This window comes from Aulostomus chinensis, chromosome 17 (genome assembly GCF_037954235.1).
Source record: "Aulostomus chinensis isolate RoL2024-O1b breed Wild chromosome 17, RoL_Achi_v1.0, whole genome shotgun sequence".
NCBI lineage: Eukaryota > Metazoa > Chordata > Actinopteri > Syngnathiformes > Aulostomidae > Aulostomus > Aulostomus chinensis.
The window spans coordinates 15,008,478-15,126,795 of record NC_141336.1 but is presented as its reverse complement, the minus strand read 5'-3'; the positions used below and the strand labels follow the sequence as shown (position 1 = coordinate 15,126,795).

The following is a 118,318-nucleotide window of genomic DNA, read 5'->3' as shown; positions in this document are numbered from 1 at the left end:
GCCGACCTCGAACTGGGTTTAATCTGAGGGTGCTGTGCTGTTGAGAAAACATTGGCATGTTTCGAAGCAATAAAATGATGAGCACTTGAAAGATTGTGACTCAGCATGCACGCTGTTAAGAGAGAGATTCCTGATTGGTCGCATTTTAGCGCAAACACACACACACACTCATTCATCGTAAGTGACAGACTGGGGACCTTGCATCATGTCATTTTCAACATCACCATCATTTTTATTCTTAGTAATTCGCTTCCTGTTCTGCATCATTTTTTACCACCCCCCCCCCGCCCCCTCCTCCGCTCACGTCAAGACAAATAATTTAGTTTGCACGCAATCAAATGCATTGCACATGTAGAAAAAAACTGAAGGGGTGGGGGTGGGGGGGTTATAACCTCAAACCATGCTACAATTTCCATGGTGCTTTGTTTTACATCTGCTGCAACTGTCCTCAGTGTTGTGTTTCTGAGAGAGCCATAGTTACATTGAGTTTCTGATTAAACTGAACATTGGACCTTGGACTACCAGCAAAATCTGACCTGGCCTGGCGAGGACAGGAGAGGCCGCGTTGTTGCTAAAACTGCATACAAGCCAGCCGGTTATGTGGAGGGGGAGGAAAGTGGGAGGAAAGGGGGGGTGGACTTTTAACCACAAGGACCGGAACAGTCCAGCTTGTATGTGACTGGGTTCGCTGTGCGAATCGTCCCGGGCTGATCTCTCACTTCCCATTTCTGTAGAGTTGCATTATTTTGTGACTCTCGGCGGCGGCGGCGGCGGGGGCCACAGCAGCTGTGGTGATACTGTTAAACGACTTTTAAAGAAAAAGAGATTCATCGTGATAAAACGCAAATGACGGAAACCTCATTATCGGTTCACTGCGGTATGAGATGGGACAACACACACACACACACACGTATGAATGTTGCTAAGGAATGCAGCTGAGGATGACCAATTACTGAACTGCTTGATTCAACATCACAAAAAAAAAAAAAGAAGAAAGAAAACAAACCTGTAACTGTGACACTTTTGGGACATCTGCTGAATAACCATCTCCAGCCAGGTCTCCATCTGGTTCTTCTGCTGTTATGGATATTTGGATGCTGTTGCATCAGAACCTGCTGGAGACTCAGTCGCCGCGCTCCTGTATTCAACCAGCCATCGTTCAACTGTTCTATTTATTAGGTCCCGTGTATGTACTGGTCCTTTGATCGCGAGGAGGTCCGGTGGCAGGTGACTTTACTGTTTATGCAAGCAGGAGAATATATGCAAGTGTCCTCTCATGCATCGTAACCTTGCATCCATGGCGACTGTCGTTTATGCTGTTCACGAGTCCTGTTATCACTGATGTTTGTTTCCCCTTTTCTAGCTCCAGTCATGTGTGCCTTGACATTCAGAGAACTCAGATGCATCATATTCCCTCACTTAGAGAAACGACCTGCAATCCTGATTGTAACATTTTAACTTTTTTTTTTTTCTTCTGAACGATTCTTGTATGGAACACTGTAAAAGTATTTTGCTCCAAGTGGAAAAACGAGGGAACGCCTCCCTGATGGATGTCAAAACAAGGTTTCCTTTTTTTTTTTTTTTTCTTTTCTCGAAGCCAACTTCAAAGCACCCTTTTAAAGAATATAGACCGCACCGCCCAGAAAGCTATGTTGCTTGGATTTGTCTGTCCGAGTCAGCGGGTGCAGCGCAGCCTCGGAGAGGATTGCCATGTGGCCTCTTCATGGCTTTATGATTGAGAGAAAGCAGACCAGACGTGCTGTTCCGAGCTCTCGCTGCACCAAGCCAAGACTTGATCATATAGTCCGTCTGGGCTCTTTTGGAGAGACTTCTCTGTTATTGTTTCTGCCACCACTCTCATTTACCGAGAGAGAACGCCATCTCTTCTCCCATCTCATCTTTTCAACCAATTCCAATGTTTCTTTTTTTAGGATCGCAGAAAGGCCCCTCTCTTCCCTCCCTATTTCTCTTGATTTTTCATGGAAGGAGAAAACTAATCCTCAGTGAAATGTGGTGTTTCGTTGAAGACCCAGGAAAGGTGGGGGGGGGCGGGGGGCGGTGGGCAGCTCCCTCGGAAGCTGAAAGGTCAGAGGTCAGGGCTGCATCTAATCCTGTCTGTACATCTTGACTCAGGGCTTCTAAATACAGGAGTGAGGAAGACGGGGCCCCCTTGGCAGTGATGCCCCTCTATAGGCGTCATTCAGAGACAGGAAGGTGTCACGTATCCATCCTACTGGAGATGCATGTGCTTGTACATTGGTGTGTTATTAATATGTCAGTGAGATACAGACACATGAACGGCTGTGTTGTGCCTGCAGGTTCATTATTTGCTCGCATCACCGGGGGGGTCAGTGTACGGATCCAAAACCAGTGCCCTCCCTGACCTGTTTTACTCCGCCCAATAAATGATAGTCCACCACGCAGGAAAGGCTCCAGTCCCAACCCGTCCTTTGTGCAGCTAACCTGAGTCTTGAAACCTTCCTGTACTTGAATCTTGGGGGGTGGGGGTGGGGGAGGGGGGGTCCCAGGAAGAGCCCCAGCTGTTGGAAACTGTAGGTTTTATGACACGCTGGAGGGTTGCCCTCCTGGAGACCGACTTCAAAGAAAGCAGAGCTTTTTAAAGAGCAACGTTGAAACTCCATCCTCTTGCTATGCACGCGCCTTTTCTTCCTTATATGTACACCGCTAACCCCACTGCACACCCAGGACCAAGACCTGCACCTGGACCCGGAGTCATGGCTCGGATATGCTTTTTGGACGACACATCCATTGCTCGTAGTGACGAGAGCATGTTGACACGCTGGAATGCACCAACCGCTCATCTGGGACTCAAGTGAAGACTTTACAAGTTTCAAGGCTTGTCGCGGCGCTGTGGAGAAGCAGCAGGGCGCTGTAGTCGGCTCCTCTCATTCCTGAATGATGGCAGTTTTGAAAAGCATTAGTTTTTTGGGGGGGGGGATATATGGTGCAGATGACGAAGAGAAAAGTGGCTGCCTCTGCTCCAGCTCACAGAAAATCCCTCTAAAGCTCTGGTGTTGTATGGATAAACATCCGTTTTGGGTCTTTCTTTTTTGTTGTTATCATTGTTGGTTTTTGCAAGTAATTATTTTTTTCCCCCTTTTTTTTGTAAAGTAGACTAGAATGTACTTAGCGGAGATTGGAGCGGCGAGGCATAAATGGTTCTGCAGGCCATTGTCCTCAAAGGCCTCCATTGTGAAGCCAGGGTCATGGTGTCGTTGGGTGGCGTAGACTGTAATCTGCACTTAACCAGCACTTAACTTTAAGACCTCAAACGACTAATGCCCCCTTAGTCCCCCTTTTGTCAAAATGTCCCAGCTCTTAACTCGGTGTAGCTGTTTGCTGAATGTACCATTATCAAATATACGCGGGGGGGGGGGGTGTTTTTAATTTTTTTTTTTTTTTTTTTTGCACCAGCCAAATTAGAGAAAAAACAAAACAAAACAACTATTTAATTTCACCAGATTACGACGTGTCGTCAGTGTTTGTTCTTTTTCGCGAGGTGTGTCTCAGCCTTGTAACATTGTGCCAAAATCATTCCACGGTATTTCCAGTTTACAGTGAGTTCTCTTAGATACTGAATTAAAGGGGGGGGGGGAGATATTCAATTTGAGGGTTGTTTTTTTTTCTGCTTATCTATGTTTTTTATTTCTTTGTTAAACAAAAGATGTCTTATTTTGGAAGCTATATCGGATAGATTTTATTTAAGGAGAATCTTGTGTAATTTTGTAAAGTGGGCCTTATTATTGAAATATATTAAGTATTTGTTCATCTTGATTCTAAGATTTTTTTTTTTTTTTGCAAGATAATGTATCTTCTTCATTGTTTATTACACTCCTGGAGAGTATCTCTTCCTGTTTTGTTTTGTTTTTGTGTGTGTGTGGTTGTTTTTTTTTTTGTTTTTGTTTTTTTCAATACATTTCTCATAACCTGGACACGCGATGACACCCCATGGACGAGAGAGAGAGGGAGAGACAGAGAGAGGGAGAGACAGGGAGAGGGAGAGGGAGAGGCCAGGCTTGTGTCATAGTCGGTGAAGTATGAGAGCTATGTGCGTTTTATCAGAACAGAGCAGTGCTTGAGCGGTTCTCCATGTGTTATCCTGTTTAATCGAGAACCGTTCTGGCGTCTTCGCTGCTCCGTGTTGCTCCCTCGCTCATAAATTCAGGGTATCGTACATCTTCCGTGCTGTATGTCTGTAAGCGCTGCCAAAGAAAGAAGTGCGCAGGCCCGTCTGACGCACGTGTATATAAACATGCACACGAATAATCCAATAGGAATAATCTTGTAGGAACGCAAAAATAAAATAAAGTAACTGAATACATAAAAAGCTGGAGAATTTCGGGCCTGTACATTCACACCCAGGGGTTATAACTTTTTTTTTTTTTTTATTGCGTGTTAATACATTCATTCTGTGTGCGCAGAAGACTGACAGACAGAGGTGTCAAACACGTATGTGATGAGATCAAAATGGTTTTATTATTATGATTTATTATTTCTTCTCAGTGTGTCAGCAGGTGGACTGTATGGGGAGGCTGTTATTATTATTATTATTATTATTATTATTGTTTTTTTTTGTTTTGTTTCTGTTTTAGGCTTCATTACCTTTTGTGCATGTTTTAACATTATTACTGTGGCTGGCGCACTCTGCATGTAGGTCTCTCCAAGCTGCCAACTGTACAGCAGACCATATGTATTCTAATAAAAATAAAAACAAACCGACAAACTACTTGCAACACATCTCCATGGTTGAACGTTTCTGTGTGTGTGTGTGTGTGTGTGTGTGTGTGTGTGTGTGTGTGTAGTTGATTCTGAGTAATACATACATGTTATTCCCCATCTTACATTTTTGCTGAACAAGCTCAAGTTACGATTTCATAGTGATACATCATGTGTGCGTGTACTTGTACTTTCAATACTAAGAAGACTGGAGTACTCCCCCCCCCCCCCCCACACACACACACACACACACACACACACAACTTCAAAGGGTGGTTTTGAAGGTTAAGACTCTGTATTAGTGGTAGGATTAGTGTAAGGGGCTTGGGAATGCAATGTTATCTATGAAAGTCCTCATCAGGAGACAAGTTGGAGAGAGTGTGTGCGTGTGTGATAGAGATTGGGATTATTTGATGATGAATATGCATTTGAAAATAATTGATTTTGTTGACTCGGTCTCGGGATCTTTCTGTGTGAGTCTGCATGTTCTCCCTGTTCCTGTGTGGGTTCTCTCTGGTACTCCAACTTCCTCCCACAGTCCAAAGACATCAAGAGGGGACGAGGCTGATTGATTGATAAGCGGAAGAAAATGGATGGATGGATGAATGATTTTGTTGATTTGTGTTCATAATTAATTTATTTCTGTTAAATTTCTTCACATTTTTATTGGACCCTCTGTTTTTCAGGGTTTATTCTTTCCCTCATTAACAAGGGGGCGTGTCCTGACTTCTCAGGCGTTAGTGATCAGATCTAGATTACAGTATCGCACTGTTGCACGAGACTACGCTACACAAGAAACAGAAGAATACAGGGGAAAAAAAATACATTTGTTTACAATGGGGAACCGAAACAAATCAAATGGAAAATCTGAAAATGACCGAATATGAAGAAGTACATTTCTTTTTTCCAATTTCAACTAAATCTCAACATCATGTGGTAATTATGGGGCTTTGTAGCTACATTTGTTTCTCTATATTTATGACTACGGCAGTTTTACTCCTTCGTAGTCCAGCAGCTGACGGTATGCAAAATAAGCAGGAAGGCAAATGAGGCAAATTGTTCAGGTAGAAAGAGGAAAACCACAAACGGTAGAGGAATGCAAAGTCAGCACACACACACTGCGTCCTCTTAAAACAGCTCCCAGCTTTTTTTATGAGAAGGTAACAACAGCCTTATTGTCGTCAGTGATGCACGTAGTGCATCGCACATGAAAATAGTTTTCGTTTTACCAATTTCCCCTCAAACAAGTAATTTCCTCCATCTTGGGTTTACTCCATGTTCAGTTAGGCTGAAGCCGTTGAAGGAACGTGACTCCTCAATCCTCCTCAGTTTGAATCTTAATCTGTTGTTGATTTTCTGATCGATCATCTTCCAGCTGCTCTATGTCCTTGACAGCAGGTTAAAGGGAAATTCGGATCTATTTCAACCTGGGTTCAATCCTCAAGTGTGTCCGAACCGAAATTATCATCAGGGACAAAATCATTTGATTGACAGTTGTTCTAAAATGAAGTGAGAAAACAAACGCAAGATCACTTTTTAGGACAACTCGGCGTCGAAGCCGTCTACTAAACATGTTTACTTTCACCCCTGACTTACACAGATTGTTATTCCAGTGACATCATTGAAAGGCGTCCTCCTATTAGCATCCTTTTCACTTTCTCTAGCGTACCATGTAGGGAGGCGTGTTTTGACATGTTTTCTGGAAGCGTCATGTTGAAACTTATCAGAGACGAGCATTCAGTCTCCTTTAGCATCAAGAAAGTGCAAATAATTCAGATCCAAAGTCATGGTAGAATATTTAGCTGATTTTAACAAGGGTGTGAGTGAGGTATTTGAAGTCTTCTCACTCAATATTGGAGCTGTATTCAGATTATTTTGGTCCCTGTCAATCATCTTGGTTGGGAACTACCAGAACTTCCCTTTTAATATAGTCGCACTAAGTGTTGTTTTTTTCTTTCCCACACTGAGGATTCTCAGTGTTTATGACGCGGTTCTTCAGGGCGTCACAAGATGATTTGTGGGACTTGCAGTAATGTGGGAATTTTCTGAATTCTACAGTAGCGTATGGATGGTATACTGGTTTAATGAAGTACTCATCACTTCAATAAAGTAAAATACTTTTCCACAGTCAAAAAAATACTCTGTTCAGGGTAATAACCTCAGTATAGATGTAAAATTGTCTTAATTTATCGAAAAAAGAGGCGTTTATCCAGACGTTTTAATGAAATGAGTGGAATATATGTATATAATTACATCCAGCTGAAATACTTCAGTCATTCTATTTCTGACATACCCGAAAAATAAGATAAAATCATACAATAATCTGCAAAAATGTATGTACAACTTTCACTGGATGGCTGGAAAAAAAGTTTTTCATGTTTAAAAAAAAGGGGGGGGGAGAATTAATCTTAAAATGTGTTGATTTCAGTCCCCCTGCACTACAAGCGTGCTGAGGCTGCTTTTACAAAGGCGTTGATCGCATCGACCCTCCTCAGGAAAACGAGCACAGATGTCATTAATAGAACGACTGAGGGCCGAGTTCCATTCAGCTCACAGCTCTCAGACTCGTTAATGTTATCAGTCACGCCTGTGCTCCTTCAGCTGCGACGGCGAGAGAATTTCTGCTCTTAAAAAAAAGCTTAAAAAAACACTAAAACCCACCATTTATTGTCAGATAAGATAAACTTCCTGATATGAACTCTCCGAGTGTATGGAGGGTTAACAGTGTCTCCTGCTTGTTGGGTTTAATCTGGGCTAAAGTGTGTGTGTGTGTGTGTGTGTGTGTGGTTGGGGGGGGGGGGGGGTTCTACCCTGACACAGTGGTGCCTGTTTGGATCCTGGTACTCCTGAGCCTCAGCAGCCTGACCTGAATATGTGCTATCAAGTCAACCATAGAAATGACTCAGTGGTGCTCGACACAAGTGGAGCAGGAAGATGGAGGCGGGGGGGGGGGGGGGGGAGAGAGAGAGAGTGAGTTTACTGCCTCCATCAGGTGTCTTTTGTTGGAGGAACTGAGGGGGCGAGTGAACGTTCGAGCACCTCCAAGGGTTGGAGAGAGGCTGCCTCAGATCAGGAGCTCCCACACCTTCACGCCCACGACACCCAAAATAAAGGAGCCATAGAGACCTGCACCCACCCACCCACCCACACACAGCTGAAGCACCAGGCCCATCTAGATGTTACTGCTATTCTAACAATGATGGCTACACTTGGCTTTTTTGTTTTTTGTCTTCCTTTTTTTTTTCAAACTGGCAATCAAGGCACTCACAAACATGGGAGGAAATAATCAGAAAGAAAGCAGTGCATACAAATTAAAACCCACTTTTTTATAGAGGCTAAATCCCATCCATACACACTTTAACCCTTTTTAAAAATCTTTTTATGGTTGAAATCATAACAAACACGTATTCTCATTGTTTTAATTTTTTTTCTGGTAACACCTTCCCTACATATGCTAATTGGAAAGCTCCTTTTTCACAGTGGCTAAAAAAAAAAGGGCCTATCCAAACAGATCCAAATTAGGATGCATTTTAAATGTAACTCCTATGTCTATACTTTCTATTTTCTTTTTTTGGAAATTATTATGCAATAAGGGGAACGTCGGAACAGTAGAGGGTCGATCCAGGATCCCCGAAACAAAACATCTGAACCACGAGAAAGCTTTTATTACGGTGGCTGTAGTTTATTTTGGTAACTCAGAAAGCCGACGTGTTTTGACCGCTTTACGTCTTTGCCTGGACGTTAAAAAAAAAAAAAAAAAAAAATGCTCACGTTCCACATTTATCACATTGCAAGTGGAAATGTGGTAATCTCATACATGAAATATGACATAACTTAAGACATATTTAGACGATGGATGAGATCCAGGAGGTGTTGGTGCTTGTGTACATTCCACCTGGCACCTATAAACTGAGGCTCCTCTGCTGGATCTGCCCAGACACGCCGTGCTCTCTCGTCTGAAATACTTTTATATCTGACTGGCAGTAATCAGTTGATGGGAGACGACTAGCAGTAGAAATACTCACTATACACTGCTCCAAACCTACGGAGGTGAAATATACTGCAGTCCACCCCCCCCAACCGCCCTCCATCTCAAATTACTGTTGTTACATCAAACATCTCCTTTGGTCACGATAATAAGAACCGCGGCTCCGGGGGAAAACAGGGCCTGTGACGCTGAGAGAGCATGGAAACAGAGTGGCACGGAGCCCTGAAACTATTCCACAGAAAAAGCTCATAGTTCATGGTTGACCATTTTAATCTCCCCCCTCATTCATCAGATCCCCCACTATGTAGAGCTGCTGCCAGAGACCCTCATCTCTCCCACACACACACACACACACACACACAGGCTCTACCACAGACCCTGGGAAGCAGCCAGAGCTACAAGGAGGAAGCATCACAGGGAGGTCAAAGCAGGAGCAGCCATGATACTTTGCATGTACATTTACAAAAACACTTAAACAGGAAGCAGCATACACACTCTCTCACACACACACACACACACACACACACACACGCTCTTCACGTTCTACTTACTCAAATCAATTGACATAGAAACACTGATTCCAATTGCAATTTCAATCTTTTAATAACAAAACATGACAATATAAAAAAGTAATGAAAATCATAATAAAATACTTAAACTGTCATGACAAACAAAAAAAAAAAAATTCACATTTCAATATCTTAAATCTTTTTAGCATGATACAAACTATACTACACTCTGTGACCTAAATGATAGAACTGAAATTTAGGAGCTACAGTACAAAGGAGAAGAGACAAGGCCTCTGCGATGACCCCGGAGGGAAAAGACGTGGATGGAGAATGTGCTACTTGGTTGGCCATCTGCCTTTTACATCTGCTTGAACAGTTTTTAGATGTTCAGATTGTACTCATGAGTAGATCTGGAAACACATACACGCACGCACGCACGCACGCACGCACCGGTGGAAGCAAAAGTTAATGACATGCTTTTGTTTTTAAGACTGGAAAGTCACACATTGATAGAGGAATAAATTATTAGTGTGTACTAAATCGTTCTCAGGCCCAGCATCTCCCTCTCCGTGTACTGTGTGTACATTCACACATTTCGCTGGGAGTACAATCACTAACATTCCAGACTAAAAGTATGAATTAGTGATAAACACTTCAACGGGATCCATTGGAGGTGTCTCATCAGTTTGAGTTAGCCTTGCAGTCCCGTGTTAGCACCTCATACGCTTGGGGTGGGCTGAGCCTGTGGAGGGTTGCTGGCGGCTGTGGGAGTGGTCTGTCTGGGAAGTGTGTACATGGCACCCAGGAACTGATCTGCAATGCGTCCAGCCTCACGGAGCCCGCTGAGCAGGGCACCGTGAACTGTGGCGGGATAATTCCTGATGGTGTGCTCGCCGGCGAAGAAGAGACGAGGAACAGGCTGGGGGGAGGGGAAATTTACATCGATGAATAACAAGCCGCCAAAGTTGGATGGAGCTAAGTTAGAGTGATACACACCCATGAGTGATCTGCCTTTCTCAACTTTAGGTAATGTCATAAAGGTGCATTGTCTTCATGACATCATCTTTATGACATCGTCATGAGTGTAAGACACCTAATGGTGGGTACTTGAAAAGGCAAAATCCCCTTTTAGGGTGAAATATCACTTTAAAGAGGAATTAAGATGAGCTCCCTGCCAGAACACATCAGTCAGCCCGTAAATAGAACCATGCAAACTTCAAACCAGCCAAAAAAAACATGTTGGGGAAAAAACTAGTCGGCTTTGGTTTGGTAGAAAATTATGGGCAGGCTGGGATCCTCTCCCTCGTTTTCTCACACTCACAACACACACACTCACAATTTTTGACGTGAACGTCGAGCCACCTTTCCCTCGTGTTCTCACCTGTGAGGCGCCCGGTATGGCGGGCCCCGGAGTGATGGGCTGAGCCATCAGATCGTAGTCGTTACCCGAAGAACCTGCCGCAACGTATGAATAGGAGCCCCGCGCCCAGGGGTCGGCACGCCAACGAGTGACCACGGTTTCCTTTGGCTGCCATGACGACAAACAACAACACAAACACATGAGGCCTCTTTTTTCCATGCTGATATTAGGTGGACCTGTAAGAAGCTCAGACGCTGGCTTCCATTTGATTTCATCCCATTTGAAACCATAAGCAAATTATTCATAATGACGGTGGTTTGGAGACGACTCTTCCAGTGAGTGTTCACATGTGCTTGCTGTGTCGAGCTGCGCTGGTTAGGAAGGTCAAGTCAGGATTTTGACATTCCACTGTAAGTGTTGGGAAAAAAAACAAATTCACACACACACAAAAAAAAAGAAAACTGAAAACCCCTAATGATGCAGCTTAAAAACAAAATTATGTGACATTGTGAGGACCTGTTTGGACCAGTTTCTTCAATGTAAACCTGAACCAAAATGGTAAAGTTGTGGGCCAAACAGTTCCACCGTGAGCCAGAGGAAGACGGACTCTACACAACATCAACAACTTCAAGTGTGGCTCTGTGACGTGGTTACCTGCGGTACAGCGCTGCTTCCAAATATTCCTTTGAGGATGGCGAGGCAGCGTCCCACAATCACGTCATCACTGATGTTCTCCATGATGCCCGCGGCCTCACCCGCCATGAGAGCCAGCAGGATGGGGGCTGAGCAGGAGAAAGGTTTATGTTTAATTAGATGATGTGATAGCATAAGTGGATTTGCTGCCATTTAAAAAAAACAAACAAACAGAGCAGCTATGCATAACGTCAATGATTGTGCGGGCTGATCATTCAAAGTCACTTGTCACCTTTGTAGAGGTTCCAGAAGAGGAAAAGTTCGCCTCGACTTGCTGTAGTAGAGCCAACATGACCAAACAGGTTGACGCTGGGATCCCAGAAGACGCGGTCAAAACACAAAACCACCTGTAACACAAAATAACAAGTCGCACAACAGTTTAAAAAAAAAGAAGAAGCTCTTTTCAACAAGCAATGGCTGCATCTCTCCTATGACAGAATGGTGGAGCTCCCTCTGCTGGAGGGAGAGTTCGCTGCAGCTGAGATTGCATAATAATGCAGTATTCACTGAGCTGCAGCAGAATTAGGAGAAAACTACTGTGCTGCAGATGATGCCCTGCAACAGAGAGCAGAGGGAGTGACGCAGAGTGAGTCGCCTGGTGGAAGGGATTACTAACGCACACCAGCAGGATGCATCTTTCATTCACACGCCGAGAGACTTCCTCTCCTCACGTCACCCTCTCAATCTCCGCCTCTATCCTCCATTTCATTAAAGCATCGGGGTGAAGCAAAAAAACATTTCCGGGGGGGCCTTTGATCTCAGTGCTGCCAGCTAACATCTACACTGATTTATCACAGCGAGACAAGGGAGACGGTGGATCTATAGCTTTTTATTACAGCGGAGATGCTAACTTAGCATTTATTACACCTGCTATTTTGATATAAAAGCCAGCAGGGAATGCAATCAACTTCCGAATGCTAATCAGTGTTTGGCCGACGAAGCCGTCCAGCAGCTGAAGGTCATGTTGCCAACATCAGGACACTGCAGTAGTAAAGCTGCAGGAGGCCTCCCCAAGGAACTGAATACTAAGTCCTGCTGGACGGACGGACGGACGCACGCACGCACACACACACACACACACAGGATGTGATTTAAAGGCTGATCTGGACCTGTCAAGAGTAACGCTTAAAATACACTGGTCAGGTCGTTTTACCTGCCACACTGTGTTCCTTCTGTGTTCTGATGAGTTCGCAGGAGAAGATTTTAGGTAGTGATTTATCTATTTTACTATTCATAGAGGAAAACAACAGCCCACAATGCCTAGTGGTGCACAAAGTGCATCGTTAAGTGAGTAAGCACTGTCCTGTAGTCGGTGCGGGTTCAGGACTTGAGTGCTTGGCTTCAGATTTGGAAGAATGTCGTTCAAACCTTGTTGAGGTTGCCAAAGCCCATCCTCTGTATAGCAGCCGTCTTCCACTCAGGCAGCGGTGGGACAAACTGCACGGCGGGCGGTTGCTGCTTCAAGACGCCCAGCGGCAGCGTGCACAGCACAGCATCACACTTGTATATGAAGGTTTGGGTTGTTGAGCGAGTGTTGACGGCAATCACTTCACAACCTGGAGAGGGAACAGATACACAGGTGGTTAAAAACATCTGTACTGACATTGATAACAAAAGAGGAAGATGAACACACGTGTGCACGTACCAGAGGCTGTGTATCGAACCTGCCGCACTGCTGTGTTCAGTTTTATGTCCAAGCCTTCAGCCAGGGCCACGGGTACACACGAGTAACCGTTCCTGACAGTCAGGTGGCTGCCGGTGAACTCAAAGTCATCGTCCTGCAGATAAAGTCAGGATATGTCAGGCTGCTGCCTCGACGCAAATCACGGGACTGGAACAGTGATACACACCTGATCCCAATGCTTGAGTGAAAGGGTGGAGAGAGGTGTAGCATTGGCAAACTCCAGGTTAGCAAAGTGCCAGTCTAAGATCTGCCTGTCCCGGGACGACAGGTACACGTCACTGAGAGGGGAGAGAGATGGAGGGACAGACTTGTTAATATAAACGGACAAGTTTATTGGTGCACAAGCTGAAAAAGCTGAACCTCAAACTGGTACAAAGTTAATTATACATAATATAAAAACAGCCCTAAAATGAAAACATTAAAAAAAAAAACAAATGGGGCAAACAGCCATGGCGCACAACAGAAGTAAACATGTGCTGCTAAGGGCTGCGGGGCTCCAACGTGCTATTAATTTAGTAAAAAAAAAAAAAAAAAAGTGAAGTATTTTCACAATTCAGGATTGTAACAAACTAAACAGCCAACTTTACTTTATCTGCGATTGCTGAGCGATCAGAAATCTAACAAACTCAACCGCTTATGTCTTGAGGAACATTTAAATTCACTTTATTTTAAAATTTGACCCAAGACACTTAAACCAGCTGCTTCAGGAGCTGCAGGTGTATTTCAATCAATGACGCAGAACCTTGTTTTTTTCCCTCTGAACTGTGCTACTTCTGCGGGACGAAAAAAAAAAAGTGCTGCGGGGTAAACTAAGTACACTGCGATCGTGAGAGGGACGAAGGAGGAGCAAATGGGCTTTGAGCAGTGAGCTAAGGAGCAGGGGGTGTTACCTGGGTGGATTGGCCTCCAACTCCTGCAGCTTCTCCTCCAGCTTCACCTGCAACTCCACCAGCTCATCGTATTCCTACGTAGAGAGACACGGCAGAATGGAAGGTGAAAAATACTGCTGCGCAACAACGAGTTTAGTACTTTCCCCCCTTCCTCCTGATATTGTTGTACAAATATCCCTTTTAAACGTGCATTTTACATAGTACGTTAAAAAGTTTGTGACACTTTTGCCATGTGACACCTTGATAGTCAATGTTAAATATATAATTGATGTCAGATTATGATTTTTTTTTTTTTTTTTTTACTGATTGAGAATTGTGATTGGAAATACTGCCGTCCGAGCCAGTTCTAAGGAGCTAATAGTGCATCAGATTTCTTTCCAAATGATGTCTCAAGTGTTTTAAATAGAGTTGATTGTATTACACTTCTCATTAGCATGGAGGACTGAAATGAATAATAATAAGGATAATAGGACTATCTGACTCGGTATCTTCCAAACCCACACAGATACTCTGATATACAGTACAGTGAGGTCAATCGGTGTATTTTGAGTTTTCTCATATCACCACAACATTGATATGCCCCTAATTTTTTTAATCTTATTTAAAAACTGTCAAGTTTTAAGTTAAAAAAAAACAACTGTTTAGCTAAAAAAAAAAAAAAGAAAAAAAAGTTAAACATCAGATACATGTCGATTACATTACATAAATCATGAGCGTGACCATTTACTGTTGCTGGTATTTCAGCATTAAACATCACCATATATAATAAACAACACACATTATCACGATGCCTTCAATCGTTTTCAAGACATTTCCCCATGCCACGAAAATGTAAACGTCTCTGAGTGAGAGGAAAACGTGAAATGTGTGTATATCTGTGTCAACAAGTATGGTGCGCGCACACACACACACACACACACACACACACACATGCATACATCCCCAGAGGCTTTCAGTACATGTGGAGAGGACAGGCAGCTTCCAGAGGAAGGTCCACCTCCAGCTGCTCATCAGTTCCCCACCAGAGAACTGAGCAGGACAGCAGCACCCAGGCTGGTCGGAGCACCTACAGGGTCTAGAGACATCAGGCTCACAAGATAACCTGGGAAAATCTCCTGATATGCTCTCCCCTCCACTGGGCTTTCAATCTTAATATTTGGTGCAGTCATGTGCACACACGCTCACATGCACACACCCGGCTACATGCTCACTGATGTGCTATATCTGCAAACAAGAAGGTCAGACAGTGATTCAAGACCTTGAAGTGGTTTGTCAGCCAGCGGATGGGTACGAGACAAATCCGCTGCAGACACCAGCTGTGTTTAAACCAGGCAAGACCTCCTAAAACACACACATACACACACACACCAGTAACAGAGGTGATTTATCCACACCAAAAATAAAACAGCAGCACTCGCTCTAATAATACATCCTAGTGAGGCATTAAACCACTTAAACATAGCCTGTCTGGTTTACTTAGATAGCACAGCGTCCTCCCTGTCCTACTGGTCTACAACACATCTACCCTCCTCAGTGCTACACATTTAGAGCAAAGCACACAGTGAGCGACCTTCTGACCTCTTGACAACCCAGGAAACTTCATTCTACTTCAAAAGTAGTTCCAAACACAGACACTATGCAACAGCCGCGACACCACAAACACAGTTGGGAACGGTGCGGTCTGTCTGCTTCAAGACATTTGAGGGAGTAATGAAAGTGTCACAAAAGAATCTGTTCTGGAAAACAATCTGTCAACGTTACTGGTCTGTAGTTTAAAAAGATCCACAGGAAATGTCAGGAGAACAGTTCCCTATGCTGCTGTTGCACATGTTCTTTTGTGTGTCTGTAAGGGTGCGTGGGCTCACTTTGCAGAGCGCAGTGAGGTCTCGGTGCTTGCTCTTCACCAGGAACTCAGCTGTGATGTCCCTGGGGGGTTTGACCTCACTGGCTTCTTTATACTGCTGGTGGAGCTCTTTAACCCGCTCCTTGGTGGCCACCATCTGAAGGAGAAAGAAAAGGAGACTCGGTTAAGTCTCGCAGAGCAATTCTAGTCTATTAAAAACTCACTGACAGTGTGAGACTCATGTCTGCTGCTGTCCTGAAGAGAACTGACCTTGTTTAGAAGATCCCGGAGATCTTCCTGAGTCTTCACAATCTTCTTCCAGTGTTCTATCTGCTCGTCCTTCACATGCTTCTCCTGCAGCCTACACACACACACACACACACACACACACACACACACACACACAGGGTACAGCTATGAGAATCTGTGCCCACCTCTTATTATTTGGGTACATATATCAGTCATTTTGTGAGCACTCACTGTATGACCACTTCCAAGGCCTGTCCCAGAGAAACCGGCTTGTTGTTGAGGAAGTTGAAATCCAGCTGGTGGCTGAGGTAGGAGGTGGCCTCCAGCAGTCTGTTGAACTCTTGCTCTACCATCTCGTCTTTTTCTTTCGGCACCTGCAATCGCACAATAAAGACGTTTGGACCGTCAGGCAGGTGTATGACGGCAGAGGTGGATTGTGATTTGCTCCGAAAGCTGAATTGTATCTTTGCAACTCTGTGTCTCTACATGTCGTCGTTTTGATGAGACATAAAAGTCACGGGTTCATTAGTAAACAGAAAAGGAACGAATACTGTTGTTGCTGCGTCTTCATGAACAAGCAATAGCACATTAAAACATGCTTTTGGAATGACTCAGTGTGCTGGAGGAGAGCCAGACTTGACTGGTGTGCAGCACCTGTGACACCTCAAATGTCGATGGCTCAATGGGGCCAACGCCTCAGCACCAAAATCCTGAAAGCATAACTTTTGTTTTCTATGCAATCAAAAGGGCTGCAGGTACTTTGGCTGCCAGTGGCGCTGGACATTTACAAAAATAAAGGCGCAGTAATAGTGCAGCAACAGGTTTCATGTCACGTCTCCAGTATGGAGGTTTATTTTCATATCTATTATTTTCGGTATTGGCGCCTTGTGTCCACATTCGGATGTCTGGTGTCTGATTTCGTAGAATACACAGTGTAGGTGCTAGAAACATCAGCAGATTAGCCCATGGTGAGAGGCTAATTTGGTCTGTTTTCGACATGTGTAGAACATCAGCGTGGAGCACAGAGAGGGTCAGAGGTAGAAAAAGCATCTTATTTAGCTCACTGGCAGCCGTTAGCTTGTTTTTGCTGACACTGTCTGCAAAACGTATCTGAACTCTGCTGTGAAAGATCAATTTTTTTCTTCTTCAACGGCCTCTTGCAAATACTGGCGCAAAAGTAAACATATGGAGACGCTTTGCAAACAGCAGAGATCACGAAGGTGTCCACAGGGAACGAATGGACTTCCAAGTGCGTTAACGGATAAATGGGCCCAAAACTTCAATATGTGGAAAGGAGACGTGACATTTGTGGACATTTTTTAGTAAAAAAAAAAAAAAAAAATTTTTTTTTTTACTGTATACCAATTTTACATTCAGCTTTTGGAGCCAAAATCATCATTTGTGTTGGAATTTATATGAGTAAAGAAGACAAACTCTGTTAGTTCCCAATTCAAAGCAGAAACATTTTGCAATTTAAAAAAGCCATTCTTTTGTGGATCTTGGTCTTTAACTAAAACAGTAAAGTAAAAATGTGTTTTTCCAAAGGTTTTTTTTTTTTGAGAAGACGGGAGGTATTATTTAATAGAAGGATGAGACATTGTGGGTTACTCTCAGTAACCCACCAAAGAAGAGGATGTTGTCTTAAGTGATATGAAATTTGTAAAATAAACCAATACATACACTTGTGCACCGTTCACCCTTTAGTTGTTCAGCGGAAGACGCAGTTGAGGAGACAAGAAGAGGGGAGGGAGAGGGAGAAAGAGAGAACATATTAAGTAAACACAACTTGAGCCTCAAACAGATTTGCACTAAAGTAAAACATGTACATTTCATTTGCATTTTTCCTGTGGCGGAGGAAACAAGTCACAGATGATGTGGATGCTCCTAGAGCCCAGTTGGCTGGTCTCAATGGAAATGGCCTGAACATGAACCTAAACATCCTACTGTTGCTACCACTTAAAGGGCAGAACAAGAGAAAAACACTCTTGATTTTCCATGTTTATGACATTTAATGACTGTATCTGTTTTGTGGTCTGCTCTGTTCTGAAAGCAACTGGGGCTGTTGTTGATGACAACTGAAGAAATTAAATGACTCCACAATTCATTGTGTTTTTGTGGCTTGGGGAAAGCCAGATTCCTCCCTGAGGACCTAAACACACAACACTTTGATGCCAAGAGGAAACTTGTGAGCATTCACAAACATCTTCATTTAACGGATGTAAACAACATGAGGTCTTAGTTAAAACATATATATCATCTGGATAGAAATATCAAATACAGCTGTAGCTACACTGATGGGATGAATGGTTATTCTTGAGGTTAGCTGCTTGTAAGGGAACTTGACCCAACGTGGAGCTAAAAAAGGTCAATGTGAAGCAGGAAGGTATGTTGTCAAGCATTAGCTGCCTCCAGTAAATCTCAGGCACGGCTCTGCTACCATAAGCCTGTTGCTATCTATCAAGCTGGGAAGTCGTGTTTTCGATTTACAGATAAATCCTGCGACACCAAAAATACACCAAGAGGAGGTCTGGCTGGTGCACCAGGAGGGAGCACAGTTGACTATGACGTGGAGACACACACTCACAGCCTGGCCGTTGGCTTCGTACAGCGGACACTTCTGTTTGATCTTGGCCAGCTCCATGTTGACCTGCTTACTGACTACTGCCATGGGATTCCCTCCTGAAAAATACACACATACACAACTGACAATGACACACCACTCCCATGTGCAATGTCACCCTCTGCAGGTTGGTTTTACAAACTGAAGAATCTCTGAGAGGAAGGGATGAACAACTGGCTCAGACAGGAGCTAACAAAACACTCAGCATTCACCAGGGATGTGAATCTTACCCAGGCCTGTCACCACCATGGCTCCTAGGTCAGCCACATAGTTGCCCTTCCTAAATGTGGCCACTCTGCCTCCAACACGGTCCTGGACACACAGATTGACAAAAATAGGCATCAAACATTGGTACGGTAACGTGGTCAACTTAAATAAGTCATAAACCTTCAGAAATTAACCCTTAGTAACCTGTTACGTCATAATAAGTAGAATGCCTATTTTATATTCCATTTATCAAACCATCGGCTGGATACTAAAACACAAACAAAAACAGTGCATCTTAACCTGAAATAATAAGAAGGTTTGAGACACCCAGTAAGTGACCTACCCTAGCCTCCAGTACTGTAACATCCATACCAAAGCTCTGCAGCTGTCGAGCCGCAGCGAGGCCAGACACGCCGCCACCGATCACTATAACCTTTCCAGTCTTCTTAGCTGCGATGACAAGCATGAATTTAGAATCCTTAGAACACATAATATTTTGAAAATGTATTTTCCAAGAAACGAAGTGAACTCACTGGGTAAAGGTTTGACCCTCTTGTAGATGCCGAAGTTAATGAGACCGTGCCTTTCGAGGTAACTGTGTATCCTATGGACCAGCACAGCATCACCTAAAAGCAAACAAAGCTCATTAAATCCCAAAACTTAAATCTTCTTGGGAAAAAGAAATAGAATTCATGTCTCACTGTTGTACGGAGCTTCGAGCTGCTGTGCTGTGGCCTCAAAGGTCAGCTGGATCTTTGGGTTGTCCAGCCACAGTTGGAGCTGGAAGGGGTTAACAGGAAGCAGTATCTATAAATGGTTCATAAACATAATCCCAGCGCCTTTTGAAGATGAGGTAATGTGTGTACATGTACACTTACTGTACGGTTGCGGATGTAGAGGAAGACCTTCTGAGTCTGCTGAGGGCCACTGATGATGTCAGGGAAGCAGGCGGCCTCCTGGGAGGTCATACGGTCGTGAGGGAGACGGCTCTGAAAAGCAGCTCCCTCCACGCCTAATTATGAAAACATTCCGTTAGTACTGAACTCACTTCTTAAAAGGTTATGAACATGGTCAGTAGGGCAACTTGTCAACAGGAGGGGGACAGAAGAATAAATAACAACTACTAAAAAAAATGTCTCTTTTTTACTGTTTTGATTTGATGCATCAGACACACCAGATGGCTCCTCTGGTTCGCTATCATTCTCTTCCTCTGGGGGAGGAGCGGGAGGAGGGATGACTTGCTTCCTCTCCTTCTCCGCCTTCGCGTTCCTCTCCTCCTCAGAGTAATATTCGTCCTCCGACAGATTAGCCAGGCTCTCGTCCATCTCGCGGTACTCCACCTGCAACAATAGGCACAATAAAAGCATCATTAAAACCCGCATTCCCGTGCTTCGATCCTCGCATTGCTCCCGCATCTATTGCAAGCGCCATGAACGTCACACTGCAAATACAGGAAGAAAAATGATTTGAATTGCAAACGGAACATGTGATGATCCTACAATCAAAAAACACACATAGATTAGAGTGATCAAGTCCTTTCATCAATGGCAAAGGGCTTCCCTATGAAACAGAGGGAGCAGAATCCTTAAATGTTTACTTTTGCTCGCTTGCGTCGACTTGTCCTGCGGACTTCAGCTGAGTCCACGTCCACCCCCCCAGGGCCTGCTTGGTGGGGCAAAGGCGCTCCTCCAGGCTCCCCACTAGGGGATGATCTCTCCTTCTTCTTTACATCCATAGGTCCTGCAGCTGAGACTGAAGGACCAGTCTGGGCATCAGAAACTGGGGCCCTATCACCTCCAGCTGCTCCTGCGGAGGACGAGGAGGACGAGGAAGAGGACCCAGCATCTGACTTCTTACTAGACAGCATAATGGAGGATGTTGGAGGCCTCTCCTGAAAAAAGGGCGGCATACATTAGATAAAATAAAATATTGAACAAAACAGTAGTCGTGGATAAATAAAATGTGGCGGCTTAAATATTAATGTATTAATTAAAACATTTCTCAAAACAAATATGAACATGATGGATCGTGTCTGTTGGGAAAAAAAAAATTGAGATATGTGTCACTAATTGCAATAGTCCTAATTCAAAATAGGATACATAAGTCCACCTGCTATCACATGGTAATCAGCTGAAAACATGGGAGATGCTTCATCGCCTCAAAATGTCACACCTGTGTCACAGAATGACGTAGGTGTGTGAATGTCATGGTGTAATGAAATGAGGGCTCCATGGCAAGTAACAATAACCTTGTCTTGTTTTACCCATTTCTCCGTGCACCGGGTAATATCCATTCAAACACTAAGAAATGAAGACAGAACCAGAAATAGGATTACGAACAGGACCAGCTAAAGAAAAATATTGGCCTCTCACATTACAACTAAAGTCTACACATTTAAGAATAAGACAGTCAATGTGTTTCATTGTGGCGTTTTTTTCACCCTTTTTTTTAAATGGAGGAAAAATATCTACCTCGATACGGACTTTGGTGTATATGTTAAAATAAAATTAATCCCCACAAGGATATTTGATAATTAAGAAGCTACTCTGAACAGACGACAGAAAGTCCGTTCTCGTCCAATTAAAAATAGCTAGCTAGCTCGAACTACAACGCTAATAGCAGAGTACCTTTCACAGTTAGCTTGTGTTAGCTAACGAAATTGTTGTTCGAGACGGGGGCTAACATAATATCCACCTCTATATAAAGTCGTGCTAATTGCACATCGGTGCAACGACATGTGTACTTTAATACAACTTGAATCGTTCCAGATACGTCTACTTCCAAATGTATCATACGAGACAGGCAACGTTAGCTAAAGCTGCTAACAATGAGTCCCCGGCTAACAGTGGCACAGTAGCAGGTGCGACTTGCAAGAAAAGAGAGCAACCGGCGTCGTTTACAGAAGTGATCTGCACCTACAAACTGACGGTACACGCTTGGTACACTTCCCCACACATCGGTGCATTGTTTTGAGTGGGAAAGGAAAGTCTGTAATTTCATAATTATGGATATTACCTCTCAATCCCCCGAAGATGTCAACACAAAGATAGCACAGTAGCAGCAGGCTCCTTTCAATCAGCTCTATGTCGATTGGTGGATCGAAAGTGTTACCCAATACTACATAGTACAATGATTGGCTGAAGCAACTGTCAATAAAAAGAGAGGCAGTATTTGCTTCTCGAAAGTCTGTTTTTTTCCGGTTTTTCTGTTTTCACACGATGTTGTTCAAACGCAGTGTTTCTACCATAAAGTGGGAAATAGTTTGGATCGAAGTTTCTAGCTTTTATCGGTCGTGATTCAGCGTTTCCTCACACTTTTGTCCGGTTGGCTCTTTGCGGTGAACGACTTAACTGATCTCAGATCGGTTTGAGGTGACGTCACACAGGAGGAAGCACAAGATGAGCTGGGGAGGTGGGGAAGAGACAGGTAAAGGTGATATGTCGCGGAGCGCCTTCGGGAAGTAGCGTTCATGTTTTTTGGACTCCTTTATGTCTGAGATTTAGCGGACTGTAAGTAAGTAAACCCCAAATTTATTTATAGATAATGAATATCTTTGAACCAGTTTACTTTGAAGTACGAGTGAGCTTTATAGTTGGCGATAAGTAGATTCTTCAGCCTGTTTTCGTCTCTGACTCTTGCTGCAGTTCAGCAACGGGAGGTGAATATCTAGACATTACAAAGATGAGTGAAAGAACTTGAAATAAGTATGAGAACATGCTATGAACGAACTGAGCTAACCACGTATGTCTCTCTACAGAACCAGCACCATGGTGAAGAAGAGTAAAGGGGAGTCAGCCAACCGGCCTGACAACACCGCCTTCACCCAGCAGAGGCTTCCTGCCTGGCAACCCATGCTCTCCGCTGGCATCGTCATCCCGGGGTTTGTCATCATCGGTCTGGCCTTCATAGGCATCGGGGTTGCTCTCTTTGTCACTTCACGAAGCATCCAAGTGCTGGAGGTATGAGAGAGATCTGAAATCATCTGATGCAAGATTTCAAATGTTATTCAATTAAATCTTTAAAAATAAATATGAAGGGGGAAAAAACAACCTGTTGAAGCAAATATAATCATTATTTTCATGTTAAAGTGTGCGTATGGGTTGGGGGATGCATGTCCTATGCACTTTTTTTTTTTTTTTTTTACATGCAAATGGCTTGTAGACTTGTTTGAAAAGGTGAGGGGTGTGTAAGGCACTATGGAATTGCAAGTGATCAATATTTAATAATCACCTCTCATCTCCCCTGCAGCTTGACTACACTGGTGTAGAACAAAACTCTGCATGCTTTAAATGCTCTGACCCAGATGTGAAGAACTGCGAGTGCACGCTTAACTTCACCATCAACACTCTATTTAAGGTGGCAATGTCATTTTACACACACACACACACACACACACACACACACACACACACACACACACACACACACACTTCTCTTTAATTCACACCAGTTTGAAGTCTGACTCACGCATCTGTTTTTGTGATGCCTTTTCTTTGTTTACAGGGGCCGGTGTTCTTTTATTATGGTTTGTCAAACTACTTCCAGAACTACAGAAGGTACGGTGTCTCAAAAGATGCCGAGCAGCTGTCTGGAGACCTCAGTGCCTTTAAAGTGAGTTAACAACATAGGATATTGGAAATGTGTGTAAAATAACACACACTGTTACAATTTTCAAGGCAAAAAAATGGATTTGTCCACAATGAAATCAGATATCTGGCACAGAGCTGAATTTTCAGATTTGATGCTGGTGCCAATATCAACAAGTTAAAAAAGAATTCTACAACGATACATCGGCCGATATCCTTTCCGCAATAATCTCTCATATGTAGTAGAAATATATGTAATTGAGGTTGGATATTTCCTGTTAAAAATACCACATTTTATTGTCTAAAATGACATCAGCGCACTGAAAGAAGGAGTTTGATTATTATAATTTACTACAGGTGTCTTTTTCTGAAATATGTCGCATAAAAAAACAAGTTGTTATGTCTTCAGAACATATAAACCAACATATCAGTTATAGGCCAGTATCAATCGATATGATTGGTCATTTGAGTGCATCAAATGCAAATTTCTGTCTTTCTTGAAGAGTCCCACTGACGACTGTGTCCCCTATGACTATGTCAACAACAAACCAATAGTGCCATGCGGAGCAATCGCAAACAGCTTATTCAACGGTATGTTCATGTAAGATCACCTAACTTGGTGAACGAGCTTTAATGGCAGCGTTAACTGAATGCTTATTTGTTTTTTTTTTTTTTTGCCGGGAAGACACATTTGTGCTGTATCAGACGGTACCTACTGGGAAGAAAGTGGTACCCTTGGATGGGAAAGGAATCGCTTGGTGGACCGATTACAACATCAAATACAGAAACCCCAGCGTTAAACCTCTGAAGAATGCATTCAATGGTAGTAACTTCATTTCCGTTGAGTATAACTTGCTCATGTTGTACTCAGTGACTGATATTGTGGATAAGAGAGACTTTTTTTTTTTTTAAATCGTGGAAATCATAGTTACTGAAGGGTTTGTTTTGCAGGTACTGTGAAACCTGTATTTTGGCCTAAACCTGCTTATGAGTTGGACCCGTCAGACCCAGCAAACAACGGCTTCATCAATCAAGATTTCTTGGTGTGGATGCGGAGGGCTGCCCTGCCAGATTTCAGAAAACTGTATCGACGTATCACAGAAGGGGATTATGCCGAGGGGTTACCAGCGGGGAACTACTCCCTCAAGATTGCCTACAGTATCCTTCCACACATCATGTATTCTAGGGCCGTCTTACAAGATGGTGCTTGTATTGCTTGCAATCGCTTTTACTGAGCTTCGATTCTCTGTAGCACGAGGGAGAAAGCAGGAACTGCTTTAAATTTTGTATTAAAAAGCAGACACTTTTATTTTTCCCTTATCTTCATCAGACACATCAGCGTATGTTCGATTTCTAAACAGGTTCTAGCCTATGGAAGATAGAAATTCTTTACATAAAACCCGACGATGATCTATTCTGGCCTTTTTTTCGCATCACTGTCATTGGAGTGGTTTTAAAAGTTTCACAAAAATGCAAACGTGTATCAAGTTTCAATTCTAAAGGGGTCAAATAATGATATTACCACTAGTGTTCTTACTGTGCTACTGCGACAACAGCAGCTCGGCCCCGACCTGTTTTTCCAGTTGGGTGTGGTTCTGTTTGCACCCAAGCAGAACGAACACAATGAGAGGATTTGTTTAGGTGAGAGAGGGAGAAAAAAACAGGCCCATGAGTAGGCAAATGCTATCATTTTCTTTTCTTTTTACTATTACACAACAGGTATGTTTCCAAGGTTGAATCTCTTAACTTCAAATCGTATTTTAATGGCTTTAGTTTCCATTAATTGTAAACTATATATAAAACTATCAGCTTCATACAAAGTGCAAGAAACCTCCAAGGAACTCGCAGCAAAACACGTCTCTTTGATAACTTGATAAAGGCGCGAGGCTGAAACTCATCAGTCTTGTTTTATCAGTCCAACATGCCAAAAAAAGGCATTGTTAAGTGTTTTAAAGAGAATGCCTGGGATTTGTACTGCATTTGGGTATACATGTACCCCTTAGATTACTTCTAACAAGTTGATTTTTGAGTCCAGGAAGCCAAAACATTTTTAAAACCGGCAATTTGCAGGATTTCAACTTCAGGAAACATAATAATCTGTAAACTGTATCTTCAATGTCTTATTCTCAATTAGTAATGCTTGAAGTTTGAGTTACATATTTTACGTCACTCAATTCTCTCAAAAGAGTACATTCAGATAGATAATTGAACAGTAGGACTTCATGGAAGCTGATACAAGAACACGTGAGTGAAAGAAAGTTCTGGTCATCTTATATACCCTTGACGCTTTCCCCCTCCCAGACTATCCCGTTCTGAGCTTCGACGGCAGAAAGAAGGTGGTGTTCAGCAACGTGTCCTGGATGGGTGGCAAGAACGAGTTCCTGGGTATCGCCTACCTCGTGATTGGTTCGATGTGCGTCGTCATGTCTATAGTCATGCTCATCATCTATGCTAAATTCAAGTTTCCTGAGGAGGAATGAATGCCTTTTTTTAACTTAAATGCACAGTTCACTTCTCACAAAAGAGCTACTGCTATAATTTGTATATATTAAAGGGATTCACATTTGTTATTCTTGATGTTAGTAGTATCTCCTTGTGTGCAGAGGGAAGCCTGATGTCATCTTGTGGCATGATGCTCGATTCACGTTTCCTCATGGACTGCAAATAAGAAGGGAATGATACTTTTCTTGCATTCTGAGAATATGCACTCGTGTGCAGGCACATCTATGCAATGGTCTCCTTTTAAGTGGGACAGTTAATGCTGGGATCTCAAATCGTGGCGTGTGAATACAATTTGGAATATATCCATTTTAATATGATGAAGCCATCACCATGAATCGTTGGGTACAGATTTGATGTGGCTTACAATGTGCTGACGGGAAGGAACATGCCAACTATTTGGGCTTTTTGTTCATCATTTTTTAGTTTCAGACAAGCAGCTGCCCCCCTTCTGATTCCTCTGTGTGCTTTATGGAACTCTAGACTGCCACTGGACAGCTTGCTGCTAGCTCACTTAGCTGCAACGAATGATTTCTGTGGGTTAGTAGAGAAAGTTGTCTCAAAAGCCTTATCAGTTCTATCATGGTGAATGTTAAGCACAAGTTGTATGGATACAGGCAAAGAAATTATTTTGAGTGTTGTATATTTGACCACTTTTGGGACACTTTTCTCTCCTGCCCCACTGCTAGCATTCAACGCAGCTAAGCTAACTAGCAATTAGCAAGTACTTCTCCATGCAGAGAGGAGGGAAGGGTATCTCCCTGCCCGTCTGATACTAAAGATGATGTACTGTAAATTATTTTCCCCAAATGGTGGCATGTGCTCCTTTTTGTTAAGTTTCTAATTTTGCTTTTTAATGGATATTGCAGGATTTTTCACAGGCCTTTTTCACTGTTCCTTTGAAAATGTTTTCATTACACAAAGATACCTCGCTGCACGTCAGTTGTAATATCCAAGCCATAATATGAGACGAGAAGTTACATTTGTGTGTGAATGTGTTCATATGAATTGAAAATGCATACAAACTGCAAATAGATCTCTTTCACAGGCTATGCAAACTCATACTGTACTTTTAACAGTTTTACCTTTTTGTTTTAAAATTCTCTTAAATTTTATTTGAAGTTGATATTTCTGTAATAAAACAATTCTAAACCATACTGCGGCTTTCTCTTGTCATTTTTTTTCAATTCAAATTTTAAAACATTAGTCCAAGCCTACAACTCCTTTTTATTTCACTTTCAAAAGTCTGATTTAAAGTATTAAAAGAAAACTCAGTGTTCAGCATCAACCTTTGTCTCCCTCAGGCAGCTGACTCACTTTCCAGCTTATCCTACTTTTATTCTTGGCTCCCTTGGATGATTCAGCTCTTTAAAAATGCAGATTGTCATTTTTGCTCAGAAAAAAAATATCGAGTCAAGATGCAGAAGTCAGTGACATTGTTTCAACCCATAAACGAATTGCAGGATGAGTGATACCACTATTAAATCATTGTTGATGTTAGTGCAAATCATGAAAAATAAGCAAATCCCATGTCTGCTGTCTAAAGTAAAAGTCATAGGTTTCTAGAATGCTGAATACTTTCTGAAATGTTGCATTCATTGATGAAACAAAGGTTCTCATGTTAAGTTTGCTTCTGTCAATTTGAAATTTTGTTAGGATCTGCTGAATAAAACTAGGATATAACATGTTTTTAAAAAACTATTGATTGTATTAACATAAAAAGAGAATGCCACGTCATTGTATGGCAGTGAAAATAGTGCAGATTTGTAACAAATATCACGGATAAAGTCTTGTAGACAAGGGAGAAAAGCATTACAGCAGCATAATGCTGAATCATGGTGGACATCTCCCTTTCTCCCTCTAGCTGTTAAACTGTACTGAACGCAAGAAAGCAAGAGTCTGATTCTCACAACTGCATTGTGGGTATTGTAGTAGAAGTGGGTGTAGTTTGTTATTTGACAGTCAATCGGAAAAACTCTTACTTAAACAACACTTACCATAATCCATTGCGTGAATAAATCTGACGTTCCAGGGCTGCGGCATTTTACAATAGAGATTTGAACGATCGTTCATTTGGATATATAGAACACGATTCCGTTCATTAGAACGGTTCGCAGAACCGTTTAGTTCTAAATTGAGTTCTGTGGTGTAAAGATAACGTCTGAAAATCATCTAGATTCTACAACATATACATTCAAGCCACTCAATTACGTTTGTATTACAGGTTTTGGATGCAGTTCTTAAAACTCATTGACAGAATTACAGTTCGGGAACAAACTTTGAGAAATCACAGAACTATATTTTTCATTTTATTGAACATATATTTCAGTTGGCAAAGCTTTCTGTTAGAAGACTCCAACTCCTCCCTTTTGACTGGTTTCAGGAATCGAACTAGTTCAATACGCTCACACAAATGATTCGTTCATTCCGGCGACTCGTTATTCAGCGTTCCGCCTCTATTTGACAGCAGCAGTCGACTTGTGACCAGACTCACCGCAGCCTGAAAGCGTTTCTTTGTTCGCTGTCAAACTTAAATCGGTGGTCCCTGACCGCTTCCTAGGATGTCTGACGGCGGAGGGACAGAGGAGAACTCCGGCACCATGGAAGTGTCGGCCGTCCACACGGTCGCTGATACCTCGGTGCTGCAGAAGCACATCCGTAAGCTTGTCCCGCTGCTCCTGGAAGATGGCGGCGAGGTGCCGGCCGCACTGGAAACCGCCCTGGACGAGAAGAGCATCGTGGAGCAGATGAGGAAATTTCTAGCTGACCCTCAAGTCCACACCATCCTGGTGGAGAGAAGTACACTGAAAGGTACATTTAGCAAGGAGTGGCTAGCTAGCTCTCTGATTGAATCTGATGTACGGTTGGATTTTTCAATCTACGTTAGCTTGAGTGACGCAGACGCAGCGTGATTGATTTAAGCTTCCAGATACACCAGAGGTATAATAACAGTGGGTTCAAACCTTAAATTAAGGTCGAGAAAGCAGAGAGGCAATGAAACACAATTGCTTGCTTCGTAAAAGAACCGTATCTTAAGTGTGCTACGCCATAATGGGTGGGTAGCGAAAGCATATCGATGAAAATACACCTTGCTAAAGTAGTACTCAGTTTTGTCTTGCTGTTTATTTACAAAGCCCAATAAAACCCTCTTTTCAAAAGGTATTTAAACGTACTCAGAAGCTGGGTCACGAACAGTAAAGTACAAAACTGACTGTAGAATAGAGCTTGTGTTATGAAGGCAAGTCATGCTGCCATCATGTGAAAAAGCTTGTATCAATGAACACATTCTCTTCAGTTTCCTCCAGGCGAGTTGATCTTTAATTTTGGAGCTTTAATGTTTTGAACCTCGATCCATTAAAAGCGCGCATGATGAGCTCCTTGTATTATCTGGATGCTCGGACAGAAAGTGTCTGATTCTGTTTCTCCTGCTAAAATTACTGATGCTGCAATGCAGGCTGTCTGCAGATGACCAGCCCTGTCCTCCCCAGCTAAGGAAGGCGGGTGGGGCTGTAGATGTGTTTTTAAAGGAAATGAAACTACCATCCAATTAATTTTTACCCTCAAGATTTTGGTGATTAAAAAAGTAGACCCTGCTGAGTTGTATGACGAGATCAGTAGAGTGTCAGTATGAAAATGGGTTCCGTCACTTATTATGATTTTTATTCACACAGAGGATGTTGGAGATGAAGGGGAGGAGGAGAAGGAGTGCATCACTTACAACATCAGCATTGACATACACTATGGGCTTAAGTCTAACAGGTAAATCATGCTAATTTACTGCTAAAAAGTCCTTTATTCAGCCATGCATGTAATTTGTTTATACTCAAATTTACTTTTTAATCTGGAAAACCAGAACATCCTTCATAGAACCTATTTATTTGTTGTTGGTCTTAAATATGCAGCGTCATTTTGAGCTATGATTAGTTCATAGTTTTCTCTGCTTTCCGCCCACTTGCAGCTTGGCTCTGATTAAGAGGACCGGTGTCATTGATGCAGACAAGCCCATATCAACCCAAGTCCGAGTTCTGACCTTGAGTGAGGATTCTCCCTATGAGACACTCCACTCTTTCATCAGCAATGCTGTTTCTCCCTTTTTCAAGTCTTACATCCGTGAGTCTGGCAAGGCAGACAGGTAATTGTCAGAGAAAATCAATGAATTAAATGTCTTTTCTTCAGTGAGTGGAACATGAATAAGTTGTACCCTTTAATAACCCTTTAGAGATGGAGATAAAATGGCACCATCTGTTGAGAAAAAGATTGCTGAGCTGGAGATGGGCCTTCTCCACCTTCAGCAGAACATCGAGATCCCTGAGATCAGCCTTATCATCCACCCTATCATCACAAACATTGCGAAGCAATTCTATGAGCGTGGAGAGAAGCCCAAAGTCACTGACTTTGGCGATAAAGTGGAGGACCCAACCTTCCTTAACCAGCTTCAGTCTGGAGTCAATCGCTGGATCAGGGAAATCCAGAAAGTAAGACGCACCGCTACATTTATAACTCAAAACAATGCAATTACAGTTTTTCCCTTCATAGTAACCACTGGATTTATTTCTCTGCTTCTTGTCTCTAGGTAACAAAGCTTGATCGTGACCCCGCCTCTGGGACAGCCCTGCAGGAGATCAGTTTTTGGCTGAATCTGGAGAGGGCCCTCAACAGGATCCAGGAGAAGAGAGAGAGCCCTGAAGTTCTGCTCACACTGGATATCCTCAAACACGGCAAACGTTTCCACGCCACCGTCAGTTTTGACACTGATACTGGTGAGTAACTGGTAACTATTGCACTTATTTCACACATTGAGTTGTTTGAATAAAGTTTTACGGTGCACTCATTTCTTCTCACAGGTCTGAAACAGGCTGTGGAAACCGTCAACGACTACAACCCTCTGATGAAGGACTTCCCCCTCAACGACCTGCTCTCCGCCTCTGAGCTGGATAAGATTCGCCAGGCTCTGATGGCCATCTTCACTCATCTGAAGAAGATTAGAAACACCAAATACCCCATTCAAAGAGCACTCCGTCTAGTTGAGGCCATCTCCAGGGACTTGAGCTCACAGCTCCTCAAGGTGTTGGGCACCAGGAAGCTCATGCATGTTGCCTACGAGGAATTTGAAAAGGTTGGTGTGGCTTTTTCTGGTACAGATTAGATTGAATGTTCTCCCATGCAGCGTGCAGCCCTCAGCTCTTCACCAGTCTGCAGTAGTGGAAAGATGAGGTGAAATGGGATTCTGTGTTATGATTCCCAAAGCGTCTGTTTGTTTTTTGTTCTCTTTTTGTGTACCATAATTCTCCCAACATTTCAACTTGCCGTTTAACATCTGTGTGCAGGTGATGGTGGCTTGCTTTGAGGTGTTCCAGACCTGGGAGGATGAATATGAGAAACTGCAGGTGCTTCTGAGGGACATCGTGAAGAGAAAGCGAGAGGAGAACCTTAAGATGGTGTGGCGTCTCAGCCCCGCCCACAGGAAGCTTCAGTCTCGTCTAGACCACATGAGACGTTTCAGAAGGCAGCATGAGCAGTTGAGGGCTGTCATCGTTCGTGTGTTGAGGCCTCAGGTAAATGTCGGTCACCTAGAAGAGGCCTTAACTTTTTTTTTTCTGCAAACTTGTGAGAAATGTTTTTTCATATCCTCTTGTCCCTAGGTGTCTGCTGTGCCTCAGCATGCTCCTGGTGAGACAGTCGAGCCTCAAGACATGAAGGTAGCTGGAGTTCTCTTTGATGCGGCTGACGCTAACGCTATTGAGGAGGTCAACTTGGCATACGAGAACGTCAAAGAGGTCGATGGCCTTGATGTGTCAAAAGAAGGAATGGAAGCCTGGGAGGCTGCCATGAAGCGCTACGATGAGCGTATCGACCGTGTTGAGACGCGTATCACAGCCCGCCTGCGTGATCAACTGGGAACCGCCAAGAATGCCAATGAGATGTTCCGCATCTTCTCCCGCTTCAATGCTCTCTTTGTGCGCCCCCACATCCGCGGTGCCATCCGGGAGTACCAGACCCAGCTCATCCAGCGTGTGAAAGATGACATCGAATCACTGCACGACAAGTTCAAAGTGCAGTATCCTCAGAGTCAAGCATGTAAGATGAGTCATGTCAGAGATCTGCCTCCAGTTTCTGGATCCATCATCTGGGCCAAACAAATCGACCGTCAGCTGACTGCGTACATGAAGAGGGTGGAGGATGTTCTTGGAAAAGGCTGGGAGAATCATGTGGAGGGGCTGAAGCTGAAGCAAGATGGAGATAGCTTCAGGGCTAAGCTCAATACTCAGGAGATATTTGATGACTGGGCTCGCAAGGTATGAAGAGGACATTTACTGCCTAGATTTGCAAAAAGATGTGCTCGATTTTTTTTTTCTTCTCTCCCCTCATTTGAATTTCCTGTCAATTGCTTTTGTTACAGGTGCAGCAGAGGAACCTCGGCGTGTCTGGTCGCATCTTCACCATTGAGAACACTCGTGCCCGCGGACGCACAGGAAACATGCTCAAACTTAAAGTCAATTTCCTCCCAGAAATCATCACCTTGTCTAAAGAGGTCCGCAATCTGAAGTGGTTGAGCTTCCGGGTTCCTTTGGCCATTGTCAACAAAGCCCACCAAGCTAACCAGCTCTACCCGTTCGCCATCTCTTTGATCGAGAGCGTGCGCACCTACGAACGCACTTGTGAGAAGGTGGAGGAGAGGTCCTCCATCTCCCTGCTGGTGGCCGGGCTTAAGAAGGAGGTTCAGGCTCTCGTTACAGAGGGCATCACCCTGGTCTGGGAGTCTTACAAGCTGGATCCTTATGTACAGAGACTGGCTGAGACGGTTTTCAACTTTCAGGAGAAGGTCTGTATGGGGGAGGAGTCAAAGGCAATCATCTTAAAATGTATCTTGGGTGTCAGTAAATAATAACATGATGTGTTTTTTGTTGTGTTTCCAGGTGGATGACCTCTTACTGATCGAGGAGAAAATAGATCTGGAGGTCCGCTCGCTGGATACTTGCATGTTTGACCACAAGACCTTCTCTGACATCCTCAACCGTGTCCAGAAAGCTGTCGATGACCTGAATCTTCACTCATATTCCAACTTGCCCATCTGGGTCAACAAGCTTGACATTGAGGTAAGTAACACAAACTTGCTCCAACTGAAGGATTTGTTGTCATCCTTAAAAAATACAGAAGTGCACAACATAAACTAAACTAAAAGCTTTTTTGTGTGTGTGTGTGTGTGTGTGTGTGTGTGTGTGTGTGTGTGTGTATTTTTTGGTCTTCTTTTGTAGATTGAACGTATCCTGGGAGTGCGTCTGCAGGCTGGTCTTAAGGCCTGGACCCAGGTGCTCCGGGGTCAAGTAGAGGATAAAGCTGATGTGGATATGGACACTGAGGCTCCACAAGTGAGCCACAAACCCGGAGGTGACCCCAAGATCAAGGCAAGTATAGTCACTAGCTTCTTGATGTTGCCTTGTGCCAGTTATAAACCACTGGTAAGGCTTCACTTCCACACACATCAGACTTTTTGTTCTAATAAACATGTTATTTTCTTTTCCCAGAATGTTGTGCATGAACTGAGGATTACTAACCAGGTGATCTACCTGAACCCACCAATTGAAGACTGCCGCTACAAGCTTTACCAGGAAATGTTTGCCTGGAAGATGGTTATCCTGTCCCTTCCCAGGATCCAGAGCCAGAGATACCAGGTAGGGATCTAACTTGTGTGATAGGTTTGATCTTATTTCTTCATTCATGCTGTTGCTTTAATCCAAGTAAATCTGTTCCTCCTGGCCAGGTTGGCGTCCACTATGAGCTTTCGGAGGAGGAGAAGTTCTACCGAAATGCCCTGACCAGGATGCCAGACGGGCCCGCTGCCTTGGAGGAGGCCTACAGTGCAGTTGAAGACATTGTCACTGAGGTGGAGCAATATGTCAAGGTAAGAGCTTTTCATCATCATGAAATCGTACTACTAACTTCTTGGAGGAAAGGATTAAAAAGAACACCGATCATAGCAGTAGTGTCCTCTTTCTGTTACCCGTCCTTTTGAATACTTGCATAAAAAAAATGTGCATTCATTTGTGATTTTTACTCACTGAGCGTTTTCTCTCTTGGCTCTGTCCAGGTGTGGCTGCAGTACCAATGCTTGTGGGACATGCAAGCTGAGAACATCTACAACCGTCTGGGTGAGGATCTCACCAAGTGGCAGGCCCTGCTGGTTCAGATCCGCAAAGCACGTGGAACCTTTGACAATGCAGAGACACGGAAAGAGTTTGGACCTGTAGTCATTGACTACGGCAAGGTAATAAGGCTCGTCTGACTTACAAGCTTCTGTAAATGAAATATCCTTGGCAATTTTTTTCACCCCCCCCCCCCCCCCCCCACCCCTCCTGTCAGGTCCAGTCCAAGGTGAACCTGAAGTATGACTCCTGGCACAAAGAAGTGCTCAGCAAGTTTGGTCAGATGCTTGGTCAGAACATGCAAGACTTCCATGCTCAAATTTCCAAGGTAATGCATAATAACATTGACACATCCTTTTTTTTAACTTCAATCACACTGAGATAACCGTTCTGCAAAATAGTTTGAAAAAAACTTTTATTTTTCTGTCATTTCAACATTTTTACTTTTCACTTGCAAGTCTCGTCAAGACCTGGAGCAGCATTCTGTGGACACTGCTAGCACATCGGATGCTGTCAACTTCATAACATATGTCCAAACTCTGAAACGCAAGATCAAGCAGTTTGAGAAGAATGTGGATGTAAGTAGTCTGTTTAAAAGAAAAGAGCAGTATGGCCTCTTTTGTTTTATAAATGTGTAAGTTCTGAATATGATTCTATTTTCTGCCCCTAGTTATTCCGTAATGGGCAGCGTCTGCTGGAAAAGCAGAGATTCCAGTTCCCCCCATCTTGGCTCTACATCGACAACATTGAAGGCGAATGGGGTGCATTCAGTGACATCATGAAGCGTAAGGACACTGCTATCCAACAGCAGGTGGCCAACCTGCAGATGAAGATCGTCCAGGAAGACAAAGCAGTCGAAAACCGTACCACTGACTTGCTAAATGACTGGGAGAAGACCAAACCAGTTGCTGTAAGAGAAATAGGATCATAGGATTCCATTTGAAATAAAGTATACAGCACATATGCAATGACAATTGTATAATAGCAGCTTATTTTACATGATTGAAATGTCTAAATGTGTCACTAGGGTAACCTGCGTCCTGAGGAGGCTCTTCAGTCTCTTACAATCTACGAAGGCAACTTTGGCCGTCTGAAAGTTGAGAGAGAGAAGTGTGCTCGTGCCAAAGAGGCTCTGGAGCTCACCGACACCGGCCTGCTCAGCGGCAGTGAAGAAAGGGTGCAGGTAATGTCAGCATACTTTTACCTTTGAAGACCAACTAAGAGCAAGTGGCAAGTATTTCTCTCAACATTTTTGTGACTGTGGTGAATTGCAGGTAGCACTGGAGGAGCTGCATGACCTGAAGGAGGTGTGGTCCGAGCTGTCGAAGGTGTGGGAACAGATTGATCAGATGAAAGAGCAGCCATGGGTGTCCGTACAACCTCGCAAGGTGAAAATTATTCAATTGGATCATTGAATCGCCATCGAGTCAATTTCTCTTGCATCTAAACATGATTTTGTCTGTGTTTGTAGCTCCGTCAGAATCTGGATGCCCTCCTGAACCAGCTGAAGAACTTCCAAGCAAGGCTGAGACAGTACGCATCCTACGAATATGTCCAGAGGCTACTTAAGGGATACCTCAAGGTCAGGAAGTTAGTTTTTTACGTAAATTTTGATCAGCAGAAAAATAACTTTAATGAGAATCTGTACTGCTTTTGTTCTTTGCTCAGGTGAACATGTTGGTGATTGAGCTGAAATCAGAAGCACTGAAGGACCGCCACTGGAAACAACTGATGAAGCGTTTACACGTGAACTGGGTCCTGTCAGAACTGACCCTGGGGCAGATCTGGGATATAGATCTTCAGAAGAATGAGATGGTGGTGAAAGATGTTCTCCTGGTAGCCCAGGGAGAGATGGCTTTGGAAGAGTTCCTCAAACAGGTGAAAGGGAGTGAACAGATAAAGTGATACTTGGAGGAAATTTCTTTCATAAAGCCAAAAATACTAATGTTGTGGTTGTTGTCTTCAGATCCGCGAAGTGTGGAACTCTTATGAACTTGACCTGGTGAACTACCAGAACAAATGTCGCCTAATTAGAGGCTGGGATGACCTCTTCAACAAAGTCAAAGAACACATAAACAGCGTGTCTGCCATGAAATTGTCCCCTTACTACAAGGTAAATAGTTGAGGTTGTGAGATGATAGTTTTTGTCAGATGAGTATTGAATTGCTGCAGTATGACATATTTATAAAATCTGTGTTATCTCTCCTCAGGTGTTTGAGGAAGATGCCCTGAGCTGGGAGGATAAGCTGAATCGCATCATGGCTCTGTTCGATGTTTGGATTGATGTCCAGCGCCGTTGGGTCTACCTGGAAGGTATCTTCACAGGAAGTGCCGACATTAAACATCTGCTCCCTGTAGAGACCCAGAGATTCCAGAGGTACATCAAGAATCTGTTTATTCTTCACTCCACCAGTGAGGAATTGATTCAACCATAATCTTCTTTCTTTTGTATTCCACAGCATCAGCACAGAGTTCTTGGCACTAATGAAGAAAGTGACAAAGTCTCCACTAGTGATGGACGTGCTGAACATACAAGGAGTGCAGAGGTCCCTGGAGAGACTGGCTGACCTCCTTGGAAAAATACAGAAAGCCCTTGGAGAGTACCTGGAGAGGGAAAGATCCTCATTCCCAAGGTAAAAAAACGATTTTGTGAATGTGCATTATTGTCACTGTACAAAAAAATCAAATGGTCACGTTGAATATTTGTTCCAGGTTCTACTTTGTGGGAGACGAGGACCTGCTTGAGATCATCGGCAACAGCAAGAATGTTGCCAAACTGCAGAAACACTTCAAAAAGATGTTCGCAGGCGTCTCAAGCATCTTGCTCAATGAGGACAACACCGAGGTACTGGGAATATCATCCCGAGAGGGCGAGGAGATTATGTACAAGACACCAGTCTCTATCACTGAGCACCCCAAGATCAATGAGTGGCTGACACTTGTGGAGAAAGAGATGAGGGTGACACTGGCCAAGCTGCTTGCAGAGTCTGTCACAGAAGTCACGGCCTTCAACAAAGGCACCGCTGTCGACTTGAGCCAGTACATCAACTGGATTGATCGTTACCAGGTTTGTCGTGAGGGAATTGAGCATGCATACTTTTATGTTCAAATATGACATGTTCAACATTGTTTTATTTTTGTTTCCTCTCTCCCCCCAGGCCCAGCTGGTGGTCCTTTCCACTCAGATTGCCTGGTCTGAGAACATCGAGTCTGCCTTGACCACTGTCTCAGGTGGTGGGGACATGACCCCCATGCATGGAGTGCTGTCAAATGTAGAGGCCACCCTCAACGTGCTGGCTGACACTGTGCTGATGGAACAACCACCGCTTCGCCGGAGGAAGCTAGAACACCTGGTATGGCGGAAATCTTCTTGAGAAGGTGTTTTGGTTTTTTATAATATTGTGTGATAAATTATCTGAAATTTGTTTTTTCCCCCTCAGATCACCGAGCTGGTCCACCAACGTGATGTGACCAGGACTCTAATCAAGAACAAGATCGATAACCCAAAGTCCTTCGAGTGGCTCAGTCAGATGCGCTTCTACTTTGATCCCAAACAGACGGATGTCCTGCAACAGCTGTCCATTCAAATGGCAAATGCCAAGTTCAACTATGGCTTTGAGTACTTGGGTGTCCAGGACAAGCTGGTCCAGACACCTCTTACAGACCGCTGCTACCTGACCATGACTCAGGCTTTGGAGGCCCGCCTTGGAGGGTCACCATTTGGTATGCCTATTTTTTTTTCTTTTCTTTTTTCCTCTTTTCTTTTTTTTTCATCTTTTATTTATTCTTTTTTTTTTAACATGTCTGAGTTAGTTGTTGAACAAAAAAACTGAACAAAATCTTTCCTGCATGTAGGACCTGCTGGTACAGGGAAAACTGAGTCAGTGAAAGCCTTGGGTCACCAGCTTGGCCGTTTTGTCCTGGTCTTCAACTGTGACGAGACATTCGACTTCCAGGTATGGGACTTCATTCACATTCAAGTTTTATTTTTTAGGTTGGATTATAGCTAAAATAACAATTGGAAGCCATTGAGTATCCATTAAGCATTTACTTGTCACTTGCCTGTTACAAGATTTATGTGTTCTAACTTCCATGTCGTCTTGTCTTTAGGCCATGGGTCGTATCTTCGTGGGTCTGTGCCAGGTGGGAGCCTGGGGCTGCTTTGATGAGTTTAACCGTCTGGAAGAGAGAATGCTGTCTGCTGTTTCCCAGCAGGTCCAGTACATTCAGGTGGCCTTGAGGGAACACAGCAACCCCAACAGAGACAGGAGTAAGTAACTGGGGTGTCTAGAGTCGACTTTTCCTTGCCATTGCTAAAAATGTGAGCCATAGCAAGTATATTTGAGAAACACCCTTAACAAACTACCTCTTATCATCATTTCAGGTGTGCCTGTCACCACAGAACTCCTGAACAAGCAGGTGAAGGTTAGCCCAGATATGGCCATCTTCATCACCATGAATCCTGGCTACGCTGGCCGTTCCAACCTGCCTGACAATTTGAAGAAGCTGTTCCGCAGCTTGGCCATGACCAAACCTGACCGTCAGCTCATCGCCCAGGTCATGCTCTACTCTCAAGGTTTCCGCACCGCTGAGATCCTTGCCAAGAAGATTGTACCTTTCTTCAAGTATGTTCATAATTAAGCAAAACCTTAATAGTTTTCAGTGGATTGTGTGTGTGTGTGTTTGTTGTTGTTGTTTTTTTTTAAGGTCTTGTTATATCTTTGTCACCATTTCAGACTGTGTGACGAGCAGCTGTCCTCCCAGAGTCACTATGATTTTGGCCTCCGAGCTCTCAAGAGCGTGCTTATCAGTGCTGGTAATGTCAAGCGTGAACGCATCCAGAGGATCAAGAGGGAGAAGTTCGAACGTGGAGAAGTTGTTGATGAGAATGAGATCGCAGAGAATCTTCCCGAACAAGAGGTGCAGAAACTGCTGTTAGAACTTGTTACTGTTTTTAAAGGACCACTAGAAAACCACAAACAGCAGCTCAACGGATTTTGACCTTCCATTCCTGTAGATTTTGATCCAGAGTGTATGTGAGACCATGGTTCCCAAACTGGTGGCAGAAGACATTCCTCTGCTGTTCAGCCTGCTGTCCGATGTCTTCCCTGGAGTGCAGTATCTACGTGGAGAGATGACTGCCCTGAGAGAGGAGCTCAAGAAGGTCTGCAGGGAGATGTACCTGACCTACGGAGACGGTGATGATGTGGGCAGCATGTGGGTGGAGAAGGTAAGCTAAATATTGGCTATTCACATCTTTATTAGTGTGGACAAGAGCGTCAGGGCCCTGATCCCTTCTCTGAAGATGCAAAACAACAACTGTTTTCTCATTCACCCTCTTCCAGGTGCTCCAGCTGTACCAGATCACGCAGATCAACCACGGTCTCATGATGGTGGGACCTTCAGGGAGCGGGAAGACCATGGCCTGGAGGGTGCTCCTCAAGGCCTTGGAGAGGCTGGAAGGTGTTGAGGGCGTGGCCCACATCATTGACCCCAAAGCCATTAGCAAGGACCACCTGTACGGAACCCTGGACCCCAACACTCGTGAATGGACTGATGGCTTGTTCACACACATCCTCAGAAAGTGAGTTGTTTTGTAGACAGATTTAGAAATGGTACAGTACTACTCAAGGCACCTCTCATCTTGATTTGTGGAAATTATAATTATTGTAGATCGTAATCTTTGTGTTTTTAAATACTCTTCATTCCAGAATCATCGACAATGTTCGAGGTGAACTGCAGAAACGCCAGTGGATCATTTTTGATGGAGACGTCGACCCTGAGTGGGTTGAAAATCTGAACTCAGTCCTGGATGACAATAAGCTGCTCACCCTTCCAAACGGAGAGCGTCTCAGCTTGCCACCAAATGTAAAAGCAACAACATTTCAAACAGACTTGTCTTTTTTAATCTTACTATGTTGATGATATCTTGGTGTTAACCACACATACATTCCTCTCCAGGTGCGTGTCATGTTTGAAGTACAGGACCTGAAGTATGCCACCCTTGCTACAGTGTCTCGCTGTGGTATGGTCTGGTTCAGTGAGGACGTCCTCAGCACTGACATGATCTTCAACAACTTCCTGGCTCGCATCCGCAGCATCCCTCTGGATGAGGGAGAAGATGAAGCTCAGCGCAAGAGGAAGGGCACAGAGGATGAGGAGGAGGCTGCATCACCAATGCTGCAGGTAATGCCACAAAAAAAAAAACTCAAGCATTTCATATGTTCAACACTTTTCACATTGTGTGAAAATGTTACTGCATCTCTTAAGTGATGTCCTGTTCTCCATGTTTCCCTAGATTCAGCGAGATGCTGCAGCTATCCTGCAACCATACTTTACCTCCACTGGCCTGGTCATCAAGGCCTTAGAGCACGCCTCCAAGATGGAGCACATCATGGACTTCACCCGCCTTCGCTGCTTGGGTTCACTATTCTCAATGCTACACCAGGCTTGCCGCAATGTGGCGCTTTACAACAACAATCACCCCGACTTCCCCATGCCCATCGATCAGATGGAGAGATACATGCAGGTAACTCCAGTGGCTTTAGCAAAGAAGAAGTGTCCTCTACAGATGTGTCCTTGGAACTATATTGCCACTAATTGGTTTTAAACTTCCTTTATTTCTTGTCTCACTACAGAAATATCTGATCTATGCTGTACTCTGGTCCTTCTCTGGTGATGGACGGCTCAAGATGAGGGCTGAACTTGGAGAATATGTCCGTCGCATCACCACTGTGCCCCTCCCCTCTGCTCCCAACGTCCCCATCATTGACTACGAGGTATAAAGGAGCCTTGATCAACTACAGCTTCGTGTCATTTATAATTAAATATGTGTGGCAGTTTTATATTTTCAGACTAAGCATCATAAAATACCTTTTGCGCTCAGGTGTGTATCTCAGGGGAGTGGCAGTCCTGGCAGGGGAAGGTGCCCCAGATTGAGGTAGAGACCCACAAAGTGGCATCACCAGATGTCGTGGTTCCCACCCTGGACACAGTCCGCCATGAGGCCTTGCTTTACACATGGCTGGCAGAGCACAAACCACTGGTGCTGTGTGGACCTCCTGGTTCTGGAAAGACTATGACCCTTTTCAGTGCCCTCAGAGCCTTGCCTGATATGGAGGTGAGACTAGATAAGGGAAGTTAAGTATATACAGTAGGTACATACTTGCATCGAAAATTCACCACATTTCCTTTTGTTAGGTTGTGGGTCTGAACTTCTCCAGCGCTACCACCCCAGAGCTGCTGCTGAAGACCTTTGACCACTACTGTGAGTACCGCCGTACCCCCAACGGTGTGGTCCTCGCCCCCATTCAGCTTGGAAAATGGTTGGTGCTGTTCTGCGATGAGATCAATCTACCGGACATGGACAAGTATGGCACACAGAGAGTCATCTCTTTCCTCAGACAGGTACGGAATGTGAACGGTCACAAGGGTGGTGGTTTACCAGCAAAATATATCTCCCCTGGAAGTTTGGTGTCACTTCCTCTTTATGTTAAAGGCAGTGGTGTATTTTCTCTGCAGATGGTGGAACATGGAGGGTTCTACCGCACCTCAGACCAGACATGGGTTAAACTGGAGAGGATCCAGTTTGTTGGTGCCTGTAATCCTCCCACTGATCCTGGTAGAAAGCCTCTCACACACAGGTACAGATTGAACTCCTGTAGAATTAGAAGGCATTAATTTTCCCCAAAAATTGTTCTGAACAATAAAAGTTGTTGTGTGACATTTCCAGGTTCCTGCGTCACGTTCCGGTGGTGTACGTTGACTATCCCGGCCCGGCCTCTCTCACCCAGATTTATGGAACCTTCAACCGCGCCATGCTGCGCCTCATCCCTTCTCTGCGTACCTACGCTGAACCTCTCACTGCTGCCATGGTTGAATTCTACACCATGTCTCAGGTGAAGACAAAATACACACTGAATTTGATTTGCAGTCATCCATGAAAAAAGTTGTTACAATTAGGGAAGAACTCTTTAACTTCGAGGAAAAAAAAAATCCTCCGTTGGTGTGTTTTGTTTTATTCACAATATTTGTTTCCATGCCCCCCCAGGAGCGGTTCACCCAAGACACCCAACCTCACTACATCTACTCACCCAGAGAGATGACCCGCTGGGTTAGGGGCATCTTTGAGGCCCTGAGGCCACTTGAGACTCTCCCTGTTGAGGGACTTATCCGCATCTGGGCTCACGAGGCTCTCCGCCTCTTTCAGGACAGGTACGTGCAAGTTTTGTAAAGCCATTTATATCAAAACAAGGATATTTCCAATCTACGTAATAACTCACTTTAATTAATCTTGGATAAATGTGGTTGGCCTTCATCTTTTTTTGTTGTTGTTGTTTTTCCCCTAGGCTGGTTGGTGATGAAGAGAGAAGATGGACAGATGAAAACATTGACATGGTTGCTCTTAAACACTTCCCTAACATTGATAAGGAGAAGGCTCTCAACAGACCGATCCTCTACAGCAACTGGCTGTCAAAGGTGATCTAGTGACAGATGGGGGGGGGGGGGGATGCTCTGAAGTTGCTCCTCCTTAAATAGTGAGAGGTCATCTAAGGTACTCAGCAGTTTAATGTCGGACTTTGTGTCTTCTTGGTGAATGCAGGACTACATCCCAGTGGAACAAGAGGAGCTGAGGGACTATGTGAAGGCCCGTCTGAAGGTCTTTTATGAGGAGGAGCTGGACGTCCCGCTGGTGCTCTTCAACGAGGTGCTTGACCATGTCCTCAGAATTGACCGGTGAGAAACAGCCTTCATTACTTCTGATTGACATCTTTTTGAGGCTTAATTTGACTTTCTGACCTGTATAGTGGTTTGAAATTATCTTAAAAATAAATATCTTCCTCTAGAATCTTCCGTCAGCCTCAAGGACATCTCCTGTTGATTGGTGTGAGCGGTGCTGGGAAGACGACGCTTTCTCGCTTCGTTGCCTGGATGAACGGACTCAGTGTCTACCAGATCAAGGTTGATCCAAGAAGTATTAAGTTGATTGGAAACAATATGAGTAAATCTGTTTGTTTATTATAATAGATTTGTTTGTGGGTTTTCAGGTACACAGGAAATATACTGGAGAGGACTTTGATGAAGACCTTCGTACAGTGCTGCGACGCTCAGGTTGCAAGAATGAGAAGATTGCCTTCATCATGGATGAGTCCAATGTGTTGGATTCTGGATTCCTTGAGAGAATGAACACCCTGCTGGCCAACGGAGAGGTAATGTGGGTCCAGTCCATCGCGGTCTGTTGCATGACCTTTCCTCCTTTCTGACTAGAGCAGACACTAGCTAGCTAACTAGGGTTTCCGTCACCCTGTTTTTTTTATGCACATTTTGTCAACTACTTGGCTTTTTTTTTTTTTTCCTTTTTTGCTAACTTTCTAAACATTTTCTTTGCATTGAGATGGAAACCAGGCAACTGTCTTTTAGGGTTGTTTTGAGTTGAAGATTAAGTTTTTCCCAGTATGACAATCCTGTTTTCTGTAGGTGCCTGGCCTGTTTGAGGGCGATGAGTATGCAACCCTGATGACTCAGTGTAAGGAGGGGGCTCAGAAAGAGGGACTAATGCTGGACACACACGAGGAGCTGTACAAATGGTTCACCAGCCAGGTTATCCGAAACCTCCACGTTGTTTTCACTATGAACCCATCATCGGAAGGCTTGAAGGACAGGGCTGCCACATCTCCAGCTCTTTTCAACAGGTAGGTGGATGATCCGTGAGCATGAATACATCCAGCAGTGTAGCTAAGCTAACTGGAAACTCTCCTGTGTCAGGTGTGTGTTGAACTGGTTTGGAGACTGGTCCACAGAGGCTCTTTATCAGGTGGGTAAGGAGTTCACCAGCAAGATGGACCTGGAAAAGCCAAACTACAAGGTGCCAGACTACATGCCCATCGTCTACGACAAGCTCCCCCAGCCACCGTCTCACCGTGAGGCGATCGTCAATGGCTGTGTGTTTGTTCACCAGACACTCCACCAGGTAGGCGTAGTTTCACAGGTTCAGGCTAGCTCACAGTGTGATTGGCAAAATCCCTCAGCCAAAATGAATGCATGCCTCACTTCCACTTAACTTGTAGGCTAACAACCGTCTGGCAAAGCGAGGTGGCCACACCATGGCCATCACTCCTCGCCACTACCTGGACTTCATCAACCAGTACGCTAACCTGTTCAATGAGAAGCGCAGCGAGCTGGAGGAGCAGCAGATGCACCTCAACGTTGGTCTACGCAAGATAAAGGAGACAGTCGATCAGGTAAAATAATTTTGTGCTCGCAAACTTTTAAGTGCCAATTTATCCCACCTTGTCCACAGAAGACACAAGATAGTTTTCTTCTTGTGGAATTTTGATGTTCCCTGTTTTCTTACTCCCAGAATGTAATTGTGCTTCCTCATCCAGGTGGAAGAGCTTCGCCGTGACCTCCGAATCAAGAGCCAGGAGTTGGAGGCAAAGAACGCTGCTGCCAATGACAAGCTGAAGAAGATGGTTAAGGACCAGCAGGAGGCTGAGAAGAAAAAGGTACAATCATTTCTTTCCTTGTCAAATACAAACAGACTGTCGATTGTAAGTATTCTAATGCTCCTCCATAGATGTGCTCCTTATTGAAACTGTTACTCTTATGATCCCAGGTGATGAGCCAGGAGATCCAGGAAGCTGTGTACAAGCAGCAGGAGGTGATCAAGGACAAACAGCTGAGTGTCAAACAGGACCTGGACCAAGTGGAGCCTGCTGTTATCGAGGCTCAGAATGGTATGTATTGCGTTGGTTTACGTGGCCATTTTTGTTCTACACAACATCGCAATTGAGCAACTACTTTTGTCTGAACCTCTTTTACTAAATCTTGTCTCATGGTGACTTCTGCTTCCATGGTTCTCTGCTTATATCCCCACCTTCATCACTGCCCCTTACCTTTTCATAATCCGTATTCTTGTCTATATGATATTGTTAGCTGTTAAGTCCATTAAGAAGCAGCACTTGGTGGAGGTGCGCTCCATGGCCAATCCACCTGCGGCCGTCAAGTTGGCCCTGGAGTCCATCTGCCTGCTCTTGGGAGAGAGCACGACGGACTGGAAGCAAATCCGATCCGTCATCATGAGGGAGAACTTCATCTCCACCATTGTTAACTTCTCTGCTGGAGAGATCAGGTGAAAAGAGTTAATGTTTGACATTGTTCACTAAAAACTGCCCTGTCTCTCTTTCTCTCTCTCTCTCTTTATCTTTTTCCATCTGAGGTTCCTTCTTTTCTCTCTATATGGTACTCTTTTTCGTTCTCCTCTGACTTTTTTTTTCAAACACACTCCTACTTTCGTCTAACTAGCGGTGAGCTCTATTAAGCGGCAGCACCTAGTAGAAGTACGGGCTATGACCAATCCCCCAGCTGCAGTCAAACTGGCCCTGGAGTCTATCTGCCTTTTGCTTGGGGAGGAGACCAATGACTGGAAAAAAATCAGACAAGTTATTATCAGGGACAATTTCATCAGCAGCATAGTCAACTTTTCCTCTGAGGAAATGAGGTACTGGTGTCGAGACATCTGTCGTAGTGTTTTGCCGATGGAAGCACAAATGATATTTTTAATCAGTTAAATAATCAGACAACACGTGTGATTAGTACTGATTTTCCTACTCAGCAAATCGGACAACGAACTGATTGTACGATATACGACCCATCCTGGTTAGTGCTCATCATGATTTGTGTATTTCACTGTGAAGATGTTAGAACCTTCTCCTTCCAGATACAGTTGAAATGATCCTGTGCAATATTCACTGAATTCATGTTTAATTCTGTGTGATTCGTCATCCTTTGTCCACACGTCTTTAAAGTATCTGACGCTCATACGTCTTCATTTGTTTCCACTTCATCTAGTGACACCATTCGTGAAAAAATGAAGAAGAACTACCTCTCTAACCCCAGCTACAACTATGACCAAGTTAACAGGGCCTCATTTGCCTGTGGACCTATGGTGAAATGGGCCATCGCCCAGGTAAAGAATAGCAAACAACAATGAATAAAAAATGCAGATAAGAATGGAGGAAAGAAAAGGATTTCTCTTGTATTATGTTCTGCCGCTCTCCTAGCTCAACTATGCTGACATGCTGAAGCGTGTGGAGCCTCTGCGTAACGAACTCCAGAAGCTTGAGGATGACGCCAAGGACAACAAGACAAAGGCAGAGAAGGTGGAGCAGATGATCCGAGATTTGGAGAATAGCATCGCTCGCTACAAGGAGGAGTACGCTGTCCTCATTTCAGAAGCCCAAGCCATCAAGGCTGACTTGGCTGCAGTTGAAGCGAAGGTAACGGGCCAGCAAACCTACATTCAATTAAAAAAAAAAACAACAAAAAAAACCCTCTTTTGTTCCAATCTAAACTGATGAATCCTTTTTTCTGTGAACGTGCAGGTGAATCGTAGCACAGCCCTGCTGAAGAGTCTGTCAGCTGAGAGGGAGCGCTGGGAGAAGACCAGCGAGACCTTCAAGAACCAGATGTCCACCATTGCTGGAGACTGTCTTCTCTCCGCAGCTTTCATTACTTACGCCGGCTACTTTGAGCAACAGATGAGGCAGAATCTGTTCACCACTTGGTCTCATCACCTGCAGCAAGCCAATATTCAGGTAAGTAAAGCATTTCTGATCGTTTACATTTGATTTGAACCAGATGCACATGACAGTATTTAGCATTTTCTTTGAATCCGCTGTCACATATGTATTTATACTTAAATCCTATTGGCCTGAATTTCTTCTTCAGTTCCGTACTGACATTGCCAGGACTGAGTACCTGTCCAACGCAGACGAGAGACTTCGCTGGCAGGCGAACTCTCTTCCAGCTGATGACCTCTGCACTGAGAACGCCATCATGCTCAAGAGATTCAACAGGTCAGTATGTGTTGCCCTCAGGTCAGATACACGCTCACTGTTGGGAAAACTGAGAATCAATCAGTCGTGAGTTGATTTGACATCCCGTTTATCTTTACCAACCTCTAGGTACCCACTTATCATCGATCCATCCGGTCAAGCCACTGAGTTCATCATGAACGAATACAAAGATCGTAAGATTACCCGAACCAGCTTCCTGGACGATGCCTTCAGGAAGAACCTGGAGAGTGCCCTACGTTTTGGAAACCCACTTCTGGTCCAGGTACGAAATGCTGAGTTACACTGCCACTTGTTCACTGTCTGGGTTGATTGTCCACATTTAGGATTTTTGCGCTTATAATATTTTTTCAGTCACATTTCAATCCTTGATGTTACTGCCACACATTGGAGTTTACTCTGAATGCACAAAATCATCATTTCAAAGAACTGTCTCCCAACAAAATAACTCAACCGCCAACAAAAGCAACATTTAGCATGACAGTGATTTCATGTTTGTGACTGCAAGTCCCAAAAGTACAAACATGTTCCATCATTTCAAAACGGTCACACTATCATATATTTTATTCCTTAATCATAAATTGAAATTGAATCATCATTACGACTCTTTAAATTTTACTAAGGTGTTATGAATAGGCTCATTACTCCTTGGCTCTAACATTCTTTTTTTTAAGGATGTGGAGAGTTATGACCCCATCCTGAACCCAGTGCTGAACAGAGAGGTCCGCAGGACTGGAGGACGTGTCCTTATCACCCTGGGAGACCAGGACATTGATCTGTCACCTTCGTTTGTCATCTTCCTCTCCACACGAGACCCAACGGTGAGGAGAATAAAGATCATGCAGCTGAACTTTAGTCATAAATGTTAACAAAGGATAGTGTAAAAGGTTGTTTTGCTTTTATCTAGATTAGAGAAACTCCTAACTATTTGTGTACTGAGAGATTAACCTGTCGTCTGTTCTTGCAGGTGGAGTTCCCACCAGACTTGTGTTCTCGTGTGACATTCGTCAACTTCACCGTGACGCGCAGCAGTCTGCAGAGCCAGTGTCTCAATGAGGTCCTGAAGGCTGAGAGGCCTGACGTGGATGAGAAACGCTCCGACCTCCTCAAACTTCAGGGTGAGACGCAATTGGCACAGTAACAGGACGATCTGACCGGAGCATGGTGGAGGAAGCTCCATTGAGCGGCGACTGATCAACACCTGTCCTGTCTCTATAGGCGAGTTCCAGCTGCGTCTACGCCAGCTGGAAAAATCCTTGCTGCAAGCCCTCAATGAGGTTAAGGGTCGTATCCTTGACGATGACACCATCATCACCACTCTGGAGAATCTGAAGAAAGAGGCAGCAGAAGTGACCAGGAAGGTTGAGGAAACTGACATCATCATGGCTGAGGTGGAAGCAGTATCACAGCAGTACCTGTCCCTGTCTTCGGCCTGCAGCAGCATCTACTTCACCATGGAGGCTCTCAACCAGGTCGGCTCACTCGCTCCTATGTTCTCCCTGACTGATGTCAAGCACACAGGCGCCCTGTAATACAAACTGTTTCAATTTGTGTGTGCAAACAAATAATAAATTTGTGTCTTGCTTCAGATGCACTTCCTGTACCAGTATTCTCTTCACTTTTTCCTGGACACCTACCACACTGTGCTTTACGAGAACGCCAACCTCAAGAACATCACTGATCACTCTCAGAGGCTTGCTGTCATCACAAAGGACCTCTTCCAGGTATAAATTGCACCTCTTGACAACAACACTTTAGCTGTATGAAAGCTGTGGACAGATGTTTCGGACTGTTCTCTTTGACGTAGGTGGCGTTCAACAGAGTCGCCAGAGGTATGCTGCACCAGGACCACATTACCTTCTCCATGCTGCTTGCTAAAATCAGCCTCAAGGGGATGACCAAGTAAGATGACCCGATTAAACCAGTCTACTGGTGCTTTTTGCAACAACAAAAAAGGTTTAGGTCTAACAGCTGTTTGTTTGCAGTGAGCCTCCATACGATTCTGAGTTCCAGCACTTCTTGCGTGGTAAGGAGATCGTTCTGACAGGCATGTCATTGCCCAAGGTGAAAGGTCTGACCTCCGAGCAGAGTGAGGCCATGGTTCGCCTCAGTCGCCTACCAGCATTCAAAGACTTGGTGGAAAAAGTTCAAGCTGATGATGTGAGTATTGAGAGGTACTTTTGGACTGACACTAATTACACCAAACCTCTAAATATAATCGACTGTCTGTGATTTCCTTGTTTTGTTACCTCAGCAAATCTTCATGTGGCTCGAGAGCAACACCCCAGAGCTGGCTGTTCCTTATCTGTGGTCAGAGGAGAAGCAGGCCAGTGAGTATACCGACTTTACCAAGCAGTTGTTCATTTTAAAATATTCTGCATAAACATAACCTACTCTGCCCTACCCTTTGCATCATCCTCCTCAGCTCCCATCGGCCAAGCAGTACACCAGCTGCTGCTGATACAGTCTTTCCGCCCCGACCGTCTGCTGGCTATGTCGCACATTTTCGTGTCAAAGGTTCTGGGAGAGACGTTCATGAACATCATCGAGCAGCCTTTCGACCTGGCTAATATTGTGGATAGTGAGGTACAGACAGATTCCGTCATCGTTTTCCCTCCAGAGCATTTTTTAACAGGGTTGTTGAATCTGACATGTTTCTCTTGTGTCTGCAGGTGAAGCCCAGCACACCAGTGTTGATGTGTTCTGTACCAGGTTATGATGCCAGCGGCTTGGTCCGGGATCTGGCTGCTGAACAGAACAAACAAATCACTTCAATCTCTATTGGTAAGTGATCTTAATGTCACAAAGCAGAACCTGTTAGCTGAACTTACTGAGGATCCTGTTCATGTGTGCTGTTCTACCGCTCACAGGTTCGGCTGAGGGCTTCAACAAGGCTGACAGAGACATCAACACTGCTGTCAAGTCCGGCAGGTGGGTTTTCGTAAGTGGTCTTTTTATGTAAAACTAGCTTTTTCTTCTGTTAATCTTGCATCCATCCTTTGTCCTGCAGGTGGGTGATGCTGGAAAACGTTCACTTGGCCCCTGGATGGTTGATGCAGCTCGAAAAGAAGCTTCACTCTATGCAGCCTCATGCCAGCTTCAGGCTATTCCTCACAATGGAGATCAACCCCAAGGTATCAACGGACACTACAACAGAATTAATTCTCTCCTGTCATTCCAAACATCCTGATGGCTTTCACACCTGCGTGTTCCTGTATCATCTCTTCCTGCCAGGTTCCAGTGAATCTGCTTCGTGCTGGCCGTATCTTTGTGTTCGAGCCTCCTCCTGGTGTCAAGGCCAACATGCTCCGCACCTTCAGCAGCATCCCTGCTGCTCGCATGTGCAAGGTGACAAATGTATAATAAGCTTGGTTATTGCTTTCAATGCTGCCTTCACTTCTTATCTAAAATGTTTTTTTCCCCTCCTTCTCCAGGCACCCAGTGAGCGTGCCCGTCTCTACTTCCTGCTGGCCTGGTTCCATGCTGTCATCCAGGAGCGTCTGCGTTATGCACCGCTTGGCTGGTCGAAGAAGTATGAGTTTGGAGAGTCTGACCTCCGCTCCGCGTGTGACACTGTCGACACCTGGTTAGACGACACAGCTAAGGTCGGTGATCACAGCAGAAATCCCACAAACATGTCCTATAATTATTATCAAACCACACAACTGTTACCGCACAACGCACATACAGGGTCGTCAGAACATCGCACCAGACAAGATCCCATGGGCAGCTCTGAAAACTCTGATGGCCCAGTCCATCTATGGTGGCCGCATTGACAACGAGTTTGACCAGCGTCTCCTCATCACCTTCCTGGACCGCATTTTCACCAAGAGTAGCTTCGACAGTGAGTGCAAACTGGCCCTCAAAGTTGATGGACACAAGGACATCAAGATGCCAGAGGGCATTCGGTCAGTAGCTTTTCGCCACTCTTCAGTTTTTTGACATTTTGTGACCTCAACCAGTTATGGTTTCTCATTTTTTTTTCTGTCTTTCAGACGCGAGCAATTCATGAACTGGGTAGAGATGCTTCCAGACACTCAGACTCCAACTTGGCTTGGGTTGCCTAGCAATGCCGAGAAGGTCCTGCTCACCACTCAAGGTACGCCGCCAGCAAGTCATCTTCATCATTTTTATATGAACTGGACTACAACACAACTTAATCTTCTTCCTCATTCATGTTTTTTTCCCTGGTCAACTGCTTTTCATAGAGCAGATTAACAATCTCTCTCTCTCTAATCTAGTGCCTGAACTAGTTTGATGGGGCGTTTCAGTGTGGGGAGCGGTCGAGATCTCATGTGTGTTTGTTCCCTCTGCTAATCTCTCATCTCATCGGTTCAGTTGGTCTTTTAGTTTCACACGTAGCTCCCGGATGCTGTCGACTGTCGCGTTGTAGAATTGTAGCCGTGGTATTCTCCCTGGAGGAGAGAGGGTGTGTGTGTGTCCTCACCCTCCAGCAGCTGTATTTCACTACCAACATGTCGCTTTGCTGAGATACCCTCCCCACCCCACCCTCCTATTAGGACTCTCTCACCCCCCCTCCCTTAGCTGCAGCACCATCATATACCTCCTGTTTGGTCAGATTGATCTCCGTCCCGCTTATCCCCTTTGTTGAAGCATCCACCCATCGGCCATGTTCAACCTCTCCCTCATCCTCACCCTTAAGTTTCTCTCTCACCCTTGCCACCCTATATTTTTACTTTCTTTTACAGATCCAGTCAAGAATTGGGTTAATTTATCCATTTGGGACTTATTCTGAATGTGAAGTTATTGCCTGAAGCCTTGTGTGTCATTTTTTAGTTCTTATTTGTCTGTCGTTCCTCCTTTTTTTTTTTCTTTTTCTTTATTGGTTAAAAACCCTTTATTAACACATCCTGGAGGTAAGATATTTGTCTCTTTTGTCCCTCAATTAATTTCTCCTCCCACCACGGTCCTATCTCCCACCTCCCTACCCGCTCACTTCCCTCCCGTCGCTGGGCTGCACAGGCACTGACATGATGGGTAAGATGCTGAAAATGCAGATGTTGGAGGATGAGGACGACCTCGCCTATGAGACGGAGAAGAAGGAACGCACATCGTCCACATCTGACGCCCAGCCAGCCTGGATGAGGACCCTCCACACCACTGCCTGCAACTGGCTTCAGCTCATGCCGCAAACAGTCAATCCACTCAAACGCACAGTGGAGAACATCAAGGTAACGTGAGAAACATCAAAAGTTTGGGAAAGTTGGGATCCAGGATATGGACCTCTTTAAATAGATTGTTCTCTCTGAGGACCTGCAAAACAATCCCTTAAGGTTTTGTTTTTCATGTAGACTCTTTTGGCAGTAAGTTAAATAAGAATTACAACACGTTTGAATTTCAGTAGATCAAATTGTTTCTCTTAGTCATATTGTTGTATTCTTTATCCAAACACACACGCACCAGGATCCGCTCTTCCGTTTCTTTGAGCGTGAGGTGAAGATGGGTTGCAAGATGCTGCAGGAGGTGCGTCAGGATCTGTCCGATGTGGTGCAAGTGTGCGAGGGCAAGAAGAAGCAGACCAACTACCTTCGCACGCTCATCAGCGACCTCGTCAAAGGTGAGAAGTCTGAAAAATAACTGCACTTTAGTTAGAAAACTATGATTTTCAAATAGCAATGGTTTACTCCTGGCTGTCCTCCTCTCCCAGGCATCCTCCCTCGCAGCTGGTGTCGCTACACAGTTCCAGCTGCCATGACAGTGATCCAGTGGGTGGCAGACTTCAGTGAGCGAATCAAACAGTTGCAGCAGATCTCCCAGGGAGCTGCCAGCGGGGGTGCAAAGGAACTGAAGGTGAAAACCGGTTCACTACATCCTCATCACTTAAAATGGGGGAAAAAAAGGCACTAATTTTCTGCACCTGCCTCTCACTCTCTGTGTAGAACATCCATGTGTGCCTTGGAAGCCTGTTTGTTCCTGAGGCGTACATTACTGCCACCCGCCAGTATGTGGCCCAGGCCAACAGCTGGTCTCTGGAGGAGTTGTGTCTGGAGGTCAATGTCACCAGTGCCCAGGGTGCTGCTCTGGATGCCTGCAGCTTCGGCATCAAAGGTGTGAATCTAGATCTAATCTAGAATGAAAGGATGCGTGTTGTAAATGCTATCGCATAAACAACAATGAAGGTTTAGGTGGATTTGTGTATATTCTCAGTCATCCAGGTCATCGTAATTCTCAAGAATGAATCAGTTTGGGCAACTGGACTCACCTCTTGTAAGTGAAGATGTTTCACCTCTCATCCATAAAGCTTCTTCAGTTCTAAATTTCTGGTAGGGAGTATCAGGTATATAACCACCCAAGTGGGTGGTGGCAAACCCAAGTGGTCGTAAGGCCAAAACAATAGACTCATTAGGTGGTCAGGGTGTTGCTGGGCTTAAAGTGCACAGGGATGGTTTGAAAGAGGGGTGAAAGAAGCAGTTCATATCAAACTAGAGTGACCGTCTTTGAACAGAGGAGGGGGTCTCAGACACAACCTATCACCCACCTAAAATGCTATTCCTTAGATCCCTCCCCAGAAAACAGAGCCAGCATTCACGCCTTCTCTCAGGTGACCCAAACGACCCCCCCCCCCCCCCCCAGAGGGCTAGGAGGGGTAATGACCCAAAAGTGAGGCCAACGACTCACATGACCACCTAACGAGCCTATTATTCTGGCCTCACGACCACCTGGTTTTGCCATTGGAGGCGAAACGTCTTCACTTACAAGAGATGAGTCCGTTTGCCTAAATTGTTTAGTCTTGAGAAGGTTTAGGTGACACTAGACCCAAAACTCTTCAAAATAAAAATGGAAGATTTCTGAAAATGACACAGCTGCTAGTAACTGTGCCCCTCCCCCTGCCCACCCCAACCCCCCCAAAAAATTGTGTCCAACAGTTTTAATGCTGGTTCTGTCCAATATTCCAGGACTCAAACTGCAGGGAGCAACCTGCGCCAACAACAAGCTGTCTCTGTCGACCTCCATCTCCACCGAGCTGCCTCTCACTCAGCTCCGCTGGATCAAGCAGGGCAACGCTGAGAAGAGAAACATGGTACAATGATCTTTAAATATCAACGGTTTTAAGAAAAAAAACATCGGGCGACTTCCTCCAGTGCTCATCATTTTCTCCTTTTCACCGCAGGTGACTCTGCCCGTGTACCTGAACTTCACCAGGTCTGACCTCATCTTCACCGTTGACTTTGACATCGCCAACAAGGAAGATCCGCACAGCTTCTATGAGCGTGGAGTCGCTATCCTGTGCACGGAGTAGATGAAGTCAGCTCCCTTAAGATCAGGAGTCTTGATAATTAACTAAACCAGAATTAAAATAATCACATTCATCGCCTATTAACCGCCACTTATAAAAGTAGTTTGTAGCCTTCATTCAACTGGAAAACATAAGATACGTTTGTGGAGCAGTAATGTCCTCGTGTGTAGTGTTTGAGAAGCGTCAGAAGGAATTGAGAAAGTTGTCGGTTGGTAATTGGTGGGGTAAATCGAACTTGGAAAAAGGAAGTTGAACGGAAAAGATGTTTTAGTGAAAGAAGTAGGATGTTTTTAGGATTAAATAAAGTTTGTTGGAATGAAATGAACCGCATTAAAGTTGTCATTGTCTGGTTTATGTGTGCGCTATGCTAAGGGTTGGACTGCGTTGATTAAATACACATCCTATTTGTAGAATCTAAAAATGAATCTTCCAGTTGTGCATTTATTAGGTGTAGTCTCAAGTTCGTGCTTTCTTTTCTTTTTTTATATCGAAAACCTCAAGAAACATGATCGGACAAGTCAAATTAACAGATTCAGAGCCTAATCCTTTCCTAATATCTCAAGGAAATCAGTGCAAATGTTGCAGCTAAATGACGCTTATGTCCGCCAAGATCTGTGTTTAATTCCAAAATGTAATCTAGTTTTCCTCAACCAAAACCCAACCGTTCAATCCAAATCAATTCACAACTTTGTTATTCTGCCCAAAGTAAAAAAAAGTGTAAACACACCTTAGTCTGTTCTGTTGGATAGTATAAAATCAAAATGCAGTCCTTCCGAACTAAAAAGCTCTAGCGGTTTAAGAAAAAAAAAACAGTTTATTTAACCTGCATATTTTAATTAAATTCACAAAATAGGAATGTACAGGACAACATGCCAATATTCCTGAATGATTATTTTCATCATGAGAGCAGCTCCAAACAAATTGAAACCCACACAGAACTGGCTTAAAGACACTTGAATGTGCTGAATAATTCCACATTTGCTTCTGGATGCCAACAAATGAATTACACAATACTGTACTCTGCTGAGGTAGAAAAACATCAATCGTGCAACAGCCCAACCATACATGAGTAAACAAAGGGCAAGACATTCAATATGTCCGCAATCGTTTTGTCATATCGTAGCTCGCTCTTTTCACAGAAGTTCTTTCCCGTGTTTGAGTTCTCCAACCCTGAGAGGTCATGATGCAGAGTCCCCTCGCTCTGGTTGGTCCTCCATGTTGACTACACACTGCCTCTTTCGTTGTCCCTGTTCCAGGGTGTCATTTCCAGGGACACCCAGCTTTCTTTTGTACAGGAATTTGAGGTTACAGAGGTTGGGGGATCGCTCAGACGAGCTGTCCAGCATCTTGGCTGAATGTCCAGAAGGAGGAGACCATGCAAGAGACAAGCCGGAATCATCAAGTTGGTGGTGTAACTTTATGTCCAATGCTTGAATGTGAATTGTCGAGTCATTTGTCGGTTCTTCTGTGAGCTCTTTACAACCGTCTGAGACAAGATCACACACCCACAGCTCAGAGCCACTTCCACATTTCATCTGAACGTCCATACACTGCTGCTCCGTCACAAGATCTCTCGCCCCGTTTTTCAACACTTCTCTGAGGGCGATAGGAGGGTGATGAAGGCTACATCGCCTGCTCCGACGTGACAGCCGACCACATTTCCCATGCTGCCTCGTTTGCCTGCTTGTGACACCCTCGTCAATGTTTAACTCGTCAGAATCCTCTGAGCTCCCGTCATAAGGGTCCAAAAACTACAACCGTAAGCAGACATACGTTCACTGATGGACACATGGAACCTCGGGGTGTCTTTGCACAGAGAGCTTACCAAAGAATAACAGCCATGCCTTCCTCCAGGCTCACGCGCTAACGACAATCTCCTTCCTAAACTGCCACTCTCTGGTGCGCTGCTCACACACTCCTGTTCACACAGAAACTTAATTACTTTTGCACACAAAACAACAGTTTATTGTCAAGGCAAAACCATCAATGCGTGAAAGAACCAATCTCAGTGTGCCGGTAGGTTAAGACTGGACAGGGGGAGGTGTGTATGGTGCAGCGTACGTAGAATACTGGGCACGTCGAGTAGTGCTGCATGATTCATCTGATCACAATGTCAGCATGTGCAACTACAGTAGTAGTATTTTTAATAGTACTGCATAAATGTTGTGAAACTGTCTTTTTTGGCCATTTAATTGAGTAACAGTGTTATTTTGAAAACAGTACTGCACCAATGTTTGTTTTTTTCACGCTAGATCAAATTTGCATGTTTGAGTTGAAAAATATGGACCCATAACGCCGAGCGTTTATTACCTTGCAATATTGTACATTTATATATTCTTTTACAGTCAGATTAATATGATACTTCAAAACATGTCAGATTGAAAATGTCCTTAGTATTTGTTCTGGAAACATTTACATAAAATATGTAAAGTCAGCCAATCAACCTAATTTTACATTGCCACTTATGACTGTGTGTGTACTTATTGTAACAGCGGTGTGCTGTAATATTCACAGTGGGAGCCAAAGTAATACCATGGCGCTGGTGTCTGACCATCTGGGACTGATCTCGGAGTCAGAATCCGTACTGGACTCCAGTTTACACATCTCCTGGAGGAAAAGAGAAGCCATTGCACATTTAAGTCACGACAATGAAAATTGAGAAGTGATTTACACTTTTCTAGCCAACAAAACTATGGTGATGTACCAAGATAATCTCACCATGTATTTAAAAGTAAGCTGGTCCATGTTGTTGGGTGCAGGGCTACTACTGTGGTCTGAATGGGGGAAGCAAAGAAGTTAAAGAGTGCATTTAAACACACTCAACATTAATTTTTCTGACTGAAAAAAAAGCAATGTTAAAATGTAGATATTGATTCAAATTCTCAGTGAAAGTCACGCAGTTGCAGGATCTCACGTGCCGGACCTGCCTGATGACCCACCTGGAACTGACTGCTGTTTTCTTCTCCTGTATGCCATGACATTTGGCGCGTGTCACGTTTTTCAACCACAGGAAATAAATAACTTCTTAAACTAATGTCGTAATTTCGAAAGTGCACCAGGTGCTTCTGATAGTTTTGAAGCAGGTGACTAACTTGCGCAGAAAAGAAATGACAAGAAAACCGCGGTGACACTTTTTGCTATTTCAAGTTTTAACAAAATAATACGTCCGGTATTTATTTACTTTTCAAAATAAAACTTACATCGATTTCATGACTTGACATCGATTACTTTTAAAATTGATATACCGGGTTTTTTTTAAAAGTTGTTGAGATTAATCTATAAATGACTTGAAAAATAAACTAGATGTCGATTTTTTTCATTATGTACCGCTATTGTGAGTTAATTTTCTGAAGTGAACCAACAAGTTTTAGTTATCTTGTAATTTTATATTTTAAAATAAACTATCATTAAGATTTAAATTTTTAAAAAATCATTTCAAAGATGTGCCAACTTTGTAATTATAAAATACTCAACGTCTCATCCTCCTCCGCCACTTCACCGCTGAACCGATGGGGGGAACGGGAGAGTCGGGCTGTCCGCTCCATGGCCCGCTCCCTTCCGTGCGTAAGATCCGGCCTGGGGGAAAGGGATGAATGTTAATTTCAAAGATGGCGGCGGAGGGAGGAGGGAAGGAGATGAACGAAATTAAAACTCAGTTCACTACTCGGGAAGGTGTCTACAAACTCCTCACTCACTCCGAATACAGCCGTCCGAACAGAGTGCCTTTCAACTCGCAAGGCTCCAACCCCGTCAAGGTCTCCTTCGTGAACGTCAACGACCAGTCGGGCAACGGCGACAGGATCTGTTTCAATGTGGGCCGTGAGCTCTACTTCTACATCTACAAAGGCGTTAGAAAGGTACCGTGCTAGCGTGGCTAATGTCAACGGAAATTCGTTATAGTGCGAGTTACCACACATCACCGCTGTGGGAGACGTTGCTGAACTGTAGACATCTTCAAACAACTATGACAGATCCTTGACTTTCAAATAGGCAGGCAGCTAGTTAGCTTAGCCTACTAGTTAGCAAACCGATGCAACTGGCTAGCAGCTACTTCGAGGCCAGGGGCTAAATGCCTTTCCTAGACCGCGTCTATGTTTAAGTCTTGCTTGGTGGTACGATATGTGAGAATGGAGAGCCATGTTCCCATTAAATTTGACATTTTAATGAGCTCACAGGGTAGGAATTACTGCTGTAACGGGTGTAGTTGGTGATGACAGTGACAGCTCTACTACGTTGCTGCCCATAACACCTGTCGATGCCCTGTGACTGACAGGTGTCGCGGTTCAGTCGTTGGTCAATAATATGGACTCCGTTGTTAGTTTGAGGATGTGTGTGGACAAAGTCTACTAACTGGCCAAACTCAGCCGACTTGTTATGTTGAGAAATTCCAGGTTGGGAAGTTGAAACGCCATAGGAAAGAATGTCACTAAACAAGTTGGAACTGAACCCATCCGGGATGCAAGTTTAAATACAATAGCTATCCTCACTCCACTGAGTATTTCCGTAAACTCATGATAATTCACAAATATACAATCATTGCCCTGCTAAACTAAAGAAAGGAAATAAGTTGGAAGTGACATAACTTGCATATAAGAACGTACTGACATCCAAACTCTTGGCCAATTTAATACTGGTGTTAACAATAATTGGGTTGATGCTAATGGGCTTTGTATGATTGTTTATATTGTTTTGACTTCTGTGCTTGAGGAACCAAAAAAAAAAATTGGAAAAACTTAATCAGCTATTTGAAAATCTTTCAGTCCTTTTATCAGGGGACGACAAATTTACTCCTTCACATTTCTGTAACGACATATAATGTAGCTTTTGACTTTTTCTCTTAATAAATAGGAGCACAGTAGTTCAGAAAACCAGAGTTGGTTTTGTATTGCAATTTTTGGTGTCAGTGCACTTTTGAGTTTTACATTACAAAGAAGAAAAGCATTCTTCAAGTGATATTTAAATGCAGACATTCATACTCAAATGAATGAATTAATAACGTACGGAGGTGCTCCTGCATTTGCTGTCATTTGTGCCTGAGCTGAACGAGGGCAGAGCTAATGAGCCATCCCTTTTCACATGCTGCATACTCAGCAGATGCACAGTCTAATATAACTTTTGTTTCCAAGTGGAACCCAAAAAAAAAAAAAAATCGCACTTCAAATGCATTTTTAACTTTGAGTTATTGAGCGGTTTCTTTTTTTATAGTCCAGTGTGACATCCAGTAACAGTCATCTGTTATTGTCATCTTATTATGCCGATGGCGTCAAAAAGGCGAATATCAATCGAAACCGATGCACAGCTGATGTACCGTCCATCTTGACTTGCAGGACATTCAGTATGATGAATTGCTGTGTGACATAGGTGATATATATATATACTGTATTTCAGCTACCAGCCAGTTTGACATCATAGATTTACAAGAACCAGCTGATTGTTCATTTGAACAAGTGTCATGTGCCTCCACATCATCTTTTGAAGGGTCAAATGCCAGAAAGTTTTTTTTTTTGTTTTTGAAAATCAAGTAAAAGGGTCAAAGCAGTCTTAACTCCTGTGAGCGCTCTTACCTGAATGCAAAATGTGACTGAAAGTGTAAAAAAAAAAAAACAAAACTACTTAGTTCTGCATTATTGCACAAACTATTTGTACTGTTCCTAAAATGGAGCTGTGAGAGATTATTTCCATGATGTTTTGTTGAAGCAGATAATGGCTGCAGGTTTAAAAGCTAGAATAGCAAGCCTGTCCTGTGTATGAAAGATTTGCACAAATCCAGCAGCTTGAGAGTTTATTACTAATAAACCCCCTGACCTAAAAGTATTTATTGCCACAGGTGACATGTTTTGGTGAGAGTATCAACCATCAAAACAGTGTCTTAATACCATGCATGCTGTGTCTCAGATTAAACTCTGTCTCGTTAGGCGAAGCATTAAGTGTCACATCTGCCAGACGTAGCGGAACCACGCAGACTCATCATATTACACCCAAATCATTTTCCATTCCAGCTGTCGACTGTAAACTGTGAATCATTAACAAAGGGAACTCTTGTTACACTGGTTATCTACAGTATATGCAGCACTGTTGTGTTCCCAGCGGCACATTATCATTTCCTTGTCTCCAAAAATAGACTTCATAGAGTATATCTGTTTCAGTGTCTTTTACTACAGTGGAAAGCCACTACTCTACTTAAGAGGGCTTCCTTTTATCGCACAGGAACTGTAAGGGCACATTTCCACTGGCTTACTTCGGCTTGGGTCGGGTCGGTTTGGCCACCATTTCTACTGGCTCCAACACGGTACTATCCATTACTATTTTGGTCCCTACTCTTCTGGGGTTCCAAGCGAGCAGAGTGGGGACTAAAGTGTGACGTAAACACTTGGCGGGGCGCTGATTGGGTAACTTACCCGCTTACATCGTCTACTTCATATCATCTTGGTCTCGACAGAATACTGGTGATCGCTTGGTAGTCTTTTATACTTTTGTTGGGTGTTCTGTTCCGCCTTGAGCCTCGCCTGTCATCCCTTACTTTTAGTTTAAGCAAAAACCACTGACCGAGCAACAGGCATAACGCTGCCTCCATGTCGTCCATTGTTGTTGTGTCGCACACAAATTTCGCCTGGGAATTCTCAGCTGGTGTGTCCACTCACGCTGACGTGGTACCCAGTGCTAGTGGAAACACACCTATACCAAGCCGTGCTGACCCGAGCCGAGCCGAAGTGAGCCAGAGGAAATGCCCTCAGCTGTGTGTGTAGTTAGAAAACGTGGCTTGTCATACACGGTCACGGTCATACACGTCTCTCTTGAGTTCACATGTCACTTGTGGAGTTCTTAGAAGACACTAGATGTAAGAAGGCTTTGTCCGTCTTGTGATTTTTCTATCCACTCAGTGCAATTGTCAGTGTGTAAGAGATGGCGCACAGGAAAACTCCGATATTGTGATGTAATATTAACAGTTCAACTAGGAATAGCTTTGATTACATGTCTGAAATAGGCTTTGTGAATCAAGGCCCTATGGAATAAATACCACACTTTGAAATTTTGAAGCTTTTTAGTTTGTGAAAATTATCTAGCTGTACAAAATTGGAGTCTCAAACTTTTGTTTGACAGTTTATTTTAGGCAATGATCCAAAATCCAATGTAAAAATCCCTTTTCCCGTTGGTCCTTGGAAGCTAACAGTGCCTCGGTTTGCCTCCCTGCAGGCACACAATAGAGCTTGACAAGGATATGAAACAAACAAACAAAAAACCTGGGAAAACATATTTTCATGTTCTCTTTCTCCAGGCTGCTGATTTGAGCAAACCTATCGACAAGCGCATCTACAAGGGAACACAGCCCACCTGTCATGACTTCAACCACCTCACAGCCACAGCTGAGAGTGTGTCCCTGCTGGTGGGTTTCTCAGCCGGTCAAGTACAGCTCATAGACCCCATCAAGAAGGAAACCAGCAAGCTTTTCAATGAGGAGGTAAGTCCCTGAGGGATCCAAGAGTTGCTGTGTTTGCAGTGTGTTTTGTTGCACTTGCTAGCCAGTGGAGCAAGAAGGGAGAGGTAGTGGTGTTTTGTTTCTTTCTTTTTCTTTTTTTTTTTACTGAAAATAATTGTGTGTGTTTTGTGCCATTTTAGAGAAAAGGCATAGATTCTTGTTGGATCCAGTCCCACAGGCCTGGGCCATTCATTTACAATCCCATTGCACTGTGTTGAAATTCTCCTACATTCAGAACATCTCTCAAATTGCAATGTAATGTTTTCTAAACCTTTTGTCGACTGTTGAGGATTCCTCACATCTGGATGACAAAAAGTCTAAAGGGTTTAATAATGTTTCTGAGTGATTCAGCAGATTCAGAATGTGTTGTTCTGTTGACGTACTGACACATTGTTTTCTTTCCTCTTCTCTGTGCCCCTGAAACCCCGACCTTCCTTCTTCCAGAGACTAATAGACAAGTCCAGGGTGACGTGTGTGAAATGGGTACCAGGCTCTGAGAGCCTGTTTCTGGTCTCTCATGCCAGTGGAAATATGTACCTGTACAATGTGGAGCACACTTGTGGAACCACAGCACCACATTACCAGCTGCTTAAACAGGGGGAGAACTACTCTGTACACACTTGCAAGAGTAAATCCACGCGTAACCCTCTCCTTAAATGGACAGTAGGTGAGGGAGCTCTGAACGAGTTTGCCTTCTCCCCAGATGGGAAGTTCCTAGCTTGTGTAAGCCAAGATGGCTTTCTACGGGTGTTCAACTTTGATGCTGTGGAGCTTCACGGCACCATGAAGAGCTACTTTGGTGGATTGTTGTGTGTGTGTTGGAGCCCGGATGGAAAGTATATAGTTGCGGGCGGAGAGGACGATCTAGTGACTGTGTGGTCGTTCTTGGACTGCAGAGTCATCGCTAGAGGTCATGGGCACAAGTCATGGGTGAGTGTGGTGGCATTTGACCATTACACCACCAGCGTAGAAGAAAGTGACCCGATGGAGTTCAGCGGCAGTGACGAGGACTTCCAGGATCAGATGATCAACTTCGGACGAGACCGTGCCAACAGTACACAGTCCCGACTCTCTAAGCGCAACTCCACAGATGGCCGGCCCGTTAGTGTCACATACCGGTTTGGTTCAGTGGGTCAGGACACTCAGCTGTGCCTATGGGACCTCACTGAGGACATCCTTTTCCCTCATCTTCCTCTCTCACGGACACGGACACACACGAATGTGATGAACGCTACCAGCCCCCCTGCGGGGGCTACAATAATCACTAACACCTCTAGTAACACTACTAATGGAAACAACAGTGGTGCCAATACTCCAGGCATGAACTCCCTCTCTACCACATTACCACGCTCCAACAGCCTACCCCATTCAGCCGCCACCACCACCACGGCAAACAACACAAACAAGGCTGGCAGTGGTGGCGGCATCAGCAGTGGTATTATGGACAGTGCCATCGCTTCAGGTGTGAGTAAGTTTGCCACGCTGTCACTCCATGATCGGAAGGAGCGTCACCACGAGAAGGACCACAAACGCAACCACAGCATGGGTCACATCAGCAGCAAGAGCAGTGACAAGCTCAACCTGCTGACTAAAACCAAAACGGACCCCGCCAAGACTCTGGGCACTCTGCTGTGCCCACGCATGGAGGACGTGCCCCTCCTCGAGCCTCTCATCTGTAAAAAGATAGCACACGAGAGACTGACTGTACTCATATTTTTAGAGGACTGTTTAGTGACTGCTTGTCAGGAGGGATTTATTTGCACGTGGGCGAGGCCAGGCAAAGTGGTAAGTTCTTTTTAATGAAGGAAATGTGGGAGAAATCAAAGTTTTGTCCGTCAGATATTTAGCTGGTGGGTTACAACCGTGAATACGCAGAAACTATGGATGTTTGGAACTGCAGTTTTAGCCTTTACAGTCAGATTGTCACTCACGAGGAAGGTAACATATCAGATCTTTCCCCTGGAAGACTTAAATGCTGAAATAAAATATATGATCAATGCTATGAAAATATGATTTTCTGCTTATAATATGATAAGAAGGCGTTTTTGTGTGGAGAAAGGAGACATTAATCAGTAATCAAGGGTCCTCACTGGTTCATCACGATCATCCTATTCATAGCAACCCAGCCAAGAAATCCATCTGCACATACTTTTTGCTTTTATGCAAATGGTTCTGCATTTGCCTAAAAAAAAAAAATTCTGCAGTTTCTTGCATGCTTGAAGCTCAATGTGTCTACACGTGTGTGCTGTCCTTCTGCTCCAGAGATTTCACCAAGAACGTGACGCACGATAGCAGAGCTGCAACAATTAGCTGGTCACAGGATTATCAATTGCCAAATATATTAATGATAGATTAAATCATTTCAGTGTTTTGTTCTGTTTTGTTTTTAGCATAAATGTTCAAAATATGCTGGTTTCAGACTCTTGAATATCAAGATTTGCTGCTTTTTCTTCAAACAATAAAGTCTTTTTGGGTTTTGGACTGTTGGATGGACAAAATAAGCAATTTGAACATGTCACCTTGGGCTCTGGGAAATTTTAATGAGCTGTTTTTTTTAATTTTCTTGACATTTAATAAATTAAACAATTTAAGTAATTGGCAGCTTATTACATATTGGAAATAATCAATATTTGTACCCCTCTATGATGAGCTTATTAGCCCAGTACAACTCTCACATTTAACCAGTCAGCCTGTAACGGAGGATTAGTTAAAAAGAAATCGACTGCCCGAACAATGCCATGATGTTGTGTTCTCTTCTTCATCGTGTGATGGCTGAAAACCATCGTCACATGTGCCACTGTTGTTTTCTGGGTGGGGAGAATGGAAGATTTTCAATCCAGAAACCAACATTCAGCTTAAATTCACAACATGGGAGTAAAATAAAATTAGCCAGGTGGAAGATGTAATGGTTGAGTTCAAGCATTTTAGTAAGAGGAAGAAAGTTCAAGCCAGTAATCCTGGAATTTGACAAAGACAAGAATGTTCTCTCAAAGGTGCCAAGATCCCTGTTGAAAAACCCGATTGTTTAACCTACAAGCGGTGGTCTGGTCACTTGTGCTGAAAGTGCCTTGATCGGTCCTACAAACCCTCTTTGACTGCTGTGCACAAGCTTGTGATTCCACACAGGGTTGGGGGTGGGGGGGGGGGGGGGGCGGGGGCAGGATAAGACATGAAGAGGCTAGCGGCTATTTTTCAATGAGCTATTTGTTGCTTGATTTTTTTGCTACAGTGTGTGAACTTTCCCAAATGCAAATCTCCTTGTTTTCCTTTTTCCAGGGTTTATTGTCATCCCAAAACCAAGCCAGCTCTCCCAGTGGAACAGTAGTATAGCCACAATATTTCTGCTGCTAAAGAACCCTGCAACCCAGAGTCTGATGCTGCTCTTCACCCTGCAAGCATTGCAAGTTTTCCTTTTCCTTTTCTTTTCTTTTCTTTTCTTAACCCCCCTCCCCTCCTCCCCGCCTTCCCGATTTTGTTAATGGCTTTTTTGTTTTTGTTTTTTTGGGTTATTTTCTGTTTATCACTCACTAGAGGAAGAAGGAAGAAAGGAAAAAGTGTGGTGTGGACTATTGCGCTAATGTATGTTTCTCTGGAGTTTTAACACATTTTAGACCTTTTTTTTTTTTTTATAAAAAACAAACAAAACATCTTTGTCATGTCCGATCTCATCAGACTGTTGTCTCCTCTGGAATCATGACTTCATTAGATGCAAATTGTGGCTTGAGAGTAGAGGGATAGTTCAATCACTTTGATAACAATGTTTTTCTTCCGCTTTGTTTTGTTTAGTTGTTTTTTTTTTGTTTTTTTTTCCCCCAACCTTGTGGCGTGGCCTGAGGTTACTGTGTCAAACCGGGATTTTGGAGTGAACGGTTCTTTTATGATCAAGCGAGCATCTGAATATTTTGCACCCAAACACACTCACCCATCACTTCTGTCTTTCCTTGAGTAGAATCTCTCCCCGTCATTGACTTTGCACTGATTTTGTTAGTTATTTTGTCGTGTGTTTTTATTACTACTCTATTGGAACAAAAAAAAAAAGAGAGAGAGAGAGAGAGTTGAGGACCGCCTTGTTGCACTTGGCTTTAACATCCTCACTTTTTGAAAATCTGAATCTATAAAGCTGGATGCTGCAATCGTAGTCTTTTTAAAGAAAAAAAAATTGTTTGCACTTAAATTAGTATATTAGAAGAAAATGGCTTTACATTTTTTTGGGTGTGCTCAGAACTCACAGATGGCTAATACAGTAGGTGAAGAAAATGATAAAACTATTAAATCCTTTATCTATTGAGCATTTATTTTAATATTATTTCAGATTCAAATCTGCTCTGTATCATAATGTGTATATTGTAATTAATTGATTTGATGGGGGCCGAAGCAAACTTACCATTACTCCAGTGGAAGTTTTGTCATTGATAGTTATATTTCTAAAGCCTAAAGTATACATATTAATAATATTAAAATAATCTTGAATACTCCGTTTTCTGTTCCTTCTTTCTTCGCACACACGTTCCGGATTCACACCTGTAACACATCTGGAGGGAAAATTGGGTGTCAAAGAAAAAAATTTGTCAGTGTGTTTCTCCAGAGGACGTCAGGACGATGGCGGCGGCTCCCTTGTACCCTTCAGTTCATGTGATCTTCACATAAATGGATTTAGGTAAGAATGTGGACATCAAACTACAATTCCTCCGTTTAACCCTTTCTGTACTTCTGTGTCAGAACATTAACTGTTGATCTTGTGAAGAAGTGAAGCAGCAGCTGAAGGTTGGTGAATCACATCAGGAAAGAGGATGTCCTCCACTCCAGGGAAGACAATTCCAAACTTCTTTTTTTTTAAGGATTTTAAAAGTTTATTTTTCATGTTCAGATTAAAGTCCAATCATCAAGAAAGCAAAAATGGCCGTTTTGAGAATTACGTAATAATGGTGAGAATAAATGTTACTTTTCAAGATAAGTCTGAAGCACCTGCGTGAGTGAACACGGCTTCGTCTACAAAATGTCTTGTGTAGCGAATTTGGTGACATTTTGGTTTTAGGGTTTATTGACAAGGACATTTTTGCTTCTTGCATCTCAGAGATTCTGTCCATTCAGGGGATCTCACCAACTTGGAATAGTTGGCTGCAATAATTCTAAAAAAGGTTTTCCAACTTTAATCTTAATTTTCGACCAAAAAGCATCATTAATCTTGATCATGAGTTTAATGGGCGAAATATCGTTCTAATACTTGACAATTCAACTCACGGCTTGACGTGAAATAAACAAAATCTCCCTCTATTTTTTTCCCCTATTCCTGGCCCTAATACTCTTATCTACATTTCTCGCTGAAGATTTCAACAAGAAATCTGCCCCCGTTGACAGAGCGTCACTGAATGTTTCGATTTGATGCGAACAATCATAGTTAAACACCAGCGGAAGATCTCGACGGTGCTCTCCACCACCATTAAGACACTGGCTGACAACACACTTCCTGTTGTTTCCTTTCCTAAATCTTTACCTCTTCGTGTGCGTAACATTCATCAGTGACGACACACAAAAGATACTCCACTCTTTTGTCGTTTTCTTTAATTATTTCAATTACACGTCACAATAACCAACACAATAAAGTGCACAGTCTCATTTTAAGGAGCTCACAGCTCTCGGAACAAATGGTGCGTTTTTAAGCCGTGCTGCCACCAGTGAGGGGCTGTGAGGGTACTTGACAAGCTACATTCTAAAACAAAGCAGGAAATGAAATCATAAAAAGACTTTTTGAAGGCCCATTCTGATTCTTAAAAATCTTCCTATCCGCATTCTGAATCAGGTGAAAATCCTGTTTTATTTTTAACTGGTCCTCAGCGGGAGCTACAGCTGCAGCAGATGCATGTCTGTGTTTTCTTTCATTTCTTTCTTGTTTTTTACTTTTCCAAAGGCAATGTTGTGAATCAGAAAATGGATTAACTATATAGCACTTAAAGTGAGTGTTTGCTGTTAATTATGTACAGGAAGACGATTGCCCTTCTAATCAATTTATCCCCAGGGGATCATTCACAGTTACTGGAAAGAGACACACGAATATATGTACCTATAAAAAGTATAGAGCCCTGCCCAGCGGAGTAATTACAGCCCCTATGTATAGTACACGCAACAAACACATAGATGCACTTTTAATTTTAGTGTTTTAAGCCTCAAAGATTTCTTCTGTTAAGTGTATTATTTGTCAACTTTTGTCCTCACAGTTCTGACACGTATCCACTTTCTTTGCAAATGTATTACCTCAGGGTTTGGAATATTTGTCTCCCTAGAAAATAAATATATTCCCTTCGTTTTTAATGCTAACATAGCTGGAAGTGCTCGGCTAATTTTTAAAGACAGGCCATTGATCACTTATTGCTTAGCTTGCGTAAAAGGCTCGGGTTGAATTCTACTTCTAAACAGCTGTAAACATGAATCACCTGAATAACTCAAGTAGAAACTAAATTACACAGTTCAACATAATCTAACAAAATGTAGCATAGGGATTATAGTAAATGTCATCACTATTATGAGGGAGGATGTGCACCAGTGTAAGATGACCGTTTCTATTGCATTTTCCTGTAAAACCTGTTTGTGTCACTTTCCACATTTCAACTGTCCAACGTGCTCCTCAGTCCTGGTTGGCCCTCTAAGAGTGTGTTTGGCTCAGTAACCTCCATGTTTCCGATCCAGAGGTGGCATGTAGAAGGTCTTGAAAGCTGCTTGGTGTGACTCATCTCTGGGCTGTGGAGAGAAGAAATGCAGCCTGAATGCCAAATCAAAGCCCTTAAAGCAACACCTCATCCAAAAAGGTGTATTTTGCCTTACAAGTACTCACAAATAATTGACTTGAGCTCACAAAGATGTTTTTTTTTTTATCCTCTTATTGTGAATGCAGAAAGAGCTAGCCACTTACATTTAGCTTGCAGCTAATGGGGAGTGTTGGCTAATGACAGCAAACGCCCTAAAAACATCAGTTTAAAAACTCTCAAGTGCATCAGCAAGTCTAATCAATATCCTCTTCATCCAGTGGTACACTCAGTAATCTACAAACACCTGGATTATTATAACCCTTCCTGTTCTATGCTATTGTGCTTGCTGGTCATTCTGTATGCTCATTTTCGAGAGCGCTGAATCGGAAGAGTTATAGTGGTTTGTTTGCACGTATGGCAAGAGAAAGAAGATGCAGATCATGCTGGACTTTGAGTTTGTAAATGGATGTTTTGGACAGTTTTGCTATTGTTAGCCATCGGTCACCATAAGTTTCAACCTCAACATACAAGTCAGGTTCTTTGTGCATTCTGGACTCAAAAACAGGTAGAGCAGTAGTGAAAAATGCCTTTGTTAGCTCAAGACACACCTCGTGAGTTCTTAAAAGGCTAAATGCATGTTCAATCAATTTTCTCTTCATTCTAAAATAAAAACTGATTTGCTCTTTAAAAAAAAACGATATATTTTAAACAAATCTGTTGGCTGTGCGACCTATGGAGAAGCCAAAATGATTCAAAACAAATGCGTTTACCTTGGTCAGCCGTGACTGGCACTTTTTAGACGTGATAGCTGGCAGTGTTCCTCGGTGAGTGATGGTAAACGCAGGTGTGGTGGAGCCAGGGAAGGAGATCTGTGGCCCCGGGACGACCATGTTGAGTTTGGGCAGCTCTGCTGGATAATGGGGGATGTTGCGTCTAATGAGGGGCTCTGCTACATGCTTCGAATTGTGCTGAAGAGGGAGAAAACGTCAGAAATATGCGTGTTCATTAACTCAACTTCAGTTCGCTGACACGAGTTGAGCGTTAGAAACTAGACTCACGCTCATTAGAGGGGTTTGCCTCGTATGTCTCCCCCTTAGAAGTTTGCCAAACCTAGTTGGTCGCCAGATCAGGTCTACGGAGTTGTGTGTCCCGTTTCTTTCTACTCCACCCATCATTCCAGAAACTCCCTGAAGACTCTCAGCTTTCTTCTCTGCAAGCCTAAAAAAATAACAACAATTGATGTAGACCGTGCCAGTTATCAACATTTGAAATGCATTCATACAAAATTATAGTGAAGAAATGTACCTGAGATCCCTAAAGTAAGTGTGCCTCAGGGCTGTTTCTGCAGTGATCCGCTCGTCATAGTCGTAGGCAAGCATCTGATAGAGCAGAGACAGAGCTGGCGCCGGGCAGTTAGGGATTAACCGTGAGATACCGGTGCCTTTCTTGGGAGGGAAGTTGAAATGCATCGCTCGAGATCTGTCAGACATTTAACACCATTATGAGGCTTCAAAAAAAAAAAAAAAAAAAAAAAAAAAAAAAAAAGGAAACTTCACACTGTGAGCGCTGCTGGTATCTAAGCGGGAAAACCTACTGCTTGAACTTCTGCAGGACACCTTGGTCTGGCGTCCCCAACACGTTGTGGATCTTAGCAACCTGGTCCAGCTCGTTGGCTCCGGGGAAGATAGGGTTCAAGCTGAAACACACAGGTGTGGAATGATCACAAAGCAGTTTACCTACCATCTGTTTATAATTTGTTTTCCCGGTACCTCATAATCTCAAAGAAAACACAACCAGCGCTCCAGATGTCCATCTTCAAGCTGTAGTAGCCGTCGGTGAGGAGACACTCGGGGGCTCTGTACCAGCGTGTGGAGATGTACTCCGTGTGGGGGGGCTTGGAGTACACGCTCCTGCATGAGCCAAAGTCTCCGAGCTTCAGAACATTTTGCTGAAATTTGAATAAAAGACTTAAGATGTTTGAATGATTTAAAACCTTATTGCAAAAGCTATTCTTAAAATCTCACTTTGATGAGAATGTTTTCAGGCTTTACGTCTCGGTGGAAGATTCCACAGCTGTTAAAATAAATACATGAATGAATAAAAGAACAGACAATTTACCTGAAAAATACACCTGAATATAATATGTATATTTTTTATCATTTTGCCGCTACATGCAGCGATGGAGTATTTCCATTACCTGTGCATGTGATTGAGTGACTTGCACAGCTGGTACATATAGTTCTTTACTGTATGGTCAGGCAGTGGCGTGTGTCTTCCTGCAGTGATATACAAACATCTGACATCACAGCCCTCATCTGACATCATCATCTTACTTTTCTCCAGTCATACGAACAGGCTCACCTCTAATAAACTCATAGATGTTCATCTCCATCAGCTCACAAATCAAAGACACAGTTCCAGTTTCTTTGTCACTGAAAAATTGAGCAAAATATAGTATTAGCTTGAAGAAACATATCAACTCATATCCACTACGGGAAACACGCAAGGCAATAAGACAGATACCCTTCTCTCCTCTGTGCGCACGGTTGACAGCTGAGGCTCACAGTTAGCTTAGCACAATGAATGGTCGTGAATGGGAAGTGTTAGCATGTCTCAGTCAAAAATCAGCAAATAAGACAAGAGTTTGTTGACGACTAGAAGAGCGACTGCCATCAAACATCTGACATTCTCTGTCAAATAAAGATCCTGAACTGTTTTCTATTTGACAACTTTTAAAATGAGGTATGCTAACATTTCCCATCTACTACCATTCATTGTGCTAAGCTAACTAGCAGTCAGCAGGTCTCTCTGGCTCCCTAATGTGACACAGAAGAGGGATTGGTGTCTGTCTTCTTGTCTGGTTCTGGGGAAAATGGCAAATAATATCATTTTCCCCAAACTTTACACTGGACCACACTAATGAACTCACAAAATTAATTCATGTAGTTGGATGATATTTGCATGCGGGCTGAGTCTCTTCATGGCCTGGACCTCCCTCAGGTTGTTGGCCTGCTCCAGACTTCACAACGGAGAACACGCATGCGACAGGTTAATCGGTACAATCATAATGGACGACAGTTTACTGAGTTACTGTGACGAGGATGAGGAGCTGTCACAGCTTCGTACAAAGAAAACATGAAACAGATTTAAAGTGCATAAAAAGTAAAAACCAGTGCACTAAACAACTGACATTCCATGCACTGGCGTCTATTGTTTTACTGTTCACGACAAGGTCAAAGGCAGAGTAAAGCTGACATCTAATCGGATACTTAAAGAGAGGCAGGTGTCAAGCTGTCGACTCAAGTTTCAAGCGTCTATGAACAGGGGAACTGTACCGTGGTCAAGTGAGCCCAGGGCGGCAGCGCTTTGTTCCAGATGACCTACCTGTTAATTGTCTGCTTCATGGTTTTACATGCGTAGAATTTCCCATCTTTCAGGCTCTGAGTTTTAACCACCTCGGAAAATGTGCCCTCCCCGATTTTCTTGATTATTTTGTAACCTACAACAATAAAAATAACAAAAGAAGTGTCAAAAGGGAAAATACTGAAAATCATTTTGTGTTGCCGAAAAACAAATTTCACCCTTCACCTTCTCCGGACACACGTTTTGTTTTTTTTGTTTTTTTAAACACTTTGTAAGAACCGTGGCCCACTGAACATTTTCACCAAATATGCTTTTTTTTATTTCTTAAAACTATCATCATGAATAGGAACTCAGGTAAGTCAAGAATCTCTTCCAAAAAAAAAACAACACTTAAATATTTCGGCCCCAGTTTGACTCTACTGGCTATTCCCAGAGTCAAAAGATAAATCTTCCTTTAGCTTCTGTGTTGTCAAATACGGAACAAATGGCAACCTGTTACTCCATGGTTTTCATCAATTCATTTTGAGTTCCAATTTCTGTTTTTTGCTCATTTGCTTTTATTCTATCTGCTTCACTTGTACGCTTCCATTGTTTTTATCTCATGTTTTGCCTGTTAATTCTGTAAAGCACTACCGGTTGCCCTTAGCTATGAAAAGTGCCGTGGTTTCCAAATTCCTCACAAGCAGAGGTAGGATTTTTTTAATCAGATATGAGGTCCTGTATCTGATCAAAGACAAATGAGCTCCTCATGGAACCATTTTTATGTTCTTTTTCACTAATTAGATTAAAGCACATAAAAGGTCCTCTTCCTCTACATTGATTTTCATGTAATCGTATGTCATCTGCAGCAGTGGAAAGTAACTGTACTCAACTTGAGTATTTATACTTTAGGGTCAATGTTGTTTTTCTTTTTTTAACTCCACAACAATTATATGAAGACAACATCAAGAGGATATAAACACCATGATCTTTAGAGGTCAATGGATCTATTACTGAATGCTCCCAACCACCACAATACACAAATCTCATGAGGAATATTTACTTTAGGTAAACTCGTTGTCAATAAACATTCAGAATTTTACATGGAGAACTTTCCTTTCACTTATTTATCAGACTTTTTCTACTTTTACCGAGGAAGGACGACCTTCTGCCACTCTAACATCATTCATGCTGGCATGTCTGACGTGTAATGTCACGGTTGTTATTTTCAATGGCCAGTCACCGTTTATGTCAACAGCAACGAAAGTATATAGTTAAAACAAGCAAAACAACTTAAGTATTAAATAGAGAAGCATTATTGTTGGACAATTCAAGAAAAAAAAAACATTTGTTAAAGTTACAGAAAACATTACTGATGGTTAAACAAGCCAGCAAACTTCAGGGGAAAAACCTCAGCTGCACGCTTGCGCTTGTCATTCCAGTCATCGCTCCAACAGCCAAATAAAAACTTACGTTCCATTCCTCTGACTGGCCGAATGTGAGGCGATTATCCATACGGGGCATATCTGTACGATGCATTACGATTTGATGTTTGAAACTAGTAGGTTTCGACTCGTCGAGTAGACGCTATACACGTACGTGCTAGCCTAGCTCTGTTAGCAAGCCCTATTAGCTGACCGTCGCCTTGGTAACGGAGCACGCCTTCGCCCTCCACTCTGACCCGAAGGAAACTCTCATACTAGCATGTGGCAGAAAATATTCAGGAATTAAATCCAACGCCGCAGCTGAATATGACATTCTATGTATGAAAAATGCCGGTCGAGCAAAATTATAGCTGCAGGCCTAGAAATTTGACGCGACAAATTACCTTTTCTCCAGAGGTGGGAGGTGACCGCAAGCTCCGAGGTCTTGTCATTAGGCGGTGGGTTGTTGTTCTGTGTGTCCACAACATTCCCCCTGTTGTTCCAGTCGGTGTAGGGGGGTGTATTACATGCATTTCGAAGGCTCGCCCTATTTTTAACGTCAATAAGCCAATTTGAGTAGTGCATCATTAATGCACATTTAATGCTAAAAAGCCTATCATGAGCTCAGAGTTAGTCTGAAAAGTCCCTGTAAGAGCACAGCTAATAGTCCACTGGATTCATATCATAGCTTAGCATCAGCATCAGGTATGTATCACCCAAAATCAAAGCACTCTTGTCAGTCCCGTACAGCGAGAAGAGTCGAGGAAATTCCTTTTTTCTCCACCTCGGCTTCCGTACTAAGGTGCTATTGTGCGCATGCGCAGGCATTCTCCTGCGTGTTTTCCTGGCCGATGTTGCTCCAGAAATGCGAACGTTTGCCTATTTTTCTTATTGTAACCAGTTGTTAATTCACAATGAAAACAAGATTCACCACTGTGGATATCAGGGCAGTTATTGCCGAGATCAATGCCAAGTAGGTGACTTGTGCTTTAGCCTCTAAATTGATCAGTTTACTTTAAGCTCATCTGGCCGTGCTAGCTATTGCTAATATGGATGTCTTTACACATGTTCATAAATATATATTTTTGCCTTCTTTCGCAGCTACATAGGCATGAGAGTGAACAACGTGTACGACATCGACAACAAGACGTACCTCATCCGGTTACAAAAGTAAGAGCTGTGTGCTAATGTGGCTAGCTAGTCTCACTAGCCTATTTACAGTTGTGGAATAAAAGTTTTTATCATTGTTGAGCAAAGAGCTAAGGACAAGAGGAAACAGTAACAGGAGGAGGAAGAGAGGACGCAGGACAAAAGGAAGAGAGATGGAAAATTGTGAGGGGTCGTACGAAGTAGTTGCGTTAATGGATTCAGAATGATCAAGGTGGAGAACGATTAGAAGAAGCAGGCTCTGCAGGATGATTTTTTTTTCCAGAGTAACTACAGATTTTTCAGCCTTTCAGTCATTTGATACGGTGTTCGAAAACATATTCCTGTTGTGAATTGTAAGAAAATCTCCCTGGGGAAACTAATGCACGGAACCCTCCGTAGATAAGTGTTGAATATACGCATAGAAGAGGGGATGCAGGACTGGGGATCCTCTGGTTCAAAACTATGACACCCTTAATTGATCAATTATTTTATTATTTTAACATAATGTTTTGACGTACTTTTTTATTTTTAATGTTCTCTCTCTCTTTGTTGTAAAGCACTTTGAGCTACAATATTTGCATGGAAGGTGCTATGCACAAATGAGGTTGACGACGATGATGATTAGTAGTAGTACTCATAGGAATAAAAAGTGACATTTAAAATAAAAACTGAAGTTTAGAGTCAGAAGTACAGCCAAGTAGAGAGTGTGAGTGCAAGTTCCTGTATGACCTGAGTCTGCTTCTACTGTTGTAGGCCGGACCACAAAGCTGTTCTCCTGGTTGAATCTGGGACCAGAATCCACTCCACAGACTTCGAATGGCCCAAGAACATGATGCCCTCTGGTTTTGCAATGAAGGTAATAATACCCTGATATTGATCATATTCATGTTGTAGCTGTTGTGGAGAGGGATTTCTAAACCCTGTAACAAACTGATGCATGATTGTTTTGTTTTTTTTTCCTGTGTGTCTCTCTGTGATTGTGTCTTTTTATCAAGTTCCTTACTGGATGTGTTTTTATTGATTTGATTTTATCGAAGCCTAACAATTAAAGCGACTTTCCTCATAGTGTCGAAAACACCTGAAGACAAGACGGTTGACCCAGGTTAAGCAGCTCGGGATTGACAGGATTGTTGACATCCAGTTCGGTTCTGATGAGGCTGCCTACCATTTGATTGTTGAGCTGTATGACAGGGTGAGAATACAACAATAAATATTTACATCAGGCTTAAATAATCCTGTATCTTTCAACCATGGCAACGATGATGATATTGATGCACATCATTGGGGGGTTACATATTATTCGTTTGCATCCAACTTCAGGGTAACATCATTCTTGCGGACCACGAGTACACCATCCTGAATCTGCTGAGGTTCCGCACGGCTGAAGCAGAAGATGTGAAGATTGCTGTGAGAGAGCGGTACCCTGTAGAGAGTGCCCGACCCCCTGAGCCTCTCATCAGCCTAGAGCGGTAACCACACTGAATTTGTTGAAATCCATCATAATCAAAATAATCGATCTCCATCGCTAAACCGATTCAAAACTAAATCTATTTTATGTAGACTCGCTGAAATCATCAGCAAAGCTCCAAATGGGGAGCAAATGAAAAGAGTTCTCAACCCTCACCTTCGTAAGTAGCTGGACGTTTTAAATTTTGTTTATTTGAAAAGTTTTAAAGTTCCCCTGAACAGGCCGAACCCTATTTTCATTTTTTTAACAGCTTACGGAGCCACTTTGATAGAACATTGTCTGATAGAGGCTGGACTGCCAGGCTCAGTCAAAGTGGACAGCCAAGTTGACGCTTCTCAAGGTAAAGGTTGTTACCGTAGATTTGCCTGTTGTGATATTACTGGTAATATTTCTAGAATGTTTTTTTTTCTGTAAATACATAATAATCCTAGTATCTGTTCTGATTTGGTTTTCAGTTGCACCTAAAATCCTGGAAGCCCTGCAGATGGCTGAAACATACATGGACAAAACTGAAAACTTTAGCGGCAAAGTATGACATCTTTTCTCAAGAGTGTGTGTGTGTGTGTGTGGGGGGGGGGGGTTGTTGGTTAAGTGTTATCAATGTTTTTCTAATCCAAAAATTCTGCTTTGTCGAATTCAAGGGGTTCATCGTTCAGAAGAGTGAGAAGAAACCAAGTTTAACTCCTGGCAAACCCAGCGAGGAGCTCCTCACGTATGTCACTTTTTATTTTAGAGGAATATGAATAATGGTCATGTCAGCTGAGCGGTTATATTATGTCTATGTAAATGATTTTCTGATGATATTATATGCTTGCAGTTATGAAGAATTCCACCCATTCCTCTTCGCCCAGCATTTAAAAAGCCCCTTCTTGGAATTTGAATCTTTTGACAAGGTAAATCCTGATTTTACTGCTTATTTTGTTTTGATCATCCTGGTGTGATTATAGATTATGTATCTTTTGATTTTTGATTTTTTTTTTACGGTGTAATGAATTAACACAACCCTCTCTCACTTAGGCAGTAGATGAGTTCTTTTCCAAGATGGAGAGTCAGAAGATCGACATGAAAGCCTTGCAGCAGGAGAAGCACGCTCTGAAGAAGCTGGAGAATGTTAAAAGGGATCACGAGCAAAGACTGGAGGCCTTGCACCAAGTACAGGTGCGCGATGTTGGCATCTTTTACGTTCACGCTGCTGCTGTTCACCCTTAGGCATGCATGTGAAGTTCACTCGTGAAAAGACGTTTGCAAATGAAGCATGACGTTGCTCAGATGCATTCATGTTCCACCACGTTTTCCAGGAGGTGGACAGAGTCAAGGGTGAACTGGTGGAGATGAACCTGCCTGTGGTTGAGAGGGCGTTGCAGGTGGTCCGCAGCGCACTGGCCAACCAGGTGGACTGGACTGAAATTGGCATTATTGTCAAAGAAGCACAAGCAGCTGGAGACCCCGTAGCTTGTGCCATCAAGGAACTAAAGCTGCAGACCAACCACATCACCATGCTTTTAAAGTGAGACCAACAGAAAATGTGACAGACACTTCTACTCGTTGCCGCACAAGATGTTTGACTCTCTTGCGACTTTCATTTTTTTCTTTGTAGCAATCCATATATATCTGAGGAAGACCAGGAAGAGGAAGAGAAAAGGGAAGTTCCTGGGGAAAAGGGCAAGAAAAACAAAAGTAAAGACAAAGGCCAGAACAAGAAGCTGCAAAAGAACAAACCCATGCTGGTGGATGTGGATCTCAGCTTGTCGGCTTATGCCAATGCCAAAAAGTAGGTATAGTGAACGTTGCAGAGAATTGAGCATTGTGTGAGGGCAGAGCTGTTTTGAATGTTTATATGTGCTATTGAAGGTACTATGACTGCAAACGCAGCGCTGCAAAGAAGGAACAGAAAACCATCGAAGCAGCAGATAAGGTAAGAGTTTGAGTCCACTGTCAGGAAGAAGGCTTGTGAAACTGCATGCCTGTGAAGCCAGAAGTAATCCTTTTATGAATAATACGACTTGTAGTAGATATAAACACACACACAAATACATATGTATATATGTGTCACGAGCAGCACATGACCTGGGATGTACAGGACAGTAGGCTACCATGTTGTTGGGACATGGGTCGGATTAGATGTTTTGATTTCCCCGACATGTACAGCGTTCTTGCGGTCATGGAAAACCTGGGGAAAAAATGTAGCCGTCAAAATGTGAACGAGCTCTTTTAGTCTTCGCTGTCTTCATCGGTGGAGTTAATAAAGATTTCGTAACAAACTATTTGTTCGTGTCATTAAGGCTATGAAATCCGCAGAGAAGAAAACCCAGCAAACCCTGAAAGAAGTGCAGACAGTGATCACCATTCAGAAGGCCAGGAAGGTCTACTGGTGCGACACGTGAACACCTAAAATACAGAATAAACTCATTTTGACTTTTTGATTCTCAGTTTGTTTGTTTCATCCCCTTTTGGCAGGTTTGAGAAGTTCCTGTGGTTCATCACTGCGGAGAATTATCTCATCATCGCGGGGCGGGACCAGCAACAAAATGAGATGATTGTGAAACGCTATCTCCGGGCCGGTAACAGACACACACACACACACACACACACACACACTCTCTCTCTCTCACTCTCTCTCTCTCTCTTTGGTCTTGCCTCATCGAATCAACCTTGTCTCACACTTCAGGTGATATCTACGTTCACGCTGACCTGCACGGAGCTACTAGCTGCATCGTCAAAAATCCCTCAGGTAAAGCTTCCCCTCCGGTCTCTCTCGTCTCCATCGTGTTTGTTGAGTTTATGATGATCACCTGAATCGTCTGCGCGTTTCCAGGTAACCCCATCCCCCCTCGCACCCTGACAGAGGCGGGCACTATGGCGGTGTGCTACAGCGCCGCATGGGATGCGAAGATCATCACCAGCGCCTGGTGGGTCCATCATCATCAGGTCAGTCAAGATTATTGAGAGGCTTGTTTTTGCTTCTATCTTGTGCGGTAATGTTCTTTTCGAATGCAATTCTTACTTTTTCCTCATTTTGAGACAAACATTTCATTAGACACTTCTTATAAACCAATAAGAGACTAATAGATTCATTTTTTCTGATTGAAGGACTTTATTGTTGTTACTCAATTCAGAAAATGATTTTTTTGAAAAAAATTTTTTAACTTCAAGCAAATGTAAGACGCAATATTAAAGTGACACCAGTACACTGCAGGGTTTGAAAACAATGAAATAGTTCAATCGATGCTTGAGTGTTTTTGTTCCTTCTGGTGCATTACAAAGTTAAAAAAAAAAAAAAAAGGCCGGCTGATTTAAACGTGCCGATAATATGGAAAAAGATGTATGTATTATGTAAGCCCAAAAAAAAAGAATAAAAGCTGAAAGAATGGATATAGTACTTTTTTTTTTGTGGACATCATGGTAATACTAGATGTTACTTATGTTGTTGTTGTTCAGGTGTCTAAGACGGCTCCCACTGGAGAGTACCTGACCACGGGAAGTTTCATGATCAGAGGTACGGAGGCTTAAAATGACACACATGAAAGGCACCAGTATAAAATCGAAGAAATGCAGCTTTATTTGATCCGTTTCTCCTCAGGAAAGAAAAATTTCCTGCCGCCTTCTTACTTGATTATGGGCTTTGGCTTTCTCTTCAAGGTGAGGCACTGTGATTTGAGGGTGCGTTTCAGTAGTAGTACACCCTTTAATGATAGTTTAATTCCTGCAGGTGGATGAGCAGAGCTTGTTTCGGCACAAAGGGGAACGAAAGGTGAAGACGTTGGAGGAAGACATGGAGGAGGTCAAATCCAGAACCGATGAGCTGTTGGACGAGGGGGAGGAGCTAATTGGTAGCATGGGCAGAAACACTGACTTTGTTTCCTACAAGCATGCACAGTTTTAACTGATACGGTTTCGGTTTGCAGGTGATGACAGCAGCAACGAGGATAACGGTGAGGACGGAGAAGCAGGAGATGAAGAGAAGAGCAAGGAGATGACAAAAACGCTCCAGGACGTCACAGAGGAGACTTCAAGCGAGCAGGGCAACATGGAGGCCGAGGGAGAGGAGAGCGGAGAGGAGGACAGCGGGAAGGAGATGGAGGAAGAAGCGAGGGAAGAATTCACATTTCCTGATACAACCATCTCGCTCACTCATTTACAGCCCGGCAGGTAAGCTAACGTTCCCCTCGTAGCCTAATAGTTTTATCATCACACACCATAACGGATGAACTCAATGATCTCAACTCATTTCTAGACTCTCCCAGAAGCCTGGCTTTAAAAAGGAAGCTACTGTTCAGGTTTGTTCACTCACTATGTACAACACAGGGTGTGTTATCCATAATTATTATCATAATGTTAGTTTATCAATTTCTCACCAGTCTGAGGGAGACGCACAAGGGAAGAAACACATGACTGCTAAACAGAGACGGTGAGTTACTGAAAACACAAATACCTCCTCAAGGTCTTTGCAGTGCTGAGACAGGGGACATCATCACGTCTTTTGTCGCGGCCACCAGAGAGGAGAAGAAGAAGAAGCAGAAACAGGAGGATTGTGACACGGAGAAGACCGACATCACATCCGTTGGATCTGCTGCAGTCGATCAGGGATCCAAAAATGAAAAAGGGGCGTCCCAGCATCCGCTGAAGAGAGGTCAGAAGGTGAGATGTGGTCTGCTGTGATTCCATCCCCTCGTTAACAGACCGTTAAAGCCTTTATTAAATCAAGAGGAATAATGAATTGGAGCAACAATGAATGTTTCTTAGTGTCTGCAAAGCTATGGAAAAAAATCACATCAGATAATCAGGGTTCATCAGATGCAAAGTAAAAACAAGTGTGCCAGCAACAAATGACCTGAAATTTTAAACATTTTTGAGATCATATCTGATTTAATGTGCTTTTTAGCTGATTTCCACAGCAGCAACCATACAACATTTACAAAATGTAGTAAAGAAAGAGATTTGTTCTATAAATAGATCAGACACCCTATTTATAGTTTTTTCCCGAACTAAAAAATGTTTGTATAGATCTGCAATCTTTTCTGTATTTACGAGCCTGGTTACAAGTGGTTTTACCACCACCGCCACCTGTGCTCTCTGTCCCAACTTACTCATCTGATGGATTCATCTGAAGCCATGCGCGTTGTGTGTGTTTCTCCTGTCATCACAACAGAACAAGCTGAAAAAAATCAAAGAGAAATACAAAGACCAGGATGAAGAGGACCGAGAGCTCATGATGCAGCTACTCGGGGTGAGGACTCCCCCCAACTACAAGCATAACTGTCCTGCACACACACTCTCCTGACAGCGACATAATCAATAACTGGGAGGTCTCGTCTTCTTAGTCAGCTGGCTCCTCCAAGGAAGAGAAAGACAAGGGGAAGAAAGGGAAGAAGGGCAAGGGGAAAGAGGAGCCTGTCAGGAAACACCCCTCTCAGAAACCGCCACCGAAGCCTCGTAATGTCGAGACCGCTGCGAAGAACCAGGAGCAGACCGGAGAAGAGGATGAAGTGGGAGGTGCTGCTGAACAAGAGGACAAGGTAAGGGTCTGCTGAAGATCTAGTACCATGATCTTGCTCAAGAACTCATGGAAGAGCTGCTTTGGAACCCGATGAACACAAATCAAACGCACGATCGATGTTAGAGGTTGACGGATTAAAGTTGCTGTTTGTTTCAGGAGGACGACGTGGACCAGGACAACCCCGGAGCAGAGGTGGTTTTCAATGTGGATTAAAAAAAGAAGAAAACATTATTGGGCTTTTTCAACTTTTTTTTTTTCCCTGAATCATTTCCATGCACCCATCAGTTTATTACTCATATGTTGTCAGGAAGCAGAGAATCTTCTCAACTCTCTGACGGGTCAACCTCATCCTGAAGATGTGCTGCTGTTTGCAGTGCCAGTCTGCGCTCCCTACACCGCTCTGTCCAACTATAAGTATGGCGCCGTACAACCCTTGATGGATGACACGTGTCTTAAGATGGCTAATTTGCCTTTGTTTGACCCTTTAGACATAAGGTGAAACTGACACCAGGCACTCAAAAGAAAGGAAAAGGTGAGAAACTGATCGACTGAAAAAAAATCTTTGACCTTTTACAAATTTACAATTTGAAATGGCTTTTTTGTCTCTGGTCCCTGCTAGCTGCACGCACCGCAGTTTTCAGCTTTTTGAAAGCCAAGGAGACGTCGACACGAGAAAAGGACTTGTTCCGTAGCGTCAAGGTAACTGGTTTTCATTGCCTTTTAGTACCTTTAATGCAAGTTTTGTTAAAGAAACGTAACAGTCAATGGATTAAAACAAAAATGTTTTTTTTTAGTCAACCAAGTGTTTATTTTTGTAGTATTACAGTGTTAAACTGTCGCTCCTGTGTTGCAGGACACCGACCTCTCCAGAAATATGCCAGGTAAAGTTAAAGTATCTGCTCCGAACCTGCTGGCTGCTAAGAAGAAGTGAACCGGGTCACTCAGAAACCTTCAACCTGCGCCGCGTGACTCGGTTCGGAGGGACGACGCAGACGTCATCCATGTGTCAAACGTGACGCTCTCGTTTGAGTATGAATAGTTTTATCTTGAAGATGGTTTGTATTTGTTGACCAAAAAAGATTGAGATTAAAAAAAAACAAAACACTAAAAAACAGAAAAACAACATCTGGTATGTGTTTATTCTTTGAGTACAAACAGTACATATTATATACTACAGTTTAAAAAATAAAATTAAAAACACCATGGGAACATGTGCAAACCGGGCAAATACAAATTTACATGAGGCATTTCAGTGCAACATGGCTCACTTTAATAACGCTCCGTATTTTTAAACTCGATTAAATTAAAGGAGGAGCCAGGACACAGAAACCACACAGTTTCCTCACAAATATATAAATAAGTATATATACACAAAAAAGGAACGTTTCTGTGGCTTCAGAGTAGATAGTCTTGCAGAACTTAAAGCACTAGTTTTAGGTCTGTGTGAACGTACGCAACCTACCCAATGTCTGTGTTAACAATTGTGCAAGAAATCAACTGTTTCATCCAACCGGTATTTAAGACATTAGACATATGAGAGTGAAAACCAACTGACTGGCACCAACAAAACTGCCCCCCCCCCCCCGCCCCCACATCTGTGTTTGCTGCTGAAACACAAAAGCTGGAATCTTGACCTTCACCCAACCCTGCGCAGTTTTCTTCAGTTTCCTTTCAGTGGTCCTCCAGAGAGGCTGAACCATCGCAGAGGGGTTTACCGATTCTTCTAGCGGGACATCCATTTAATATTTTTAACGAGATTTCAAAAGCAACACCACCCGTGTCTTGGAACGCTCACAAAAAAAAAAAAAGGAACGGAAAGCCCTACAGTATTACTTCAGCTTTTCAGGGGTGATTTAAGAAAACCAAAATCAGAAAAATATATGTAGATACATTATAACCAGCTTTAATGGTTGTCTGCGAGTCTATTCTCAATAGATCCCCAGCTGTTCATTATTGCTCAGTTGTTGTTTTTTTAACGTGTTCACACACATTCAACTAATACTCTAAAAAAGAAGAACACTCATCTCTTCCGTACACGTTCTCTCCAGTAATCCTCTCCACCGGTTCCAATGGCGTGTCCTCCCGCTCTACGATCCCAGTGTGTTGACGCGTGACATTCTCTGTTTGAGGCTATGCAGAAGGTGTTTAGGCAAGCAGTCCCAGTAACTAGCCAGGCGCTCCCGGTGCTGCAGAACCGCCTCCATGCAAAACCTGGAGAGTAGAGAGAGGAGGAGAACAATGGAGTTTGTTAAAAAAAAAAATTGTAAAAAGGCAACAAACAGCAGTTCTTACCGAACCGATGCATGTGGCAACCAGATTCACAATGTGCCCAACTTTTAATCACACACTTCCACAGTCAATAACTACATTAACAGGAATAAAAACATTCTGATATTGACACTAAACAAAATTCCCAATTTGCTCCACAGCATGTAAATACAATCTTGTATGAAACCTTCTCATGTATGTGAGGGTACATAGTCTTCCTTCATATCAGGTCAATAGTTGGATTATTGCCACCCACATAAATCCAGACCCTGGTGTAAATCATTGTCTTTGCACACACTCACCGTACAAGCGATTTAGGCTGAACGTTGAAAACCAGTAGCTCGTTGCTGTGGGCCTATCAAAAGGAGGTGGAGAAAAAAAAAAGAGGTTCAATATTCAGAGGAATTTAAAACTCTGAGGTGATGGTGTTACAATGTGCATCTTACAGCTCTCTGATGAGATAGCAGGTTGTTGGCACACCCTCCAAACACAAAGACCTCCCCGTCAGGACCAGAGCACGCTGTGTGCCACAACCTGCAACACACACGGTCACAGTATTTATAACTAATGTTCATGCTGCCGTACAGCTGAATGCCACTATGCTCAAACAAGTACATGATGGTGCTCATATAGACAGTGATGTGGAACATCTACCTGGGGCTCTCTGTGTGACTGTGTTTGAATGTCTTCCATTCATTTTTACTGACACAATAAAGCCAGGCATCACCTGCGTGACAAGAGAATAACCAGTTAGGACGAGGCACCCCGGTGGGGATGGCTGAGAGAATATTTACCACAGCAGGACTCACTCAGTGTCTCTCGGTCCGTGGTAAAGCCCCCAAATAGAAAGATGTGGTCTGATGACACGGGGGTGAAGGAGTGCCAGGACCGGCCAACAGGACCCTGCTGGGGAACGCTCCTACAGCGAGGTGGGCAGGTTCAGGGTGAGGATGTTAGATTTTGTAGTTTGCTCGGATCATAATCCACTCAACAGAGGAACACTCACATTTCATGCCACTCCCACGTGTCCAGGTCGATGTAGTACAGGTCATTTAGTCGGTAGTTCTGCAGACGAAATGATATCTTGGGATCAGCAGAGAGCAGTCACACGTCACACAAGGTCAAAGGTCAAGTTTTGTTTTGTTTTTTTTTACCTTATACCGTCCTCCAAACACATAACCTCTGTTACCAACAGTGGCACAAGCATGAGCTGCTCTGGGTGACGGCGTGTTCCCCTGCATTGGACCATACCAAGAGATAAAAAAAAAAGAAAGAAAAAGACAATGTCAAAGATTCTGATTCTGCTTATTCAAATTTCCCAAAAGATTTAGATCTTTATCAAAAAGAAAATCTTGATATGCAGGTCAATTAAAAGGTGACAAAAGTGCGCGGGAGCACATGTTCACCGTGGTGACAGGCTGGCTCCATGTAGATGTCTCCAGGTCCAGGACATGGATGTGATTGTTCCAACCCCTCCTAGGATTGTCCCACTGCAGCAACAACAGGGAAACAGTCCAAATGATTAAGAAAAATCATTATTGTATAATTTATCTGATATAAAAACATGTGAAGCTGTTATTGGTTCACAGACCACAAGTGACGACGACTCGTCATATTCAAAAGTCCCTCGATGAAACTCCTGAGATGCGTAGCCGTAGCCCCCAAAGAATATAAGTCTGTGGATACAGCATCAGACATAAATTGTGATGAAAATCGGTTATCTGTCAATATCAAATCAAATGTATTTTCCAATAGCACACCATATTTTCATATACTAACATCCATTACATTCAAGTCCGCACCACGACAGTTAAATCTCTCTGCTGTGCGTACGCATGTGTTGTATTTTAAAGATAAATGCTAACAGCGAGCCTACAATGGACTGCTTCACAATATGATTCGAAAAGCACTTTGTGCACTGTTCAGGTAGAAAAGTAAAATGTACTGTTTTCCAAAGAAAATTTCAACCCTCATTATCATCCCTCACCTGTTCTTCTGAACCCAGCAGCCTAGCTTGTCCTTGGAGGATGGAGGGAGTCCTTTAAGATCCCTCATTTCCTCCCAGTCGAGGCTTGGGGCCCTCAGGGGCAGACGATAAATCTGTGCAGCACAGAGAGAAAACGAGTTGGAGTTGGAGATCTGATCTGATGTTCAGCACAAGATGCAGTGACGGGAAATTGGCTTTACCCTATTTGTGTTCCCCCTGGTGTGATGACCTCCAAATAAGTAGAGGACTCCATCGACACACACCCCACAGCTGCCTGACATGGATGTGTGCAGGTTACCTCCAGCTACATGTTCTGACCTGTAAATATTTGGGACTCTTGAAATCATTTTCTGCATTTTATGATCTCCATATTTGACACCAGTGCCCCACTTTTGTCAATGTGTAACTGAAGTCACTCTCACCATTCTCCTGACTCCATGTTGTATGTCCAGATCTCATTTCTTGGCAGATACAAATCAAAAAATCCATGGTTTTGTGCGTTCTAGTCAAGAAAATTAAATAATGAATTTAAACAAATAAATAAAAGTGGTCCAGACACATTCATTTCATAAAAACACAATTTTAAACTCTGTATGTACCTTGTATCCACCCCAGACATACATTATATTTCTGTCAACCACTGCTATGTGACCACTGCGCTCAGCTGGGGCGTCCAAGTCCAATTCAGACTCAGGTGGTGACCAGTCCAGTGGTTCCTCATCTTCAACCTCTTCCTCCTCATCTTCCTCCTCCATATCCTCGTTAACCATCCAAGGAAATGCCCAGTCATCTTCATCTCTGTCCGAGTCGTTGTCATCCTCCCCAGCTGGCGGATCTCTCATATCTTCATCCACATCTGCAACTCTCTCTGCCATGTCAGTCTGTCCTGTCTCCTAACACATCAGGGAGAGAAACTGCAGGATTTTTATGATGTTGTGCCCTGCTATGATATAAATTTCCAACTTCCCCAAACACACAACATCTGCAAATCGTGTTTTTGAATGTTGTCTCAAGTTAAAAAGGGGCCGTGTGACGAAAAAGTCACCTTGTTCATTGCTTGTGCACAAATATTAGGGTCTCTAAGGGGCAGCATGGCTTGGTGGTAGAGTGGCTGTCTAGACCCTGGAGGGTCAATGGTTCAATCCTCTCTTCCCCCGGTGACTATGTCCAAGTGTTCTTGAGCAAGATACTGAGCCCCTAATTGCTCCTGATGAGTAGGTTGGAAGCTTGCATGGCAGCACCATCAGTGTGAGTGTTTGTGTGTGTCTGTGTCTGTGTGTGAATGAGATGACAATGTAAATTGCCATGAGTAGTGCTGAGGTAGAAAGGCGCTATACACAAATGAGTCCATCATTTATCCCAGATGTGCCTACTCATGTTTGCTGGCTCACTCTGTAGTCTGGTGATTCAACAAGCCCTTCAGATTTGATGAAACTTAATGCAACTCAAGGGATTTCATTGAAATTGTGTCCCTGCATCTTTATATGTGCATGCTCCAACCATGTGGGTGTTTTCATCTCAGGCTGCTTGAGGACTGAGACTCTTGTTATGTTGTTTTTAAAAAAGTGGCATTCGAATCAGTCGGCCTATCACAATGGAGTGGGCTTTGCGGTGGAGGGGCAGAAGCCCAAACTGACAGAATGACAAAAGTAGTTGGATTGATGGCCTACTCAGCCGTACCTATGAGCTTTTTGATAATAACTACATGCTAATGTTGGTAAATAAAACATCAAAATGAAATAATTAAACTTAAAGAGAGGCATAATATGGCCCTTTATCTATAAGATGATACAGTATCAGTATTTTCTCTTTGAAAAAATAGTTTTGGAAACAGATTCACACATCAGTATTACATTCTGGTCTTCGACATGCTGCCTTTGTGATAATGGACCAATATGGTTGACAGAAAAGCGTTAGTGTTCTTACCCAGTCAAAATGGTCTTCCTTCTGGGATTAAATTCAGAATCCTGCAGGAAAATGCATTGACCATATTGAGGCAAATTGATAAGGTTATTCCCTTTGAAAGCCCCATGATTACACAGGGCCCTTAGGTCTTGCATACAGTGTCTGCTGCTGGAGAAAGGACAGAGTAACTTCTTCATGTGATCTTGGATTTTGGTGTCAGGTGATAAAGAGCAATTAAACTATACATGCAGAACAGTCATTGTCATCCCACCCAATCACAATACATCCTCCAGACCGTAACAAAACTAAGCAGAATTTTGAATGTCACCTTAATCTCATGTTCCAGATTTTAAACTCCTTCAGTCATTTTTATAGGGACATGATCTGGGTGGCTAAAATGACACTGGCTGCATCCACCATGCAAAAACCCACCCTAGCCCCGAGTAACTGATTGACCAAAGTGGCCTTGCAACCCCAATCTGAACCTCAGGCAGAGAGGCAAAGTACAAAAGTAACAAACATCGCAGATACCTTTCGGGGGATTCCAGCTGCCCCAATTAGCTAGCTCAACTAGTTAGGTTAACGTTCCAAAACGACGGCCGTCAGCTTAGCTTGTGTGTTGGAGGTTCTACAAACAAAATGTCCAAATGTAACTGGAATATTCGGTTAAAATGCCCCAACTGCGCAAGCTCTGACCAGAAAGCTAACGAGCACCAGATACTTATCGAGTTCATGTTTTAGTTGCTACTAGCTAACAGTTAGGGAACTTGAAAATGAAACCCGCTCACACGCTAGCGTTTCTAAAGATAAAATGAGTAATGAAATTGCATTTTCCCTGTTAGCCTAACAGTATTACATTAGACAGACAGATTTATGTATACTTATTTCTATATGATTGAGACTTACCTCGTCAATGTTTTCTTTTCCTGCAAGCTTCAAAAGCTACACGCCATGTGAGTGAGGTCAATAGTAGTCCTCCGGGGGCACGACCGGAAGTTGTCAACGTCGTAAATCCGCCATCTTGCTAAGGTCAAAAAGGCTTTCTGACATGTTTAATAAGAATCAGAAATCCTTTATTAAGCTCTCGCGGGAAATTATTGTTAATAGTGTTATTTGCATATATATGTGCATATACTGAATATGTCTATATTTATTTGTGTGCATGTACTTAGCATACTGATATAGAATTATAAATATTAGGGAATGCTCCTCCTGGAACCGTCACCTTACCGTGGTGGAGGAGTTTGAGTGCCCTAGTGACCCTAGGAGCTATGCTGTCGGGGCATTTTGCCCCTGGTAGCATCACCCAAGGCAGACTGGTCCTAGGCGAAGGGCCAGACAAAGAACGGTTCAACAGACCCTTCATGAAAAAACCAGCAAGTGCTACGTGTACCCTGCCCGGAGGGGCACCGGGGCCCCGCCCTGGAGCCAGGCCAGGGGTGGGGGCTCGAAGGCGAGCGCCTGGTGGCCGGGCCTTGGTCCGTGGGGCCCGACCGGGCCCACCCCGAAGAGGAGACACAGGCACGTCCTCCCTTGGACTCACCACTCATCGGGGGAACCGGAGGGGTCCGGTGCAATGTGGTTTGGGTGGCAGTTTCAGGCGGGTGCCTCGGCTGTCTGAACCACAGACATGGAAGCTGGCTTTTGGGACATGGAACGTTACCTCTCTGGTGGGGAAGGAGCTGGAGCTGGTGGAAGAGGTTGAGCGTTACCGGCTAGATATAGTCGGCCTCACCTCGACACATAGCTCTGGGTCCGGAACCCGAGTCCTTGAGAGGGGTTGGACTTTCTCTTTTGCTGGAGTTGCTCTGGGTGAGAGGCGGAGGGCGGGGGTGGGCTTTTTGGTTGCCCCTCGACTCTCTGCCTGTACGTTGGGGTTTCCCCCCGGGGACGAAAGGGTTGCTTCCCTGCGCCTTCGGGTCGGGGAACGGGTCCTGACTGTGGTCTGCGCATATGCGCCGAACACCAGTTCAGAGTACCCACCCTTTTTGGAGTCCTTGGGAAGGGTACTGGATGGTGCCCCGGCTGGGGACTCCATTGTCCTACTGGGAGACTTCAACGCTCACGTGGGCAACGACAGCATGACCTGGAGAGGTGTGATTGGGAGGAACGGCAGGCCCGACCCGAGTGGTGTTCAGTTATTGGACTTCTGTGCAAGTCGCAGTTTGGCCATAACAAACACCATGTTCGAGCATAAGGATGCCCACCGGTGCACATGGCACCAGGACACCCTAGGTCGCAGGTCTATGATCGATTTTATAGTCGTATCATTTGACCTGCGACCGCATGTTCTGGACACTCGGGTGAAGAGAGGAGCTGAGCTGTCAACTGATCACCACCTGGTGGTGAGTTGGATCAGATGGCAGGGGAAGATGCCACACAGACCTGGCAGGCCCAAACGAGTAGTGAGGGTTTGTTGGGAACGCCTGGCAGAAGAACCAGTCAGAACGATCTTTAACTCCCACCTCCGGCAGAGCTTTGATCACATCACGGGGGTAGTGGGGGACATTGAGTCCGAATGGGCCATGTTCCGCTCTGCCATTGTCGAGGCGGCTGCTGTGAGCTGTGGCCGCAAGGCTGCTGGGGCCGGCCGCGGGGGTAATCCTTGAACCCGCTGGTGGACACCAGAGGTGAGGGGAGCCGTCAGGCTGAAGAAGGAGGCTTACAGGGCATGGCTGGCCTGTGGGTCTCCAGAGGCAGCTGACCGGTACCGGCAGGCCAAACTCCGGCGTGGGAAGAGTTTGGTGAGGCCATGGAGAACGACTATCGGTCAGCTCCAAAAAGGTTCTGGCAAACCGTCCGTCGCCTCAGGGGGGGAAGGCGGCAACTTGCCCACACTGTTTACAGTGGGGGTGGGAGGCTGCTGACGTCAACTGGGGAGATAATTGGGCGGTGGAAGGAATACTTTGAGGAACTCCTCAAAGTAGGGTCGTCCAATCTCCTGGGCAGAAGTCGCCGAGGCAGTTAAACAACTCCGCGGTGGCAGAGCCCCGGGGGTGGATGAGATCCGCCCTGGGTATCTCAAGGCTCTGGATGTAGTGGGGCTGTCTTGGCTGACACGTCTCTGCAACATTGCGTGGACATCGGGGGAAGTGCCTTTGGAGTGGCAGACCGGGGTGGTGGTCCCCGTCTTTAAGAAAGGGGACCAGAGGGTGTGTTCCAACTATCGGGGGATCACACTTCTCAGCCTCCCTGGTAAGGTCTACGCCAGGGTACTGGAGAGGAGGGTCAGGGCGATAGTCGAACCTCAGATTGAGGAGGAGCAGTGTGGTTTTCGTCCTGGCCGTGGAACCATGGATCAGCTCTTCACCCTCGCTAGGGTGCTGGAGGGGGCATGGGAGTTTGCCCAACCAGTCCACATGTGCTTTGTGGACTTGGAGAAGGCTTACGACCGTGTTCCCAGGAGCATACTGTGGGGGGTACTCCGGGAGTACGGGGTGGATGGCCCTTTACAAAGGGCCATTCGGTCATTCTACCGGAGTAGTGAGAGTCTGGTCCGTGTGGCCAGTAGTAAGTCGGACTTGTTCCCAGTGAGGGTTGGACTCCGCCAAGGCTGCCCTTTGTCACCGATTCTGTTCATAACTTTTATGGACAGAATTTCTAGGCGCAGCCGGGTGGTGGAGGGGGTTGAGTTTGGTGGCGGGAGGATGTCGTCTTTGCTGTTTGCGGATGACGTAGTCCTCTTAGCGCCATCGGGCCACGACCTCCAGCTCTTGCTGGGACAGTTTGCAGCCGAATGTGAAGCGGCTGGGATGAGAATCAGCACCTCCAAGTCTGAGGCCATGGTCCTCAGCCGGAAAAGGGTGGTTTGCCCACTCCGGGTTGGGGGGGAGGTCTTACCTCAGGTGGAGGAGTTTAAGTATCTCGGGGTCTTGTTCACAAGTGAGGGTAAGATGGAGCGGGAGATTGACAGGCGGATTGGGGCGGCATCCGCAGTCTTGCGGTTGCTAAACCAGTCTGTTGTGGTGAAGAGGGAGCTTCGCCAAAAGGCGAGGCTCTCGATTTACCGGTCAATCTACGTTCCAATCCTCACCTATGGTCATGAGCTTTGGGTAATGACCGAAAGAACAAGATCGCGAATACAAGCAGCCGAAATGAGTTTCCTCCGCAGGGTGGCTGAGCTCTCCCTTAGAGATAGGGTGAGAAGCTCAGTCATTCGGGAGGGACTCAGAGTAGAACTGCTGCTCCTCCATGTCGAGAGGAGCCAGTTGAGGTGGTTCGGGCATCTGGTGAGGATGCCTCCTGGGCGCCTCCCTCTGGAGGTTTTCCAGGCATGTCCAACTGGGAGGAGGCCTGGAGGCCGACCCAGGACACAGTGGAGGGATTATATCTCTCGGCTGGCCTGGGAACGCCTCGGGATCCTCCCGGAAGAGCTGGTTGAAGTGGCTGGGGAGAGGGCAGTCTGGGCTTTCTTGATGAGACTGCTGCCCCCGTGACCCGGACCCACCGGATGAAGCGGAGGACAACGAAGACGAAGACGAAGAAGGGAATGTTACATATTGATGTTTGATTTATATGTATCCATTTACATATTTACACACAAATATATATACACATGTATATATATACACACATACATACACATAGATGTATGTATGTGTGTATATATATACATTCATAGATATACATAAAAACAGAGCGAGAGAGAGAGTCCATCCATCCATTCATTTTCTTCCGCTTATCCTGTTAAAGGTCATGGGGGGCTGGAGCCTATCCCTGCAGCCTTTGGGCGAGAGGCAGGGTTCACCCTGGACAGGTCACCAGTCTATCACAGGGCCAACACAAGAGACAGACAACCATTCACACTAACAGTCACACCTACAGTCAATTTAGAGTATCAATCAGCCTTGTCCTCTCTTGATGTCTTTGGACTGTGGGAGGAAGCTGGAGTACCAGAGAGAACCCACGCACAACATGGAGACTCCACACAGAAAGATCCTGTGCTGGAGCCGGGGCTTGAACTGAAATCTTCTTGCTGTGAGGCGACAGTGTTAGCCCCTGCACCACCGTGCCGCCTGAGAGGGAGAATTTAACATTTTTATCCAAGTCTGTTTTTCCACATTATAAGGTATCATGGAAAAAGTATGGATCTTGATCACTGACATTAAAACCTTTATTACTCATAACATACATACAAACACAACCTGTTGATTTCAAGTTCATATTAAACAACAATACAGTATAAAATAATGGCAAATCTACAATAAAAACACAGATACTCCACTTGTAATTCCTCTCTTCTTGCTAGAGTCCTTGAAGTTTGCTGCAAATATAGAAGGCCACAGGTCAGAATAAATGTTATTGATCGTTCACAATGCAGCTGTCTGTAGAAAATGACCTGAAGAGAAAACTATAGTAGAAACACATCCCACCTGTCCTCAACTGTTCTGTTGGATGGGTAGTACACCTTAAATGTAAAACCACTTTTTGGGAATGATCCCTATAATATGAAAACAAAGGATAAAATATAGAGGTGATTAAGTGAAACTAAATAACAAAGACATGTTCTATCAAGAGAAAGAGAGAGAGAGAGAGAGAGAGAGAGAGAGAGAGAGAGAGAGAGAGAGAGAGAGATTCAGATAAGAGTCTGAAATTCATATTCTGCTTCATTTTCATACCGGGTTGACACAGAGACAGTCTGAGTTGGAGATGTTGAAAGGGTCGTATTTGTCAGCAAAGATGATGACGTCGGGGACCGGGTAGACACGCAGGGAATAGTCATATGACCAGAATACAGGGCTGACATAGAGAGGCAGTGGACTCAGGTGACTCTGGGACAGGATGGTCCTAACGAACTGTGAAGATTAAAATGACAAGTTCATTCTTTAACTTTGTTTTTGGACAGAAATTAGAAATGTCTAGGTAGTTTTCAGCTGTTGACATCATCGAAAAGATGCCAGAAAGCTCATAGTCCAGGCAGTACTTTGGTCTGTAATTATACAGTGTGTCTGTGTAATAATCGGTCTTCAAGAGGAATGTTCAGAGAAGCTGAAACTCACATGGTTTGGAATGTCAAGGTTATTATTTGGCAAGTGGACGCAGTTCCTGCACATCTTGTTGACCAGGTCTTCCCTGATGATAATGATCTCCTGACTGCAGTACTGGATTCTTACAGAGGGAACATGCCATCAGAGAGAAGAACAAAAGCTCCATCTTCGATTCTAGACCTTAAATATAGGAGCTTGCAAACTATTTACTTGTAGAATCCCATGACATCGTAACCTCGAACAAAAGAAGTTTTACCTGCAGGGGTTGGTGGTGAAGACAGAAAATGGAACCCTCTGTCTGAACTCCTCAGTGATGTGATCTGCCAAAGGAGGCCTGAGAGGGACATATTTATGTGAATTTTGTCTAAACTACAGATGTAGTGATGCTGAGTCATATCTGAATGTTCACCTGGGCAGGATGGTGCCCGGGGCGGGGTCTTCAGGGCCGGGAACAAACACAAAGCGGCTACTGCATGTGAGAGAAGAACAAATTCAAACACTGAGAAGATCAGAATGGCAGAATGAGGATAAAACTCTGGGATCTTCCTACCTGCTGTGAATGCTGGGATGAGCACATATGGCATCCGCAAGAGCCTTCAATGACTCTAGACAGAGAATAAACAAGATTCTGAAATGCTGTCATTTGACATTTTATCTATCACTCATTTCAGGCCTGACAGGGAAAAGGTTCGGCACCCGTACACAAACCTTATTTTAAACTGTTCTGAGTGTTCACACCGACAATGAATCCACTCCCCAAATTGGCCGCACAGTTCCAACTTAAAAAGAATTTTTTTTTTCTTATGAACCGCGACAACATCGTCTTAAGAGTGTAGTTATTAATAACGCGGTCGCCCCACAGAGATCACGCCGAACATATAACAGGTTTGCGAAGGCAAGTCGAAATAAAGGATGTAGCAGTATGTGTGTGAGAGGAAATAAGGAGGACATTAATAAAAATAAAAAACAAACAAACATTGAGATGTTAATTAGAACAGGACTTGAAAAACCATGACCTTTCACTACACATCCAGGTGCAGTCCCAGGCATGACCAGGAGCATCCTGTCACCTACATGTGAGCTAATGAAATGAATTCATCGTTTTATATTCAGTTTCAATTGCTGGTATCTCAAATGTAATGGCTGGTTGGGATGGAGGTGCTAGATGGCTCTAGTTCAACGACCTGCTACAAACTGGTGTGAAAAGGGCCTCAAAGACCCGAGGAGGTGCGGTGCAATATGTCCAGAGGATCTGAAAGTCTCACCTTTGAGTGATCTGATTTGTGTTTTTCCATACGGGATGGACGAGAAGTTTCCACAGAAAATGAAACAAGTGGGAGGCATTGTCGCGTAGCCTGTGAGAAAGACATCAACAGGTTTAGTGGAAATTTAAAGTAATGAAAGTAAATAAATTAAATGCAAAACAACTCGACCTGAGAACATGAGACTGAGCTTTTCCATCACTTCCACGCTATCCAGCCACACATCAGAGACAATAACAAACATGGCGTCCTCATTCTCCTCCTCCAGCTGCTTTAGCTTAGCCGAAGCCTTCACAGACGTTGTGGATGGACCGCCAAAGAAGTTCAAGTTGCCGTAGTAAGCCCTGGCAGCGAAGGAGGATGACATCACAGTGAAAACTGTCCTCATATGAGAACGCAGGACGCAACGAAATACAGAGGAATAAGCTGGTACATGAATTAGGTTACCATGGTAACAGTTAGACTCCGATCTAGGAAAGACTCCATTATGGAAGAATCTTTCTGATTTCATCACTCCATAGCAATGAGAACAAGCTCCTCCATCTTTGTCGAGGATATTCATTTTTCGCCGTTTAAGTCAATCAACTTTATTTAACCCTCTGACCTGGTCGCTGATGACGGCTCTGTAGGGGGGAAGCCAAAACCGTTGACATGGAACACCGAGTCCTCATACCAACCTGCAGGACACAAGGCCAGACGGGTGCAATGGTTCAGTTTCTATTAAGGTTTTTGTAAATAAACAAAAAGAGCACATGACAGGGAAACAAAACTGTCTGTCGACTACTGTGAGAACTCAACAGGAGAAGAATGAAACGTCAGGAATCAAGGATGAAAGCCATCATCTGACATCAAGAGCAAGCAGAGTTTCCAACCAGTAATTTTACAGTTATTCATTTTCCCAACTTGGAGCTAGTTTTTCCTCTCGTGACTTCTTAGTTCTTTTTTAATTCAGTATTTGTACAGTGTAACTTCCTTGTGTAAGAGAAATACGACAGTTCGCATGTGTAAACTGACCCTCGGATTGTGCATTGAGGAGTTGGTTTAGCTTTGCTAATCATGAATAATGGATGTAATAATTTAGACAGAGAAAAATCTGAATATCTAACTGCATTTCTAACTTAATTTACAAGGCTTTTAATTCCTTATCACGTCTGCCAAAGAGGTTATGTTTTTCTCTTCTTACTTCGTCTCCAAGCAGGATGATGAAAAAAAGAGGGTTTCCCCAAGTTTATTGTAGTAGTTGTATTTAATCTTACCCTCTGCCAGGACAAAGCAGGATTCGGTGTAGAGGCCATTATGAAACTGGTAAGAACTGAATTAAGGTAAATACCAAATAATGAAAAGCTACAAAAATATAAAGTATTTTGTGTTAAGCAACTCCTATGAACAGGTTAAAGGATATTGCTTTGGATAAGTCCAGCTGGACTGTTCCAGTTGGGTCTTCCAGGAAGTATTTACCCTTCAAAATAAAAGCAAAAAGAAACCAAAAATGAACGTCGTAGTGAATTTTCAAACTTATTCCAAATATCTCAGTTCCAACATCTGCAACCCCAACTCACCTCTTTCAGTTGTGTGATCATCCCGAGGACGATGACCTCTCCCACTCTGGCGGTGCTGCCGAGCAGAGCTTCAATCGTCTTCAGCTGGAAAAACGGTAAACAACAACGGACAGCAAAATGAATTTAAATCTGTTAAAGCAGCTCAGCATTGATTAGAAAGACGGCAATAACGCGTTAGCTCTCTTTTAAAAAATTGTATTTAATCTACCAGGAGTTTGCGATTTTATTACCTGGAATTTGTTTTGACCCTCTTCAACAGCGGCTCCTATTGCTGGGGGGGTGAAGAGCTCGTGTCGATGTGTGCGCTATAATGGAAATATAGTAGTATTATAGTAGTAGTAGTATAGTATTAATACTACACACAAATATGGACGCATACTCTCGATAGAGCAGAGCTCACTGACCTGCTGCAGGATTGTGTAGCGCTCCCTGAAGAGTTCAGCTTTGTCTCGGGATGAACCACACAGACTCGGCGCCGGATGGGTGGTCATACTGATGCTGAAATTGAAACGTCACAGTCTGAAACCAGTGTCAAATGAAATACTTTTTTGGTCTCATATGAAAAAAATATGACAGAGGCCCTTCTACTTACGGTACAAATTTTTTACGCTCCACACTGTAAATGTATCTTGGAACATCGAAGGCTCCGATGATGTTGAAAACATTATCTCTGAGACAAAAAAATAGAAGCAATACAACTACGTTATTTTTCCCATGAGACAAATTAAATGAAATCTACATCTTGGTGTTGAAAAGAAAATGAAAAAATAAAATATATTGGACAATACTTAGTTAGGGGTTATAACTGTTGTTTAGTTGTATTTAAATGCTAATATCCGTACATTTTATCGTTATTTCACAACTAAACTTATTTATCTAAGTCATCAGTTATGTGTCAAAAATGTTGCTAACAAGGGAAATAAGAAATTCTGATTTTATTCATTTTAATTTTTTAAATTTTTTTATTGGTTTATTTGACAGGGACCATGCATATTAATAAAAATAGTTATCTGAAAAAAAAACCCACCATGTAAATACACCAGAATTAGTTGAAATAACTACTTTTCATCTGCAGTCCACAGGCAGGTAACATGAGTAACATAAATACAACCAGCAGCCATACAGCACTCATTTTACATTTCGTTTTTAAAAATAATAACTTTTTTTTTCATTGCCGATATCACTTATGACAATATTTCAAAACTAATCTGGCCTATAGCTGGTAAATATTTATGCTATCATTGTCTGTAAGAAACTCGTTTATATGACATTCAAACTTCGCACTTTCTAAAAAAAAAAACATGTAAATGTTGGGAAATTTATAAAGTAAAATTTTTCTTTATTTGAAATCATTTGGGATAGCCAATAAATCACCTATTTGCAAAACTAAATATATAAATATTAATACTGGTCATTGGACAGATACAGATATATTAAAATCTGCATATGACATGTGAATATTTTGCATATTCCCACCAAAATCTACTGAAAATAACTTCTAGTTGCAGTTCTACTTACATGGTTTCATCACAAGACTGAGTGCAGTCCTGCACAGCACTTTCCACCACGGACAGCTCGATCATACTGGAGGACACTGTTGGAAGTCACGCAAGATTGCAGAATGAATGCACACTTATGCCGATGACAAACATGTGATGGCTGTTCAGCGTCCACGGACTGTCGTCCACTTACGCGGTTGTTTTTCCACCGCATCCAGGACCTTCTCAATAACATCCTCCAGTTCAGAGGGGCTGACGGACTCCAGGACCTCCACAAGGTACCTGCTGGCCTCACTGGAGAAGAAAACAAAAATCAGGATAACCCCCACTCCAGAAGAAAGGCTGCTAACTGTGCAAAGTTGCTAACATCATCATCATAAGTCAGCAAGAATATTCTGAAGTTCAGATACTGAGAGATCTTGACTGCAGCAACCTGCTCGGTATCCCAGACTCCAGGAGCAGTCAGTGAGTATCGTTATCGGTAGAATCAGCGATCAGGCGTCCAGACCAAGGTAAAGATCCAAGAAACACTTCACCAACTGACCTGTTCTAACCAGCTTGGGGTATTCTAGTTGTTACATTACATTGGTTTAATTTGTTCTGAACAATCAGTGGCATCAACACACCACAATCAATGAATCACATGACAAAACAACACTTTACAATAAAAAACATAATGTTGATAGTAATTGTCACTTCAAATGGACACGGTTCACTTCAGCAGAATAACCCAACTAGACAAAAACATAAGATTTCTGCAGTCGTTCTTATTGTTTACAGTTCTGTCAAAAGTTTAAATGTCACAAGAAGTTATTTTGTTGTTTGTGAGACGGTGAAGAGGGAATTTTAGTCAGTGATACACATGCAAATATTGTATCAGCGCTGAAGGCAATTTAAGGGTTAACAAATATAATTAATTCAAAATATCGGGGTCGAAGACTTGAACTGAGTTCCAGTTCGAGAAATCAGCTTAACTTCGATAATAGAAACAACAGTGTGAGACACCCTGTCTCTCACATGACAAATGCTATTGTTACTTCTGTCTAAAAAAAACAAAAACGTTTTTAAGAAACATTTTAACACTGAAAGTATTGAGAATACATACGGTCGCAGTATAAGTCCCCGCATCTTGAAGCCTGAGGAAACTTTAGTCTTGATTTTGCGAACAACATCCATGTTTGTTACTATCCAACTCAAGCTTTGGCGCTAAATGGCCTGTCCACTTCCGCATGTATTTCATCACTTCCGTTGATGACGAAAATTTTCTCTACACGATAGCCAACGTTCATGAGATCAAATAAATAGAGAGAATTCAGTACTCCTACTACTACCTCTACTACTACTACTACTACTACTACTACTTCCCATGTCTCAAAATTTTACGTCTGTACCTCTCTGACATATCTATGATTTCCAAAAGCCTGAAAGAAAGTATGGTTCTCTTGTTATGAATGTTCTACCGTATATTCTCTTATTACAGAATATTATCCAAGATAATCTTTTTAAGAGAATATGGTGAAGTTCCTTCCTAAAGACCTTTTTAAAAAAAAAAACAACAACAACAACAAAACAAACCAGTTTTTATTTCAAAACATTTCAAGCGTTGCTATTATAACACATTCATTAACTTTTACTTGACTACAACGGAGAAGCCCAACATATGTTGGCTGTGTGACATTTTATGCTATGATACCTTATTTATTTTATAATTGGTATATTTTGATCGATAGAACTGATCCCGCTGCAATGAAATTAACACATTCATGTATTATTGATAAAACGTGCATTTTAAAATAACGTATAGTGATAAATAGCTTTCTTTCTTTTTTTTTTTTAAATCCCTTTCGTCACCTTATAACACATTCATCTAGGTTTACAATCTACGTCTGAAGTGGTTTCTTATTTTGAAAAGCCGGATGTGTCGTTTTTATTTTGGAGCTGTTATGACACAACCCATGATAATTAAAGAGGGTTTCTGACGGATTCTGTGTTACGCGCGCAACATCTTTTGGTTTTATGAACATGAGAAGTAACTGACCGTCACCCGTGAGTATTATTTAATGGGTTTTATTACAGAAACTCGCTTTCAAGCGGGTTGACGGCGTTAGCCCTCTGAGCTACGTAACAACAGCTGTCAGGTTTAGCCAAATACTGGAGAACTTGATGTTTTCCACTGTGAGGTGAAATGACACTATTTAGGTCAGAGAAAGTCTCTTTTGCTTTGCTCACCGTTAAGTCTTAATAACTGCGTTTGATAAAGTAACCCAACAGCTACTGAGAGCGACCTGTTTGTCTTTCTTTCTTTTTCTTAAACTATTGTATTACGAATGTAATTCTAGGTTCAAACGCTGGTCTTGTCTCGCTATTTTTAGCAGCCTGTCATGGACCCTTCACCTGAGAGGCGCTGCTCGGAGCTGGTGGCCCGTGAGAGGAGCGGACACACGGCTGTGGTGGACCAGAACCTGCTGTATGTGTGGGGAGGCTACATGGTGAGAACAATAGTGCACCTGGAGACGTCATTAAATGTCAAAATGGCAATTTCTAGCCGTAAACATGAATAAAATCAGTAAATCTTTCAAAAGCATTGGACTTTTACTCCACGAATACCTGTGTAATACAACTGGGATTTTTCTCAATCTAATATTGCTCTTTTTATTCCATTAACTAACTAACTGAAGTACATTTTCCCTTAATTTTTTTTTTTTGCTGAAAGACATTAGCTATATATCAGTAATAACGTATTACTTATAAAACACTCTGAAATAACCTGAATTAACCTCTCCCATGATCATAACAGGTGTAAATCTAAATGTATACACGATGCAAATAATACTTTAAAAAAATTGGCAATATTGTATTTAATTTTTGCTATTAAAATAATTTCTCTATCGATTACATGATAAATACCCATACATGCCCATTTAGTCTGCAGTGGTGGACAGTAGCTGAGTTTCTCATCAATATAAATTTTCCGTGTCTGTACTTTGTTCATTCCTTAGCAGCGAATGTACGATGTACTTTATTTGAAATGAAGGAACTGTACTGTTTAGCTGAAGCAGCAACTTGAAGGAGCTCAAGTTTCAGTTGCGGTGGACTTGGGGGAAACCAGCATGCAGCAACTGTTCTCGTACGCTGTTTTTGAATGTACATTTTCTTTTGTTATTATTTTTTGTCCTCTTGATAATGTCTAGAAATGTTCAAGCTGGCTTTACCATTCAGACTGGTAAAAAATATTCCTTAAATTTAATAGATTCGAATTGTTAAAAAAAAAAGTGTAACGTTAAAAAAAAATTACCAAAGCTGTAAACATTTAGAAAATATAGGATTAACACTTCCACAATAACTTTTTTTAAAAAATATTTTTTCCTGTTACATTAAAATAAGTTATCAAAATATTCATGTACTTCTCATACCTAAATATTTTTTGGGGTAACTTTTGTTCAAGTACATTCTCTAAGTACCAAGTACTTCTTCACTTACATGGTTTTAAAAAGATAAACGCAATAGGTGACTAACTATTAGCATTCTAATATGTAATAGACAGTTTTTGAACTGTTTCTATTCAAAAATAAGATTTTAATGTAACTGGAAAGATGTTCAGAATTATATTGGCATGCTTTTGCAGTCAACACAGTTCTTTTCAAAGGTATTATAGACCGAAGAGGTACTGTCACTGCAGGTACTTATACCATTCTTGTATTCTCTACAGTCAATTGCTGATGAAGAAGTTTACCTACCCAGTGATGAAATCTGGTTGTATGACTTAGAACAAGGTGTATGGTAAGAATATTACATGCATTCCAAGTATGCTTGGGAGTGGTCAGAACACACAACAGTCACAGTCTGACTTTAGATTGACAAATACTTGCCCGGAGCTCCTTCTTCGACTCTTGTAACAATTGTTATTATGACCTAAGTGAATGGGAGTGGCTTATCCATGTTTTTTCTACCTCTGAAGGGAAGTGTTCCACATGAAAGGCGAGGTCCCGCCCCCCATGTCAGGGACCTGTGGCTGCTCTCTGAATGGACACCTCTACATATTTGGAGGTTGTGATGACAATGGACAGACTAATCAGGTGAGGAGAGTAACAGATGCAGTCCACGAAATCAGAAGTAGTTCATAAATCCCCTGAAGGTAATTGTATTCAAAAAAATTCCACATCTGTTTTTGAAAATGTGCAAAGGGAAAAAATACACACGTCATCGCTTTAAGCAGCAATTAACTGTCTCATCTCCAACAGATCTATTGTGTCAACCTGAAAGATGGTGAATATGAATGGAGGGAAATCCTACACAAGTCCGGTTCCGCTCCCTCACCTCGAGACAAACTTTCCTGCTGGGTTTATAAAGGGAGGTAAGAACTACAAAGATGTCTATTAAAATACTTTATTTCCTCATGTTTTCTCTAATGTATAGCAGTATTTTTACATATTACTTTAATACCATATTTCTTTGTACGTGAGGCAAATTCAGTATATCATAGTCATATTTATTCTTCCTTCCATTTGAAATTGAATCGCAACCTCCATTGTTAATTATAGCGATATATGCCTTATTCAACGGGGAAAAAAACGCTTTTGTCTTCATCTTCTGCAGGATAACGTACTTTGGAGGATACGGTGATAAACATCTGAGTCATGCTGAGAGCAGAAATCCAAGCTTCATTATAGACAATGCCATATGGGTAATTTGAACTCAGATAACTACCGATCTGTGGCCTCTTTTGCATTTTTTCTTCCACGTTTTCCTGATATCTCAATTGCCAATCCTTGTGTGTGTGTCTCATGTTATACATTTTATGCTAAAACAGAAGACATCCATGTCTTTCCTCCTGTAATGTTAGTTTGTTCTCCTCAGGAAAACAATTATTTCTGGGGGTGGAACAATGAGGTTCATATTTTTGACCCCATGCAAGCGAGTTGGACCGAACCGCGAACCCATGTGAGTCATCTAGATGCTTCTGTGCACCGAATACAGAACGACTCTCTATTAGTAACGTTCTCAATTTTACATTTTTTTTTTGTATTCAGGGCCGAGCTCCAGCTCCCAGGGCAGCCCACGCCAGCGCCATCTTAGGTTGTAAAGGGTACATTTGTGGAGGCAGAGTCATGGTGAGTCAATGTTTCTCATATATCAGCATTCATTAGCAGCAACATTAAGATAAAAGCCCAGGAAGACAAAGCAAAGTCATTGCCGGCGGTCATTTATTTATTCATTTATTTTAATGCAGGAAACCAGAACGAGTGACGTTCACTGTCTCGACCTTGAATCTTGGACGTGGTCAGAAATGTAAGTTATTCTGATGAATGACAGTCTTAATTCGTGTTGACTCTTGAACATTATCATTCATTCCCCAGATTCATTTCTAAAAGTATTTAATTTTTTTTCTGTAAAAATGTTCCCCAGAATCCCCGTGTCGACCATTCCCGTGGGCAGATCGTGGCACACGCTAACAGCTGTGTCAGATGATGCCGTATTCCTGTTTGGAGGTCTCAGCGCCGACTGCACACCTATGAGTAAGAAAATACCCCCCCCCCCCTTTTTTTGGGGGGTTTGTGTTCTAAGTATAATTCTTCAGTACAACCAGTTTTTCTGTTTTTTTTAATTAAACCAGCAAACGGAAAGCAGCCGGAGGGCTTTTTTTTTTCTTGCTTTATGTTTTTATCTGAAAAAATGGCCTGTGAGCCGCTGAGTCAGCTGAGCGTTTTGAACAGATCTGAAGCGCGCGATGGCAGCAGTCGATGGAAGGCGAGCTGTAGGAATTAAATAAACACGTAGGAATTAAATAAACACGTCGCCTGAATAATGATGAACATAGTTCATGAAATACATTCATTCACTGAAGGAATAAGTGGATTTCAGCCACTTGTTCTGTTAAAGGAAACAAAAGCTGCGATGGCCATTTGGACATTTTCTTCAGTCAAAAAACACGAAAGCGCTGCAGGCCACTGCTTTCTGCTTGCTGCTTTAATAAGAGAGAGAAAAAAGTTAAACATGAAGTGACTGACATTTTACATTATACCACAGGAAGAACTTTGTGTGGTACATGTACCCTCTTGACTCGTAGTTCCCTTGTTTGTACATTGTTGCCGTTTCTGTATAAATTGTTTTCCTGTTTCACCAGGTGACGGCTGGTTGTTTGATGTTGAAACGAAGACTTGGAGAGAATTGCAGCATCCCTTTAAGGATAAGCCGAGGTAGCAACTTGACATTGTTCTTCTAAAAAAAAGTGTTTAGATGTTGTGTGTGAGTAAAATAAACAGTACAATTTTCACCTTGCCTCCTGTAAAAGGCTGTGGCACACAGCGTGTCCTGGTTCTGACTCAGATGTCATTGTGTTCGGTGGGAGTTGCGACTACATCCTCCTTGTTGACAAAGTGAGTATAATAAAGATGTTTTAGGAGCTAAATAACTGGTGTTAGGTAAATAATGGACAGAATGAGAAGAGGGCAGTCATTTTAGTTACTTATAGCCTCGTAAAATTTGACATGGGATTTTTTTTTCCCCCTCATTTTCCATGTGGACGCTGACATTCGAAACGTCACGAAAAATTTGCCTCAGACACAATGAAATGTCATGGAATTGTTTTGGTAAAATCGTGTATAAAACCAGAATAAATTACTTTGTACTGAAACATGCAAAAAGGAAAAAAAGACTCCCGCCAACCTCAGATATTTGTCTTCAGGGTCACTGCAACGATGCCCTGGTTTTCCAGATTCAGCCATATCCTCTATTCAGGTGAGGATTTTCTCTATTTTGTCGTTTGCCAATTTATAAATCCAAAGATTTAAAATACAAATAATTTACAGCAGCAGCAATCTGCTGTGACAGAGATCTCTTGCTTTGTAGGTTTGGTGACTTAAAACATCTTGTCCTGATATAGAAGTGAGAAAAGAGTTTTTTTTGTTTTGTTTTTTTTCCTTTTGACAGGATTTGTGAGGATTATGTCGCAAAGAACGTGAGGAGTCACGAGCTGCTCCGGAATCAACTTCCGCTCCTTCCTCTCAAATTACGAAAAGCAGTTCACCGCAGAATGTCTTTCTACAGGCCTTCCAAGAAGCAACATTAGTTACAGAATAATGCATTTTAATAAAAATTGTGAACTGCTGAACTCCTCAACATTTTTTTATTTTTTAAACAAAGGTAGAGTATTTATTCATGTTGTATTTTATCGTTGTGTAAAAATTGTTTTGAATTGTCTGTCTGGAAATATTCCTGTGATTGTCATGATTAAATTGTATATTAAAATGTTACAGTTTTATTTAGGATCCCTATTTGGTTACATGAACACATCAAGTTACATTAAGAAACAGTAAACCACATTAAGCAAGAGTATAGGACACATATCCATCCAGCCATATGGCTTATCCTGTTAAGGGTCGCGGGGGGGCTGGAGTCGATCCCAGCAGCCTTCAGGCGAGAGGCGGGGTTCACCCTGGACGGCTCGCCAGTCGGACACTAATCCTCTTTGGAATTTTCTTGCATCCTTTATTGTACAGGAATAAATGAGATTTTCAGAGACTGAAAAATCCATGTCATGTAACCTTGGAACCCCAAATGAGTCCCGGATGTTGATGCTAGACATCAATTATAGGACACACCTTTTTAACTATTTTTTTTTCCGATTTTGTATATAAATATTTTAGGATAAAATTGTCGTTTCCTGTCTGCACAGTTCAGCGTTTGTGAATTGAAATGCCAACGCACGTTTTTGTCTCAAAGATTCAGGAATAGGATCTTTTATTTGCAATACAAAAGAAATTCATTCTCCTGGTTGACATGTACCAGTCGTTACACGGGGATAATTATTAATACAAACAGTATCAACACAAATGCACAAAGTTGCTGTGTTCAACCACTAAGTGGCAGCAGACCTTAGTAGTTCAGGGTCCAAGCTAATATATATATATATATATATATATATATATATATATATATATATATATATATATATATATATATTCTAAATATCTATATTTGTTCTACATTTGGTAACAACTGGTAAACAGGTGGCGCTGTTGCACATAATTGTGAAATAAGATAAAAGTCTTTTTCAAACACCTCCTTGCCTGTGTTTCATTTTAACACCACTTTTCTTTTAATAAAACTTTGCACACATAATGTGTATGCGCTTTAGATGAAAAGTTTAAAAAAAAATGTTTTTGATAATCCAAAAACTATTAAATTTATAAAGAAAAAAAAAGTTTCAGTCAATCGGTCCAATCAACATGAAAGGAAGCTCTGTTTTGTTCTGATGGCCTCATGAGTCTCTGGCTCAAGGTCCCCCGGGTGCCTGGTTTCTCGTACTTGCTTACTTTATCTAGTTGGATCTTGTCATTAGCAGAGAAGCAGTTGGGTCAAACTGAGCTTCATTGTAAGTATCTGCTGCCACACATTCCTTCTCTGTAAGGGTGGAGAAGTGCAGGAAATATGGTCAGGAAGGAAAACTTAAGTAAACATTCCCAGCTAATGCCCTTGCAGGTTTGGAACATGAAAGATCCATACACACTGCACTGCATGATCGCAACAAGTGGTGGTTATACTGTATTTTGTTGTTATATTTCCATAAAATATGGCTTAAGAGGTTTAAGATTATGCTGTTTTGCACAAACCGGTTTAAGGCAACAAAGGAAATATGTGAGTTCTCTGTTACCTTTTAACAGAGAAGTAAAAGTGAAGTAAGTAATAGGTCACAAATTAAGTAAGTGTATGCTCCGTGGGAGCCCAGGATTTAGAGGCTGATATTGACACCTTATCACTGCAGACACCACAAAGGCCTCCTTCACTTGACAGCCCGGGTGGGTGTGAGGAGAACCCTGTCATCAGAAAGTAAATCCCTCTCGTGCTGGTAAATAAAACTCGGATGAATTCAAAAACACATAACTGCTCCAAACAATTTTAAATTTATCCAAGAAACCCTGTGAGAACATTGAAAAAAAAACAAAAACAAACAGTGAATGAAGCACTGTGAAAAAACCCTGCTTTTAGACAAACTGCTGTAACCCATGAAGCCAATTGGCAAGGACGGTTCACCTGGATCCTTCACAGCTGCAGGGTCAACTAAACTCTCTCTCAATAGTGTCCATCAGCTCCTCCTCGGAGCCATCATACAGGATGACCGGCTTGGTGGGAGCAGAGCTGCAGCTGTCGAAAATGCTAGGAAGAGAGGAGGAATATTTCAGCAAGATGGTAAAGTTCGTACATGTTTGACCTTCACCGCCCCGGATCATACAGTCTTCTACGTAGGTTAAAGGTGTAGGGATTTGAAATCGGGTTACATAACAGAAATTTGTTCATTCAGACTTTTTTCAAACCTCAATTCAGTCTTACAGACTTGAGGCAAAGTCTGAGCTGTAACTCTTCAGTTCAGTTGATATCAGGCCTTGCTTCTTCTCTGAAAGCCCAAATGGAGGGCTAAAAAAATCCTTTGATAGGTAAGAACAAATTAGTGCAAAAGAACATTGAATGAATGAGGCACAATTTCCTGGTAGACAGAATTTAAAAAAAAAAATTTAAAGTAATGCAGTAGTGTACAGTAATTCAAAAACGCAGTCGCAACCAAAGTAGGCGTGCTATATGAGATCACATTTCATTTTTTGCATCATTTTTGAAGAATATGGACAAGTATTGACTTCATGTCGTTCATTTAAATAACAAAGCAGCAGCAACAACAGACACGTGTTCACTCCTGGCCTGCTCTGACTCATCTAATCTGCTTCAGGAATAACAGGCTGGTATTTCGATCCTTTTAAGGTGAATTCGAGCTGCCCCTGCCCGGCTTTTACTACTCCTGCGAGCTCGGAGATCAAATATTTATCGGAGCTGTCAACTTACCGCTGTTTTTCTGAGGCGGGACTAACTTCAAATACAGCTCCTGTGGTCAGACATCCCTGTGAGGAGGGCAGACACAAGCCAGAGAATGAATAGAATTCATTTTAAAATATCAGGAACACCAAGAGTAATAAGTTGATGATCCTGGAAAAACAAAGCAAAACAAAACAACACCCAAAGGCTCTTACATTGATGAGATGGGAGCGCGGAGGCGTGTGTTTATTAAAGTGTGTGAAAGCGTCATTGCTCCTCTTGTTTACATCTCTGGTTGCACCGTGTGAACCACGTGGCTCCTCGGCTTTTCCCGTCACTTTGACACGGGAGGCTGGTCTAGAGTCTTCCTCGTTTTCCCCCTTTCTGAAATGGCACAGTCCGTATGTTTTGGATCTGCTAAAAGTCTTCTTGACAGGGTTCTTCTTCACGTGAGCCTCATCTCGCTCCTCATAATCAGCCAAAACCGTGTCCAGCTCTCCATCAATATCATCCTCCTCCCCGGAGAACTCGGACTCGTGTCCCTCGCTGCGGCTGTCCGGTGGCGCACGGCTGCGCGCGTTGCGCAAAATAGAATGAATCCTGAGAGGCTTGAATGAGCGACTGTCCTGCTTGGATGGGGTGACACGGACAGATGTTTTAGTCACATTTACCTCGCTAACACACGCAGGTGCCACTTTCTTCCCTCGGCTCGTACCGCTGCCCATTTCAAGATCTAAATACGAAGTCGCATTTCTAAATTCTTCCTCCAGCTGCAGTTGAAAATGAACTGAGATAGACGTTTACCGTGCCGGGTCTCGCTCTGGAAGAGAGATATACAAAAATAGGTTCCCTGAAAGTGTTGTGCTCAAGATGTGCCGATTTTCCATGAGTCTGAACTTTGGAGCTCCACATCAGGATGAGGAGCAGTATCCGTTACATAACACCAGTTTGGCTCAGGACCCCGGGGAGAAAACTCCGCCTTCCTATATGGGGAAACACATACTTTCCACTATTTCTGCTGGACCAAAAATAATTTGACTTAAAGAGGCTGTGCCACTGCCAGTATTTCCTCATTATTGATGGTAGTGACAATTAAATATTTAGTCATTATTTGGAGTAAGACCTCTAGTATGATGTGTGAAGGCTCGGAGGGACAATAAGCTTGATTTATCTGCGTCGCATCAACAACATTAGCTGAGCTAATAGATTTTATTGAGGCAAGTGAGGTCAAGAGTGAGTTTCTATCAGGCTGGCTGGTCCCAGGAGGCCCCAGCCTCATCAGCCCCTCCGATGACTGATTAAGGCTCAAGCGTTGAAGCCACAAGAGAGAAGGGGCATTCCTTTCCAACAGTTTGGGCTTCCCAGAGATTCCTCATTAAGCTTTTGTTTGGTCCACTTGCACATACAAAAGAAGCCAGCAGGAGCATCTCCGTGCCAGAGCTGTCCAACAAGGACCCACAATCCACCCAAGTAAAGAAGTTGTTTGCTATCTTTCATTAGGTGCCTCTTTCTCTTTCTCTCCTCGCTTGTGTGTGTGTGCGCGCACATGTATATATGTGTGTGTGTCAGACAGCTGTGCAACCTGCTCTCTCTGGAGGAAGTCCAAGTCAAAGACACCTGCCGTTCGAGCAACAGAGTCTCCTAAGTTTGGACGTGAGAAGAAGTAGAAGAAAAAGAAAATCATTCCGCAAATCCCAAATGTCTCGTCACAGAAATTCCTGCTTTCCTGTCTGATTTCTTTTCTTTTTTTTTGGAGAACAAGGAAAAGTTGCTGAATGTTCTCATAATCATAAGGTTCCTCAACTTGACGGAAAAGTGTGCCAGGCATGAGTATTCACGTCCAAGTAGAAATATTTTGTTGACTGTCAACTTTAATATAAGAATCAGTGACACTTTCTGAAGTTCTACCAGTCTTTTCTTCAGAAAGAAAAGATTTAAGAGCGATCACTGAGGGAAAAGGGCTTCAGAGAAAACAAAAACCTCCCTCTACTTGTGCAAGACTGACATAAATACTTTCTTCTCCACAAGAGTGCAAAAAATCATCTTAAGAAAAGCAGAACCGCTAATTTTAGAGTGTAATAACATTCGTAGCGTAAATCTCCAGCCTTACTTCTCATGGGGTCTTATTTGTGTTGTTTTTCTGTTATTCTCTGCCTCTGCCAATGTATCATTAAAGGGATTCAGGCGCACATCTGGAGAAAAACTCAACAGCTTCCAGACGAGGGGGAGGATCAGCCACAAGATGGAGGCCACGGCCCAGCTCGCCACATAGCTGTGGTTTTTCTGACTTCTCAGCTTCAAGAATCTCAGCTTCCTTCTTCCTGGTAGGATAGCTCAAAGGACCAGGATACATTCATTCTTTGTTAAATCATTCCTACAGATTCTGAATGCCGACCTGACTTTTAGCAGTTTTGTTTTTCGGGAAAGCAGCTGCTCCTTGCTCCTTTCCAAACAAATGGAAGCATGTGTGACAGTTTTTCACTGACATGACTCAACAGCTCCATCGGACAGCCAACAACTAAAACCATTGTTGTGTTTGTGTCAAATAAACATTTCTGCCATATGTCCAGCAATGCCAAATCTCTAGAGAACATTTAATGAGGCAGCTGCCTGCTGATAGGCATTCCTGTAAAACTGTCTGGGCATTAAGACACACACACACACACACACACACACACACACACACACACACACACACACACACACACACACACATACAGAGCTTTGTCCTGTAGTCCTACACAATATTTCAAAGTCATTCATTGTTTATTTCTAACCTTCACCATAAATTATAACACACAAGGACCAGTAATCTCCTGAAAAGGCACACACACACACCCACAAACCCACACACACACCCACACCCATACACACACACACACACACACACACACACACACACACACACACACACAATAATATATAACAGCTGTTTCTTCTTCCAGCTCTGTCCTCAGTATCAAAGTCATGAAGGTTATTTTCCGTCTCAATGGCTCTTCTAAATCCTAAAATCATAGGAATAGATTATCATTGCTTGCTATTTCTTTAATAGAACCAGTTACATTCTTGTAAATATTAAAGGCACTCGCTTCCCAACTTAAAAACACAACACATTTCAATAAATGGTGGATTTCTTTTTCCTGTAATGAGTTACTGTGAATGTGTATTGAAGGGGAAATATTTCAAACGTCAAAGTTAATCTTAGTTTACCAGCTTTACAGATGGATGTCACGTGCACTCAGTCACATTCATGGTCAGAGACCATCTTTTCCACAAAAATCAGTTCATAAGCAACATGCACTGAAAAGTCATGTGCTTGAATGCCACACTTGCAACCACTGATTTGATTCTCTCGCAACCTCTTGCTCAGTTTGGCCTGATTCCTCTGCTGTCCTCTTTTTGTGTGGTGTGTATTTTTGAACTTGCTGCGGAACAGGAATCTGTTATTAGCTTCGTTTTTTTTTTAATTGAAAAAAACAACAACTTTTTCCTGTACAAAACTAACAAAATGAAATGAAGTAGAAGGCTAGATGTCAGCTACCAAAACTATTTTGCATGTGCGTTATGTACCATTCATGAGAAACTTTTCCACAAAGGAAGACACCACTAGACAAAGGCTTTGAGACGCTGCACAGACGTAATCCACCGGCCAGATGAGAAAAGCTGAGACAGAGCGATAATGTAGCTGGGACACAGTGACATAAGGTTGCCAGGGCAACAGTCAATGAAGCCAGGAGGAGTTCAACTGTAGTAAAAGAAAGAGGGGCAGCCCTATTTATCTTTGAGCCATCCCTCTTAATCTACTAGATTACCAAATGTAAATTCAGGCTTTTGCTGTTGTGTTGACGCTGAAAACTACGTCACACATACGACCTTATGACCTCCTGTGGGGGAGGAATTTTTGGAAAACACTTCTACACGTTCAGAACTTGTATATTTCTCTGGCTGTGAGAGATAAGGCATCAACCTTTGCTGTGGTCGGGTCATCATTCACGTCTGCTACATGTTGCGAACCAGGATGACAGTGAGGAGCACGTTACGTTTTTACACCAGTAGATGGAGCCAGAATTCAATATAAGTCAAACCCTTCAGTCAAACTCCTCTGCTTCTGACTCCTTTTAGTAAAGCAGGTGTAACTCTCACTGCACCCGCTCAGATCGCTTTCCACATTTCATATGTGTGAAATATTCTGAGAAAACTGCTGCTTGAATGAGGCTCCTTACAAACCATGATGTAATTATTCCATTTAAAATGTTTTTTTTGTTTTTGGAGACTGCACATTGTTAATATTGTCCAAAAATAGTTAGAAAAGTCAAATATCGCTGAGTTAGCACTCTGTACATAATCTAAAGGCCCAACAAATGAAGAAGCAACACACTGAAAAGAGACAAAAATACTTAATAAAACACTGTACATGAAGATATACACATTTTATACATGTATACAAAAAATATTTTAAAAATCATACATAAGACAGAACCCTCCCAGAGAAGGCTACCTCTGCCAAGGTCCATGATATCATCAAAATATGTTAAAAAAAAACAGCCCTGCGATGGACTGGCGACCTGTCCAGGGTGAGCTCCGCCTCTCGCCCGAAAGCCGCTGGGATAGGCTCCAGCCCCTCCGTAACCCTTGGCAGGATAAGTGGAAGAAAATGGATGGATGGATGGATGGATGTTAAAAAAAACCTCCTTTCTGCCAAAAATAGGTCTTCTAGATCTCTGGGAGTTTAATACTTTTCCCTCTGATTAAAATTGAACGCTATGAGGATTGATTGATTTTCATCAAAATATGCTAAAATGTTTTGTGGATATTAGAAATCACATAAAAAATAAGTCTTCTGAATTTCGAATGTGAATATGAATATGAATGAATAGGATAAATGCTATTTCTCAAGACTCAGTGTTTTTATTGAATTTCACACCGACTCATGGAATTTGACCAATGTCCAGAATCCTAACAGCTTATAGCTTCATATTTGCAACGACCTAGAACAGTTGTCAGGATCCAGGATTAACAAGTTGATCCAGGTCATTCCAAAAGTTCCTTGTATCTTGAAATATTACCTTTATTATCTTTCCACCAAAACATCTCAAAATCAAATATGCTGCTAATCACATGATCTCATATTTTGAGGGTACAATCTCAGACTTTTACTTTCTCCTTTTTTCATATCCCTTCACTGACACCCTCAAAACTTTCCCAGACTTTTGTGTTAATTGTACTGTAATGTCCGTGGTCATCACCACAGCAGGCCATTTTTCTGTCAAAAGGCCGTGTACTCAACAGAAAACAATTACTGCCTCTCTCAGCCCCTCAGACCGCTCAATACCAGCATCTGCTCACTTCCTAATTACTTACGAGGTAAGAGGCTTCATTTGGAGGGAAACTCACAGTAATCAATCCTCACATTATACCTGCCTTGTTTGTCAGCATCCTAATGTGTCAGATTGGAAGTGTCAGGTCAGTTCAGTTTCAGCTGTATTGGATTATCTTCTTTATTTATTTCATTTCCCTACTAGATTAATTATCATCTTGTAATTATTGTTATTGTGTCCACCAATGGTTTATTCCGCCCCCTAAACATGTGACCTGTACATTTTACTCCTATAAGCGTGTTTCATCAGTATTTTGCTCCCAGGCTAGTACTAACCTGGTTCTGCCTGCACTGTTTCAAATGCATCTCTGTTGTTCACAGCTGCTTGTTTATTTTCCATAGCTATCTGAAATACCTCCTCTGGCAGACAGTAGTATGTCATGTCGATTAGAGCAGGTTGCTGTGAAGCGTTGCCTCAGTCAGGTCCAGGCTGTTGATGTCGGAGGAACATTCCAAGGTAAAGCCATAGTACACCTGGTTTCTCAGAAATCACCTCTTATTCTCACTGGCTGATCTCTTAGTCTTTGTGCTTCCATAGTTAGAAATACAAGGGTTTAACAGAGGACAGGAACAGGTTGATGTTTACATGTAATGTTCAGCTATTTTTGTATTTGAATACTTTAGATTTTCCAAATGCCACTTTCAAAAATGGTATTGTTGAGTGTCTTAGCTATTCGTCTCCTTCTTCTTCTCCTTCTTCTTCTTCTTCCTATTTTATTTCTAGTGTTCTTTTTTATTTTGACACATATCAATACACTGGATCTAAAAACACAATAAAATCGTAAAGTCAGATTTAGAAAAAAAGACAAATAACAACAACAACAATAATAATAACAATAATAATAATGATCAGAAAATCAGGAAACGCTGAAAAGAAAGATCTGTTACGTAAATACCTGCTTCATATTTGAAAGGATGTAAAATGCAGTAAAAGAAGGAGAAAAACTATAAAAAACACAAACATGTTGAGGAACATGTTTACTGTCTTGGTTTATTAGCATGTTAGCATGTTACCATTTGCTACCATATCTGGCAAAAAAAAAAAACAATCTGCATATTCAATTTTCATGGCAATATATCCTATAAATGTTTGACCCGAGAGATTAACAGTCCAACGCTGTCGTCTGTTCAACAGCATCATGCATTTTGATAGTGAGAACTCGCTCGTTAGCATGTAGCTCAAAGCTAACAGTAATACTAAGAGCAAAAAAAAACACTCCAACACCCATAGTTTATAGCTTCATAGTACATTCAAATATATAATTTTGGACATCTACAAAAAAAACCTTTTAAGATTATAGATTTATGATACCATGAGTTTAAAAAAAAAGTCAATATACTGTACAGAGCAAGTAATTTCATAATATACGGACAGCAGCATCTCAGACAGTTTTTGGCAGCAATCCCTTGGCTTTTCTCCTTCGTCTCTGTCTAACAACACAGAGAATATGAAAAGTGAGTTAATTCCTTCTCCTGCTAAATCTGCTCCCAAAATATTTCGAAGCCCCCTCCCCCCATTAAAAGACTTTTTAAACTGATACAATTACAAAGAGAATAAGTTATGTTTAGGCTTTTGTGTCTTCAGAAAAGCATCATAAGTCTAAATCCATAAGTTTTGTTGTTGGTTTTTTTTAAATTTTTTTTGGCATAGCTGCTTTTATTCAACAATAAACAAGTGACAGAGAGAGAGAGGGGAGTGACATGTGGCGAAGGACCTCCGAATGGGATTCAGGTCAGCTGTGCGCTCTAAACACTCGACCGCCTGAGCGAGTCAATCCATAAGTTTTAATTAAAAAAAAAAAAAAAGGCTTATACAGAGTATCTGACACATTTAGAAAACTTCAGCAGCTTTTCACAAATTACTTGTTTCCAACAGATCAGTAATATGCCAACATTCACAGGTGGCTCAACAATACAGAGTCTTCCACATGTGGTGTTTCTGCAGAGATAGCAGAGTGTGCAGTGGGTTGCAGAATGATTGCTACTCTCACTATTTATTTTTCCAGCTAAACAACTTTGCAATGCACAGTTTGTCCACAAAGTTACACAGTTCAGAGTTTATTGGATATGTTGGTGCTTGCATCTGCCTCAGGCCTGCCAGATATCGGGGGGGCGGGGGTATAGGGACTGAAAAAGTGCCATGCATGTGCTCACATCCGCTATCTATGTTGTACAATGGGACTGTTGATGGCTGGCATCATTATCGGCTCTTTCTGTGCCAGTCTAAAAATAGGGTTCAGGACTCCAACGGTATGTGGCATTCATGTAGCTGAAGACCAGGACAGGAGTTTGGATCACATGCTGTTTCTACGACAGTCCAGAGCTGATGTGACAGAAAGGGCGGGCAAGAGGGAAAGATCGAGACTTAGGAAGAAGTGTGTGGTGTGTGTGTGTGTGTGTGTGTGTGTGTGCGCGCGCGCGTGCGTGCGTGTGTGGAGGAGTGTTGAGAGAGGAATGGAGAGAGTTGTAGTGAATGTGTGGAGGAGGAAGCTGAGCTCATGCACATTTTGGATGTGTCTCTACCAGGTCCACCTGCACAGAAACCTTCGCTCATCTCAATTCTTCCTCTGCTAATAGAAAGTTAGATTACATAAACTGATGAATTTAAGAGGATGCACAAAGGAACAATAAAAGTTTTACAGCTTTGTATTTTAACATTCGTGCAGGCGTATTTCATATTGAATTGCATCATGGGACTTTGATCTTTGCTCTGTTTTGAGCTGCTGTCTCATTGTACTTCATTTAAAATGTAAAATCATCAAATAAAACAGACACGTCACAATTTATGTAATTCTTGTTTGTTCATGTTCATGTTTAACAAGGCAGAACTCTTATCTAATAATGGCACATCTAATAAAAATGTGTGCTAACTGGCAAGATGTCAAGCAGTATAACTTAATGTTCCTTAGTTCATTCTTCAATGATGTAGTGGGGGGTATGTAAATAGAGTCGGGGATATAAGAAGGCAAGCCAGTAGATTTACTTTATAACACTAGTAAAGAAGATTACAAACCTACAGCACTCTCTGTTGGATCTGAGTAGAGGTGATAATCAAGTTAAATGTGAACTTGTAACTCACAGATCCCCTCCACGCATGTATTTAGACATAAAAAGACAACTTTTATGTTCTATAATATGTAATAACCACATTACTTTTTGCTTTCAGTAAAACTTTGAGAATATGCAAACATCCATCTGTCCCTTTTTGTACAGCTTATCCTGTTAAGGGTCACAGGGGGGTGCCTATCCCGGCAGCCTTCGTGCGAGAGGCGGGGTTCACCCTGGACGGGTCGCCAGTCCATCACAGGGCCAATATGCAAACAATTTTCTTTAAACATTTGTTTCATTTCTCCTATTTTCAATTCTCTTAGTTTGTACCCTGGAGCATCAGGTTTTCCACATTACACTTGTTTCTGCTGAATATTGGACCATGTCGCCTTTCAAAATGTTAGTGATGTCACAAAATCCTGTCTGTAGGACCGCCTCTTCAAATCAGATTTTCGCTGAGCGCGGAGAAAATGTATTTTTCGTTTCCAGCGTTAAACTCTACATATACGTAGTTCCTCTTAATTGAATCTCAGACATTCAGCTGTCCGAGAACACATTTTTTTGACTGGAGAGGTGCTTTAAGTTGAACTTTTTAAGAGTTCAAGTTGATATATTCAGAATGGCGTGACATTTCCGTGATATACACACTTTTTCGGAATGCATCTCAGATGAATATGATATCTGTTAACCTGGCATAAAAACTGGAAACGAGGTTATCCCGGCTCTGAAACAAAAGAGGTAATCTCACTGTTTTGTGACACTATTAGCCTCCACACATAAACATTTACTATCGGGTAGCAGCATCAGTATGCATTGAGGTAAGTCCTTGTTTATGGAGTGTCTTCACTCCTCTGCTGCATCTTGTGCTTACAGATCAGGCTCCAGGGAGGGAATCTACTCAAGCATGATTAGAACAGCATTATTGGCTAAATGTTTCCCCTAATTAACATGCAGTTAAAGTCAAATGTAAGCCCTTACTGTCCTTTGGAGCAGCCATAAACCTTGGTCAGGTGTTCACCTACATTTCCAGTATTTGTAATGAGATGGTAAAGAAATTATTTCTTTTGAATTAATTCAAGGGCGGCACGGTGGTGCAGTGGTCAGCACTGTCGCCTCACAGCAAGAAGGTTGTGGGTTCGAGCCCCGGCTCCAGCACAGGATCTTTCTGTGTGGAGTCTCCATGTTCTCCCTGTTCCTGTGTGGGTTCTCTCTGGTACTCCAGCTTCCTCCCACAGTCCAAAGACATCAAGAGGGGACGAGGCTGATTGATGCTCTAAATTGACCGTAGGTATGACTGTGAGTGTGAATGGTTGTCTGTCTCTATGTGTTGGCTCTGTGATGGACTGGTGACCTGTCCAGGGTGAACCCCACCTCTCACCCGAAGGCCGCTGGGATAGGCTCCAGCCCCCCCCGCTCCCGTTAACAGGATAAGCGGTAGAAAATGGATGGATGGAAATAATTCAATCAGATGATCATGTTTTCGTACCTTGAAATGCACATTTTGAACTGCAATCTAGCGCAGCACAAATGAGAAGACAATACTTAACTAGAATTCTTGACTTACAGTTCACCGTTGTAAGCAGGTCCTGATTAAAAAGATTTATTGAACAGATGCATCGTCATAATAACATGAAATATCTCGCGGTTGGGGCTCTGACACCTCTCATGTGTTGACAGCAACTCCACCGCCGCTCGATGCCACACTGAACTCCAACCTTAACGGCTGCTATTCAAGCAGAAGGCTGTGTTTCCCATTCTTCATAAATTACACCTGGTAAGCAGGTCGGAAACACGTTACCTCAGTGTTTTAAGATTTATGAGCACGTCTGCATCCACATCTAATTCACTTGGATCCGGCAGACATGGCAGAAAGTGTCTGATGGGGGCGAGAGGAGATTTCCTCAACGTTCCTTTTTTTTTGTGAAGACGTATGCACTTCCCTTGTCATTCAAAAAAAAAAAGGCAGTAAAAGTTAACAACCTCTGCATATAATAAGAAAGCAGTAAACATACTCTGACATATGGCAGATTATGCTGATCAAAGCCTTAAGATGGGGGTTGGGTGAGGGGCAGAAGGAAGGGTTGAGGTTTCATGATGTGACACTGAAAATGTGGATGCAAGCTTATAGAACATTTATTGCGGTATAATGGTAATTTTATGAGAAAAAATGGTTTCATTGTGAGTTGCTCTTGAGCCATTTCTTCTTCTTTTGTCTGATTTAGCGAGCCAGCAACTTTTATCACAAATTGGGTGTGAGTTATCGCCAGTGTAAGCTGATGTGATTCGGCACAGAGCTCTACACCGCTGTTTGTATGCTTGTGTTATCAGAGTTCAGCGGACTGGGCTGAATAATTCAATGCTCCCAGCAGCACCTCTCGCTCACTCTCTGCTTGCACCGACC

General features: G+C 43.0%; 11 protein-coding genes across 22 annotated transcripts; 5 read left to right on the top strand and 6 right to left on the bottom strand.

Annotated features, from left to right (window-relative positions):
* Window positions 1-9,301: 9,301 nt before the first annotated feature.
* kdm1a (lysine (K)-specific demethylase 1a) lies at window positions 9,302-22,095 on the bottom strand. Of its 4 annotated transcripts, none has more exons than XM_086182537.1 (22): window positions 21,796-22,095; window positions 21,029-21,080; window positions 20,378-20,671; window positions 19,955-20,123; window positions 19,659-19,792; window positions 19,482-19,560; window positions 19,314-19,406; window positions 19,124-19,230; window positions 18,804-18,885; window positions 18,538-18,632; window positions 17,634-17,651; window positions 16,185-16,327; window positions 15,975-16,065; window positions 15,727-15,861; window positions 13,862-13,935; window positions 13,138-13,249; window positions 12,933-13,065; window positions 12,656-12,843; window positions 11,520-11,634; window positions 11,249-11,376; window positions 10,616-10,762; window positions 9,302-10,153 (listed from the first exon to the last, which is right to left on the bottom strand). In XM_086182537.1, the coding sequence occupies exons 2-22, from the start codon at window positions 21,071-21,073 to the stop codon at window positions 9,953-9,955; spliced, it is 2,583 nt and encodes an 860-aa protein (XP_086038663.1). In that variant the 5' UTR covers window positions 21,074-21,080; window positions 21,796-22,095; the 3' UTR covers window positions 9,302-9,952. The 4 variants fall into 4 exon arrangements, with proteins under 4 accessions (XP_086038663.1, XP_086038664.1, XP_086038667.1 ...); XM_086182538.1 differs by having other exon boundaries at window positions 19,955-20,120; XM_086182541.1 differs by having other exon boundaries at window positions 19,955-20,120; window positions 21,044-21,080.
* tmem30b (transmembrane protein 30B) lies at window positions 22,038-27,016 on the top strand. 3 transcript variants are annotated; one of them, XM_086182545.1, is made up of 9 exons: window positions 22,171-22,289; window positions 22,425-22,438; window positions 22,538-22,739; window positions 23,029-23,136; window positions 23,284-23,391; window positions 23,870-23,957; window positions 24,052-24,189; window positions 24,318-24,524; window positions 25,668-27,016. In XM_086182545.1, the coding sequence occupies exons 3-9, from the start codon at window positions 22,548-22,550 to the stop codon at window positions 25,844-25,846; spliced, it is 1,020 nt and encodes a 339-aa protein (XP_086038671.1). In that variant the 5' UTR covers window positions 22,171-22,289; window positions 22,425-22,438; window positions 22,538-22,547; the 3' UTR covers window positions 25,847-27,016. The 3 variants fall into 3 exon arrangements, with proteins under 3 accessions (XP_086038669.1, XP_086038671.1, XP_086038670.1); XM_086182543.1 differs by lacking the exon at window positions 22,425-22,438 and having other exon boundaries at window positions 22,038-22,293; XM_086182544.1 differs by lacking the exon at window positions 22,425-22,438 and having other exon boundaries at window positions 22,179-22,289.
* A 1,294-nt stretch (window positions 27,017-28,310) lies between these two features.
* Window positions 28,311-54,469, top strand: dync1h1 (dynein, cytoplasmic 1, heavy chain 1). The gene is made up of 78 exons (XM_086182993.1): window positions 28,311-28,676; window positions 29,537-29,624; window positions 29,824-29,997; window positions 30,085-30,340; window positions 30,439-30,625; window positions 30,710-30,981; window positions 31,193-31,420; window positions 31,508-32,161; window positions 32,266-32,688; window positions 32,783-32,962; window positions 33,122-33,271; window positions 33,392-33,538; window positions 33,628-33,768; window positions 33,955-34,131; window positions 34,227-34,337; window positions 34,468-34,587; window positions 34,680-34,919; window positions 35,037-35,192; window positions 35,284-35,397; window positions 35,481-35,591; window positions 35,678-35,887; window positions 35,976-36,122; window positions 36,220-36,386; window positions 36,469-36,642; window positions 36,722-37,076; window positions 37,168-37,362; window positions 37,450-37,732; window positions 37,865-37,965; window positions 38,120-38,279; window positions 38,394-38,634; window positions 38,746-38,929; window positions 39,027-39,239; window positions 39,355-39,593; window positions 39,721-39,877; window positions 39,971-40,195; window positions 40,308-40,538; window positions 40,648-40,788; window positions 40,896-41,129; window positions 41,210-41,416; window positions 41,531-41,652; window positions 41,742-41,907; window positions 42,060-42,223; window positions 42,358-42,487; window positions 42,612-42,745; window positions 42,856-42,970; window positions 43,057-43,218; window positions 43,487-43,701; window positions 43,775-43,979; window positions 44,077-44,250; window positions 44,395-44,514; window positions 44,625-44,745; window positions 44,945-45,140; window positions 45,860-45,977; window positions 46,072-46,287; window positions 46,393-46,605; window positions 46,739-46,866; window positions 46,975-47,128; window positions 47,538-47,684; window positions 47,831-47,981; window positions 48,082-48,335; window positions 48,453-48,587; window positions 48,671-48,765; window positions 48,849-49,023; window positions 49,118-49,193; window positions 49,289-49,449; window positions 49,536-49,647; window positions 49,734-49,794; window positions 49,874-49,997; window positions 50,098-50,211; window positions 50,298-50,468; window positions 50,554-50,771; window positions 50,859-50,962; window positions 51,847-52,055; window positions 52,288-52,441; window positions 52,532-52,674; window positions 52,764-52,932; window positions 53,781-53,905; window positions 53,996-54,469. The coding sequence occupies exons 1-78, from the start codon at window positions 28,427-28,429 to the stop codon at window positions 54,122-54,124; spliced, it is 13,923 nt and encodes a 4,640-aa protein (XP_086039119.1). The 5' UTR covers window positions 28,311-28,426; the 3' UTR covers window positions 54,125-54,469.
* A 314-nt stretch (window positions 54,470-54,783) lies between these two features.
* On the bottom strand, window positions 54,784-58,087 carry LOC147246443 (uncharacterized). Of its 2 annotated transcripts, none has more exons than XM_086182995.1 (6): window positions 57,817-58,087; window positions 57,061-57,697; window positions 56,840-56,895; window positions 56,654-56,728; window positions 55,947-56,039; window positions 54,784-55,872 (listed from the first exon to the last, which is right to left on the bottom strand). In XM_086182995.1, the coding sequence occupies exons 2-6, from the start codon at window positions 57,095-57,097 to the stop codon at window positions 55,300-55,302; spliced, it is 834 nt and encodes a 277-aa protein (XP_086039121.1). In that variant the 5' UTR covers window positions 57,098-57,697; window positions 57,817-58,087; the 3' UTR covers window positions 54,784-55,299. The 2 variants fall into 2 exon arrangements, with proteins under 2 accessions (XP_086039121.1, XP_086039122.1); XM_086182996.1 differs by having other exon boundaries at window positions 57,596-57,697.
* wdr20a (WD repeat domain 20a) lies at window positions 57,633-65,407 on the top strand. Its single transcript, XM_086182994.1, has 4 exons — window positions 57,633-57,978; window positions 61,398-61,580; window positions 62,043-63,383; window positions 64,875-65,407. Exons 1-4 carry the CDS (start codon window positions 57,715-57,717, stop codon window positions 64,926-64,928), a joined length of 1,842 nt encoding a protein of 613 aa, XP_086039120.1. The 5' UTR covers window positions 57,633-57,714; the 3' UTR covers window positions 64,929-65,407.
* A 1,746-nt stretch (window positions 65,408-67,153) lies between these two features.
* mok (MOK protein kinase) lies at window positions 67,154-73,876 on the bottom strand. Of its 2 annotated transcripts, none has more exons than XM_086181967.1 (12): window positions 73,512-73,876; window positions 71,726-71,840; window positions 71,271-71,360; window positions 70,703-70,773; window positions 70,539-70,617; window positions 70,366-70,414; window positions 70,111-70,289; window positions 69,936-70,037; window positions 69,647-69,820; window positions 69,400-69,559; window positions 69,112-69,309; window positions 67,154-68,333 (listed from the first exon to the last, which is right to left on the bottom strand). In XM_086181967.1, exons 1-12 carry the CDS (start codon window positions 73,693-73,695, stop codon window positions 68,256-68,258), a joined length of 1,479 nt encoding a protein of 492 aa, XP_086038093.1. In that variant the 5' UTR covers window positions 73,696-73,876; the 3' UTR covers window positions 67,154-68,255. The 2 variants fall into 2 exon arrangements, with proteins under 2 accessions (XP_086038093.1, XP_086038094.1); XM_086181968.1 differs by lacking the exon at window positions 73,512-73,876 and adding an exon at window positions 73,157-73,337.
* A 48-nt stretch (window positions 73,877-73,924) lies between these two features.
* On the top strand, window positions 73,925-82,353 carry nemf (nuclear export mediator factor). Its single transcript, XM_086181966.1, has 32 exons — window positions 73,925-74,080; window positions 74,209-74,277; window positions 75,010-75,112; window positions 75,323-75,448; window positions 75,577-75,725; window positions 75,817-75,884; window positions 75,975-76,064; window positions 76,180-76,253; window positions 76,366-76,436; window positions 76,542-76,617; window positions 76,742-76,882; window positions 77,023-77,231; window positions 77,322-77,495; window positions 77,576-77,639; window positions 78,007-78,095; window positions 78,182-78,285; window positions 78,393-78,455; window positions 78,540-78,652; window positions 79,163-79,220; window positions 79,305-79,363; window positions 79,434-79,554; window positions 79,630-79,873; window positions 79,959-80,001; window positions 80,083-80,132; window positions 80,221-80,362; window positions 80,874-80,951; window positions 81,046-81,240; window positions 81,378-81,413; window positions 81,529-81,635; window positions 81,710-81,753; window positions 81,841-81,920; window positions 82,075-82,353. Exons 1-32 carry the CDS (start codon window positions 74,022-74,024, stop codon window positions 82,150-82,152), a joined length of 3,177 nt encoding a protein of 1,058 aa, XP_086038092.1. The 5' UTR covers window positions 73,925-74,021; the 3' UTR covers window positions 82,153-82,353.
* klhdc2 (kelch domain containing 2) lies at window positions 82,332-88,389 on the bottom strand. Of its 5 annotated transcripts, none has more exons than XM_086181974.1 (16): window positions 88,288-88,372; window positions 87,913-88,009; window positions 87,403-87,443; window positions 86,076-86,390; window positions 85,899-85,978; window positions 85,677-85,794; window positions 85,477-85,589; window positions 85,081-85,165; window positions 84,896-84,979; window positions 84,644-84,724; window positions 84,496-84,554; window positions 84,299-84,408; window positions 84,144-84,216; window positions 83,936-84,023; window positions 83,792-83,844; window positions 82,332-83,432 (listed from the first exon to the last, which is right to left on the bottom strand). In XM_086181974.1, exons 4-16 carry the CDS (start codon window positions 86,349-86,351, stop codon window positions 83,309-83,311), a joined length of 1,344 nt encoding a protein of 447 aa, XP_086038100.1. In that variant the 5' UTR covers window positions 86,352-86,390; window positions 87,403-87,443; window positions 87,913-88,009; window positions 88,288-88,372; the 3' UTR covers window positions 82,332-83,308. The 5 variants fall into 5 exon arrangements, with proteins under 5 accessions (XP_086038100.1, XP_086038096.1, XP_086038095.1 ...); XM_086181970.1 differs by having other exon boundaries at window positions 86,076-86,369; XM_086181969.1 differs by lacking the exon at window positions 87,913-88,009 and having other exon boundaries at window positions 86,076-86,369; window positions 88,288-88,388.
* Window positions 88,390-92,480: 4,091 nt separating this feature from the next.
* pole2 (polymerase (DNA directed), epsilon 2) lies at window positions 92,481-98,928 on the bottom strand. The gene is made up of 19 exons (XM_086182340.1): window positions 98,794-98,928; window positions 97,882-97,982; window positions 97,708-97,783; window positions 96,782-96,859; window positions 96,594-96,687; window positions 96,420-96,494; window positions 96,190-96,273; window positions 96,033-96,089; window positions 95,887-95,935; window positions 95,235-95,307; window positions 94,802-94,974; window positions 94,634-94,723; window positions 93,919-93,973; window positions 93,778-93,837; window positions 93,625-93,702; window positions 93,381-93,489; window positions 93,000-93,176; window positions 92,754-92,821; window positions 92,481-92,644 (listed from the first exon to the last, which is right to left on the bottom strand). Exons 1-19 carry the CDS (start codon window positions 98,862-98,864, stop codon window positions 92,626-92,628), a joined length of 1,587 nt encoding a protein of 528 aa, XP_086038466.1. The 5' UTR covers window positions 98,865-98,928; the 3' UTR covers window positions 92,481-92,625.
* Window positions 98,929-99,588: 660 nt separating this feature from the next.
* LOC147246437 (kelch domain-containing protein 1) lies at window positions 99,589-105,579 on the top strand. The gene is made up of 14 exons (XM_086183185.1): window positions 99,589-99,734; window positions 100,061-100,177; window positions 101,398-101,468; window positions 101,647-101,764; window positions 101,930-102,042; window positions 102,285-102,372; window positions 102,546-102,629; window positions 102,719-102,799; window positions 102,919-102,977; window positions 103,095-103,204; window positions 103,813-103,885; window positions 103,981-104,065; window positions 104,374-104,426; window positions 104,619-105,579. The coding sequence occupies exons 2-14, from the start codon at window positions 100,070-100,072 to the stop codon at window positions 104,755-104,757; spliced, it is 1,182 nt and encodes a 393-aa protein (XP_086039311.1). The 5' UTR covers window positions 99,589-99,734; window positions 100,061-100,069; the 3' UTR covers window positions 104,758-105,579.
* A 43-nt stretch (window positions 105,580-105,622) lies between these two features.
* LOC147246436 (uncharacterized) lies at window positions 105,623-108,423 on the bottom strand. Its single transcript, XM_086183186.1, has 3 exons — window positions 107,708-108,423; window positions 107,523-107,578; window positions 105,623-106,844 (listed from the first exon to the last, which is right to left on the bottom strand). Exons 1-3 carry the CDS (start codon window positions 108,215-108,217, stop codon window positions 106,745-106,747), a joined length of 666 nt encoding a protein of 221 aa, XP_086039312.1. The 5' UTR covers window positions 108,218-108,423; the 3' UTR covers window positions 105,623-106,744.
* Window positions 108,424-118,318: the final 9,895 nt, after the last annotated feature.

What these genes read in the sequence shown, in the direction of transcription:
- kdm1a (XM_086182537.1), bottom strand. Translation starts at nt 21,073, where the DNA reads ATGGATATTACCCGGTGCACGGAGAAATGGGTAAAACAAGACAAG. An exon ending in GCTTTGGCAACCTCAACAAG is followed by an intron (nt 11,635 to 12,655) that starts GTTTGAACGACA and finishes TTTGTGTTACAG; the next exon opens with GTGGTTTTGTGTTTTGACCG. An exon ending in CCATACCGGGCGCCTCACAG is followed by an intron (nt 10,154 to 10,615) that starts GTGAGAACACGA and finishes CCCTCCCCCCAG; the next exon opens with CCTGTTCCTCGTCTCTTCTT.
- tmem30b (XM_086182543.1), top strand. Translation starts at nt 22,548, where the DNA reads ATGGTGAAGAAGAGTAAAGGGGAGTCAGCCAACCGGCCTGACAACACC. An exon ending in GAGACCTCAGTGCCTTTAAA is followed by an intron (nt 23,392 to 23,869) that starts GTGAGTTAACAA and finishes TCTTTCTTGAAG; the next exon opens with AGTCCCACTGACGACTGTGT. An exon ending in CGCAAACAGCTTATTCAACG is followed by an intron (nt 23,958 to 24,051) that starts GTATGTTCATGT and finishes TTTGCCGGGAAG; the next exon opens with ACACATTTGTGCTGTATCAG.
- dync1h1 (XM_086182993.1), top strand. Translation starts at nt 28,427, where the DNA reads ATGTCTGACGGCGGAGGGACAGAGGAGAACTCCGGCACCATGGAAGTG. An exon ending in ACTGGATTGATCGTTACCAG is followed by an intron (nt 37,077 to 37,167) that starts GTTTGTCGTGAG and finishes CTCTCCCCCCAG; the next exon opens with GCCCAGCTGGTGGTCCTTTC. An exon ending in CAATGGAGATCAACCCCAAG is followed by an intron (nt 49,998 to 50,097) that starts GTATCAACGGAC and finishes TCTTCCTGCCAG; the next exon opens with GTTCCAGTGAATCTGCTTCG.
- LOC147246443 (XM_086182995.1), bottom strand. Translation starts at nt 57,097, where the DNA reads ATGGCATACAGGAGAAGAAAACAGCAGTCAGTTCCAG. An exon ending in GGTCAGACACCAGCGCCATG is followed by an intron (nt 56,040 to 56,653) that starts GTATTACTTTGG and finishes CTGTGTGAACAG; the next exon opens with GAGTGTGTGAGCAGCGCACC. An exon ending in GGCATGGCTGTTATTCTTTG is followed by an intron (nt 55,873 to 55,946) that starts GTAAGCTCTCTG and finishes TTACGGTTGTAG; the next exon opens with TTTTTGGACCCTTATGACGG.
- wdr20a (XM_086182994.1), top strand. Translation starts at nt 57,715, where the DNA reads ATGTTAATTTCAAAGATGGCGGCGGAGGGAGGAGGGAAGGAGATGAAC. An exon ending in GCAAGCTTTTCAATGAGGAG is followed by an intron (nt 61,581 to 62,042) that starts GTAAGTCCCTGA and finishes TCCTTCTTCCAG; the next exon opens with AGACTAATAGACAAGTCCAG. An exon ending in GGGCGAGGCCAGGCAAAGTG is followed by an intron (nt 63,384 to 64,874) that starts GTAAGTTCTTTT and finishes TCCTTTTTCCAG; the next exon opens with GGTTTATTGTCATCCCAAAA.
- mok (XM_086181967.1), bottom strand. Translation starts at nt 73,695, where the DNA reads ATGATGCACTACTCAAATTGGCTTATTGACGTTAAAAATAGGGCGAGC. An exon ending in GTTTTCTTTGAGATTATGAG is followed by an intron (nt 70,038 to 70,110) that starts GTACCGGGAAAA and finishes TGTGTGTTTCAG; the next exon opens with CTTGAACCCTATCTTCCCCG. An exon ending in GTCCTGCAGAAGTTCAAGCA is followed by an intron (nt 69,821 to 69,935) that starts GTAGGTTTTCCC and finishes AATGTCTGACAG; the next exon opens with ATCTCGAGCGATGCATTTCA.
- nemf (XM_086181966.1), top strand. Translation starts at nt 74,022, where the DNA reads ATGAAAACAAGATTCACCACTGTGGATATCAGGGCAGTTATTGCCGAG. An exon ending in CCAAGTTGACGCTTCTCAAG is followed by an intron (nt 76,065 to 76,179) that starts GTAAAGGTTGTT and finishes TTTGGTTTTCAG; the next exon opens with TTGCACCTAAAATCCTGGAA. An exon ending in CCCAGCGAGGAGCTCCTCAC is followed by an intron (nt 76,437 to 76,541) that starts GTATGTCACTTT and finishes ATATGCTTGCAG; the next exon opens with TTATGAAGAATTCCACCCAT.
- klhdc2 (XM_086181971.1), bottom strand. Translation starts at nt 86,351, where the DNA reads ATGGCAGAGAGAGTTGCAGATGTGGATGAAGATATGAGAGATCCGCCA. An exon ending in AACATGGAGTCAGGAGAATG is followed by an intron (nt 85,795 to 85,898) that starts GTGAGAGTGACT and finishes AAATATTTACAG; the next exon opens with GTCAGAACATGTAGCTGGAG. An exon ending in GGAGCCAGCCTGTCACCACG is followed by an intron (nt 84,725 to 84,895) that starts GTGAACATGTGC and finishes GGTCCAATGCAG; the next exon opens with GGGAACACGCCGTCACCCAG.
- pole2 (XM_086182340.1), bottom strand. Translation starts at nt 98,864, where the DNA reads ATGGATGTTGTTCGCAAAATCAAGACTAAAGTTTCCTCAGGCTTCAAG. An exon ending in TGCGGTGGAAAAACAACCGC is followed by an intron (nt 97,784 to 97,881) that starts GTAAGTGGACGA and finishes GACTTCCAACAG; the next exon opens with TGTCCTCCAGTATGATCGAG. An exon ending in GAGCCGTCATCAGCGACCAG is followed by an intron (nt 94,975 to 95,234) that starts GTCAGAGGGTTA and finishes CTTCGCTGCCAG; the next exon opens with GGCTTACTACGGCAACTTGA.
- LOC147246437 (XM_086183185.1), top strand. Translation starts at nt 100,070, where the DNA reads ATGGACCCTTCACCTGAGAGGCGCTGCTCGGAGCTGGTGGCCCGTGAG. An exon ending in TTATAGACAATGCCATATGG is followed by an intron (nt 102,373 to 102,545) that starts GTAATTTGAACT and finishes TGTTCTCCTCAG; the next exon opens with GAAAACAATTATTTCTGGGG. An exon ending in TTTGTGGAGGCAGAGTCATG is followed by an intron (nt 102,800 to 102,918) that starts GTGAGTCAATGT and finishes ATTTTAATGCAG; the next exon opens with GAAACCAGAACGAGTGACGT.
- LOC147246436 (XM_086183186.1), bottom strand. Translation starts at nt 108,217, where the DNA reads ATGGGCAGCGGTACGAGCCGAGGGAAGAAAGTGGCACCTGCGTGTGTT. An exon ending in CGCGCTCCCATCTCATCAAT is followed by an intron (nt 107,579 to 107,707) that starts GTAAGAGCCTTT and finishes CCCTCCTCACAG; the next exon opens with GGATGTCTGACCACAGGAGC. An exon ending in CCCGCCTCAGAAAAACAGCG is followed by an intron (nt 106,845 to 107,522) that starts GTAAGTTGACAG and finishes CTCTCTTCCTAG; the next exon opens with CATTTTCGACAGCTGCAGCT.